This window comes from Buteo buteo, chromosome 9 (genome assembly GCF_964188355.1).
Source record: "Buteo buteo chromosome 9, bButBut1.hap1.1, whole genome shotgun sequence".
Lineage (NCBI taxonomy): Eukaryota > Metazoa > Chordata > Aves > Accipitriformes > Accipitridae > Buteo > Buteo buteo.
In genome coordinates this window covers 3,547,838-3,690,993 of record NC_134179.1, presented here as the reverse complement: position 1 = coordinate 3,690,993, position 143,156 = coordinate 3,547,838, and the positions used below count along the sequence as shown (strand labels likewise).

General features: G+C 49.7%; 1 protein-coding gene across 3 annotated transcripts; it reads right to left on the bottom strand.

The window, feature by feature from the left end:
- Nucleotides 1-31,720: 31,720 nt before the first annotated feature.
- Nucleotides 31,721-110,127, bottom strand: ETS1 (ETS proto-oncogene 1, transcription factor). 3 transcript variants are annotated; one of them, XM_075034911.1, is made up of 10 exons: nt 109,970-110,127; nt 103,092-103,174; nt 100,966-101,110; nt 56,540-56,659; nt 55,674-55,874; nt 52,180-52,254; nt 51,028-51,276; nt 47,303-47,563; nt 37,333-37,451; nt 31,721-36,757 (listed from the first exon to the last, which is right to left on the bottom strand). In XM_075034911.1, exons 2-10 carry the CDS (start codon nt 103,161-103,163, stop codon nt 36,542-36,544), a joined length of 1,458 nt encoding a protein of 485 aa, XP_074891012.1. In that variant the 5' UTR covers nt 103,164-103,174; nt 109,970-110,127; the 3' UTR covers nt 31,721-36,541. The 3 variants fall into 3 exon arrangements, with proteins under 3 accessions (XP_074891012.1, XP_074891011.1, XP_074891013.1); XM_075034910.1 differs by having other exon boundaries at nt 52,180-52,257; nt 109,970-110,123; XM_075034912.1 differs by lacking the exons at nt 100,966-101,110; nt 103,092-103,174; nt 109,970-110,127 and adding an exon at nt 80,410-80,996 and having other exon boundaries at nt 52,180-52,257.
- Between the last annotated feature and the right edge of the window lie 33,029 nt (nt 110,128-143,156).

The window sequence follows — 143,156 nt, the reverse complement described above, 5'->3', positions numbered from 1 at the left end:
AAAGAACATATATACGTGTCCTCAGCAAGTCCCTGTCTGTCCCTTGGCCAAATGGGGAGGTCTGCCCTGGAGCATCAGCAGCTTCAGATGAAAATAAACTCTTCCCTTCCTCTCCATTCATTTTTCCTCCCAGAACAGGCTTTTCTTCAGAAACCAGAAACCCCCAGGATCAGAAATATTCAAACTTTCCAGCTTTCTTTTTATGGGAAAGTTGGAAAGAAAGCATCCAACCCCAGTGACAATTTGCATTTAGTAAAATCCCGATTTTCCACGGATACATTAATTTTTTTTCGATCAGCCACGAGACCTTCCTCTCCATGAGAAAATATTTTAAAGGCCTCAGAAGAAAGGAGCAATTTGGGCTTGATTCAACCCAAATACCATTAAAAAAGCAAAGAGCTTCCACCTTTCTCAGCCTGTTTTGCCAAGCAGTAAGGGGCTGGAGCATCTTGGGGACCGAGGACTTCACGTTCGTGCCCTCTTTGCCCGTCTTTACGTTGAGAAGAGCTTTATTAATGAAGCCTGGTGTAATCATATCCCCTCCTTGTGCTACTGTAACCTTCACCAGTCCCTAAACGAATGGTGTTAGTGCGTTTGATCCCCATTTTCCCTCTGGCTCCATCCCTCCAGCCCCAAATTTCCTCTTCCCTGCCTCATAAAAGGATTTTTTTTCCCCAAGAAATGCAGTTACTATTTTACTGATGGGGTCAGGACCTTTCTTCTTTTTTTTTAATCCATTTTATTGCCCCCTGGGGAGTGAGGCTTTCCATCTGGGGAGACGTGTAATGCAATCCAAAAATAACAGTGTGGCCAGAGAGATGGAGAAATGGAGATCAATGGTAAAACCCTGCACCGAAACACCCATCCTGTGGTGCAGGACCTGCATTGCACACATCTGAGAGGAAGATTTTTATATATATATATTTGTATATTTATCCCAAAGGCACTGTTCCTGAGTGTTACATACTTAAAGAAACCCTTGGTTATTAAAAATGAAGCGAGTGAGGATGGAAGCATCTCAAACCAGCTTTGGCCCCATAGAGATCTTGGCAACATCTGGGTCTGGGCTTTTTTCCTCCCAAAAATATCTGTGCTTCAGGGCAGATGCTGGGCCAGATGCATACCCCCATGGATTCACCCTAGTGAAAGGGAACCGGAGCTGGGCAACATTTTCCTTGTAAAAAAAAGGGGGGAAAAGCAAATGCTTTTATTTGCTTTTATTTCACCCTGTGCCCAACACCACAGAGCCCCAGCTGCGTCCAGATTTGCGGGCAGATGCCGATAATTCACGTGATAATGATGAATCCAATGAAACGCTGCTATACCCCGGCACGAGGTGGATTATATGCACTTAAAATAGCATATTTCCTATTTTTATTTTTTTTAAGCTTTTATTAAACCTTCTGTGCTTCTCGCTGTGTCTCAGAGCCCAGCAGGTACCCCGGGCTCCCCCCAAACCCTGCCGTGGAGGAGCTGCAGGTTACCAGGTCCACCCGCACACTCATCTCGGGAGCACTGACTCAGCCTGCGCTGCCAGCCAGTAGCGAAGAAAAAACACTTTTCCTCCAAAAAAGAAGTGGGTGTGTTGGCAAATCCACCCTCCCCCTCTAGCTCATCCTTTTCGGCATCCAGTGTCCCTTATCTTCTCTTTCCATTTTGCTCATCTGTGGCGTGACACTGCCTCCCCCCCATCCCCACCCACCTGCCTTCTCCTCCAGAAAAGAGAAAAATCTATAAAAAGAAGATTCCTTCACCTCTTGCCACCTCTCCCTTACGCTGGCAACTGGGCATGATCACTGATCTGGTCTGCATGATGCTCAGCATAGTCCCCACTCGCCGCATTCATCCGTAGTAATCATTATTATTAGTGTTATTATCACCCGTAATGTAATTAAGGAGAGGAGGGCATCCCTCCATCCGCACACGTTCAGGCCTTGCTCTGTTATTTTCAGCGTGGGCTTCTCAAAGCGGCATCCAGCACCCAAACCTTGTGAACACCGTCAGGACGTGCCCACGAAGCCCGTGGGGGTTGTCAGAGCAGTTCTGTTGAACTGGTGTGCATTTGCAAACCAGTAAAAAGGACAGGCTGGGGCTTGGGGTGGGGAGCTGAAGGATGCTGGATATGGGGGCCCCTTATGCAGAGCGCTTCAGACCCCGGCACCGCTGTGCACGTGCTAAATTGCGTTGGGAAAAGACGTTTTGAACCCAAACCCACCCAAATCAGTCAACTCCGCAGCTTAGGTATCTCCCCAGAACAACCTTGACTTTGGAAAACTTGCCCAGCCTGGGGGTATCGCCCCATCCCAGTCCCCTGCACCTCTGCAACCCCTTTGCAATCTGTGCACGGGGGGAAAACGGTGGGGTTTGGCAGCAAGAAACCACGCACAGATGTTGCCTGGCTGCTGAGGACTGAGCCACCTCGTGCCATGCACCGCCCAGCCCCTTCATATCGGAGGGGATGGGAAAGGGTCAGTCTTTTTTAGGCTCCTAATTCAATATGGCATGGGAGATTTCTTTCGAACCTATCCTGAGATCAGGCTACGGGCCTCCATGGGAGTTATTCCCCCTGGATATCCATCAAAATGCCCCCTGCATCCTCTTTTTTTTACCTCCTGTCTGCCTGTGGAGATGCCAGAAGGGTGGACAGACATCTGGGTAGCAGACTGCAGAAATCCACCCCGAAACCTTTCACAGCCCACGCTAAAAACGCTGCCTCTGCCTACACTCGCTGCAACCCCTAGAAACCGCTATTTCTGTCAAAAAAAAAAAAAAAAATCACACCCCTGACCGACAAAGCTATAACAGCATAAATACTGATGGAGGGTACTTAATGTATAAGCAGAACATAAAGCTGCATGTTTCCTATGAAAAACTGGGATAGAATATGATGGACAGGGTGGCTGGGGGAGAGACATTCTTCTATTATCTATGGTTTATTTGATAAACAACCCCCAAATATACAAGGAGGATGCTTTTCAAGTCGCCTTTTCCCATTGTCCCCTTTGTTAAAATGGTTGCACCTTCCAGCCAGGAAATAAAATTCAAATATTTTTTCCCCTTGCAACCAAAATAAACATGTATTTATTTTAGAAACATGGCTTGGAAAGAAACACGTAAGCTTTTCATAAATCCACGATCCCTCAAAGCTCCCAAAGACCCCAGTAACATCATTTTCTTTTGAAATGGAAAGGGGGAAAAATAAAAGTTAGAAAAAGAGCCTGGTCCCCATGTAGCCCTGTTTGTCCTTCCGCTGCATCACTCCTCCTGTAGCTTTTCAAAAGGGTTTTTTCAGTTTTGAAATGACTGTTCGCTTGCTGTTCGTTGGTTCAAAAGGTGCAGAGAGAAAGGTCTCAACCGTTCGGATGCACGGCTCTTTCCATAGGTGTGCTTTAAGAAAAGAAGAAAAAACAAGGATTGGGGCTTTTTCTCCTCATTTAAGGAAAAATAATAAGCGAAATATTAAAATTGCTTTTTTCTGGGGGGTGGTTTTTTTGGAAGCAGAGCTGACCCTCAGCACAGCCAACACCACTAGATGGCCCAAAAAGTGTTTCAATTGATGCTGAGGCCTTCCTGTATGTGCTTTCTGCCTTAAAAGTGGCAGGGCTGCTTGTGCATCCCCCAACTCCTCCCCTAAAAAAAATTACAGTTTAATTAGAAAATTAGAAAGGTACCAGGGATTATTTGGAAGGATTTTGCTATAAAGACTCCTCCAAGTCTCCTGCAACAGCATATCTCACGCATTTTAGACCCCTTTTGCAATTGCCAGTACATTTATACATATTTATAATCTATATTTTGGGTGTATTTGTACTGGTATAAAGTTGTTCCATATCGATACAACTTGCATGGATGTAATTCCCCTTCTTGGGGGTGGAATTCAGCTCCTGGGCTGGAACAGCCCCACGTTGACCCTCCTGCCACAGCTAATGCCCGTGGGTTGCAGGACCCCACTGGCTCCGGACAGCTGCGGCTGAAAATTGATAATTATTTCTCCTGGGGTTTTTTAAACTGCTTTTCCACATTCCTCGATGAAGTGAAAAAGGGAACAGCTTTTCCTGGCATTCTTCCGTTGCAATGTTTGGGTTTCAACTTATAAAATATAGAGGTAAAGACCCCACAGGAGCGGACCTGGGGGTATTTCAGCTCCAGCCATATGGACCTGAAAGGATGCTTCGGAGGCAGGGATGTTGGGAGATGTTATCCCCAGCCATGGCCAAGCTGTCATCGCTAATTGATGCACCTCCAGCATCCTCTGCCCCCTCCCAAATTAACCCTGGCGTTTAGCTAATTCCCAGGGCGGGCAGAGGCATTAAGAGCAAGCGACGTCTCCTCGGGGACACCATTAAGGAGGAGAGATGGGAAATGCAAGCTTTAATAGACGCGGTGATGAGGGAAGAGCTGGCAGAGAGAGGGAGCCAAGAGGGATTTCTCTGTCTTGGAGAAGGGGATCTGGCCACGCTGCTCCGAGCTCAGCCCCGTGGAGATGCGTGGAATCATTTCTGGACCGTGGCAAAATGCGAGCGGGGAGGTGAAGCAGAGCCTCCAGTGAGGTGCTACCCTCACGGAGGAGGCCACTAGAAACGGGGATTTGGCTCACAGAAACCTGCCAGCTCTCAGCATGGGATGCTCTTTCGCAGGCAAGCTCAGAGCCGAGCAGCCAGGGTGCAAAGTCCAGAGACCGGAGCGATTGCGCCAGCACCAGTTTTTGACCTAAGTGAGGGGATTTCCAGGGCCAAATTCATCGAGCTCTCCGCGCTGCTAGCAGCGATGCTCAAACACTTTCACACACAGAGTTAAAAAGCCCTTTCAGGCAAGAGTACAATTCCCAGAGGAGGTTCTGATGCCCACCATGCCTCTCCGAAGGACCAGAATGGAAAAACACTGTATAGGAAAATATTTGAACCACGGGCTGCTGTTCCAGAGGCAGATCCCAGCGGAGAACCTCCCTGAGCATCCCTGTGCTGGGGGACCACGCCGCGTCTGGGGCGCAGGAAGGGACCGGGCTCCCCTCCAGCGCCGTCGCGATGCTCTCGCCGGCGGTCACGAGCGGCCAAGATGTTTCCTGCAATTCTTGCTGGCCCTGACCTGGCTTTCGTTATCGAGCAAGGTCCTGATGCTCGGCACCCACGGCAGCCGGCTATCGCTGACCTTCGCTGCTGAAGCCGAGCTGAGCTGCGGCATCCCCCTTTATCCGGGTTTATCTGTCCGTGGCTTTCGCTTCCTTTGACGTCTTTAGATTAGCTTGGAGCAGAGGTGGCTTCGCGGGGTGGATTATACAGCTGGGGAGCGTCGCAGCCTCCTGTGTCCTCGGGAATTGCGGCAACGTGCGCAGATAACCCCATGAGATGCTGGAGCAGGGTGGGAAAGCCTGCCTGCCTCCAGCCAGCTCTGGAAGAGCAACCTAAGATGCCCACGTCGTTCATGAGCAGCTCCCTCGCTACCAAACACCTCTATTTAAAATTGCTTTAGTGTAAGGTCCTGGCTAGATTTAGGGTGTCCTTGCAAAATCCTGCAAGCCTTGATGTGGAGCAGGAGGTGTGCCCCTTCCTCTCCAGGCTCTTGGGATGCTCAGGGTGAAACCATGGTGGTATCTTAAATCACTCCATCCAACATCAACCAGGCACTGTGTCCCCTGCCACCCCCACCACGGCATCCACGGAGGTACACGCACCCCTTTTGGGGGAGTGGAAACCCCAGAGCCGCCAACAGGAATCTCCAATTGCCAACCCAAAACCCCTGGAATCCAGCCCACACCAAACTACCCAACCTTGCAAAGAAACCAGCACAGCTCTGCTGACGGAGGGTCACCGTGAGGCTCGGGGAACACCCACCACCCCGCAACACCCACCGCCCCACTGAGGCCGATTGCACCCCCCCAAACCCTTGGGAGCCAAGCTGCATCGCTGCGTTACCGCCCAGCACGGCAGCCTTGGCCCTGCGGCTCGAGCGGCTCATCTTCGCCGGCCTTTTCCATCCTCCCGCTCCCTATTGTTCGCCGGAGCCTGGCCCTGACCCCGGGTATTTATAATCCCCCTTTCCGGAGCGGCATTGTGTGCCGGCAGCCCCGGCGCGCACCCTGCGTCCTGGATGAGCCGGGGCTCGACTCCTCGCTTCCTCGCTTTCCTGTTTACGGGGCTCGGGAGGAGCTGGTCCTGGTCACTCCTCAGAGACCTCCGTGAAATCCTATTTATCCTTCCAGTGAAGAGGGGGACGGTGGCTTGGGATGGGTCTGGCGAATCCATAAAGCCCCCAAAATTTAAGAAAAGATAGGTTGAGCCGGGATGCGCTGTAAGACATCCCATTGCTATTGCAAATGGGTCATGCACGCCACCAGCTTGCAAATCCTGATGGGTTTGTCCGGAGGCTGTTCACCCATCGCAGAGGAAAAATGGGTGCTGGCAGTGGGAGAGCAGTTCCCGCGTTGTTTGCCCGTCTGTCGGATCAAACCCTTTCTGTATTCATTGCTGTTACGCTTCCTCCAGGACAGGCGTGCTTTGTACTAAGCAGTAAGGTCTGGGCTATCTCAAGTCCTTTTACCTCCCTGAAATGCTGTGAAACCTCAAAACAATATCCAGGCTCAGAATTGGGCCCCAAATGGGCTTTTTCTTCTCTCCTAGAGCAGTTGTAGCCCAGTGGTCCATAGCCACGGCCATCTCTCGATGCAGGCACGTCTCATGCATGCTGTATTAGGAAAGGGGAAAAAAAAACCCTCTACGCTCTGTCTTGGTATCGTGTACGAAACAGTTTATTACAGCAAAAGAGACCTTTTGCCCGAATACCTTTTATTGTTTGGGGAGGTAAATTAACAACGCCGGCAAAGGACATTTGCTGGTACGCGGGTGTTGCCAAGAGCTCGCAGGCATTTCCCCCGCTGCCAGTGACCTCTGCGACAGAGCTGGGCCAAAACAGGATGGGGTTTGAGCTTCTCTCTGCTGAAGGGATTCATTTCAGGCTGAAAAAAAAAAAATAGCTCGATGTTTAATGAGAAAAGGTGTGTCAAGAAAACATGAACACCCGACCTCAATTTCAGTTCTTTTTGCTTGGGTGGTTGGATGAGTGCGAGGGTGCCCCGGCCATCATCATGATGCTGTCTTGGCAGAGGGAGAGCTGAGGCATAGGGAAAAGGCATTTTGCTCATGCCAGAAAGAGGGTAAAATTGCGAAAAGAAGGAAAACCAGCCCTTGGGTTTGCTCTGAATAAGTTGTCATCAACAAGGTGGGCAGAAGGGTGGTCCGTTCCCACTGTCATCCTCTCTGCACTGTGCAGGGGGGTGATTTATCCCCATTTTTTCCACTTTTTTCTCCCTAAATGGAGACATTGCTAGCCCCATAGTCTGCAAAGATTACCCACAGGGCCAAACTCCGTCCCCCATCCAACATCCTCGCTAACCCAGTTCCCTCCCGACGCCTGAAACCCCCCAGTGCCGTCCCAGCAGCGGGAATTAAACAAAGCCAAACAAGAACCCTCCCAGCATTAATCTAACCCTTGCAAAAGCTGGGTGGAGCGAGCGCTCCAGGAAACCCCCATTCAAAGCCATTCATTAGTCAAAACACTGTATAAATAATTATCTTTGCTGCCGGTTCGCCAGCCCTCAACCTCTGGGTCCAGGTGGGGACGTCAATCCCTGCATCTACTCATCGCTGGAGGAACACGAGTCATTTTTTCCCCCCTCCGACGTGCAAACAGCGACGTGCAAACAATAGCCTTGCGTCAGTCCCCGGTCCCATTGCCGTGGCTTATGAAGCTTCAATATTTGTGGGGTTTTTTTTCCCCAGTCCCGACCCACCGATGGAGAATTACCCCCCAAAATCCCACCTGGAGCCCCGGCTGGGCTGTCAGATGTGCGGAGCCCACGGCTGTCACTTAACGCTTAATCTTTATCTGGCTATGACAGGCGAGGCAAATATATTTCCAGATGTTTCCTACCCCGGAGCCCAGCCCAAGGTTTTTGGGTTTTTCAGCATTGGGCTGCCCGCTTGGCCAGGCTGGTGGTGAGCTCGTCTGCAAGAGGGAGCAGCTGCCTGCAAACATTGATTTTTTTCACGAAAAAAATATAAAAAAAGTCAAAACAAAAAATCCATAGAGCTCCTATTAATCATTATTTAGTACCAAAATAAAATCTCATGTGCTTTCTTGTTTATTAGGTCACTGATATCACTATTTGTGGGGTTTGGGGCAGGGGAAAGGGATGGATAATCCCCAGTAAGGGAGTCAGTAGAAATGTCACCACGTCACAACAGCGTTCATCAGAGCTGGCCTTTGCAATGAAACCAAATTCCCTTTGCCGAGGATGGTAACACAATGGAAACCCAGCTGAAGGCTTGCACGTGCACTCAATAGGTTCCACCGATCACTGGTAGGGAAGGGACTGAAGCAGCTCCCAGTACGATTTTGAATGTGTTGGTTTTGGCAAAACTAGATCTCATAAAAAAAAAAAATAGACTTTAGTTTTCGTTTTGAACTTTATTTTAATTCTAAAGCAAAACAGCGTATGCATTTTCCATGGAAAGCCCGTGTCTGGATGTCACTGTCTCCGAGGTGGAGCTGGCAAACCAGATCCAAAGCATCCCACCCACGTCCTGGCAGGAGGGAGGTCCTGCTGCCAGCGTAGGCTGAGGTTTCTCAGCGCTGTGACTATTTACTCATCTGCTAGACCTGCTTCAGTCAGTGCAAAAGGAGCTTTGCCTTAGCACCGTGCATCCGTTTGCCAGCATAAACGCCATCCTGCATCTCCTTCATCCCCCTGAAACTCCGCTCACAAACAGCAAGCTGGGGAAGGGAAGCGATTTCTTGCAAGCAGGGCGGCATTTTTTGGTGAAAGAAATTGTGCATCGGGAACATGGAGGTTGTGTGGTGTGGGAGTTTACAGCAGGCAGATACGTATTTTTTCAGGACAAAAAAAAAGGATGGTGGTGGTGACCCACCTCAAATGAGCAGGGAAATTACAGCTGATGGAGTTGAGGTTGGAGATCCACCTTCCTTCCAGATGGTAGCCAGGATGCTTCTGAAGGAGCTGTGAGACGCTGTCACTGGTTTACACCAAGTATTTTCTCCCTGCCTTAATTCTCCCTTTGGCTTTTCCTGGTTGAGTCCCTACACAAGTCCCCAGGGGCACCGATGCTCCTGGTGCTATCGATGAGGTCTCTGGAGATGCCCCCATCACTTTCTGCTCTTTCCCTCATCCGGAGGAAAAATATAGTTCCTACCTAGATCTGAAGCCTATGGTCAGGGGAGATAAACTCCATCTCTAATTAATAAGGACAAGCAGAGAGAGAGAACAGGGTCACACATTGATGGCGTAATGGAAAATACCTACCATTCCTCCATGTCTGGAGACTTCCCAAAGCCTTCGTGCACCATAGGACATCAAGCCCAGCTGGGCTCATACTGAACATCTAAAAAGACCTGAAATAATATGACTGAAGAGAAAAAACTCTTTTCTTTTACAGACTGGTTAGTGTTAGTTATGGGAAGTAGAATTTCCCTTTATTTATATTCAGGTCATTTGAAAGAAACACTCAGATTTGTGGGTTTCTTTATCTCCTGGTCATCTAGAGGAAAGGATGGACAACTGCTCGGTGAGGTGCGCACTCGTGCTTGTTTGCTAACGGTGGGATCCATCTTGCTTGGTGCATGTCACCTTGCGTTGAGACATCTCTGCGGGGATGATGCCCTGGATCCCATGGGCACACAGGTACACGGCTCCAAAACCTGTGCCCTGAAACTATCGGGGCAATTTCAAATTGCTTTGCAACCACCAAGGCTGTTGGGTAAAGGTGGTCTCACGTGCCACGTCCTCACCACGATGAGCCAGGTATGGGCTACCTGGGGAGAAAACTGCTGGGGCATGCAGGTTTCATTTTCTCCCAGCCTTTCCTGAGATGAAAAAGAAATAAATCTCAGCTCTATGGCCATAACACCCACGGGGTTCAATTCTTCTTGGATCACCCAAAGCCCCCGGAGCCGCCGCGTCTCCCGAGTCCGTCTCGCTGCACATCCCAAGCCAGCGTCTGCACAAAGCCACGTCGCAGCCTCCCACGCGCTCCCCTCGCCTTGCTGCTGTGACTCAGGAAACCAGAGCCTCCCTGTTTGTAAACTCAGCAGCTTTTATCAGAGCCCGGGCCCCAGTGCAGGGAGGGCAGGGGGAGGACACAGGCTGCTTTGTTGTGCAGGCAAGCTGGAAGAAAGGAAACGGCATGAGACCTAAAAAGTATCCCCAAGCCACAGCTGGATTCGTGGAGTCCACAAGATGCGACACTGCCCACGTAAACTCACCCATTTTACAGATGGGGAAACTGAGGCAAGGTGTTACAAGGGAAATAGTAAGACTCCATGGCCTGAAAATCCTGCCTAATCTTCCAAATTTATTTTAGAAAGCCACCTTAATGCTGTGTATCTGGTCCAGGCTGATGGCTCTCACCAGAGACAAGCTGGTTGGGTTTTCTTTTTTTTTTTTTTCCAAATATAGGTAGGCTTTCAAAGCAATTTGGCTCATGCCTAACCACACTGTGCTCTCATTCACACTGCTGAAAGGTTGTTGGCTCTGTGGTCTCCACCGCAGCGTAGCAGAGAGCAAAGGCTTTGCGAGGCATGTCTACCCGTCCCCATCCTCCCCCGGGCTTGGCCCTGCAATTTCTGCTGCATGAGGTCACCTATTTATATTTAATAGAACATTACAGATGCTTAGGATAGTGCTGCAGCACTCACTAAGGTGGCTTTTCTTCTCTGGGGAAGAGATGGTTTCAGGACGGGAATGGCAAGAAACATTGGAGGAAATCCCAGACCTGGAGAGCCCGTGGCAGATGCTTCGGGATGGCTCCGTGGAGCATTTCCAGGATCGGCTTCCCCAGGGCAATTCGAAGTTGTCTGGGGGGTGATTTATTTTACCCACGGTTGGGGAAGAAGTATGGTTTATAGGATGGCTTTTCCTTCCTATAAACAGAGCCTGAGCACGGCTCTGCTGCCCTTCAAGCCTGGGATGAAGCTCCAGGGTAAACACGAACGTTGCAGGAATTCAGTGGGAAAAGGGATTTAGAGGAGCCAGAGAGCTCTGGGCACACGGGGTGAGGACAAACAGGAGTTTTTAACAGCAAAGATGGGAAGAAACCAATGATGGGGATTTGTGGGAACATTTGTGGATGTTTAGAAGCTGGAAAATGGGGGGATACACCAAATCAAACACCCATCTTCTTTTTTTCCCCACTCCAAAGAAGAGGTGGCTGCAGCTCCCTCTGCCAACGATGGGGGAGGAAGAGCAAGGAGGGTCGGAGGGGGGAAAATGGCTGGCATGGGATGGGGAGGCTTTGCAGAGCTGTTCAGCCCTGCAAGGGGGGAATTTGGGGAAGAAATTCACATTTTTGGGCCAAAAAATTCTTTTTTTTTCTTCTTAATTAACCATTACTTGTGGTGGGGAAGGAAACAAGTCCCCTGGAAATTCATGAGATTTCAATGAAAACCAGATCCCTGCCCCTCCTCAGATTCACCAAACCCTCTTGCATCCATTTGCGTCGCAACATCCCTCTCCCTGCGCTAGGAAAATAAAAGTCACTTCCCCACCAGTCCTTCCAGAAACCTTCCTGAGCCCTGTTCCCTTCCCCCTTTATTTCCTCCGGGATCGTCCAGGCTATAAGGAACCGGGATAAACAGAAGACTGTTTGGACAGGAGGATAAACACCGCTGCGAGGAGGAGATGTGCGTGGTACAGTGAAATACGCTTTTTTAATGCCATTCTGGCATTTAACATCTTAATCTTCACAATGACTGAGCCAGCAGACGGGCACCTTTGCACCGGGAGCCAGTAGAAACCCATTGTGAAGGTCTTTGGGGGGGACAGGCATGGAAAGCAGGTCGTCTTGTTTTGTTTTCCAGTCTATTCTTTTGTTTTCCAGTGCACTTCAAAGCTTTGGTGAATATAAACAGGTCCCTAAGATTTTACCCTGGTCGTTTTATTCCTTTTCCATCCACATGCTGAGCAGCAAAGGGTGTAGAAGGTCCATGGATCTGCCAAGCCACATCTGCAGCTGGGAGATGTGACCTGGCAACATTGATACACCATTAAGAACAGCAAAAGGTGCTTTGGAAAAAAAGAAGAAATTCCAGAGAAATTAAGGAGTAAAGAGGATAATGCAATGCCCTGAATTGCCCCGCAGGTTGGAGAGAGCTGGGACAAAGCCTCGGTGGGTTCCCCATCCTCTGCAGCCCTTAGGGCAGGACCACGTGCCTCTCCAGGAGTTGTATATGCATAGCCCAGACATAAAGAATAGGTTAATTTGGGAACTACAGGGTAAATTTCCTACACAGGTCAGTTCAGATGGTCTCACCAGCACATTGTATCCTGTAAAGCTTATAAATCTATTAACTCAGGACTGCTAAGCTAATTATGGCTGGTTACACTTCCAGCTAATAAAATATTTGTCATTTTTAAAGCATGTGGGAGTTTTTCTTCAGCTTAACCAAATCACCCTGACAATCCCTTGAACTAAAGAGATTCCCAACAGCCTTTTTGCCAGAGGTAGGAAAAATGTGATTAGGCGAGATGATAAAAAGGTATATTCCTGACCATAACACGGTGGGTGGAAGCGATGCGTGGCTGCATCGTTCCAGCATCGCTCTCATCGATAACCCACTGGCGTGCAGCAGCAGGGATGGAGATGTGAGGAAATTCAGGGTTTCAGCATGCAGAGACCTGTTGGACACTTGGGTTTGAGGGGATTCAACATTTTGGCTTCATCCTTAAGCCAAGTCTTGCTGAGCCTGGGAGGATTCAAGTTCACCTGGCTGGTTTTTTGGTATTTGTTCACCTCCCAGTACACTTGAGATGTGTTTAATTCAGCAAAGGAAAAAGAAGCCTTTTGAACGAGTTTCTGCATCTAAAGAGGGTTTTTTTCCCCCCCCTTCTATCTTCCCTTATTTTTTAATGGACTTAATAAAAAAAGGAAATGTATTAGCCAAGTCCAGCCCATGTGTTTTTAATAACTCAATTTAATTAACATCTCCCAAACTGTCTTATTAAAACTAAATTAAATCCTTATTTGAGATGTTTAATAGATCACACAGACTTTGTGCAGAGACAACTGCAGCTGTGGGAGTGCCAGAAAAAGGAGCTGAGATTTTCCTTGTTCACCTTTGCAGGGGCCAGACCTCCTCCTTCCCCCATTCCCAGGCCACAATCCGGGTCTTCTGCTGGGATAAATCAGCTCTAATTCACTGGGGCTGGAAGGAGCCAGGGGGTAGAAATGGGTAGTAGCTCCCCAACTCCATAGTCTATTCTGGAAGGTGACAAAAACTGGCGACACAGCAGATTATGCAGAATATACAACCTTTTCCATGGTGTTTGCCATTTATCTAAACGATGGTTTTGTAAGATTACTTTTTGACTTAAAAAAACGAGGATGCTCAGGTTAAATAAGAATTATCACAAAAATTGCACTGTTTACGATACGCACTACGTGGGAAAAGAGTTTGGCTTTGGGTTTTGCTAGAAACGAGTGGGTTTCTTAAGAGAAACAGGGAAGAGCAAGAACACACCAATTTCTTTTGCAAATATTTGCTCTCAAGAAGAAGTCAGCAGGAAAGTGCCGGCTCCACCGCCCTCATCTTTTGTGGAGAAGCTGGTGCCTTCCCCCGGTGCCTCGTCCCCATCATCTCATCTTTCTGTGCCCTTTTCTCTTTACCTTCCTTTGCATCCTTTCCACTTTCTGTGGTTTTTCACCTTCCCCCCTCACCTCGCCCAGCTTTGGTGGATGCTTGCACACAACAAAACGGCCAGGCAAGTGCTTCTCATCATGTTTTTCCCACCAGGACCTCCGAAGCCAGAGAGCCAACAAAGAAGGCATCTGCTTTCCATCACACCAGCCAGGCACGGCTTAGATCTCCTTCAGTTTAAGACACGTTGGTGCATTAAATATATCCAACCAGATTCAAACCGTGTTCAAACAATGCTCGCTCGTGGCCGCTGTGGCCCAGTTCAAAGGAGCTTGTTGAGGGCGATGGCCTGAGATTGCGCAGCCCAAAGCTGTTGGCAAGGATGAGCTGGACCTCTTGGACAGATAGACAGGACTGAAACTGCTCTCTGGAGTTTTTATTTAGCATCTGCTGGCTCATGTCAGCCATCGAGGTGATGTCAAACACATGGCCGGTCTCTTCCCCTGTGCTCTGGATGGATGGGTTTGGTAGCAGGGTTCAGCTACCGCTTCCACCACAGGAACGCAGAGCTGCCCTGGCTGGACAAGGGCACCCGTAATGGTGGGAATAGTCAGCCCCAGGAGATAATGTTAGTCTGGAAAATGTCTAAACTAAATAGGGAAGACACTGTGCAAAACAGCAGATGCAAAGGCCATGGGACTTGGGGAGAGTCGTGCAAGTGGGCTCAAATCCCTTAAATCCAGTTGGCCAGAAGGTCACCTCTGAGAGAGGCTGGAAAGTCCCACTCCTCAGTGGGTATACGAAGCCTGTTTTCCCTGGGCACACAGCAGCAGTGGAAAGTCTGTGATTCATTTATTTGTGAGACCAAAAGATGCTCCATGCCCATCAAAATCAACACTATGTGTGAGCCAAGAGCATGGGGCACACAAGGGAGGGCTGCCGAGTTGGGTCAGACACAGGACTCCAGCACTTGGGCAAAAAAAGCATTTAAAAAACATATTTACAACACAGTAATCAGTTAAAAAGCCATTGTTTCATCATTTTGCTTTAAAAGAGCAACTTGAAACTGGCAGCTGGTTGTTTTGCAATTCTGTTGACAATGATTTTCCAACCTCGTGTCCATTCCTGCTGACGTTGGTGGAGTTATATCACCTGGAAATTTGCTCCAAATGTGTGTCGAGCAGCATTGTTTACTGAAGATTTTTAATCCTCCATTTACAGCTTTGCTGATGCAAAACTATGCTGAAATCAGTAAAGGCATCTGAAAAAAAGAAAAAACAACTAACCCTTTGTAAGTGGAAGGGGAAGGAGATGTGAATCATTGAGTGCTGGAAAACTTCTCTCATCTATTTGTTCCTGGGCCTGACATCTCCAAAAAAAAACCCCCAAAACCCAACAAAACCCCCCAAAACAATAACCAACCACTTTCCAAACTCAAAGAGGGGTCTGAAAAGCTTAATCCTGGCACAACTTTACCATCGGCCCTTCTGGAAGACACATCCCCATGGAAAACGTTATCTTTGGTTGGGTCCATTATCTTGGGTTGGGTTGGGGTGCCCCTGGGGTGCTCTGCTACAGGGAGGGAGGAGGATTAGCCCCTGTGCTGTGTTTGCACCTTAACTCCTTTTAATGGTGGAGGTAACGATCGTGTGATAATTGCCTCGGAGCAGGGAAAGATAAATGCTCATGGTTTCTGGGCCATCGCTTGTACAGCCCCAGCCTTGCACCCGACACCGCTTGGGGAAAAACTCCCTTTTCCCTAAAAAGCATTAAAAAGATTGATGGAAAACCATCGCTGGGTGTTTTTCTTGCATGACACCTTCCACGGGCAGCCTGTGACTTCTCCCGATGTGGATTTTTGGGGTCCTTTCTTCTCATCACGGGGTTGCAGTTTTAGGGAGGTGTGTTTATGTGGGGGGGGTTGGGGCTTTTTTCTGCCTTCCTTCACCTCAAAGACACTTTTGATGGTGTAAGCACCACGAAGAGCCTGTGGAAGTGGGGTCCCCTCGCGTGGACCCCTGGAACTTCTCCCTCTCCCCCGCAGCAGTGCGGTAACCTGAACTTCCCAGGGCAAACAACAGCAAACATCAAAGCCGTGGGGAATCAGGGCTGGTGCACAGAAGCTGGGGGCTGGTTTCCAGGGTTTCAGGCGCCAAAATCCGCCCAGCAAATCTCCAGTTTGAACCGGAGAGGTTAATGTGGCCATTTATAGATGGGAGCAGAGATTAGACATGTTGAAAGAGGAGAGGAGGAGGGACCCAACTTTGCTTTTGATCCCTCTCTGCTGTTCCCCCAAAAGCCACCATGTGCCCAGCACCTGATAAACACTATTTATAAACCTGGCGGAGGAGAAGGGAGGCCATAAATCTTTTTGCTTTCCTTTTCTCTATGGATCGAGAGGAAAATTAAAACCATGTGCTTGATTTCCCAGGGGTGCCCCATCCTCCTGCCCAAGCATGGAGGTGACCGTGGGGACCTGCCTGTCCCAACCTGGTGGTACCCCCATAAATCAGGAGGTGAAGTCCACACACCGGTGAGGGTGACGTTTCACCCAGGTGAGACACTGCCCTATAAAACTAGCGAGGAAGAAATTTTTACTGACATTTTGTTGAGGTTTTGTGTAAAAAAACAAGGCTCCGGGGCCATAAACTTTGTCGCTGAACCTTCATCTCGACGGCTCCTCTGAGGACCATATACCTTCGTGTCATTACCAAAGCCATTTTATTGGAAAGCAGAAAGCTGATCGGTTTTGGTAGGGAGCCAAACCCTTAATTTTACCAAGCAGGACCCACAGAGTTTCCAACAGGCTTATGGAAGCTGTAGTGGAGATTCTCTGATGTCTAATAAGGGGTTGAGCTTGTGCTATTACCCTGCACCTCTACGCTCATGATAAATTTGGTTGCTGGACCCAAAATTCTGGGTAGAAAGGTGGATGCCAAGCAGGCAGCATGCTCATACAACATCAGGCTCAGCGATGCACTGCACCGTGCTGGAGCGATGATGCCCCACTAAAGCAGAGTTATCCGATGGGGAAAGCTGCTTTCTTTGGGAGCAAGGGGTCAAAGGCCAGTGCCACCAAATGTGACCCGCACAGATGACCTCGCACGGGGGCAAGGAGCACGTCCAGACGCCAAAACTCATTGCGGGGGCGTTGGAGGCAGCAACAGGGAGAGATGGGGAGAGGGAACATCATTCCCTCTCCCCATCCCTGCCAAGCAAGCCAGGGTGAAAGGGGAGATGTGCTGGGCAGGGCCAGTGACCCAAAAGGCCACAGGAGAAGTAGGACCAGATGTTAAACAGAAGCTCACAGTGTTGCTGTGGCCAGCAGGAGCCTGCCCCGGAGGAAATGACCCCGCGTAAGATGCATTGTCACCGAAATTTCTTAACATGAGATGGCAGCTAACTGATTAGGACGAGCTGCCCAGGGGCAGCAGCTGCTAAAAATACTAGGAGGCAGAAAAACGGGCTCCTCCCATCCCTGCAAAAAACGGTGCCGTCGGTAATTTGCTGTGCTGTTTGCATGGCAATGGAAATAGGATTTTCCCCCAGTTTGGGGTTGGTTTTTTCCCATTCCTCCCTCCTTTCCACTGGTACTGTTCAGCTCTGTGCCCTGGACCTAAAATGCAGAGCTTGGGGATCCCTTCTGCCAAGAATACCACAGAGAAGTGCTTTTTGATCTCATTTTTAAGGTGGGGAAACTGAGGCACGGAGCAGGGATGGATATTGCCCTCCCCTTCACAACCTGGGGTTGAGACAGAGCATTTCGTGCAAGCTTCCATGCAATCCTGGCCAAAATAAAAGCCGTTGCCCGGCTTCCCGGGGACACGTGCGATGCCCTTCACCTGGAGCAATGCCACCCGCCGCTGTGCTGCCCAAATCGGTTTGCATCCCCTTTCTCTCTGCTGGAGGAAAAATAAATAAATCAAACAAACTGAGTCACCAAAATCTCTCCTAAAAGCCCATGTTCTCACGGCCAGCAGCGACCGGCCGGCAGCGAGGAGCCTCCCCGTGGTGCTTTCCTTGGAAAAACTCAGGCTGTTTTATCCGGGTAGGATAATCAGTGCAACAAAAAGGGCTTATTTCAAAGCCACAAGTGCCACAGTGAGAGAGAGGTGCCAGAGAAACGAATTCAGCGTGGCAAGAGGGAGGTGCCGATGCCTGGCTGTGCATCTGGGCATCAAGCCTGCGAGAACCGTGGGTTTGGGGATGTAGTTGGGCATAAGACTGGGAGAAGCAGCAAAAGAAAAAAAAGGAAAAAAGGTAAAGTATCCTCCAGCACCATCCAAGTGTTTCCTAAGCCTCCTGGACCAAGCTGCGCGCGCAGGAAAACAGCAATAATTCAGTAAATAGAAGTGGGATTTGAAGCATTGGGAAAAGCAGTGTCTGAAGTTTCCAGAAACGTCCCACAGCACCTGCGTAATATTTTTTCTTGCTGCCTTCCCCCTAATTGCATCCATCTGGGACGGAGTATCTCTTTCAACGCCGCAGCGCGTGGGCAGGAACCATTGGGTTTTGCCCCATTTTTTCTCACAGATCACAGATAAACATGACCTCTTCCCTCAGAGAGGCTCTTAAATGCTACGATAATGCAAATACACAGTATTATTCTTACGGTGCTTTCAATGGAGCCTTTAAGAAAGAAGTTTTTATAAAATAGCTAATTTTCATTCTCTTTTTGTCATATTTTTGGGAAAGGGGAGACGATGTTGAAGGTAAAAAGGAGGAGGCAAGCTCAGCTTTCCTTTTCCCCCAGGAGCATCGCTGGGAGATACAGGCACTCGCTGCCAACTCCTGTGCATGGCTGCGTGCCTCAGTTTCCCTGTTTATCTTAAGGAGATGCTAAAACTTCATGCTTAGGTAAGCTTTGCCAAAAACCCTGATGTTTAAAGCAACATTTCCACGTGCCGTCCCCAGGCGTGATGTTCCCTCCGTCGGACCAGCATCAAACCAGCAGGAATTTAAAGAGAAAGAGAAAACGCTCCCGCTATGCTAACCTCTGTTAGAGGGATAACTCTTACAAGGCGAGGGACCGGGGGGAGTTTCAAGATATTTGGAGTTCAGCATCCCCCCAGGGATCAGCATGAGGCTGCAGCAGGGGCTGGGATTGTCATCACATTTTTGAGCGTTTCTATAAAACATCCAAGTTTTCTTCTGGTGGGAAAAATCTGCAGCAAGGGAGGATGGTTGTTTAGGGGGTCTGGGGTGGGTTTTTCTCCTGATTACAATTTTCTTGGTATGGAGGTCAAGCCCTGATGATCCAAAGCACCCCAGTGACTCCAGACACCAACTTGAAAACAATCCTTTTGCTTTTTGATACCCTCCGATAAAGTTGTGGAGAGTTTTATCTCCCCATCAGGAGCCTCTGTCAATCGCTTCCTAAATATTAGGAAGAGGAGATCATTTAGCTGCCATTTCAGTGAAACCTCATTAAGCGTTTGGAGAGTCCATCTCTCCCAAGTGCTCCTACAGTCCCTGCGACTGCAATTAGTCTCGCAGCGATCTTTTGCTGAGCTCATCCCATATAATACAGCTGGAGAAGGGGGAAAGATCCAAACGTGAGATGCCCAGGGATGGAGAAGAGTCGGGAGCAAGGATTTAGACCCAATCCCCTGGGTAATATCTTTGCTTCTCATGGCAAAGATGAGATGCTTTAATGTCAAGCGGGGGTACCTGAAATCACACTGGGATTCACGGAGGTCTCGTAGGATGGTGCAGCTCCGATGCCACCTCAACACCCTCTGCTCCAGGGTGCCGTGAAGCCACTCGCCAACTGGATCATAGGAGGCTTTTCTCTGCCTCAGGGGGCTACCTGCTCCCCCCCGCAGCCCAGCCAAACCTTGTGTAGGGATTGGGATGGGACGGTCAGGGAGGTAGAGGAGGGAGGTAGAAGAGGGAGGAAGAGGAGGGCGGTTCAAGGCCAGCAGATTGCTGAGGTTTCTGCTGCTGTTGTTTCTATTTTTACTCCCTTTATGTTTTTCCAATTTTGAAATTCCACTTGGAAAAAAAAAAAAAAAAAAAGCCCTGCCTGGAATTTCTTTCATGCCCTGTTCTCAGCCTGCGTGCGTATTTCCCAACGCGTTGTCAAGGGTTGCATTGACTCAGCGGGGACAAGAGCCAGCTCTGGTTTCTATTACCAGTGATTAATGCCAGGGAACATGTTTAGACTCCCAGGGCTTACATGCTGCTCAGGGACTTGGGGAATTTTTGGTACCAGCTCTGGTAGAACCCTTCATTCCTACGGGGCAGCCGGGTTGACATTACTGGCCGGCATTTTGAAGTCGGCTCCCCGGGAGGGTGGGAGCAAGGCGGCAGGGCACCCCGAGCCCCGGCAGCTGTTGGGGTACCCCCCGCTTTCCCTGCTCTCTGCAGAGGATTTCTTCTTGCTCTGGTCCTGGTTTCTTCCCTGGGAAACCCAGTGGTGCAATACAGGGAGAAACGGGGCAGAGCGGCACTCAGAGATTTGCAATGGCAATCGCAAAACAAAGGAGATCAAAGCAGTATTCCTCCTTCCCTGCCCCACTGGCTGCCGATAAAGTCCTGGGGACATCCAGAAAGCCACCTCCAGGACCAGCATCTTCCTCACCCCCAGCAATTTTCAGCTAACTTCAATCCCTGCCCTATTGAAAGGATCACTAAATTCAATTTTACTTTATTCCTTATACTTCTATTTGCCTTACTTTGTTCAAATTGTAAAGACCAGAGCTGGCTACTCCAAAATCCTAGATGATGGGTTGATTTTAGAAGGAATCAGGAAAGCTGGGGAGATCTTCAGTGCCATGGGATGAAAGCAACCCCGTCCAGTCCATGCACACCAAGCTCGGGGTTAGGAGTGCCCATGCTCCTGCGGTTGGGCTTCAGAGGTGAAGCCACATCCCCCTGGGAGGGTTAAACCCCACATTCCTCTCGCCCAAAGGGACCATGGCAATCCCAGGCACACTAGTAAAGCTTTCCCTATGCTGGGTTAATTGGATTAGCCTCAGGAGGAAATGCCCAGGCTCCCCAAACTCCTTCTCCAACAGATGTTCATATAACGCTGCATTAAGAAATAAAGTTTCCTCTTCCAGGTAGCTTTAGCTGTCAGCGATGCAGAGGTGAAGTTTATCCTTTTGCTCTTGATGGTATAAATCCTTTCCTGGGCTTCAGGCCAAGGCAGCTGCTGTTGAGGGGCCGATAGATGCTCGGAGAGTTGATTCCTGCTACCCTCACACCAACCAGCCTGGACCTAGAGGAGGAAAACCCCCAAATGCCTTGGAACGCCATGGGGTTGCCCTGTTTCCAGCTCTTGGAAACAAGACTTCTCCCTGCCCAGAAAAACAAGGTGGCCTTGGAAGTGCATGAATTATTCGGAGTACATCGGTGGCGCTGCCATGCACCAGCAAGACCTCAGCAGGTTGGTTGGGTCAACTCTCTCCACTCAGGGAGATGGAGGTATCCATGCGTCTCGGTTGCCTCTAAAGCCTTGGACGGCCTCCAAAAACTCCAGCCGTCAGCGCTGACCTCCAACAGCCATTGCTCTGGATTGTAAACCCTTTAGAAATCCCATTGACTACGATTTTTTCTGAACATTTCCCATTTTCACCTCCATCCCTTGCTCCTTCCCAAAGAATCCTCAGGGCTGGGCTGTCTTTGGAGATAGAGATCTGTGCACCCAATATATCGGCACAGTGTTGCTTACAGACCTGGGGGAGATGCAAGCAACCAAATCATATCTGACTTACTTTCCCAGCCCACGTTTAACTGCTTTACCTGCTTACCTCTCTGCCTAGGGGAGATGGGTAACTTCTCTCTCACCTCAATCTTGCCAATGTTGCATTTTCACTTTCATCTCAGAAGATGCAGCTCTTTATACCTGCCCATGGTCAGCTATTTCTAAGCTTTTCAAGTCATCTTATTGGAGGGTTACAGTTCTCAAAGCAAGATCAGGGCTTGATTTTGCAGGCAGAAGGGGCTACAAGATGTGGAAAGGATGGAAAAGCCCCTGTGCCATGCCAGGAAAGCTGCCTGGGTCACAGACTCCAGTACCTGGGAGACTTTGGGAGAGGAAGATGCTGGGATTTTTTGGAGAGCTGGTCAAAACATGTTTTGATTTAATTTGGTTCCTCTCTACCCCCAGAAAATTGTTATTTTTCAGCGAAAAGTCAAACTCTGCTCAGTTTACTCCCACACAGTGAGTATTTTTGTGTAAGTCTGTCTTGATTCCTTCCCCTCTTTTGTAATGTCAATCCCAGAATTTCTATGGAAAGCAGACATTTTTTAAGAAAACCTACCAATTTATCAGAAATCCCATTCTTCACCTAGAAAATTGTCTTGCGGGATTATTGCCTTTTCCAGGAATGCAAATTATGCCCTTTTCAGTCTTTTCTTTCATTCAGCAATTCAAGCGACCACGAAGCTGGCAGAGCCATGGGGCTGCAGGGTAAACATGTCCTGCGCCTCCAAGCATCCAGCATGGAAGAGGAGAGCAAGCTGGGGTTGCGTTGGCCCATTCAACTCTGCTTGAGGTCATGGTCCCTTGTGTTCATCCTCCATTCCTGGAAAGCAGATGGATATTGTCTTCTCCATCCTGACTTTCAAGCCAGGCTTCTTGCTTCTCAGCCCGCCCCACGGTCTCCTGCGTGGAGCCTGAGTAACCAATTCAACTCCAGCTTTGCTCTGCTGGTGATGGGGATGAAGAGCCAACGTTGCCTCCTCCCAACCATGCTCCTAAATAATAACATACGGACACACAACCGCGTACTTCCTGCTGACTTCGGCGAGACCTCTTGTCTGCTTCCCCCCATGTCCTTCATGGAGAGAGAGAAAGTGGTGGGAAAGTTATTTCCCAGGGCACCCAGCCGGCTGTGGCAGCGTCTTCAGGCTTGGAACAATGCTTGGAAGGGAAGATGGGGAAAAAATAGACTGGGATGACGGTGTACGGACTTATCCAAGCAGCAGCAGTGCATAGTTTGTGGTGGAAATGTCCTAGAGTTATTTCATACAGAAATCTGGTTTAGGTTAGGCAGCCCCACTAGCAGGCTGGGATATTCACAGCTCCTAGTTCCTTTGCTGGACTTTCATTCATTTACCACCAGCTTTTCTGCTACAGGCTTTGCTTTTCCCAAAGAAGATCTATCAGCCTTCTCCCTGGCTGGTTTTTCAAGGGATCTTCCCAAAACCACATCTGCTGGTGGCTGGAATTTCATCCACAGGAGGACACCATGGGACTCCTCATCAGGACATGCAGGGCTGGAGTCCCCCGAGACTTTGCTCTTACCATCCATGACAACCCTGTGTTGGGGCTTCAAGAATGAGTGAGGGACCATGCCAGTGATTTTGGTGACTGCAGTTGGGGGAGATGAAGCTCATGGAGAGGGTTCGTCCAGCAGAAATGGGGATATGCATGGCTTGGACTGCTCCATGCCACCAGAGCATGGCAAGAAAAGCAAATGAGCAACAGAGTCTGGGTATTTCTCCAATGGCTTTCAGTGTTCTGGGGGGAAAACGGGGAAGGCAAGAACCGAGTTCCCATTTGTCAGCACGTCTAATATCTGCTAGGATGTGAACTATATCTACAAGGTGCTTTTTGAATAAAACAACCCTTGCAGTCCACCTTCATCATTCATACAAAGTGCACGTGGGAAGGCACCAGCATTTTTTCCCATTGAACCTTCATGCATGTTACTAAGCTTAGACACCCCCCCTCCCCGTAGCTCCATCAGCTCCTACTCATAACATCATGCCCTAAATTTTGGGACCCCACTTTGAATGGCTTTAAACAGCCCTGCTTTTCCCAGGCGACCTCATCAGTGCTCTCTGAAAAGCCGTCCTCTTCGAAGCATCTAGAAGCTGAATGCACAGAAGTTGGTCGGTCAAAAACCACAAGGCATTTTTATCCACCACCAGAAACTTCTGTGTTTATTTCTGTTGTTATGGCAACCCAAAACTGAGATCTCTACGGCTTAAAAAGAATGTCTGAGAAAATTGTCAGCAAGTCTGAAAGACCATCCAGGTACAGGAGGGGTGTGCTCAGCAAAGGGAAAAGGATGCAGGTCTTCATGCAACGCAGGGCTGGAGGACCATCACCTGCTCTGTGCTGGTGTTCCTCCTGTGCCACCTCATTTTGGTCATGGTCAAGGCAAGATTTGGGGCTAAATTCTTCAAATCCTTCTTCTACCCGCTTTCCCGAACTAATCCAGCCCTTATCTGCGATGGGTCATCTCCACGCACTCACGCAGGGAGTGAGGACAGGCTTGCAGATTCGTGCAAACCCAGCCGGCGAGCGCATACCAGCCTACGACTGATCTGTATCAGTTTTGCTTGTGTGGTTAAGCGAGTTTGAATCATAAACCAAATTGTTTATTAAAGTAATTTAGCTGAAATGTGCAACTTCTGGAAGCAGCCTGTGCTCTATTCTCACCCCCCCCCCAAAGCCTGATGCTCGTGGTGGGGGAATCGAACGCTCCAGCTGCCGAGATTTCTAAATCCACACATAAAACTTTATTTGTTCTGTTTCTGTTTATCATTTCCATAAGCCATCCCAGTAGGAATTGCACATTCCTCGTTGCTAATTTTAAGGGAGAAGGATTGCACAGATCCCCAGGCTGCCGTCAGGAATGCTCCTATGGAAATTGCATTGTGTTTTCCTGCCAGCATGTTGCATGTGCACCCGGTGGCTCTTCCTGAGAAGACTTGCACACGGCTTTTTGTTGAATTGTTGGGCTTGCCTTGGGGTTTTTTTCTCTTTGCTGGTGGGTGAGCAAGCAGTTGGCACAGCCTCGCCGGTCTTGAGTTGCCGATGATTCACTGTGACCAAGCAAAGGTGGCCACATCGCCCTGGCTTTTTCCCTGCGTGTCTGGTTGCAACCACCATTTTGAGTTTGGGTTGTGAGGTTTTGGGGACGGGCACCAGCTTTGCCCTGGGTTGGTGCAGTCCTACGTGGCTGGGAAGGAAAAGGTGCAAAATCCCATTTTGCTACTGTTATGACATTGCAACGTTGGGGTTAGTGAGGGATGGGCTTCTCATTGGCACCAAGGTATGTTTCCAGCTCAAAATAAGATTCGGTTGCAGAAACTCTCCCAAAACTTGTGTGAAAATCCCAGGCTTGTTGTCAGCACCTCTGCCTTGGCAGCCTCATAGGATCTCCACAAGGAGTTGCTGTGCCCTCTGCTACAAGGCATGAATGCATTTATTTGAGCTGGAGCAAATATTCGGGGGGGGGGGGGGGGGGGAGAGGGGAATAGCAAAACAAGAGCCCCCCAGGCTCCATTTAAGCCACAGCAGTTGCGAGCAAGCCCTTCCAGCGGTTAACGAACCTCGCCGCTAAATACGTCTTCCTCATTTCCACTTTCAATTTGTTCACTGCCTGGTTTTTGCCTCCGGATCCCTCAGCCCTCTGCTGCCAAATTTCTCTTCCCTGTGGAGGGAGGGAGCCTATGAGCCGGATAAGCCCTTTCCTACCCGTAGGGAGAGAAACGAAGCTCCCGGAGCCTCATTCCAATCATTTTCCTTGCTCTGCCCTGAACTGCGGCCAATTTTGCAGCTCCCCCACTCTGGCTGTAAATATTGGTGCTGCTGGAGCCCAAAAGCTGTCACAGCCCTGGGATGTTCCTTGCTGCTCCTAGTTCATATTCCCCTGCTTATTCACCCCCAAATCAGACTCATATATTGGCAGAGCCATGAGACCAGGCACTCTTTTTTGGTTGTTATTCTTATTTTTGGTTGTTATCCTATTTTTGTCCTTGGGGACAGGGGCACACAGACATTAAAATTAAGGACAGATCTTACCAAAACTTGGCAAACCCCATGGCGGCACCAAACAAAATCTCATACAGCGAACAAAATCTTGCAAAAAAATCATCATTTCTATAACATCTGAGACTATCAGCTGGATCTTGCTTCCTTAGATGCTGAAACCACTTTGAATTACCCAGCCAGCACAGAGCACCCATAGATGCCCTTTGCAAAGGCACCCATGGGTGCTGGGAGTCCCAGGGGGGCTCAGGCAGGTGCTGGGCGGCTGAAATCACCGCAGGAGCTGCTGGCATCCCAAAGAAACCAGACCAGGTTTGCCACCGTGGGATCTAGACCCCTTGGCACATCCCAGCCAAGAGCTTGGCATTGCCTCTAACTAGGTCAACAGTGACAGAGGTTTCCAAATTCAGCTGGGAAATGGGCTGTAGGATTTAGATTCACACTTAAGGACACCAGCAAAGGGGTTTTCCCCTGTGTCGCCCAAGGTCGGTGGCAAAATCACGCCGTTTGAGACTTTCCCCCATATTAATACCCACCGCAGCCAGCAACGCCTTGGATCCACAAGCCTTCCTGCAGCCCAGCGAGTGCCGCTCATTAGCCTTTCATTATTTATTTTGCATTTCATCCCCTCTTTCTCCTCTTTCCCTTGCTGGCATGAAGCCCTCGGCCTATTTTTATCAGCGGGGATTGGATCTGCCATGAAAGCCACCGCGTGAGACCTCACAGGAGAAACACCACAACCCCAAAAAGGGGAAAAGGAAAAATAAATATACACATCACCCTGTGCCAGCCAGCCAGGATGGTTGCTGGTTCTCATGGGGGAGGGAAAAGTCGAACCGGGGCTGTGCCAGTTCTGTGCCGAGAGTGATATTTCCCCAGCTTGCTATTTTTTTTTGGTGCCTTCGTGATGAAAAACGAGCCCCCAGCGATGCAGAGCCTGGTGATTTACGGGGAGCTCTGCTCCGACAAGGGTTTTCCGCTTGCCCAGACTGGGGGGCTGCGGAGGAGAAGGCGTTTTGGGAGGGTTTCTCTGGGGGGGGAGAGAAGCACAAGCTGGCAGGCGGATTAGAAACAGATGCTGATGGTGCTCACACCAAGGGCTGCAACAAGCCTCCAGCCTGGGCCAAAAACAGCTACTTTCAGCCAGGATTTGGGGCAGTGGCAGGGGGACACGGTGCCTCCATCTGCCTTTGCCCTCACCAAGGTGCAGCCACCGTCACTGACCCCATTTCCAGTGTCCCTCAGCCCGCCGGACCCTGAAATAGCAGGATGGGTCCAAGCTGGATGAAGCGATGCTCTGCAGAGCGGGGTTTGGCTTTTGCACGTCGTTAAGGTCCAAAATCACCCACGTTAATTTTTAATCCTCCGTGTTGATGCCTGCTCTCTCAGCTGTCCCCCGTCTTCCCAGAAAAGCATTTCGGGAACCCAGGTGGGTGTATTTGGAAAAACATAACCACTTGCAAAGGCTGTTCATAGGAAGCAAGCGCCCTGAGCTGCTCAGACAGCATCCCACCAACCTTCCCGCCGGACCCTGATCCCTGCAGCCCTGCGCGGAGGGTCCCAGCCCTCAGGTTTTGTGCACGGTGTCCCCAGGGAAACCCCATACGACATTCCCCAGTGACCCCCATCCCACCGTCCTGGGAGATATTTGGGGTAGAGCCAGGGAAAGGCTGCCAGAGATGCAGGCATGGGTTTATTCTGCAGCACCGGGTTTATTCTGGCCGGGTATACGGGTAATTGGAAAAAGGCTTCAATGAAACAACGTGGTGGTGGTGGGGCCGGCAGGAGCAGCCATCCCAACCCCCAGCATTCCTGTGGTCTTTTTAAACCAGGCAGGGAAGGCTGGGGAAACAGGTTTGTACTTGGGGAAACTGAGGCAGGGAGGGTGAAAGAGGCCAAACTTCCTAACAGCTCCGCAAGTCACAGCTTCTGTCTCCTAAACCTACACTGTGGGACACCTGCCCACCCCTCCTGCCCTTGCAGACTGGCAGCAACCCCTCTCCTGCTGCCAAAACCCCATGCCTGATTTCTTGAGCTCATTTAGCAAAGGGTTGGCCCTCCCTCGAGTGGAGCCCCCGGCACAGTGATGCCATCACCGGCGCAAAGCTGCGGCTGGGGTTTTTGCAGGAGCAACCGGGCTGAAGAAGGGAAGAAGCATAAAAACGCCAAAGAAAAAAAAAAACCCCAACGCGGGGATTTTTATTTTCAATTTTTCCTTGGAGCACCTCGTCCCTGAAAGGATGATTTCCCCCCTCTGAAAGAAACCCCTTTCTCTGCTGGGGTTTGAGCTCGGCAGCACTTTGCTCTCCCCTCCATCCCTCCCAGCCCACGCAGCCGCCCGCACCCAGCTCCCCGCGAGCCCCGGGGCTACTTGGGTTTGGGCTCGGGGCCCCGGGCTCGCCGGTGGTCTGCGGCGGGCACGCTGGTGGTCTGCACCGAGCCAACGGGTTATACGGCTCTGGCTTCGCCTCGTCCTTTCCAGCTGGTAAATGTCATTAATTGGAGCTGAAAATACATGGCAGGGTTCCTTGCGATGCCTTTGCCACGGTGCCAGAGGTGGAGATGGAAGAGATGGGAGGGAGGGGGCCAGGGATGACCCCGGGCAGGAGGGACGGTGGGAGATGGGGGGTGTGGGATGCCAGGAGGGATGAAGGAGAAGGGGATGGGAGGGAGCGGGGGGTGTAGGAAGGCAGTTCAGAAACAGCGCAGAGCTGGGCTGGGGCACAGAGGGGGACGCAAACGGGTCTCATCACGCTGGGGCCAACGGCAAGTCAAGCCGGGGGGGAGAGAAATTAGGACATCGCCATTTTCTCCCACGCAAAGACGGCGCTGTCTTAAGGAAGAAATAAGCTCAGGTCAGCACGGCCAGGGCTGCGAGTGTCCTGCCGCCACCCCAAACCCCCAAAGGATGCTGCGGGCAAGAGGGGGACGCAGCAATTCGGGGAGCATCCCCTACCCCAGGAATACAGTATTTTGGAGAGCATCCCTACCGCAGGGCCGCAGTGTTTTGGGGGGCATCCCTGGCCCTGGGCTCCCCACGAGGCAGCTGGGTGCTGGCAGGCACACGGGCCCCCCCCCGGCAGCCGGGTTTTGGCCCCGGTTGCCTCCTCTCCTCCGGAGCAGCCTGGCACAATAGCTCATTGTGGGGATGGCTTTCAAGCGAGGCCAGGGAACGGCAGCAGCGCTAGCCGGCGTGGGGGAAAAGCCTTTGGAGGAGCCGGAAAGTTGCTGTTGGATGGCGTTCAGAGGCCTCGGCGCAGCGGGAGGGAACCGGCCGCGGAAAGCAAACAGCATGCGGAGCAGAAAGTGCTGACTCCGAAAGGCAGCCCTGGCACCCCCGGCACCACCCCGGGCACAGCGAGCCCCAGGCGGGTAAATAGGGCCCGAGTGTCTAAATCCCTTCCAGCAGCCCTAAATCTCATTATTCTGGTGTAAGGCCACGACTAGCAAGCGTGCAAGGGTGCGCACGCGTGTGCAAGGGTGTGCACGCGTATTGCGCGCAGCGGCACGCCGGTGCGCGCCCCGCATCACCGAGGGAAGGAGCAAAGCTCACCGCCTCGCCGCTGCAGCACCCCATTCCACCTCCTCACACCTCTCCATCCTCCTGCTGCCTCCTCCTATGGTCACATTTCTCCTCTTTCACCGCCTCCTCCCACCTCTCTTGTTCTATCTCAGAGATTTCTAGAGAGCCCTTCCCTTAGTTTAGTCTTCAGTAATTTCGGTTCCTGTTTCAATCTCTCTTTTATTTCCCTCAAGCACCAGTTGAGATGTCTCATTTCAAGACACCAACCTGAAAAAGACCCGTTTGCTCTCCGGTCTCTATTTAGAGCAGCAGCTTTCGGCGTGTGCGGCTGCTTTCGAGCGTGCAAAACCCACGCCAGCCCCCGGCCCCAGGGATACGCTGCCTCCTGCTCCGCTGTGCTGCTGGATGCATACATCCCTGGCCACGTATATGCTAGAGTCTGGAAAAACCCTGCTTGCTGTTCTGGCTTTGTTTAAATCACGCGCCTGAGCAGCCACACAACAGCACCTGGGGCCAATAAGCCGTGCAAAATCCTCCTAAAGGTGCAATTCCCTGCGCAGGCAAGGTTTTCCTGCTGGGGAGCTCATCCCCCCCCCCCAGCAAACCCCTTCCTCTTAATCTACATTTCGATGCTCTTTTATTAACAGCTTGCTTGCAGGATGCACTGCTGCAACAGCCCGGGACTGCTTTTGGGGGTGCAGAGCTGCGGTGGCGATGCTTTTCCCACGGGAAGAGCTCCGGCTCCCTCCCCAAACTCCGCTTCCCCATCCCAAATCTCCTAAGCAGGTTATTGCACCCAGTGCCGGCACAGAGACCCTCGGCCTGGGAAAAGGAGATGGGGGGAACGGGGCAGGGGCATCAAGAGGGGAGCATTCGCTTCGTCTGCAGCCCCCGGTGCTTCCTTTGGGGGAGCGGGGAGGTGGGGTGCTCGACCGCGGGGGCCGTTAACTGCTGGCCATCATTTCCCCAGTGGGTACCCCAGGTGCACGGGGGCTTCCCCCGGTAGGCCACCGGCCGGTATTTTTAGCGCAAGCGTTAAAGCCATCGTCTGCAATTGCTGGGGTGGGGACAAGGTACGCTGGGTGCCTGTGGCTCAGCTTCCCCTTCAGTTTTTAATTCCTCTCCTTCCCTCTCGCTCGCAAGGACCAGCGGCATCCTCCGGTTTTGCGAAGGCTGGCAGAGCGCTGCGTGCTCCCCTGCACACACAGCCCTTCTGCAAGGGGGGGGGGGGGGGCAAAACCCCTTCGAAGAGCTGGGGCACGGTCACCCCTTTGCTTTTTAGCTGCTCCCCCCCCTCACCGAAAAGCCACCGACGTGGAGCGGCTGCACAGAGACTTGAAAGCGGCGGATGGGAAAGGAGCTGCGCTCACTGTTTATTTACCCAGGGCGGCCGGGCTCAGCCGAGCACGAGGCCAAGCCGCCTGGCCCGGCGGCTCCAGCTGCGATGAAAAGAGCTACGGCAAGATCAAGGTCCCGCAGCGGCTCAGCCGGCGGCAAAGGCGGGCTTGGGCTCTGCTCCTGCTTGGAGCTCTGTCTCTCCAAGCCAAGGATGGAGAGGGCTGGATGCTCACCTGGCTGGTGTCCCTAGGGTTGTCCTCGTTTTGCGGTCTCACCCAGCCTCTCTGCCAGACCTTGGTGTTATTGAGCTCGGGGGGGGGGGGGGGGGGGGGTTAGCTGAGCTTTCGAACACAGGGGTGTCCCACCGGCATCCCAGGACGGCGCTACGGCTGCAATGAGGACCATCGTGGTTCTCCAGCCCTTGGCCTTCAGTTCTTGCCTGGGACATCTTGCTTCCTGCCTGGCTGCAAGCTGAGTTACTATACATGGAGTTGTTATAAATATTCCTTATCCTGGATTCATCTGTTGCATCCTCTTTACTCCGATGACTTGTCCGCCCTTCTTGTTTTCGACAAATCTGAGCGGCGCGTTTCTGAACGCTTTGTCTAATCCACTTCATGCTGACTCAAGCAAACAAGCGTCAATGATACTGTCCTCTGGGAATTTACCATCACGCAAACTCACCAGCCCTATGAATAAGCGTCAGCTCCTGGACCGTGAACCTCTCTGAGATGTTGGCTACATTAATCAGCACCTACACGCTAACGGGCTCCAATCAAACCCTCGTCCAATTAGACACAACACAGATTTCCTCCTGGCTTGATGAGGACCAGGGGATACCCGAGCCAGCATAAAACTCACTGGGAAAAACATCTTGTATAAAAATACATGTATTTTTCAAAGATCTGAAGCACAACGGTCTGATTTGATCTATTAGGAGCCCAGAGGCAGCTTTCTCCTCTTGATGGAGCACGGCCCGAGGTCTCCAGCAGGAAAGTGGATGCCCCGCAGCGAGGGCGAGCTGGTGGCCACAGAGCTTTGCGAGTTGGCTACACCTATTTCACAAGAGCCTGCTGAAGAAAATACTACCATGGAAGGCATTTGGGGTGGTAAACCACAGATATCCCAAACTCCCAGTGATGATTCAGGATGAAAGATCATTTTGAAACACTGGAATTGCCCCTGGGACAGCAAGGCGGAGTGGTGATGGTTTCCGAGGAGCCAGAGAGGACAAGCCATGCTCCCAAAGCGAGAGGGAGCTGGCGGGATGCAGCATCTCCCTTCTCCGGCCCCCGAGACCAGAGGCTGCGATGCCAAACAGACCCTTATTTCCTAATTTCCTATAACCATGCAATTTTGTTTCGTAATGAAAAAAAAAAAACCATAGAAGTTGCTGGGATTTCTAAGTTTTTTGCATTGGTTTTCCGCTTTGCTCCCCGATTTTAGAGAGTAAAGGCAACGAATAAGCACACTGACACTGAGGGTTATGAATTATTCTTCTTTTAATTTCACATGGTTTAAAATACGATATGAAATAAGGCTACAGTATATAAAAAACTCTCCAGCAAAATGATGTGCCAGCATCAGCAATTAAAACAAAACCAATCCCCTCCTCCTTTAAGAATTCAATGTAGGAGGGACTTTTTTTTTGTATCCTTTAAAAACAAAACAAAACAAAACAAAACACAACACAACACACGGACACACACACATCGCTACATCTCTAAGCTACCTCAGCTCAGTTTTTTTAAAAAGCACCTGCTTTTTCCTTTTTTTTTTAATCTCGCTTTTAAAATTTTTTTCCACTTTTAAAAAATATAAATTATATGAAAATACAAGTTGGAAAATAGTCGAACAGCACAATATAACAATCTCTTTCTTTTTTTCTTCTTCTATGTTTATCAGCTTAAAAAAAAATCCCATGTGTAAAAACAAAACAACAAAACAAAGAACTTTTTTTTTTTTTAACTGAGGCAGTTAATTCCTGGAGATATTCCATTTTAACATATATGTATACATAGATTTATCATTTATTTAAACCTCTTTGGAATGTAGACAACAGCTCATGGATGTTATCTAGACCCTACCAGAGAGCAGAGCACGCCAAGGCATCCCAATTTTGCGACATTAACGAGGAACAAGCAACCAAGCCCTGAAGCCTCGCAGAAACCCCTCCAGAAGAGCAAGAGTCAGAAGATGGAGACATTTCCTGCAGCATCGGAATTTATCGGTGCCGTTTTTTGGAGGTGTTGGTTTGGAAAGATGTGAGAAGGTTAAATCTTACAATATCTTCTATTTCTTGCCCCGTTTGGCTATTTCTCCACCTCAACGACCATGTCTGGAGCGGGATGGTGGTAGTGTGGAAATAAAACGGATCTACACTTGCACACACGAGTGTCCACGGGTTATGGTCATCCTACACACAGAGATGGAGACAGAAAGGCAGCAGAAAAAGTGCTTCCATTTTTCATCAGGTTTTGGTTTTTTTTTTTTCTTTTACCGAGGTCCCAGATATCAACTGCCAAGGCCCTGGAAAGCTGTTTGATAGTGCTACGCTCCCAAGGTAGGGCTCAGGCTCTGCCGGGGGGGTCAAGGGGACATGCCCCCCGTACGAAGAACAGCAGATCATGAGCAGGACACAGAAAATATCCAAAAAAAAAAAATCACCAAAAGCACCTGAGACATTCCAAACAAGACAAAATTACCCCATTTACAAAAGCCACGTGTATCTGCCAAGGGTGAAGCTTGCCCCCACGCAGAGAAACCAGCACAGGAGCGAGTCCCATCCTCAGCAGATCTCCATCATCCCTCTCAAACCCATCTTTCTGGTTCAGCACGTGTGAGGTGGTTAACCAAATTTTCATGGCCTCGAAGAACAGGAGGTCAGAGGGTTTGGGTTCCAGCACATCCCTCGCCAAAAGTCAACATACAATTAAAAAGCAGAAAGAAAAAGAAAAAGAAAAAAAAGGAACAAAAACAAATCTGCAAATTTCCAGTGTATAAACAGCACACAGCCCTCTCCGGGATGGTCTCTAGATTGGGAATAAAAAATTAGAGGAAAATAGAAAATTATGAACCTGATGTCCCTAAGATTGTACTACCCTTTTACTGCTGCACTTGCACACAGGCTGCAAGCTGGGATGGCAAATGGCTGACAGAAACGACGGAGAAGCTCCAACCAGGAGCTACTTCCAAAAAACAGAGCTGCTTTCCACGACTCGCCCTTTCTAACCTTTAAACCGTCTTCCCAAAATCACTGGGCATGCACAGGTTTGGCTTGGAAACCCAGAAAAAATAAGCACGAAGGATAGGGTTGGTACCCGAACCTGCAGTTCCTTCCGTTGAGGGAAATTTTATCCCTGTTTTCTGCTTGAAAAAGGCACTTCAGCTGCAGTGGAGCATCCGAACACCGCAGGAGATGTCCTGGGACACAGCTTGCTGCCAAGGGCAGGAGACGGGGCGCCTGGCCTCCTGGCAGCACCCTTTCTAAGGGCATAAGGGGGATTTTTCAAAGCACTCCTAGAAGTGACCCGTGAAGGGTAAGCTAAGGGCACTTTGCAGCTGCATGCAAGACAGCAATCCTGAACACCAAAAAACCCCATCCAATTGCTGCAAATCCAACCCATACGGCCTGTCCTGTTGGGATGCTCTTTAACTACTCCTCCCCTGCACATTTCTGTGCCGTCACATCTTACTCAACTCCCTTTTCAGCCTGTTCAGCAGCTGCTGCGAGCCCTGCTTCTGCGGTAGAGCTCTGCCCCACTGCCTCGCCGGCGGAGGGGCCTCATCCACGATACCCATGTTTTCCTTTCCTCTCTCCAGCTTGGCCAAGCTGCTTTCTCCCATACTCGCTGTCTACCTCAGGAGATGAGCTGAAGTTTAACTTCCCAGTGGGCAGTGTCCCTTTCCTCCTTTGGTGCATGCTCCTTTCACCTTCCTTTCATCCCCTTTTCCTTCCTTCCTGTCCATCCCACCCTTTTCTTTCCATATGCTCAGTGGGATGATGCGCAGCCCCAGCCCCCTGAGCTAACAGCATAACTAATAACCTCCTATACCTACACCACCATCTGCTTCCATCCCCCTTGGCTGGAGCTCTCTCTTGGCCCACTCATTTCTCCTCCACCAGCACCTTTTTTTAAGCACGCAGCAGTTTGGGGGCTGATTTGCCCCAAAATGACCCACTGGGGATACAGCGGTGCTGGGTACCCCCAGCTTCGGAGGAAGCCGAGGAGAGCCCAGCACCTTTGAGCATCACCTTGCCCCGGGGTTGAGCTCGCCATCCGACACTGCCTCTGTGCAGGGGGGCTACATGCCCAAATATTTTGGCTCTTTGCACACAGAGTCCTGTCGTGCCGACCCGATATACCAGCCTGTATCAGGCAGGCACACCCAGCGAGCATCTCTGGAAAGCCTCTCCCAACCTCGCCCCTCACTACTGTCTCACAGTGCCTCTGTAATGAACGCAACTACCTAAAACACACAGACGGACAGACAAACAACACAAAAAGAAGGTACTTTTGGTTCAAACGCATAATACTGTCTTTAAAAAGAAAACGCTCAGTGGCTCTCAGGGGCGAAAGATGCTATTCAGCAGTCGGACCTGCACGGATCCGGTTTCAGGGTCTTATCTGGATATGGAAACGCTCACTGCCCGATCCTCTAACTCACACTGAGCCCATGCCGAAGGCAGTCGTCAGCCTCAGCCTGCTCAGAGCATCCCAGGAAGTGCTCGGTGCAGCAGGATTTACCCCTCTGAACACAAACTAGTTGCAAAAGGTTTGGAGGACAGACGGAGCAGCTCGCCATGGGACTGATCCTGCAACCGTCTCGGGCAAGCACATGAGACCTCTCATTTACCCCGGTGACACCAGTCATATGCTTCATGTTAATCACACCCTGACAGGGTTTGCAGGATCAGGCTTACAAAGAGCAGTAAAGAACCCATTTGCAAGGACAATTTCCTTTCTGCGTGTGCCCAGGCTGGTTAAGACATAGAGCAATAAAGATAGAGCTGGTCAAAACAGGAAGGAAAAAACATTTCCCTTTGGTTTTTCAACTTTTTCCTCATTTTCCCCCCCCCCATCAACTTACATCTTTTCCATTTACGACATTCAAAACACGGGAATTTCTCCCCTTTCCCCTTCAAAAAAAAAAAACCCACCAAATTTTCTCAAAGCACCAAAGTGTTCCTTGAGCAAAAAAGTGATTTGGAAAACGCAGAAAGACATTCTCCCCGCAAAGCTTGACAGGTTTCGTGCACAAAACGCAGCTGTACAAAAAGGCCCCTTTTTTAACAACAACAAAAAAAGCAGAAATTTCAACCAGCTTTATCAGCAAATGGTGGAGCAAAGCATGTGGGACTGGAAGCAAGAGTGGCACACCCAGCCAGCATCACTAGGAGCTAGTTTGGAGTTAATTTTCCTTCACATACGATTCGGAGATGCCGAGTCGTAGCATTACACTTCTCCAGTGGGGTCTACATAAACTAATTAGTTTTTTTTTTTCTTTTTCCTCACTGTGATAAAACTCTCTGCTGGCATAACAGAAACAAACACACACAATATTGCAATACTGAGACCACCTTAGAGCTTAAGACTATTTAAAAAAAAAAAATACTGGCACAAAATTTAATAAAATAAAACTTTAACAAATTTAAAAAACCAAAAAGTCTTGATCCCTCCTAGCAAAAATTCTGTCTTTTGTAGAAAAGACGACAACCGACAGAAAGGCAATGTAACAAGAACGACAAACAGTTCTTGGTTTTTTCCTGTATTGCCCCTCCCCGAAGCAGGAATATTCACCTGCTTTGGTTTTCCTGCCCCATTCCCCCCCCCCCCCCCCCCCAAAGTTTAAAATCCTCAAATCTTCGGGAACACTGTCATTTCCTGAACTGTCAGTTTGTGTGCGAATAACACAAAAACCGAAGGGATCCATTCAATAATATTTTTTCTAAATAGCAAGGGATGGGGAAGGAGTTGGGGTTTTTTTAAGTGAGCTACATTTTTCTGGCTTTCTTAAAACTCAGAATTTCACCCAAAAAAAGCCTGTCTTGGAGCTTTCAGGAAAAAAAAAGCCCATCCTTCTCTGAACCAAACTTTTTCGGTTTCAGCCAAAAGTTTGCTTCTTCCACCACCCTCTCTCCCAACATCCTCAAAGCATCAAATAGGAGTTGCTCTTTAAAAAAAAAAACAAAAAAACCAACGAACAACAGAAATAACAGCAAAAATAAAAAAGAACCAACAGAAAAAGTCCCATCAACTCTCCAAGATGACACGGGGTGACCCTCCGCCCCAGCAGGCCACCCTTCACTCATCAGCATCTGGCTTGACGTCCAGCATAGCATGAAGCTCCTCAGGCGTATAGCCCAGCAGGCTCTGCAGGTCGCAGACAAAACGGTAGACGTAGCGTTTCCCGGCCGTCTTGTGGATGATGTTCTTGTCGTAGTAGTAGCGCAAGCCACGGCTCAGCTTCTCGTAGTTCATCTTGGGTTTGTTTTTCCTCTTGCCCCATCGCCTCGCCACCTGGGAGAGGGGTGAGGAGAGTCAAGGGGGGGTGCACATCACAGGGAAGGGAAGGAATAATCAATCTGGCGGGGTCGGGCAGCCATCGGCAAGCAGCAGTGCCGGACAGGAGGGCAGGGAGAGGACTTTCCTCATCTTTAAGATGGACACAGATGGGTCACAAGCGTTAAAGTTTGGGAAAAGCAACCTCCATGCAATGGCAGAATGTTGCAGAGGACTCGGATATATAAGTCAGGGAAGGGAACGAATGTCCCATCTGTTCCCCAAAATCAGTGGGAAGCCCCCCTCTCACCTGAACACATCCTATTTGAAGAGCTTTGGCAATATGCCTCTCTCTATGGTGTTTCAGCTACTTCACACCAACTCTGGGCACAAATTACAGCTTCCTAGGTATTACTGCAGCCCAATTTTTAACAAGTTTTCAGCTGGGCTCTAATTCATTGTTTTCCCACACACACCCAAGACCAGAACAACGTGACTGCCCAAATCTCAGCACTGAAGGGAGGAGGGGAGGGTTATCCACACCAATATTCCAGAGGAATTTGGGCTGTACACTTAATTCCAGGTCACTCTACCTCATCTGGGTCAGAAAGTTTGAATTCCCAGCCATCGCCCGTCCAGCTGATGAAGGACTGACAGGACTTGTCAGTGAGCAGTTCCAGCAGGAATTGCCACAGTTGGATGGGTCCACTGCCTAGAAGGACAAAGGAGACATGATACATTAATACCAGGAAAAGCACAGCCCTTTCCATCCCAGAGGGGGAAAAAAAAAAATCGCATGCAAACGGTGCTCACTGAAAAAAATAAAACCTTCTACTACCAAAAAAAACCATCAGTGGCCACAGGGCAAGATCTGGGCTGAGATGACAGCTTAAGAGTTAAATCCTGCAGGTAAAAGAGCTTCCTATTTGCAGCAAAAGCTGAATATTCATGCACTGGAATGTTTCACTTTGAGTTACATAAATAGGATTATTTTTCTGGCATCCAAACAGCACGGAGTCATTGTCTTGGCACAAGAGCACCACCATTTCCTCCGTGCCAAAAAGCTGCTGGCCATCGCATGAACTCCATCAGACTCCCGCTTCCCAACCTTGACTCTTTGCTCCATCGCTGTTTACCGAGATAAGGGGGGACCCAGGTATGAAAATTATTTGGCCTCTTTCCAGGGCATGTTGCTGCAGGAATGGGCTACGCCGGCTTGCAGAGCTCAGTGCAGGGAAGGAAGGGGCTGGCTGGCTTGGCAGACAGATTTCACCAGCTCAGGACCGGTGGATCTCCCCATCACAGTCTTGTCACGGTCTTAGCCAAGCCCTAAGCAAACCTCCCTGCAGCTGCCGATTCCCCTAATCCAGCCGCAGAGGCATGAGGCAGCACGCAGCATCCCATGCCACGAACTTTCAGCCTCTCCTTACAACGCCGTGGTCTCCGTCTTTCCCCTGGGTGCTAATTTTGGCCAACAGCAATTTGGCACGGGGTCCTGAGCCCAACACATCTAGCCTGCAGTACCCGGTGCACCCCACTGAGAGCCTGCGGCTTTGCAGCCTGGTTTTGGCTGGATTAATGGTGTACGTGGAGCGATTTCGAAATACTTATCTCTTCTTTGCGCTTGTGTCCCAATCAAAGGTAGAGGAGAAGCCCTCGAGCCAAAACCTCTTTGATGAGCAACTTCCAGATGCAGCCGCACCCAAAATATAGCACTTAGCTCTGGGCAACATGTTTTGGGAGAGATTTTGCCATGTTTTAAACACAGCTTAGAATATATCACTAATAATAAGAATGACAATAATAATAATAATAAACAAAGCCAGAGGTTAGAGGAAATGATTTATCACAAAAAGAATTGCACAGGCTGGATTAGGACGGCAGGCTGGGGTAAACCCGCCTGCTGACAGCAATGAGCAGAATCTTCAAGCAGGGAAAAAAAGAGTTACGTACTCAGAAAAAGGGATGGAGAACAGCCTATTTCCAAGAATGACAATGAAGGCTGTCAGACCTGTGGCTGCAGGATAACCCGCAGAGGGAAGAGAGAGCTGCTCCCCCTTTTCCACAAGGTTTAAAATGACTCAAAAGCAGACAAGCTGCTGGGGAGGAGGAAATGAGAGAGCTGGCTCCAGGACAGGGGAATCGCTGTGCCCTGTCCAGCCCTCCCCAAATTGTTTCCCTCCTGTTATCCCCAAGCAACTGCTCTAGGGTTTTGCAGGCACCGGCTCCTCCGCCAAGCCCTGGGGGTTATCGCACAGCCATGGGCAGGACAGAGCAGGGAACTCTGAGCATCTCTCTGCTTGTAAATGGGAAGACGCCACTCAGCGGGGAAAGGCTCCAGCCCGTCGTTCTCAGCAGGAGCTTGCCAAGACGTTGGCTCTGCGACCGCACTCTCCAGTAGGGATGGAGTTGGATTATCTGCGCCAAAACGAGGGAGGAAATTCAGATGACGCCTTCGCCTCTCATCCGAAAGGGAAGAGCCAAAACCCTGGCCTGAAATGCCACCGCATCTCAAAGTTTAGACCTATTTATAGCAGCGAGCTTTAAATACAGAGAAAACATTGGGCAAAAAGGTTATTTCAGCCACCTGAGGTCCTCCACTGGGAACTGCAGGTGAATTCACATGGGGCTGGTTTCTCTTGGCCCATCTGACTTTACATCAATTCCCTTCACGCATACAGAGAGCACCCAGCACCCAAGACAGGCTAACAGAGAAACAGTGCTAGGAGACAAGACTGAAGCAAGACCAGGTTCATCACCTCGCATTGATTTCTCTCCTGCCCTACCAAAGAACAAGGATTTTTTTTTTTATTCCTTCCCCAGAATAAGATGGATGGAAACCCATCACCTAGGCGCCAGGTTCTTGAGTAAGCAACTGCCCTCAAAATACCCCTGAGCCACCCTGGCTCTGCAGGAGGCTTTTAAGGTTCAAATGTCATTAACCCTGAGCCAAGCGGCCAGTGCAGTTCATGCTTGGTGCTCACGGCTCGTCTGCCAGCTGGCATGGAGAGGTGTCGGGAAACCCAGCAATTTCTCGCCTTCTCTCCAGCAAGCCAGGTAGGGCTCCTGCTTCTGTGCCAGGTGCCGCTCTGCTGGGTATTTTGGGATTTTGAAGGAAGCAGTGTCATCCTTGGAACAGGGATTCCCAAAGTCTAGTCCGAGCTGCCTGCGGAACACGTGTAAAACCCCAAATTCCTCTGTGTTGGACAAGCAATTATGTCAAGAATGTGTTTACTGCAGGGCTTGCAGGCATGTCTCAGCTCCTATAAACACACACCCTGCCAGAGGGGAAGGCAGCGGAGGCCCTGCAGATGTGCCACTGCCGCTGGGGCAGGACTCCGAAATGTCAGCGAGGCAGGCAATGCACGAGGTGGCAGGAACCAAACCCCAGCACATGCCTGAGCCTGCATGCACAAAAACAGCTCTGGAGAGGTGGCAGGGTAGGAAGGCGAAATGATTAGGGAAGGGGTGCTGGAGGTCCATGCATCATCTGGTAGGCTAGAACAGCGGTAATTAGTGCTGGCAGGGCCGTCTTCAGAAATGAGCTTCTTTTGCCTGCTCTGCAGACCAGCAAGGAGCACGGAGTTATTTTTCCCCAATGCCTAAAAGGATTTCAAAGTGACCCTTGGCTCACGCAGAGATGCCACCTCCCCGACGTCGTGTCCCCAAAGCTACCAGGGCAAGCATGAAGCTGCCGGGCTTGTCTCCGCACCCCAAACCTCCGCCCCCGCAGGAACTGGGAGCAGCGCCCATTTTCCATCCCTTCTGCTTCAACCCTTCCACTCATCCCCAGCTGTGGCTGGAAATCCCCACCGCAACGCCCAGTCCAGAATCACTTCATGGTACAAGCACGCACAGCCGCACCGACCGTCCCAAGGCCAGTGTAGCTTGGCGAGTGTATCCCACCACACAACCTGTTGCCTTGATTATCTCCAAAAACAACCACCAGTGAGCGTTCCTGCAGCCTTTTTTTTGGATGCAGCCCCAAGTGTGGGGTGGAGGGACACGCGTCACCTTTTATGGCGCAGGTCCTGCTGCGCACACCCAGGATCTTCCCAGAGCAAGCCCAGCCCTGGCTGGGCAATAGGGACAGCCTCTGTTCCACAAAAGACAAGGCGAGGACTCAGAGGGTGGTGGGATGTCCCCCCACCCCGCCACGACCTCCGGCACCCGTGAAGGCTGCTAAGAATAGTGCCTGCCGGAGGGGCTCGCCTGCCTGCCCGCCGGTGCCACAATGGGGGCCCTGTCTGGCCTCGGTGGCACTGAACAGGGTCCTTCAGCGGGGAGTGTCACACTGCAGGAATTCTCCCACGTCAGGGGGAAAATATGCCTCTTAAGCCGGATGACAAATGGCTGCTACAGTGGGAACCGCTGGCTGAGCGGTGCCTCCTCAGCACCGGTCCTCCGATGGCACCCGTGGCTGTCCTCAGAGCAAAGGGTTTGGTGCCACTCCATCCCTGTGCCATCCTCCCTTGGTCAGGACTGGAGGTCCCCTACCACCTTCCTACCCAGTGGCTCTGAAGCAGTTTGAAACCAAAATACGCACGACAGCCACTTTCACTGTCGCAGTGATGGTGGTACCACCTGGCTGGGGCAGACGGGCATCCACACCATGCCCAGGAAGGCACGGCCTGAAACACGTCATCCCCACTCTCTCTCAAGACAGTTTCACACCCCCACCCCTCTCAACGGCCTCTGTTTTGTTTTCCTTCTTTCAAACAAGAAGAAGAAAAAAAAAACCCTACTGAAAAAAAAACCCGGCGCACCTATGCTTTTCACCCTGTGGTTTGCGGTTCCAACCCAACAGAACAATTGGGCATAGCAACATCTCCAAAACAGCCTTTGCCCCACTCATGTGCCCACCCTGCCCGAGCCCCCTTCGATGGTACTGCAGCACTGAAGGTTGGGGAAAGGCAAAGCTTGTCCCCGTCGCTCCCTTGTTAGACCAAGCCCAACCGCCTCCTCCCCAGCTCTTGCCCAGACTGGTGCAGGCAGTCACACCACCGCAAAGTGCCAGCTTTGCATGGGTGGGAGGGCAGCGGTGGACCTCGTATGGAAGCATCTCCAAAGAGCAGGCGTGAACAAAGCAGGGAAGGACCCAGAAAGCATCTTCCTTAGGGAGCCACATGATTTTGGCCATGCTTATAGACAGGAGAGCAGACAGGCAGGCCACTCTGGGCCAGTTCTGCTTTCCCAATGCATCTCCTCTATTTCAGGGAAGGACATGCTGGGAGGACTGGTCTCACTCCAGAGGCACCTGGCAAAGCACAAGTGGTTTCGTGAGCTTCACCTCTCCCCCTGAAGGTGGTCCTGCAGGCCAGGAGCTGCCGTGCAACGCTCCAGCTCGTTGCTCGAAGGAGAGACGAAGCCACAGTTGCTGCTTTGCCATCACCTCCGGGCTGCTGAGAAGCCGCTGCCAGCGGCTGCAGCAACTCTGGTGAGAGCTGAGCTGCCGTCACAGTTGGGCAGCGTTGCGTGGGGCTGATTTCACTGTCATTTGCACATGTCTGGCAGGTGGAGCAGGAGCCACTGAACCAGCCCTGAGCCCCACCCTTGAGCTGCCCACCTTGCGGAGGTGAAAAGGGCTGCTGAGCCCATGCAGGCTCTGCACTGGAAGCGGAAAACGGGCAGGAGCTGCTGGCTGGTCACACTTGAAGTCACCCTGTAAGAGCAGGCAAAGAGTATGACCCAGAACGAGCAAGCTATCAACATCCCCTGCATTGCACAGGGGACAGAGGTGCTGTTCTGCTGCTTCTGATCACTGGGGCAGCTGACTTCATCTCCAAATTCCCCTAAACCAAGATGCAAGTGGATACGGATGCCCATACAGGCACACTTCTCCAGAAGTGCAGGCAAGCAGGCAGGAAGGATGCTGATGTTTCTAGGAAAACTAGTGCACAGACTCTGCATGGCAAGGACAGCCGGATCACTGGACCATGGTGGGAGAGGGGCAGGGAAGGCAGCTGCTGGGTGGATTTTTGGATGCCGATGCCCACAACACATCCAGGGAGCTCGCTGGTGGAAGCTTCAGGCCAGCAGCATAAGCAACAAGAGGAGGAGAAGAGGAGGAAAAGCAGTACACAAGCTCTCTTGAAAGAGACCCACTTTCTTTGGCACCGACTTGACTTTCTTGCAAAACAGCACCTGCATGCTTTCACTTCTGTGTCACAGATAAGCATCGCTCAGAAACAGAGGCTCGTCAAAGGCTTCAGGCTCTGCACCGCAGACAATTTGGACAGGGTACATGAGTTTAGCAGGCAAATTTGGGCCTTATCGGCATGGTACTGCGAATACTGATAGCAAGGATCAGGGTTGGATCTGGCCTGGGCAAAACCGTTTAGTAGACAGAAGCAGTCCTGGGTGCTCAGGCAAGATAGCATCTGTGAGAGATGGCTATTCCCTGCACTACTTTCTATCTTCTTTAAGGGCAGCATGATAATGAAGATAGCATCAATCTGTCGCTAAGAGAGACACTCGGGTCACATTGTGATATTAGCTGGATTGTCTGTAAAGGCATCAGCAACTTCCTAACTAGGTCCACAAGAAAGGACAGCATCGCAAATGCAAAACCAGCCTTGCAGATGAGGGTTCAAGGTTTGGTGTGCACTTACTTCAGCTTTCTCATCCCTCTTTCCTCCCTTCTCCTCTCAAACACGAGGGGAGTCGCTCTGCTCTGTCTGTTCAGCTACGTGGAGCAGCAGCTCAGCACATCGCAGCTCTGGTGTTGTGGCAATGCAGACAACACCGCGAGATGGAAAGCCCCGGCCTGCACAGACAATGCTGAGGTCCTATGTGCCACAAAGCAAACAAACAGCACTTCTTGGCTATAAACCCACGCAGGTGCTTTGGGGCGCTCAAGAAAAGCCGAAAACAATTCAGCCCCGAGTGGGTATCGCCAACCACAGGGGCAGAGAGAGGGTCTGAACGTCCACTGGACCTGCATCACCAGGAGGGCAGCAGCACAAGTAGGTCAGCGAAGTGGAAAAATGAATATAGGGCAGAAAGGCCAAAGACCAGCGCGGTCAGACCCACACCACCTGCCCTCTGTATGGGCTGCACACTTCTCTGCTACAGACTTTCTGCATTTATTCACATGGCATCAGGTCTCATGAAGGATGCGGGTGGCCACGGTACCCGTCGGAGGCAGCAGCCTGCAGGATCCAGCTATGGCAAAGCCACAGGTACGGCTGCAGGTGGCACGGAGGCAAAGCTGAGCTCAATTTAGCCCAGCTGGGCTCAGGTACAGAGGGATCTATACCCATGTGCCAGCACACACCTAGCACAAGCCGCCCGCCCACACCAAACACTGCACTGCTGCGTGAACGAGGGAGCTTAAACTGAGCTCAGCTAAGCCAACGTGAGCTTTAGCCCATCTGCCTGCAGAGAAGACACATCCTGACACACCGCTTGCCTAAATTTAATAGATGCACTCTGTCTCCATTTCCTAGGTCATGGCAAAAAAAATAAAACCTGGCTTAATGTAACACTCACGCTGGCCAAGTTCTGAGAGAGCTGGCCCCAAAACCAGAGGTGTCCAGAGCTGGCCCTCCCTGCAGCTATGGAAAGTGAAGTTCACCAACTCCTGAGCAATTACATTTCTCCTTCAAAAAAGATAAGAAAATTGCATCAACCTCTATCTGAGCAACCATGGCAACTTGTTAAATTAGGTCAAGATGTGGGGGCAGATAACGCAGCTTTGAAAAGCTGCTTGCGAGCTGGGTGAAGAACACATCAAACGCAAATGGAGCTTCCGCCAAAATGCACCTTCTCACCAAAGCATGCGCCTCCTAGGGCAGATACCATCAGAGATCTGCCGTGGCTGCGATAAAGCACTGTGCCACCTCCCTGGGCCACCAGCAAAACAGGCCCTTGGTAACAAAACCTGAACAATATTGTCAAGTTCTTAAAGTCAACCCAGAGAGCCCTGGAGATGAAGGACACGATCTCCCAGGCTTTACCCTTCCAGTCCTAAAACGTACACACCATGGCATGTCTGTTGGGTGCTCTGCTGGCTGGGGACTGGTGTTGGACATGTGCTCGAGGCATCGTCTCAGCAAGAAAAGGAAAGCAGGGGTCCTGGCTGCTTTGGGACCTTGGGCTGGTAATCCCCCGGTCTGCTCGTTTGGAGGCTCCACCTCCTCACCAGAGCTGCAGAAGGAGCCCAAACTTTAAGTTCCTCTGCTCTAGCTTGTAGACAGCACTTCCTCCCCTGAGTAAAATAATTGTAATGTAAAGCAAAGCAAAAAAAGAAGGACCTAGGAGTTCTGCCTGAGAGTCCCCAAACTCCTTGCTCAGCTGGCACAAGAAAGAGGTCCAGCACTTCTCAGTGGCCATCCTAGACTTCTTTTTTTTTTTTTTTTTTGCAGAAATACACTAGTACAAAACAGTTTTGAGAGTGCCCAGTTGTCCTAGTTTGTAATGCAACATGTTCTCACATGCTCTCGCTGTGACCTGCTTTCACAGCAACCTGGCTTGGCTTTGCACCCATGCTAGGCTCCTTTTGCACAGAAAATGTAAGGTGCTGACAGATCAGTAGCCTTTAAAAAGGGACAGAGGACATCTCTGGAGTCACATGCCTGCAAAGGTCATCTGTCCAAAGATCGTTCCCAACGGTAAATGCAGACTTTGGGGGTTTGAGGACTGAATTACTGCTTAGCAGCCTTCGGAGCAAGCAAGCAGTGCTCCAGCCCAAGGATTTCCAAGTGACTGCTGATTCTGGAAACCTCTGATTTTCCTCTCCTCATTTAAAGTTTCTCAAGCGAAGCAATGCAAAAAAAAAAATAAAAAAATCAGACGCTCCCACTTATTGATCACACCAAAATGCCTGGGCCAAGGGATTATCTTCCCAGCTCAAAATGGGGTTTAAAATGAGGCAAAGGAAAATGTTATGCAGCGCAAAGCGTTTGGAAATGTGCTCTGGCATTGCATTAACCGAAGTCTCCCCTTCCTGGCGGCATGAGTCCAAGGACACTCTTAGGGGTGCTAATACTCCTTGGCAAAACACAGGGTCCAGCCGTCAACTGTGTCTCCTTGCTTGCAGAGGGAGCTGGGAACACCACCTCTCTACGGGGACAGCTCTTTTCCATAATCTACAGCAAATGTGGAGGGAAACATCCAGCTTGGAAAATAAAGCTCCTAGTTTTGCCAGTGCCTCCGTGCCTCAGTTTCCCAGCTGTTAAAAGGCAACCAACGCTCCTGCCCAGGCACTGGGTACCCAAAACACTTCCACAGGCCATAGTGAAAGGCGTTATCAGGAGAAAATAGGAATAAAAACTGCAAGTTGTGCTCACTGGTCTCTTTTAGGAACATCAACTTCCGTGGCACGGTGGAGGACAATGGCATGGCCCCTCCTACCACTCATGCTTCTCCCCACCACATCCCCCAGCCAAAAACCATTCAGGAATAGCAGAGCACACTTTTATTTTGCATTGACTTGATCGAAACAGGCTCATTCAGCAGGCAGGGCTGAGCTTTCTTTCTAACTAAAGCTATAGCAACAAACCACTTCCTTTTTTACACATAGCTCCTAAAATTATCTCTCCACCTCTTCTCCCCTCTGCATCTCTCCCCCCTTATAAAAAACTAGATATCAGCCCTAAGATGAACTGTGCGTGGGAGGAGATTTCAGGGACAGTCGCACCTCAGGATCTGCTCTGAATCTTTTGGTGATCTTTATCTGCACAAACTATTTCCACTGCTTGGCTCCTCCGGGCCACAGCTGCTACCAGCTGGGGCAGGAGAGATCAGTATGTACAAGGGAAAGGGGAACTGGCAGGAGGCTGCCTTGCGAATTTTACTTATAGTACAGGCAAACGACATGGCACAGAAGGACTGGAAAGGATTATCTCAATTTTAGCTGGAAGCCCCATCCCACCAGGTTTCTCTAAGATGCCAGATTGCTGGAGGGCTGACATATAAAAAGCCAGAGGTTCCGTGGCCTATCACCTTCTCATCTCTCCCACTGCAGGGAACGGAAAACATTTGGGTCTGCTTTGGCACCATCCCATCCCTGCCTCGCACCAAGGTAAAGAGCAAACCCAAGTGCTTCTTCCATGCCAAAAGGGGAGAAGATCATTTCACATCACACACAGCAATGCCAGAAATGCAGCTGCTCCTACCCAAGGTGGGAAACCACAAGTAAGTGGCCAGCATGTTGCATAAAAGTGTCACGGGGGGAAACAGGCACGCTCTACTACCTTGTGTTCTCAGCAATATAAACCAGACACCAGTCCCTACCAGACGCAACCAAGAGGCATCCAGGCGTAAATGAAAACACAAGGTATCAAATGCCCTGCACTCAGCCAGGTCCTGCATCCTCCATGAGGTCTGGAATGCCCACGCTTGAAGGACATGCAGCCTTGGGGGGCTGCATGCTCTCAGGTGTCCCCGCATGCACGTGGTTGACCCCAAAACCACCCCAAAACCCCTCACTCACAGACCGCTAAACCAGCAGCACAGACGTGGCATGACCCAGAGACCCTGGAGGCTCTGCCTTCCACCGATGGAGAGGCTCTACCCAAGACACTCAGCAGAGAGGCGGTTTCCTGAGGAGCGTGACCCTACCTGTGTAGCCAGCGAGGGCAGCAGCAGGAATGACAGGCTTGTCCTTGTTCATATCGGCCCGATCTCGAACATAGTCCTTGAAGGTGCCCTTGGGCTTGTGGTTGGGCAGGGCGGCGGGGTAGTCCTCCGAGTCAAAGCTGTCGTAGGAGGGGACACGCTGCAGGCTCTGGAAGGAGGACTGGCTGCTCCAGGACTGCGTCAGGCGGTCGCAGCTATCGTAGCTCTCTATGCTCTCGAAGGAGTCCTGGCCTCCAAGTTTACCTGGCGAGAAGGAAGGGCATGTGAGATGTGCCTGGCCAGCACAGGGATGCTTTTAGCTTGCCACGGCCAGGAGAAGGATGTTTCACCTCCTCACTACACAGGGAGAAGGCAACCAGGCAAATGTTGCTGTCCCACCATGCCTCATCTCCAAACAAAGTACAGCCTGAAACTGGGATACTTGTACTATCTTTGTAATTCAGAGCAGAGCTATTTGAGCCCCGGAGAAGTTCGGGCAGCAAAGCAAGGCAGAGTCAGGGGAAAAACCCAGAGTCTTGACTCTCAACCAAAGACTGATGCCTGGGGCGAACTGGAAATTGTCCTCTGTTTCAAAAAGGCAACAACACAGAAATAATCCACTTTAGACAGATATTCAAGGCTCAGTTCAGGTGCCAGGACCTCTTGCTCTTGCTGCTGAAAGATATGGGTCTCCAATAAGTCCCATATTATATCTGCCAGCCCTATATAAATGCTGCTCAGGCATATTCAAGGGCACTGGACACCCAGGTTCTTTTGATGTTTCCTGCAAAACTATACAGCAGCCTTTTATTGCCATATGTTACAACTAGCTTCCACCCCCAAATCCCCAAACAGCAGCAGATTTGATGGAGGAGGAGAGCAAAAGGCTGAGAGCTCAAACAGCTATTTTTCCAGTTCTGGTAAGGTGAGCACAGCTGGGTTGTATCAAGGCTACTCTCTGGGGTATTTTTAGTAAAGACCAGAACACGAGAGGCCAGATCCTCAGCAGTGCTATGCTGATTTACACCCACTAGAGACAGCATAAGTATACCCTCTGTACTTAAAACAGAGAGCTAAAAAAGGATCCAAAGAACAAACTGAAATTGCTCTCTGATCTCCCATACGCTACCGATTGCTCAACATCTTTACTGACAAACTAAGAGCGTAACAGGATCATTCAAGTTCACTAATTTCCCAAACTGGGCTAAAAACAGCTGCTGGGATTGTGCAAGAACTCCTGGAGAAATTTCCACTGGCAGAGCTACCCGCAGCTTGGGCCCAGATAGTAAATCACAGGGGAACAGGAACGTGGAAGGACGCTGGCACACTCCCCCAGATATTTGTTGTGGTGTAGTTTGAAGAGCGCTTGCTGTGAAAAGACTCAACTACCATGGGCTCTGCCCTGATTGCTGGCCCAGAATCATTTGAAGTTTGGATCCATTGGCTTGATTCTGCTGGTAATATCCATGCTTCAAACTAATTTTATTTTTTTCTTTTAGTTTTTTTGAGAGTTTCACAGAATACACTTCAATCACCTCCTGAACCCTGCAAGGGGAAAATTAACACCATTTTATGCATGTTCATTAATTGGCATAACCACTTCCCTGAGAAGTCCTGCAGCACAAGCTCATTTAGAAAAGGAATTCAAAATCTGACAGATGAACAGCCGCGGTGTCGGAGACATGACTTGGGTCATTTCATTCAAAAGTCACCTAAATTTGACCTAAACATGAGCCTTTAGAAAAATCATGCCTTGCACCTACTCAGGAGAAACTTGTTAAGGGTTTGGCAGCTACACTTTCCAACTAGATGCCCTCACTGATAAGGCAAAGTGAAACAACTCCCATGGGACCACAAAATTAACTCCTAAAGCCCACACAAATAAAGGCAAAAGGCAACTGTCTGGAAAACCTTCATCCTGAATTTCCCACTGATGAAGCGCTTGACTTCACGACAGACTAACCTTTTAATACAGTGGAAGGTAAAGACATACGTGAATATAAATAAACTGGCCTCTGCTTTATATTAAGGCTTCTTTATACCACTCTGGGAGGATTAATGACACGCAAAGGCCCTTCTACATGGCTGAAATGTAGCGTTAGTGTAAGCACAGCCATAGCCTGTTGCATTTCTTCAATTGCAATCAGTATTTTAAAGTGTTTGCTAACACCAGGGGCCCTTGGTCCCAAATGCTGAGTTAAGGACTCTTTCTTCCCTCCCCTAGTGCCTTTTTAGGCTTGCCAGTGAGAACAGGCTCAAGGTACAATTGCAAAGGCATGCCTGAGTCATTGCATTTCAATGAGAATTATTATGAAATCACCTATGTTAAAGAAAAGGTCAAGAAAAGGGAAAGACGCTAATGAGAGAGAGCCAGAAAAACAACCCCAGAAAGAGGAGCTTACCTAAAATTGTAACACCACTGCCCTTTTGGCTCACCATATTGTCCAAGCCACCTCTCTCATACTAACGCTCAGCCAGCAGCAGAAGCAGAGGTAATAATACAAATAATAACTTTCCTGTCATTAGCTCTCCAAGCTTGGAAAAAGAATGAGGAACTTAAAATAAGCTCCCCTCAGCAATGCGTATGTGATGCTCCAGCTTTCATGGTGAAAGGGGCTCCAGCTTTCATGGTGAACCAGCACATCTTCAATTCTCGTTGCTGGATGAATGGGTTTAAATGTTCAACATCAAACCTGGCTCACAGCAACACGTTACTATAATGAATTTTAGGCATGGGGACACCTGGATTCTATTCAGGGCGCAATTGCAGGCAGGTCAGATCTCTTTCCCGTGCCTCAGGTTCCCTACCTGGAATCAGGAGATAATGATACCCCTTTGTCAGTTACTTTCAGCTCTATGGATTAAACTTTTGCTTTGAATATATATACTGTGAGCCAGATCCTCAGCCTTGCATTAAGCGATGTAATTACAAAGTAGTTGGGCATCTGGGCCCCATGTGTTCAGAATTTAATAATATTAATTGAAAAGGTATTTGGGCTCAGATCCTCAAAAGTGTTTAGGTATTAAAATCTCATCATCTCAAACCGGAATCATGTAGCTATAACTCTTTGGAGATGTAGGGTTGTAGCACAAGGATTCAGGGGGTCCTTCAGCTCTGTCGCTGACTCAGCCCATGACATCTGCATCTCCTAACAAAGCACAGGGCTTGGGTTCATCAGAACAGACTCTCAGTTCAAGCAAGCAGCCATCAAAATCAATGGAAATAATGGATAAAAACTTTGGATCATCAAGTGTAAAACCCTTCAGAGCCTTGGACAGTAACTCCTGATGAAAACTTGTGAAGAATTTGTGGGGTTTTGCCTGGTGTCCTAGGAAAATGAGATTTATACAACCACACAGCAGCTTTCCTCCCTAACAACCTTAAAGCCTATTTCAACTTTGCTCAAGTTTGACATGAAAGTCCAGAGCCAGAAATGCTACATTTTTGCAGATGATGTAAAAACAGGCAGCAGAGTAGAATATAAAGACCTTCCTGTTTTCCCTGGAGAGAAAGGCAGGGAGGGCTCAAAGCCATCAGGGAATCCATCTGGGAGTTCAACCCCATAAGATATATGTTGGGAAATGGCTTTGTTACTGGCATTGCACAGCTCCCTGCTGGCCTTGGTGCCTCCAAAGCACTATCTCCTACAGAACCAAAGGCAGCACTTAAGTTGATGTAGGTAGAATAGCAAGAACCCAAGCAAACCCTGGGAGATACCCAACTTTACCTCGACTGGCACGTCCCATGCACATGTTGTCTGGCGTTACCACTTCTTGCTTGATCGTGAAGTAGTCTGTCTGCAGGGAGTCCGTCTGCACTGGGTCACGCAGGATGACCGAGGGATAGTCGTTCTCGTACTTGAGGGACAGGAGCTCTTCCGAGCTGATGGGATGGAGGGTCTGGTAGGACTCTGTGATGAAGCTGGGCTCGGAGAACTCGGAGGGAGGCACGCACTGTGCGTGCTCAATGCCGTAACCTGTTGGCAGAACGGGAGCATCAGAAAGCAACCCAAACACAAACAGCTCAAAGAAACCAGAGCATTGCTCACTCCCTCTCCAGTCTCCCACAGCACAGAGAGATGTGAGGTCTGCAGTGCAAGAGGAGACTGCCTTTGGATATAAAATACTTGGCACAATTGGGCACTAATTTTGAGTAAGGTTTCTAAAAGCTGCAGAGAGATGGTGTCTTATAATTGCACCAATTTACAAAAATAAGACATCCTCAACCGTCATCAATGTGCATTACGCCAAACTCCTCTCAAGCAAGCTGCTAGTGGGAAAAAGCTGGAAAATCATGAAGAGCATAGTCTCAGCAAAGGAGATATAGGGCAAAGAAGTTCAATTGATGACTGTAATAGATGACTCACTTCCACAGTCACCTCTCCTCACTGGCCAGAGCCTGGAATTCCAGTTCATTAAATATATCACAGATTTCAAATGCCCTTAAAGAATATCTCCAAACCAATGGCAATGGGAAGCACAGGACTCCAGATTGATGACTTATCCCTTTCCTTGCTAGGCTCCTACCTAGCAATCCAGAATTAAGCATCCTTCCCCCATTCCCTCCCTTTTTTAATATGTTTTTTAAAATTCCCAGTGTTCTGGAGCGTTGAGGTCACTTTTCAGGTCTGCTGAGCTACAGCTCCAAACAAATAGTGCTTATAAAGTCAGATTATAGCATCTCAAGGCAGTCACCAAAAAATACAGATGGCTTCTAAATAAACCCAAAACACTACAAAAGACAAAATTACACACTTTGCATGCTCTGCCACGACAGAGCAACAACTGCATGGTGCAGTCCTTGTGATGCAGACAAATCTCTAATAGGTGGCTCTTTCATGCCTGGAAGCACCAGAATGATACTGATAATTGAGACTTACTAATGAAGTAGTCTGAAGTATAGCGGGATTCTGGATATGTTGTGTTCACTCCATTTGCTGGGTACGGTTTTACCTCTTCTGCAAAGAGGAAAGGAAGGAAATGTCACATGTCCATAGACATATTGTGCTTCGCAAGACTTGCTGTAATACAGAGAGGTCTGAACTTCCTAAAATGCTCCTCTCTGGGTTAAACTGGGCCGTTCAAAGGAACAGAAATGAGTTAGGAGCTGAAATCCCACTGAAACAAGCGCTTGATGCACTTGGGTTCCTTTGGGAATTCTTGCTGCAGGCATGCCCAAATTTAAACAAAACAAAACCAAACAAAACAGCAACAACTTTCTCAATCAGAGGCTCCAGGTGGTTCTGAAATACTAGTTGCATAATTTCCTTGCTTGCCTTAATTTTTGTCATCTTTCATTCTCTTGAGGATTGCTTATCACACTTACATGTGTGAGCTCGTGAAAAAACTCCACCACACAAGGACAGTTGTTTTCCTGAAGAAGCCCCTATTTTTAGACCAGCAGTAGGTGTGTGCAAGTGAGTGGGTACTGCATACCAAAACCAGCTCTTACAACCCCAAATTAATGCTAATTCCCAGCCTACACAGCACCTTTTACCTTGCACCTGATGCAGGCAGAAGATTCCATGCTCCAAAAAGCTTTGTCACACTGTCCATCACCCAACTCCTGATAGAGACTCCACCGTGTATATACAGGTAGCACACAAAATGTTAGCCTTTCTATAGGCATAATTCACTGAGAAAGAGCACGTATCACACCAGAGCATGGATTCTCTGCTTTCCATTGCTTTTTCCAAGCACTCTGGTACTCCTAGGCTTGGCGCTGAGTTTGCTTTCCCATGTAAAAGCCACATTGCTCCTACCCTGACCAGTTTTTCCATTAACACCTTACTCATTCCAGCATGGCATGTGGGCAGAGATACCGGCATGGGAGATTTTATTTTCTTTGCAGAGGGTAACCAAAATAAAAAACACACAGACAACTCCGGGTTATGTTTATTTCTGCTAAGGCTAAAGAGAAGCGAACCGAAGATAACGCATGTTCGCTTGCGAGGAGCCTAATTTTGGCCCTCTCTCCTGGGGATTGCAGGGTGGAAAATATTCTCTAACAAAAGGAGGTTTTGTGCAAACAGAGAGACCTAATGAGAAATGCTCTTTTCCTCTCCCCACGGTGTCTGCCAAGGGGCAGGGTGGGTGACCACAGAGAAAGAGAGAGACCTTCAGCTATGCTTACAGTCAAGTGGAGGGCACTGCTGACTGCTGGTAACTGAAGAGGTTATTTTAGGAAGAAATTTGGAAAAATATGCCTGAAAATACCCAAATCCATGCAGGGAAAATTCACCCATCTGCTGCCATTTTTAAACCCTGAGCAGCCTGTGGTACATGAGTCACTCTCAGAAAGCGCTCACAAGGGAGGCATGTTAGCCGAAGGGACAGCAAGGTCACAGCCTGTCCCAGCATGACCTGATGCTGGTGGTCACACCACTATAGGTAAAGCCAAACATCTGGGGCTTCACCACCACTCCCAGCACCAACACCCCCAAGCGATGATGGTGGGTGGCTGCCCAGGAAGACGGAAGAGATGGGGACTGGCAAGCTGGACCCTGCCTCCATGGTTGAGCCTGGGGAAATCTTGATCTCTTCACGCTTCACATCCCCAGCTGCCAAGTGGAGACAACCATCTTCTCTTGTGTGGAGAGAGATGTGGCAGGGGCAATTTTGCACGTTATGTTTGTACAGCACGAGCACAACAGAACCCAGACTTTGTCAGGGGTTTGGAGATGTACTACCAGTAAAATGAATCCCATGACTTATAGAGAACAGAAATTAGTCCTTGGGGTGAGGCTGGTAATTTCTTGAAGCTCTTCTTAGTTACTCTCCAAATACTTCACAGATATTGCCCTTCTGGGAAATGTGTTGAGAACCCACCATAGAAGCTAAGGCTCAGATAGCTTATGCAAGAAGTGACAAAGTCACCAGTAAAACTGAACATAGAATGGAGATTTCTTGGTTCCCAGGGCTATGCCGACAGTGTTGAGACAAAGAAATTCAGCTTTATTCTTTTTCATCCTTTTGGAAGAAAAGCTGCAACAAGATTTTCAGCTTATTTGTAAAAGTTCCTCTCTGTCTCAGGCCTTTTGCACCCTCGTGACTGCTGCATCCTAACACCCGCATGTGTCAATGCTATAAGGAAACAAGATCCCTACTTTACTGTGAAACTACAGCACCAAGTTCATCTCCATGCCTTGGGGAATCTGCAGGAAGAAGCAAACCCAGCTCTGATGCCTCAGTCAATATCCGCGGTACATCACACCCCCCTCCAGCAGGTTACAGCCCAAACAAATGAAGAAGGGTTGTGGGAAGGCATAGCTACCTTGCAAGCAATGGCTTATAGCAAAGAGAAATTGGACTGACCACAATGTTTTGCTTTGTTTGGTTAAGTTGCTTGCTGTTGATATAAGCACTCAATAAAAATTATGCAAAACAAGAAGCACAGAACAGACATAAAGAGCAGAAAAACAGCCTGTCATACACAGACCCTGGGAAGAGCCCTGTTTACCTTTTGCAAACCACAGGTAGCAGTAAAATTAGTAATCGGCAATTAACATCCATTTGTCAATGGTTTCCTGGAAGGCATAACTTTGCTCCCCCTCCCCTTCCTGCCACCAGTACAGGCCTGCTGACAAGCACGCAGGGTCAGTATGACAGCACAAGGGATATTCCAGGAAAGCAAATAACTCTGCACAAAAAGGAGATAGAGAAAGAACCCAGATTTGCTGCTGCTCCTGCTCGTGGCTCAGTTAAAGGTGTTAAGCTCTTCATCTGCTCTTTCGAAACTATCCCAGGTTAAGTGTTGCTTGGGCATCCAGACACTATGAAGATGGACACCCAAAATCAATGTGTATGTCCCCAGTCAATGAAAATTAATGCCTATGAATGCTGTCATGCAGGAACTGGCAGAGATGGCTTCTCCTGTGGGCAACACAGCCACTCTTAACAGAATGCCATTACACCTTTTGGGACACAAAACAAAGAAAAGCAGCCTCCAATCACAACTGGGAAATTAGGGTGGGATTTTGGTGGTATTGTTGTACCCAGTTCTACCAGAGGAAGTAGTAAAATTCACAACGGGAGCTGAACGAGCTGAGGAAGAATGCTTTGGAAAATCCCGCCATCGTTTCCAGGCAGGCAAAGCGTCCCTGCCCACTGTGCATTCCTGCCAAGCAGCCAGTGCAAACACCCTTCCTCTTTCCAGCAGTGCCAGGATTTGCATTGCCCACTACTGGTTGGGATGCCCATTTGAAATCCCAATGGAAAGCTGGGCTTTGACAGCTCCTTTTATTGGGATTAAAGCCAGAGGTGAACACCTCATTGCCGAGCCAGACTGCGAGCCAAGGTCTTTGGAAAGGCCCAAAACCAGGCTAGGTTAGCCAGGATGGCATCAGCCAGTCACCCTGGAGCCTCCAGGACTCACCTTTCTGCAAGATCTCCAGATGTTCCCAAAGGATATCTCCCACAAAGTCAGGCGCTAGCTCCAGGAAGCACTCCTTGCCCAGGGCACAGAGGGCAGCTCCGTTCATGCAAAACTTCTGGAAATCCACTCCCTTCAGGCTAAATTCATTCACCGCCCACATCACCCAGTCCCGCACGTGTGTCTCCGTCCACTGCTGGGGATCTGCAACAAGGGGTTGTAGAAGAGATCCATTAATGAGCAACTACAAGCCATTTCCCCAGGAAAACAAGACAGAAACAGTGCTACAGCTGCACTGCACTTGCACAGCCTCATCCCATAGAGCTTGGCAGTCCACTGGCATAAAGGTAAAACATGGTGGAGGAACACCATACCTACAGTTTGGATCAGCCCTACTGCAGACATATTTCATGCAAGGAATAAGCTTTGGATTTGTTTGGGACTTTTAAAAATTCCACCAGTTCTCTGACCCCTTCTACCACCCATTTCTCCATTTTGCTTGGTTTCTCCCTGTCACCAGCCTCTGGTAAAGGGTTCCTGCTGTTTCTCCATATAGCAGAGATGACTAGCAAACAGAAGTCCTGGAGCTGCCTCCAAAGGAGCAGGTCACCAAAGTTGCAAGAGCAGTCATCCAGCAGAAGTTAGCAGGACAGAGAGGCACAATCTGTCAGACAGGTGTAGTCTGCAAGTGGTACTGAAAGGTTTTGCCTATATGTCCAGATTTTTTCCAGCTGAAGCTGCCAAGAAACAAGGCAATACCACATGAAGAGAATCAACAAAAGAGATGGCAGATGTGGAGAAGGGCAGCCTGGCAGGAGGACACAATCTCTGTGGCTACCACGATTGCTCACTGGGAAACCATGTCTTACCTTTGGGGATTCCCAGCCGCTGTTGCTCTTTTGCGAAGCCACTGAAGGTGGCTTTCAATGCCTGAGACATCATTTCTTTGCTGCTGGGAGTTAATAAAGGCACATCCGCACATTCCATATCTGAAAGAAGCAGGAGAGAAAAATGGCCATAAGGACAGGGAACTGGGAAAGACGACAGGAGTCGTGTTGGCTGTTGAATTGTTCGAGAAACAGAGAAATCTTTTTTTCTCCTGAAATTTTCCCACCCAGACCCTCTAGCCCTACACCTAAACCCTGCAAGTCCATGCGCAGGCTTCTGAAATACAAGAAGAATAATCTTGTACTTCTAACAAGCCTCTACTTAAAGGGTATAAACAAGCCATGTCTGGTAAGCTAGGTTACATGGTGCACATGGTCTCCCTACAAGCCAACCATGAATGTGCTACTGGAAATTCAACGGTGATATCAAAGACCTTTCCAGACTTCTAGCCTGCTGGGCTTCATCACCCCAGTTGGTGTCTGGAGCCTGGGAAATAGCTGAGCAGCTCCAGACACCAATGAAAGTAGAGAGTCCCACACCAGGGTGAGCAATAAAGCAGGGAGAAAAGCATCTCTGAATTACCGCTCCACCTCTGGGCATCCTGGTCCAACGAAAAGCAAAAGGAAAAAATTAATTTTCAAGAATCACGGGCAATCCTGGAAAAAGTAAGCTGACAGCAGGCTGAGGCAGGATGAAGAACCAGCAGAAAACCCATTTGAGGAGGAAGGGAAAACAAAGAGCTGGAAAATCCCACATTAGCACGGAGTTACATCATGCGCAGCCAGTCCGTAGCACGGAGCGACGCGATTCGGGGTGAGTCACTGAACAATGCTCAGCCGCCCCCATGGGAGAGCGTGGGGCCAAGCCAAGAGCCGGGCCTTGCAGTAAGTCCTGATGAGAAGCAAAGCTCTTCCTGTCTTTCTTTTTTTTTCTTCGTCTTCTAATTTATTTGGAAGCAGGCGGATATTTGTAGCCAAAGTTTCATAAACAAAAGCAACCATTTAAAAAAAACCCTCCTTGATCTGAATAAAGGTTTGGCTCTTTTTCATATATTTTAAGCATTCCTGAAAAACAGCTTTCATGGAGAAGGAAAGCCTCATCCAACCACCATCTCAAACAACTGAACTTTATCGGTCTCATATGTAAATCTTCCACCTGAGGCTGGTTGAGCACTGTAGCCTATTGGAAATTTTTCAATGAAAACTGTTCTCAGAGCAAAAATGACAACACGCGCAAGCTCTTTTGGTGTTTTCATGAATGTCTGGATGTAGACATCAAAAATCAAAGAATTCTCTGTTTTGTGGAAACCTCAGCCACCTTGGCTTACCATCGCTCTAAGTTAATTTAAGCTCTGATTTAATAAGCCATTATACCTGCAAAAGACTGGCAAGTGCTTGTTTCAAGCAGCATTGAGCGCATCCCTAACGCAACGGTGAGTCAGGGTGGGAGACAGCACTGCAGCCGCCGAGCACGGGCAGCCCAGTGCAACAAAGCTGCTTTCCAGTCTGACCCAGTCTGGGCTTCCTGCTCCACTCAGGTACCTCCACAGCCAAACTCACAGACACCATTTAAAGTCCAAACAACACAATGTTGGGGTTTTTTTCCAAGTGGGAATCCGGGGATTGGGTCAATAAGCATCCACGTGCAGCTCTGTAGCACAGGGAGAGGGTGAGCATGCTGCAAAGCATCCCTAAATCATCAGCTGGATGCACCAAATGCAATTCCACCGCCAAGCCAAACAGAGCAACTTTTCTGTCTCCATCTTTGCACATTCCACCTACCGTTCCCAACTAAAAGACATGCAAAATGTCAGCCCCTCTATTTGCAGCTCCCTCTAACGTTAGTCACCAAGGCACTCCAGTAATGATTTGCTCAGGTAGGACTAGCAAAATTCCTGAAACTGAGCCTCTCGGGATGCAATTCCTCCCCCTAACCCCACCACATAAATCAAATCACTGTGTGCCTGCCACAGTGGAAGTATCAGGACCTTCAAAAGCAAATAATACATTCAAAGGCTATTTGGCAAATTACACTTCATTATTTACTGGATTTGGCTGGAGAGGGCACGGAAAAATGAGCAGCCACCCTCACTATCTCTGTTCTCCATCTGCTGCGTTGAGATAACACTGGGAGAAAGTGGTTCAGTGCCCCTTTCCCTTCATCCTCATGTTACATTTTAATGCTTTGCTTTCTGTGCTCTGTGGTTACAGGGACCACCCAGGAATCCGCTCCCCTCCGCCGGCTAGTTAAACGGCAGTTCACTGCTCCCGGGTGCTATGGGAAGATGAGTCAGAGTTAGGCTAAGAAAACATTTCTAACCCCAATTTTTACACTGAATCACTCGTGAAAACCTGTGCGGAGATGACTTCCTTAGGCAAGCCACGAAGAGCAACAGGGCAAGGTGAGGTGTGTGCAAAATTGTATTTTTATCTCTGCAATACAAGCGAGTACCTATCACTGTTCGCCCATTTTCTCCTGCAGGATTCATGGGGTTGGGTTTGCACATACCCAGAGAATCAATTTTTCAGTAGCAGAGGATAAGGTTTCGGTTTAGTAAGGTGAACACTGAGCTCTGCACAAACAACATGTCAAAACAGGGAAGACTTAAAAGTGATTCCCAGGGAGAGGTCATCAGAGAAGCAAACAGCCTATTTTCAAATTTTAAAAAAAAAAATTAAAAAGCAAAGTGTCAGAGGAGGGTTTCTATTTAAACACCAAAATAAAGCAAAAAGTGCATTTCAAGGCTTCTCCTTCAAAATACCTTGTACTGGGCAGATTTAGGATTGAAATATCATGTACTTTTTTCCTGTTAGATTGTAGCTACTAGTGAAAAGTTCTTCAGAAGACAAAACAGCCAAAAAGTCCCAAGCCTGCAAACGCTTGCAGAAGCCTTATTTTAGTCAGCAGTGTCCCACATCTATACAAAAGCTCACACGTGTAAAACTAAATGAGCTTGTAAAGCTCTGCATACCTGTTTGTGGACAAGTCTTAGCCGTGTGATCTGAAAGACACAGGGGGGACAGACAGTTTTTAATCAAAATTCTGCCTCTGCGGGTTCTGAGATACTGAATTTACTTAAGTATCATTTTCTTTGTTAATCCCTGCATGTCCAGTGAGCACGATGGGCTTTACCTGGCTCTGCCCGATGCAACTTTGCTGGGTGCAGGGGAGTTACTTCCCAGGGAGGAGAACCAAGCCCTGGTGATGCCCTCCAGCACCCGCAGACAAGTCCTTCGCCTTTAGTTTGGGATGCCTAAAGGTCAGAGCCAAGTAGAATTTCAGTAACAAAAGCAACCCGGGCTTAGCTCCCCCGGTTTCGGCTTTCACTGCCATCTGAAACCTGTTTCCAAGATTTTAATCAAATCTTGCACAAATAAAATGTCTCCTTTTGTGTACCTCCTGCTGTCCACAAAGTACACACACGCATGCATGCATGCACACACACGGGCTCTGAAGAAATGTATGGGAAGGAGCATTAGCCAGCACCAAACCAGCTGTTACACCTAAGCTCAGTTTAGAAATTTCGGGGTTTTAATCTGAAAAGCAAGCAGAGCAGCGGGGGCCAGGCGACCACGGCGTTGCATCCCAGACTCGGTTTGCTGTATCATTTTTATGACGCCCATTAAAGCCTCATCGACACGGCTGCCACGTGCAGTTTGCTGCCTAGATGCCATGTCCTCCACTTGCTGCCACTGCACTGACAGGGAACTGCATTTGATTTTCCTCCTGGGAGACCAGGCAGGGTGTGTTATGGTTTGATTTTTAAACACTAACAGGAGTTGCAGTCACTCTGGAAAATTATGTCACCAGCATCTCCAGCATCTGTAGAGCAGAGATAAGTAATTTGCCTTGCGCGGTGGGAAGGCAGAGAGGGACATCTATTCATCTGGCTGCAGCTTTCCAAAGCAAGGAGGGATCTGGGGGCCCGGTTTGAGACCCCGGAGGCTTCTCAAAACCAGACCTCTATTTTTCCTCCAGCCCCCTGACATCCCTGGGGACAGGACTTAAGAAAGACAAGAGCATGATAACAACCCCGATATTGCCAAGAGCCAGTGTTGCATCCCTATATGGGTTTCATGCTAAGGGGGATCTGCCCAAAACCCACACCCCACTTTTGCTAGGTGTTGCAACAACAGACGTGGAGTCTGAGAGAAAACCAGCCAGCAAATGGACAAAGAGGCCAAGATCACCGAGTTCATCTCCCAGCCAAATTCCCACTCTGCTCTCACCAGGCTCCGCATGTATAAACTATTTCTATGTATCTGATCTTTTTAAAGGACTACGATTTACAAACTTTAGGGATTTTGACCTTAAAACGCAAGCAACTCTGCTGTACGCCAAAGCATTAGCATCTGATTGCATAAGCAAAATAAATGGCAGTAAAGGAAAAAAAGATGCTCTTAGCAGGAGGATGGGAGCAAAGTCATTTTTCACCCGAGTTTCCACTCAGGGTCAAAGCCTCTTTAAAGCTCCCCTCGGCCACTCACTTTTTTTCCCATCAAAAGCTCCAGTGTGTCCTTGTCTGGTCCCTGCTATTTTACCCAGTAGCCTGCGTGTAAATGGATGTACGGCAGGTCAGAGTGGAGCCAGCTGACCCAGCGGCCTCCTCCTGCCCTTGCTCTGATGGATGGACACAAAGGTCAGGAACCCAAAGCGCTGTTGTCTCAGGTAAAAGCCCGCTCCCTGCCCAGCCTCCTTGTCCTCCCCTTCCCAGGCCTGAGACTAACCCCGCAGTTTGCTGATACCGTGAGGATTTCGGGCCCCTTGGTGGCTTGAAAGAGGCACGGGGACAAGTTTAGAAGAAGTGTGTTGGTTTCAAACCAGACCATTTGCAGAGAGTCCAGAAAAACAACTCTCGAAGACTGTGCATCCAAGGGTTGCAAGAATTTGTGCCTGTCTCCCTCAAAAGACCTCAGTCCTTGAGACCTGAGCTAGCTGAGATCCTCCTCTGAGCCCCCACGCATGACACCCCACCTCGAGGTGTCCACGGTGCAGGCCATCCCCCCACCCTGCATGTCTGTGATGGAGCAGGAGTTTCTCAGAGGCAACATGGGTTTGCTCTCCTACTTTCTTCCCACATGCCCACGGTGAGCCCATGACCACCAAGCCCCAAGACTCCCCATCTCCAGCCCACACCAAGCCCAGTGCTACCCCAGCTCATCCCCCCCTGCCGCGCCGAGCCCCCTCCACCCTAGCCTTCACCAGGACCAAAACTAGGGCAGACTTAGTGATGGGGGAGCTGAAACACAGAAGATTTCCCAACGTCCCCCAGCTGGCAGGGTTCAGCAGCCGAGAAACCTTTCTCAGCATAAGAGGAGGCTGGGGAGAGGGGGGCCAGGAGCCGAGACCCTTCCCACGCTCCCCGACAAAGCAGCCCGGGCACCATGGAGGCACCATCTCCCCATCTCAGGTTTCCACCACCACCACCAGCCACCTCCACTCCCCCCGGGGCAGCTTTGCCTTTCCCAGGTGCCCCCAGCTCTGGAGCGGGGACGCCCAGGCTAATAACCCCAGCTGAGCCCCCTGTTATTTAGGCAGGATTAGGCAAAAATTTGTTTGCACTTTTGAACTGTTTTCACAAGCGTTGCCTCTCACTCCCACGCAGGAAGCAGGAGAGGAGCCGGCCTGTTCCAATTAGGGCTCCTTGGACCGAAAGGGCAGCGAAATTCAGGAGGGGGAAAGGGAGAGTGGGACAGAAAGCCAGAAAAAAGGAAACAGAGGGAAATCTGGGAAGCAAGGATGGATGGGGAGAAGGGGTGAGCACAGGGAGAGGCCTTTGCTGGGGATGCGGGGATGGGATGGGAGGAGAGAGGCAGAGGACCAGGCAGTACAGAGGGGAGATTTGGTTCTCGCCAGAGACCAGCCCTGCTTCCTTCTGCAAGGAATGGCACAAAAGGCACAGACATTTGCTATTTTAATTTAAAATAAATATATTACTTAAAAAAAAAAAAAAGAAAAAGAAAAATAAGTCTTTTTTTTTTCTCCTTCAAGCAGTGAAAAATAAATACTCTAAGATGAAAGCTGGGCTTCAAGAGAAAAACAAGAGAGGAAACCGAAAGCCCACACTGCTTAGCGCTGCAGAAAGCACAACAAAGCCCGCTTTCTTCCGGCATTCAGCAGCTTTCTTATGGAGATGTGGTGTGTCATGGGGGCGAGCTCTTCCCCTAAATAAAGGGCCTGAAAACTGTCTTCCCTAAATGCAGATAAAAGCATTTCTTCCAAGTTTGCACTCCCAGCACTTAGAGCATCACAGGGAGCGAGGAAGGGGAAAGGTTAAGACAAGGGTGAGATGCCAGGATGCTCTGCTAGGCCTCAGGTGTTGGGGTAAATTGCTTCACCTCTCTGTAAAATGGAGACACCCTCGCTTGGGTGCAAGCTCGCTAGAAGAGGGTGCTCGGGGGAGATGTGCCCATGAGGAAAACTGGACACAGAGCAACCAAAAGGTGAGGGAGGGTTTGTTTTGGTCCTGGGTATCTTGCAGCTGGTGAGGAACCAGGCAGCAGCACCGGCAGGTGAAAGGATGCTTCACCCACTATCCCAGTGCTATCAAAGTCACAGGCTTCGCCTTCCAAGCCTGCCTGCTGCCCTTGTTCAGGCTCCTTTCCACTCCCCCTCTCTCTCTCTCCCCGACAGCTTTATAACGTGGGTGTTGGATGGAGATCCTGGGAAAGCGGCATCCCCTGCAGTCCCAGGAGCTCGCAGGGGAACAGCAGCCTGGTGGTCAGCTCACTCGGTCCTCCCTGGCTTTTGTGGGGGAGAGGAAGGAAAGACGTGCTAGAGAAACCCCTGGACTGAAGCTAAGCAAAACCACAGGGCTTCAGTCAATGCTCAATTGCAATGCTGCAATTACGGGAAAGTTTCCCCAGCCTCAGCAGGCAGGGCCAGAACCTACGGTTCAGCTTCCTGCAGCAATGTGAAGCGGGGCTTCCCTCAGTCAAGGGCTTCACTCCGTCCTCCCCATTTCAGCTGCTAGAAGGAGCACAGATGGATAAAAGCAAGCACCGGAGAGATGTGGCCACCTCTGAGGATGGGGAACGTGGCCACAGTTTAACAATGCTTGTCAAAACTGTGCAAAGCAGTCAGCAAAAAAGATTTTTCCGTCAAGACGAAGCAACAGCAGAGGTTAGGCTGTGCTACGAGGCCAGCATGGTTTAGCTCCAGCACCGCCATTAACGGAACACAAGCACCCCCCACAACGGCAAACACTCGTGAATCTCGTGAATCTGCTTTGAAATGGCTTCTGTCGCTTTAAATTTAACAGCGTCGCAACTAAAAACTTGTGCAAACCTCTTCCGAACCCGCCGGCCTGACGGCAGAGTCCGGGGTTAATTAAACCCGTGCAAAACCCGAGCGGAGGCTGAGCTCACAGGTCACTGCTCTGGAGATAACCAGACAAGGAGGTTGCAGCCAACGCAGAGGCAGCGAGCAACAACCTCCACGTGCCCAAACCGCTCCTGCTCGGGACTCGAAGCCTCTTCCTGCAGCGGTCAGGCCCTTATTGCCCTTCACCCTCCCGCTTCCCAATCGAACATCACATGAGCTGGGGCGTCCCCTCTGAAGATTGGATTAGCATCTCACTTTCAGGCTTGTTTGCCTCCGATCCTTCCTAGCAGGGCTGGGAGGACACTCCCTGCCTCATGCAAACCTGAGACACGCTTCCCCTGTGATAATTCGCTCTAATCCCCGCTAACCGCACTGCTAAAGAGCTCTAATCCCCATGCACAGGCACACACGCACTAATGGGAGCGCGGGGTGGGCTCAGCAAAGCCTGTAATGGACACCCAGTCCCTACTGAAAGGAGGTCAAGTGTAAATAGCAAGCCCAGGTCATGCCCGTGTCAGCTGCCCCGCATCAGTGCTCCAGCTCCGGGAGATGCTCCTCTGCAAACAAGCAGCTAAAACCTGGCTCTTCACACCCCGAGTCCCAGCAGTGAAGCTCAAATTGCTCAACAGCAATGAGAAAAAAAGGGAAAACCTCCAAAACCCCAGCGATCCCCACCGAACAAACAACTAGATATTCATTTGCTTCTTGGAAGGGTGCCCGAGGTATTCAAATGGCTCACGCCTGGGACCAGAAGCCTCTTGAAATTCCTCGCTCTCTTCGGGCTGGGCTAAGAGCCCTGCAAGGCCAGCCATGCTGGCTTCACCGCCCTGGAGGTTTCTACAGCCACAAGAGCACGGCCTGAGCCCTCCCAAAGCAAACCCACGGCCGGGCTCTGGCAGTCCATGGAGGCGACAGTGGTCCAGGTCATCCACACCCAGCGCTTCCCACCATCCGCGAGAACATACATTTCTTTCCAGCCAGGTTAAAACCAGGACTTCTGCTGTTCTCACCTCAAATCTCTGGCTGAGGATTCCATTTCTGGCATCTTCAATGAAGAAGTGATGCGACTGGAAGATTTGTCTGAAGAGAAGGATGCATCCAAGTACCCTGACATAGATTTACCCTGGGGTGCAAAAGCACACACGGGATGCTACCAAGGTACTACTGTAATCACACCCAAGCAGTTCAGATTGAGCATTTCTCTATGCAGACAAGCCCCCACTCTCTCCTCCAGACATTAATCTCCCTCTCCTTCATCATCCAGGGATAGGGACAAACACGCAATAGGGATTCAGCTCCAATGCCTCCAGCTGCTTGCTCCAGGGAACGATGGGGCTGCCAAACCACACGTGATAATCTCCCAGAAAAGGGAGAGCAGAGATTTTGCAAGGCCGGGTTGAGGTTAATGGGCAGTGCATTGTGCGAGGAAGATGCTGTCAGGATCGGAAGTGTGAAAAGAGAAGGCTGAGATCTCTTGGCAGGGCTGTCCCCTTGCAGCAGGGCTAAGGGCCAAGGAAACTTCCCTCATGTTGAGCTCTTTCATCACCCCACAAAGAGATCCCAACCCCTCTAACTCAGGTCAAACACACCTCAATGCCAACACATTTTGTAAGCAGCTACACGTGACCTCACAGTTCGGGGTGGTTTCATTGCATACCCACGGCCACGTGAAATGACTCCATGCCCAGAATGAAAAACCAATTGTTTGTGCTGCCCATCACCACGATATGACACACTTCTGATGTAGATGGACTCCACAGATGTCCCTGCTGCTGGAAGCCCACTGGTCCTAAAAAGGAGCCTCAATTATCCTTGCCTCAGGAAGGGATTAGACATGCAGATGCTCAGTCAAACGCCTCCAATTTGTCTGTCCCAAGGAATTCCTCAACCTTCACTTGATATTCAGCCCAAGTCCTGCATAACTGATCTCTCTGTGTCCTGGCCTTAACCCTTGCCCCCAGGCTGAGTCAATGCCACGTCATGCCAGACACGAGGGTACCACATGGCAGGACACAGCCTGAAGTGCCCTCAAGCTAGGATGATGTTCAACCCCCAAAATACCTCCTTCCACATCAAAGTCGCTCTCCTCCACTCACCAGCTCTCTCATTCATAAACCAAGAATGTTTGTTAAAGCTGGAAGGGCTGGACCTGCTGTGGAGACACATTGGTGCTGTCCATACAATAAAAGTGCCTACTGGTCACGAGTGGAAGGTGCCTACAGATATTCCTACAGCATTCCTCAAGCCCAAGACATCTCCACATGATGCAGAGAGCACGAAGCCAGTGATGCAGAAGGGATCAAGCTGATGACGAGGAAGGGAGGCTCGGCAGCTCCGGGTCACCTCCCGAGCACGCAAGCTGCCCCAGGGCAGCAGGGTACGGGGGCGCAGCTTGCCACATTGCTCTGCAGCTGCAGATTCCTGCCGCCCATCCCACCCCCACCTCCGCAGCCTTCCTGGCCAACCCTTCCCTTCAGGGCAACGCCAGCCAGACGTACAGCCAAGCAGGCAAAAAAATGCGGCCGATTGCTCAATGGGAGGGTGCAAGTTGCAGCGTATCACATCCCCCATGGATTGCAGAGGGATTGCTGCCGCTGCCTTACCCAGAGAAAGCCCTTCTTCTAATATTAGGCTTTTGATAGCATCTTTTTTTTTTTTTTCCATACAGCAGGGAGTGTTTCAGCTCTGCCCAGGAAGCACAAGCAGTGCTCGATGAAAAAGGCGAATGTGTGCAGAGGAGGAGAAGCAGCCCAGGAGCTTTACTCTGTCCTCACCTGGTGACCATCAGGTCCCCATCTCACCACCTCGTCCCTTTCTGCCCAGGGACCTGCCACCACACACAAGGACTCCAGGTCTGTCCTCCCTTATCAGGCCGAGCTGTCCAGTTGTCTTTGCAGTTACCAAAGGAGAAGAGGAGAGATTAGGGTATTTAGCTTTGAAATCAAACAAATAATTGCACAGGCTTTTTGCAAACAGATCAGGGTTGGGAGGTCAGAGTGCAGCTGGCAAATCTCAGCACTGTTTGCTCTGACTAAGTAATATTAGATCAAGGATAATCAATCATTTTAATCAACAAAATTATTTATAACTCTTTAGAGCAAATAGTCAACTCTGCAAGCAGGTGCCAAGAGATGGCAGGTAGCATAACGATACACATACCTCTAATTCCCCTGTGGTAGATAGGGATTTACTTCCTTGCATCACTGGATTTACTGCCACTGAAGACTTGCACTCGCAAGTACCTTGACCCCTCCTCTCCGAAGTATCCTTCTTCCCTCTCTGTGGCTCACAAATACACACAACAGGCCCCTGCAGCTGAAATCAAAACCAAAGTAGCTCGCAATATTCACTGCACACTCCAAGCATCTTCCCTATGCTAGCTGCATCTCTCAGCGCAGCATCATTTAACAGGAGGGGAGAAAGAACCAACTAAACAGAAGAGGCAAAAGATGCTCAAAGCAAAGGTCCTGCTCTCTTTGCTTTGCTGCCTGAGCCAGCCCCATCTCCTCCGTTCTCCAGGCAGCCCTCAGGGTTGTGACTCCACTAATGCCACCAAATGACACCTCCACGAGCACCATCCACATCCCAGCCCACGAACAAGAGCCACACACGCTCTACAGCCATTGCACATTGAACGTTTCCACCCACCAGCCCTGGGACGGGCGCGCTTTACACAGCAGCGGATGACCCCAGCAGCCACAAACGGGGGAGGATTTTGCCGGCTGGACTGAAAGCCGTGCAAGCAAACGTATCGCTGGGCCAAGGCAAATGAGGGTCAGCTTCACATCGGCCTTGGGGCCAGGAGGGGACAAGGGACAAGGCCATCCCTCGATGCCGCCTGCCAGCCCAACATTGTTTCACCCCCCTGTCCCCAGAGAATAAACCAAGGTGTTCAGCTCCTCCAGTGATGAAGGCCAGAAAGGGCCCTGGGAGAAACCTGGGAAGGGAAACTCTCCAGCCCACGCCAGAGAGAGTGCCTTAGAAACACCGATGCCAAACCAATTTCATTTCACAACATCCCAGGAACAATTCTCCCGGTACTATTCATTTTTAAGCAGACAAGGAAACGAAGGCAAAGAACAAGGGGATTTTCCCAAGCACACCAGGCAGCTGAAGAGCCCCGAGATTAAGCCTCTTCCATCCCAGGGCAAGCACAGAGCTCCTGGGCTTTGCCCCTTCTGGACTATACCATGCAGCCTCCAGGTTATCAAGCATCCCCATGCATGAGAGCAAGGGTTTTCCCAATCAACCCTGGGAAGGTCTTCATTTCCAGCTCCTACTTCGAGGAAACTTCTCGCCAGGGAAGGGACCAGCGCAGAGACCGGGCCAGACAAAGGCCTGGGAAGATGAAAAAGGTGGGAGTGAGCTGGAGTAAGCGGCCAAAAATGAACTGGGCTGCCCCATCAGCTTCAGTCATCCCAATCCCAGAGCCAAGGCTTGTCCAGGATGGAGATTATGTCACCTATTGGGCTCAGCCTGGAGAGACGGGAGAGCGGGCAGGGATAAATCAGAGCAGCTGGAGGTGCTCAGATTTGCCCAGAGGAAGCCTGAGCTTGGAAACCTCAGTGAAGACTGGGGGGAGAGAGGCTGAGACACTCGCGGCCCTCGCATCCACCCCGCGCGCAGCATCCGGAAGCTATTAAGGAATTACTGCCTCTCTGGCCCCGAGCCTTCCCCGGCAGAAGTGCCTGGGAGCAGATGGTGAAAGGGCTGATTGAATTCGGCTGCTCAGGCCAAGAGGCTATTAGGAGGAGACGTAAATGGAGGAGGGGGTGGAGGGGGTGTCATTTGGCAACTCAGGAGCCGGGAGCCCTTGCCAGGAACTCTGGGAATCCTCCACCGACCGTAACAAGCTTGGAGGAGCTTCGGCAGGGCTCTGGATGGGCGGCTCAGGGGTGTGAGCCTTCCTGCTGCCCTTGGTGGCTCGGCCCCAAGCTCCTGCTGCTTAGGGGCTGGAGAGAAACCGTAAATATACAGGGAGCAGGAGCCACAGGCTGGTTCCTCTCCCCAGACATCTTCATCTCAAAAGGCAGCATGGCCACCACGGTGGACGGGCACCCTTCCAAGGAGGCAGGACGCCTGCAGAGACCTGTGTCCCTGCAGTCACAGCCCCAGGAGCTGTGTGCTCCAGAGCCTTGATCCCGGTTGTACAAAGGAGGTATGAGAGCTGTCAGGTCAGCAGCCCTGCTCGCCTACGGGGCCAGCCTTCCTCCCAGAAAAATGCAGGTTTGCAAAGATCCTTGATTCGCAACCTGGTCTAATCCCACCCCATCCCCAGCGCCTGTGGGAAGGCACTGGGCATGGGACCAGACCTCCCAAAGTGCCTTCAAAAGGCAACAGGACTCAAGTGACTCCGGATGGTGAGGAGGTAAGAAAAAAAGGCCAGGGCAAGAGACACATATAGGATGAAGAAAAGCCAACAGGCAAAAAAAGCGTAAATACCACTCACGAGTCATCCACGGTGCCAGCCCTGCTGAAGGTAATGCCAGCGTCCGAGCAAAAACACTAATGAATAACCGAAATTGCCTGGGGATGAAGGAAGGATTTAAATCCCTCCCTGGGAAGTGGGGGAAGAAAAAGGAGGAATGACCCAAAAATCAACACAACCCCAAGCTCTGGGCTCCCCGCCCTGGCAAGACAGCTCCAGCTCCCCACAGCCCTGTGCCTCCAGGGGGACACGCACCGGTGCCAGGGCCCTCACGCCGCCCTGTCTCCAAATTCATCCCTCTTTTTCCAGCGGAGAAAGGTCCGATGAGTCCCCCTGGGCTGCCTTGGCTGACTGCCCCGGCTCCCCGAGGTTGGGAAATCAAGGAGCCTCGTCAGGGCTCTGCCGGAGGGGCCGGCACGGAGCGCTCCATGACCGTAAGGGGATCTTTTCGGAGCAATCTTTTCCGAGACAAGTCATGAGATTATTTCTTGCCTGGAATTTGCTCCCGCGGCTCCCATCAGCCCCGGACTGCTGAGTCAAGAGACCGCCGGGGCTGTGCCCTCCAGATGAGTAAATAAATTGCCATGGGGAGTGGTGGGGCAGCTGGGGGGGGGACGGCGCCCCGGCTCGGCACCGGATGGAAGGAGGGAGGGGACCCGATGACTCCTCGAGCCTTCGGCCGGGGACGCAGCCCGGCTTGGCAGCCGGCTTTGCTGCTGCTTTGCAACGCACCGAATTAGTCACCAGATTAGCGAGCGCAGTTACACACGCTGGCGCAGAGCTGTTTAAAGGCACACTATCCCTCCCCTTTGCTTTTCTTCTTTTTCTCTGGGGTTTTTTTCCCCCCCTTCTTCCTTTTTGTTTTTTTTTTTTTATTTGAAATTTTTTTTAGGCCTAACTCCAGCTTTCAGTGAGTGCTTAGGACCAGCAGCCAGCAAACTCCTGGGGAAGCCGAGGAAGAGGCAGTCCTCAGTCATAGCCTGAAGATGCCAAACGGCTTGGGCTACCAGCAAGGGGGCTGGTCCAGCCCCGGACCAGCTCAGAGCAGGGGCAGCCCCCTGCTCCCTGCCAAGCCCCCTTCCCTCCTCACCCTGTTGACATTACACTAGTCCAGCGGGCAGCCAGGTCACTCTATAGGATCCATATGGCCCCGGCTGCTCGGGGCTCGGCTGTTTGAAAGCAGGAACGTGCGAGAGTCATCCAGCTCGAAGGCAAAACAGGCGCACGGCCGGGGCCTTTCAAGTTGCAAGCTTTAGAGCCAGCTTCAAATCTGGAGCCGCTTAAAGGGATGGAAACCAGCCCCAGTGACTAACCACCCTGCCGGGTCACGGCTACTGTGACAGCTCTGAAACCCCACTGCTGACGCTGGAAAGCGAAACTTTCCCAGCGCTGCAGAGGCACCGGGCTTCCCAGAACCAGGGACAGCCCTCTGACATCAAGCCCAAATTTCTTCGTATCCCTTCGAAAGGACGGGTCCGGGAAGCGCCATGGGGTTGGGGCATGGGATGGGGAGCCACGATGCTGCTACCAGCCTGCCGGACTCATCTGCTGCCTGTGGCTGATGCTGGGGATTGAGTAAATGAGTTTTTCCCCACTTCTGGCTGCAAACGAGGAGGAATTGCATTTACTGACCTCACGAAGCGGTCTGGAGAGACGGAGCGGTTGGGTAACATGCCTTGAGCATTTTAAAAGAGAAAGCACTTGGCACTGCATTTTAAAACCGCTTCTAACAATAATGTGTAAAAAAAGAAGAAGAAAAAAAAAAAAAAGACCCAAATTTCACGTGTTCCACTACATCTTTTTTTAATTTTCCAGTGGAAAAAGCCAGGAGTACTCAGCTTTTGCAAGTTGTTTCTTCTGATGGTTCAGGTTTCGGTAAACAATTTCTCAAAACTAAAAGGTAAAAAAAAAAAACAAAACCAAACCTTGCTGCTTCCAGAACACTGACCAAAATTAAGTGGTTTTGCACAAACACATGCAGACACCTACGAAAAAAAAACTTTCATGTGGGTCAAAAAGCCACATTTTGATTATTGTGATAGATGGTGCTGACGGGGAGGGGGGAAAGCAACAGAAAACAAACCCCAAAGCACTTCCCAGTGTCTGGCTCCAGTTTCTGGGGTCTACTGGCTGCAACGTCAGCAGCAGCTTTCCCTTAGTCAGCAGTTTTATCCAGGGACCTCCAAGGACATCCCAGGAGAGGCAGCATCCCAGTGGAAATCCCAGCCCAGGACTCCAGCCACCATGAGGACATGCAACCCTCATCCTACTGTGCAAGACATTTGGTTCCTGGAGGGACGCGGGGCTGCGCCATTTGCCTCCCCCACAGCCTAGCTCCCAGCCCAAATCAGTCAACCAGTACACCCAAACTGGAAAACCCAAGAGGCAGATGGGTCCTGGCCTGCCTGGTGCTGTGGAGGAGCCAGAGACGTGCAGTATGGCTTAACACAGACCGTAAGGAAACCTAAATACTGCAGGTAAAGGGAGACCTGGAGCACACGGCTCAGGATGCTCCCATGTCCCTGCTGCAGCGTAATGGGGGCACTGTGCCTCAGTTTCCCCTAGAACCAAGTCTCATCAAGCCTTTCTTCAACATCTTTCGGGGTCAGAGGCCCCAAAAGCATGCTGCATTTAAAAAAAGGCAAAGTCCCACTGGCTGCCTTCTCCTGCGCTCCCCACCAGCCATCTGAAGAATGCCTTGGAATCACGTCAAATATTTGAAATGAGATGGGGGGGCGAGGGGGCACGGGAAGGGGAGAGCTGGGGGAGCCGCTCCACTTTTGACTCAGTGTCTGGCTTCTTTCATCAAACCCACATTCCTACTCATGCCATCACCCTCCGGGAAAGTGCGACAACGTACATAATCCATGTGGAGCCAATTTAAAATCCCCTCCGTGTAAGAAAATGCATTTTGTTCATTAACAAGCTCTGAACGCTTAGCTGGGGTTATGAGCCAGCCTGCAGCTCCACAGCCACCCCAGCAACACGGTCTTCAGCGGGGAAGGTTTCCAATGCACAGCCGTGTCCTAGAGGAGAGCAATCCTCCCTGCAAACCCACCCAGGGTGCTGGGGGATGCTGAGCCAGTGCGGCTGAGCCCACCACACACTTGTTGCAGTCTCAGTAACGCTGGATTTTCTGCACCAGCCACCTGAGAGGCAGGTCTCTGCCTCTTCTGGCTTCAGAGGAAAGGTTTAACTGGAGCAAAAAAAGCTGGAAAGCAGGGGATTGCTGGAGCAGGGGATTGCTGCTGTGTCCAACACCAGCCACAAGATGATGGGGACGGGAATTCCAGCCCCAGAACCCGACCAGCTCAGACGCAGACAGAGCCCTACGACTTTGCACATCCCAATCCACAACGGGGGCTGCCGCCAGCACACAGCAAATAGCTGAGGGCTCACGGTGACCTCTGATCTTCAACTCTCATTCCCAAACCAAAGGGAGCCACAAAAACAAGGGGATTTTCCTCTCTGGGAAAGAAAGCTGCTATTTCTTCCTCACATTTGTAATATTTTTCTGGCAGGTTATATTTATCCATGGGCTGTGTGGCTACAGGAACCAGATACAGGACTGAATGGCTGCGCTGCATCAGCACAGCATCCTGGCTTCTTGCAAACAACAGGTCCACCTGCACGGTGCACAGAGCAGGTCGCTGGATGGAGGGAGCCCAGGCATCGACAGCAATTTGAGGCACACCAAAAAACTGCATGGTCAGCAAGACCAGGGGAGGCGATTGGGAAAAATATATCGCCTGCCCGGTCCTGCACGTACAGATATTGCCCAATGACTTGATGCTGTTCACAGGACAGAAGAGCAAACCAGTTCTCAGATTCTTGCCAGTTGAGTGGAAAAAAAAACCCGAAAAACCTCAACACAAAAATGTGCAGTTTCATGTCACAGTTCAGAAAGAGGCAAGCAACGGTGGAGAGCTCTGGGTTTGCCCCCCATCTGGGCCTAAATAATCCAAAAGTCACTCTGAGCCACCCACCACATTCAACAAGGGAAGAGAACAAGTTAGAGCACTTTTGAATGCAAGCGCCAAGAGCTTTGCCTTCATCTAAACACACGCAGCCTTGCAGAAGCTCAGGCTTTGCATGCAAACATTTGCAGCCTGTTAATGTTACAGGCTTTCAGATCCGGCTGGTGTCTACAATCTAGATATGAAGGCTGAGCCTTTTAACCAAATTACAAACTGAAACCACCCTGATTTATTTTTTTTGCCACCTCTCTGGACCTGACATCAAACTATGTATCCCCTCCGGATGCGGATGCGAGTCCCTCCCTTGCTCAAGGAGATACTCGGGCAGGTAAAGCGACTTGCAGATTTGCACATTTTCACATAATTACCACCAAAGCCTGCAGCAGTCACAGGCACAAATCCTCAAACCTGGGGAAGCTGGGACAGACAGAAGAGAGTTGATCCATAGGCTGGACGTGCAGGGCTATACAGCAGGACTGAAGCCAGCTTTGCAAGGGTCGCCTTCGCATCTGAGACCACCAGAGAGCTGTTATCTCTGGAGCCATCTCACAATTTTGCGATCGGCAGGACTCAAGCGCCCCCCCCCCTCAAATTCCACTGCACCTGGGAAAAATGTAGGAGCTTGTGGGAGAATCAATAAATATTTATTGTTTAACCAGCAGTATTTTGACTGGAGATGTAAGCATGGCCCGATGCCAGCAAAACCAGAGCCTTCTTGGCCAGTGCTGCAAATTTTTTTCTGTATCTAGTTGGAAGATTATAAACTACACAATGAAGAAAAAAAAAAAAAAGAAACATAGGCAGCGAGCAGCTTAGTCACGGAAGAGGAACAAAAGAGCTGAGATGTATAACTATGTTGTGGGTTAAAAAAAAAAGGGGGATGCAGGCTCAATTTTTGGCTGCGAGACAGCTGTACAGTTTGTATCAGATTTGTCCCACTGGCTTCTGCAGTGATGAGGCTTTATGCTGGATCAGAGCATATATCCCTGGCTTCAGTGGAGCTGCACTGATTTGGACAAGCTGCAAACCGGCCCGTAACTCACAGCCGAAAAGCAAACCTGGGGCATTAGGTCTTGACCTGCGGAGGCACAATCTTGCACCCATAAGGGAGACCCCACTGTCCATGGGGGTCACCCAACCTCACAGTGCAATGAAGTCAGTCCCTGGCTCCAAGGCCATTTTAATGCTCAAGTAAGGCAGACCATCCCTTCCTTCTTCACTTCAATTAGTCCCCTGGCACCATCCTACCAAGCACAGGTCTTCCCCTGAGCAAAATTTGTCAGCCTGGAAGATGCCAGCAGCTCCATCCTTTGGATACATTCCAGGGACAGCAATGACACTTGCTCTCCTAAGTCATGTAATTTGCTCGCCTTGTGCCCATGCAAGGACCAGCTGACAGTGCAAAAAGGAAAAGAGCTTCTTTCTTTGTCTGGGACAAATCCACCTGAATTTGTTCCTTTCTTCCCCAAAATCCCAACTGATACTGGTACCGGTACTGAGAACAGCCATTTGGGATGACAGATCTGCAAGTTTACACTGCTAAACTGTGTTCAGACAAAAGTCTGGTCTTGCTCACACCCACCTCTTCCCTGAGTGCCTGAGACATATCTGCTCTCACCGAAACAGCAACTTGTGAAGAACACCAAGACACCTTCCATTTTACCTCCGGCATCAAACTGTCATCCCAAGGTCTAACCACAGGACAACTTTTGCACCCTAAACCCTGTCCCTGCTGCCCCCCCAACTCAGCCACACAGCAGGGATCCATCCAGGAGGATGCAGTAACTGCTTTTTCACAGCAGCATACTCAAAAGCTGGCTCCCCTGGTAAAACTCAGCGTGCCACAGACCCGTCGGAGAGCGTGCACACTCCCAGCTATTTGCTGCCTGCCTGCCAGCAATCTGCTATGGATTTGGGAGAGTGGGATGGCATAGGACGTGCTCGTCAGCTCGCTTTGGACAGCTCGAGCACGGCATTCCAGCATAAGACCATGTTATCCCTTCATTTTATAAGGCCTATCAAAGCATGGCACGCTGTAATTACATGGCAAATTAGCAGCCACTTCATGTAACAACACTGTAATTACACAGTTGTTACGTGCTTTCGGGAGTTCATGATGAAAAAGTGAAAGGAATGGGGCTTTGCTCCTTTTTCCTGGAAATCTCACTCCCTGTACCCAGGTTAAAAATGCTGTAGTCAGGGATGTGCTTTAGTGGGTGTATCCCTGAAGGAAAGGTCTATGGAGTTGCCCTCTTTCCACCTCTTTTCACAGCTTTGTCCCTTAAGTAGACAGAAGTTAACACTAAAAAAGCTGGAGCTGGTGGCAGCCAGGTCCAGACAGTCCCCTCCCTTCTGGGAAACTCTCCTTCCCCCCATCCTAGCTGGATACCACAGTAATGGGCATTTTGTAAGTGCATAGAAAGATAATTGCTCTTTTTCAGTTCAAATTCTCACCTCCTCCACAGGCAATCAGCATCGAAAATGCCAGAGGAGCCCAAAGCCCTCAATTTATTAGATTCTCACCCTTGTTGGTTGATGATTCATGCCCACACAGAGCAATCCACAGCCAAAGCCGAGCTCTCACCTTTGCTGCTAATGCAAAAGTAAAAGCATTCAGAAAAGATGCCAGATGCAATTCTTTGCATCCCTGAAATCACTTCACCTTTCAGTGCTTGTTTCCTTTCCCCAGGCTTTGCTGGGCTTCCAGGCAAACACGCTGGCATTTTGTGTGCGAGGACAGGTAAATGCTGTGCCAGTACAACTGATACAGAGGAAGGGACAGAGGACATCTGGAAGCAGAGAGGGAAATGCTGGTGTTCTGCTGCTGAGTTTCATCCCACATGTGAAAACATGACCATGCAAGCCACCAACACCACCAATCTCTTAACAGCAGCAGGGAAACTGAGTCACCCAGCGGCTGACACAGCTGTAGGGACCAACCTGGAGTCTGAGTGCTGTGCAAGGATAACACAGGATCAAGCCTTCCTTTTTGGAAGAGAAGATGTTCCAAGTCCCTCTGCACTACTCTTATCCCCAACCAGCTCAGCAAACTGACACCCCTTGAACGGGCTGATCCAGCTGTGACCCTATTCTGTGCGCATATATAAAGACCTGGGAGCAAAGGTATGGCTGGAAACTTGCCCTCCCTAGACAAGACAGAGGGAAGGATGAAGGATCCCATCCTAAGACCATAATGAAGACGCATTCAGACTCGTAGAGCATTTTGCCATTTCCCTGCAGCAAGGCACTGCAGAAGAGGGTATGCATTTGCCAAAAGACTCGCTTCAAATGCGAACTCTGTTATTTACCTGCATTGAAAGTGAAAGCCCAGGACAAAAAGACAAGATTGACCTGGCTACGGGAAGGGGAAGGACCGTGATGCAGGCAGGTCCTACATCTGAATATACACTGTGTAGAAGCTGTCCGCTTCCCTGTACCCTGCTGAAACCACAGCACGAGAAATCTTGCTTCAGGTCTGACCCGACGTTGTCCCAAACCTTAAACAGAGGGAAAAGTTCTTGCGGATAAAAATACACCCCTGGGATGCCACCCACGCACAGGCCAATGGAAACAACGCATCTGCCTCCCAGCTGTCCTTAGGGTACGCATGGGAAGCACTGAAACATGCAGGGTCCTTCCGTCTCCCAGCACTCCGGATTTCTACGTTGCATATGCACAGACCAATTCCTCTTTTCATGCCAGGCAGGATCAACTCCACCACCACACCTGTAACACACATCCAGAGAAAGGAAGCAAGAGGGGGAGTGGATGCAGGAGGATGGGGAGCCCAGCATCTCTGCCTCATCTGTGATGCCCAGCTTCACCACCTGCCATTATAGTCCTTCCAGGGTACCTTGTGGGACCCCTCAGGGCCAGCAAGTCAGCAGCTTCATTAGCAAGAAATGTCGTTATCTCTCAGTACTTGGGAGTCCCAATTACTGCCAGCTTCCAGCAAGGGTTGCTGAGCTGCTTTTAACTCTGACCACAGAGAGCAAACACAGCTTTGCAGAACTGGAGGAAACAAATTGATTTGTGGAGGGCAGTGTTTACCAGTCGCAAGGTTAAGTTCCCGTTAGGGCTGATTTTTGCATGGTTTGGGTTTTTACTGTCTGACAAAAAGCCAGTAAACTAAGTCCCACCAACCCATTGGTGGATCAGTCACATATCTGCAATCAAAAGTCATGTTACCATCTACTCTTATCAGATCCTTATAATGAAAACCCACGCACATACAACTTGTATATTAAAGAAGAAGGCCACCATGGTGGTTTTTTGGCTCCTGACCTACTCATCTCACTCACACATTCTTGCTGGCAACAGCGGGGGGGAATTTGGCTTTGGAAGCTTTGTACAACTTCACATCCCTTTCAGGTTATTTTTAAACCCTTTGGACACACTACAAATCCCATCTAACTTTTACACGCAGAGGCTGCCTGCACGTGTGGGTTGGAGCAGGGTTTTATTTCAGGGGAGTGAGAGGGGGACCGTACTGTGCGGCCAATGCATCTCTGCAGTTTTACAGGGCATCAAGCACCTGGCACATTAAACATCTTGCACAATTGAAAACCTATGCCTGTAACGACTCTCCCTGCATAAGGTTAACCCTATGGATACCGTGAAGCAAATCTGCTTTGCTGCTTGCTGGCATGTAAACGAACAAGGGGCTCGACTCCTTCTCAGCCAGGCCAATGCCCATTTGGAAAAGAAGGACAATGGGCAGATTTGGTGGCAGATTCAGCAACCAAAACCAAGGGCTGAAGGAGCCATCAGGGAGCAGTTAAGTCCTCAGATGCAGCCCAAACCAGCGAGGAGTAGAGAAAAGTTACGTATGTCCCCTACACATGGTATTGCTGGATCCCAGAAACATAAGCTAGCAGCATCCATACTCCTTCTCTCAACATCAACCCGACCAAGCAAGAAAGCTTCAGCATTCTCTAAAAAGTTAGAGGGGAAATGAGGTTAAGCCAGCTAATTGACAACATTGACCTTTTTGGCTCACAGTGCTAGTGCAGCCACCAAAACAGAAGCGACTGCAGCTGAAGTCGATAGGGAGTCAGCTCTTTTTTACCTTTTTGGTTTTTGTTTTTCAGCGCTCTTCCTGCCAAAGTTTAAACTTTGGGTCAACTCTAAAAATTGCTTGCTGACATAAGCTGCAGAAGAGCTTTCACAGAGAAAAGAAAATGAACTTAAGGCAGCGTGAAACACCAAGTCCTTTCTTTAGGCACAAAGCAATTACATTGATCCAATGCTCAAACACCTAAACAACACAGACGCCTTTGTAACATGCTCTCACCCATGCCAGGAGACATGTAAATTTAAACAGATACTTTGGTCTGAACTGAAAAACAAACCCCACATCCCCCCAGCCCTGCCTCAATGGACCAGGTGTTTTGTCCCATCCCATTTTCTTCCCCTGCAAGCAGACTGCCATCACGACCTGAAGCGCAGCAATGAGTGTCCAGTAAATGTTCTTTTAACCAAAGCTTTAGGAAATAGGCACGAACAGGTCCTCAACTCCACCAAAGCCTCTCATTTAACCTGCGTAGGTGCTTTGGAAAATCATTCTTAGAGTCCTCATTGCATTTTGAAGCCTGGCCCTTCAGAGGCCACACCTGAAAGCCAGGCTCAGCCTTGCTGTCAGAGGCACAGAGCACCACAATAGCTATAACCGGCGACCGGGTCCTCTCTATGTGCAGGTAGCGTGGGAAGATGGATCACACGAAAGACGCTCTGTCCACATCAGACACCGTGTAGCGCACCGGTGGCAGACGCCCCAGGCGTGTGCTGACTTACTGGAGCTCTCTGCAGACAAGCTGATCCTACACAAGCATTTATTTTAAGTCTAAGCGCCAACCCCTGCACCGCTCTGGCCCCCCTTGCACTCCAGCAGTCAGCTGTCATTTTATTTCCCACATGCAGCCTGAAATCATATTGCCTGGCAGGAGCTGAGCCCCCTTTCTGGGTTTCCTAGAAACTTGCTAACTGGCAAAGAAAACGCACAACTCTAATTTGATTTTCTTTGCTGCACAGGCGCTACACAAAATCCAGCAAACCTCCACTTCAGTGCAGTGGGAGTTACAGCAGGGAGGGATGAAGCAACAGGATTCATTTCGCCCTCCCTTGTACCCACAAAGAGAACTTTTTTCCCTGCAGGCCCTCGAAGCCCCATCCTCTACCTCGACTGAGCAAGGCAGAAATCAGTTGAGCGTCTGGGGTCAGCAGGCAGTCAGACGACATCAGTATGCGAACAACAGCCCTTATTATGGTAAAGGCTCAACTATTAGCGTTAACCACAGCCAGCACCAGCTAAACTTATCACTACAACAAAAAAACCCACACGCCTCGTTTCAGTAACGTGTTGCTATCTCCCTGATAGCTCCTGCACCCTTCCTCCACCCATTTCTCCAGCTCCGGGGGGAGAGGGAATCAAAGCAGCGGGCTTTCCTGGTTTAAACGTGGTAAATCTAGAGGAGGTAGCGCTAGAGTTTTGTTTCCCTAATACCAGGAGTGCTTGGACCACACAAGACATTTCCAGCAAAGGATGGGGGGAACGTACATCCCAGATAAGGAGCTTGTGCAGGGCTGCCAGCCCCGGCGTGGCTCCCCCACTCGGGAAAAGGTGGGGGTATCCCGGGGAGCTCTTAAAAATTTAATAAATAAATAAAAACCCAAACCAAAACCATCCGAGTGCATGTCTCCTGCCTCCCAGCCGGAGGTGCTTGTCTACATCCCCGCAAGGATGCCAGAAGCATGAGAAAAGAAGGCTGGAGGGGCGGCGGGTTGTTTTTTAAGAGAAGGGGGGGGGGGGTGAAAAGTCTTAAAACTGCTCGGAAAGCAAGTTCGCCTTCCCCCAGTGGTGCTGCGGAGCAGAGCCGGGGGAGCGCAGGGCCGGGCGGCGCCGCTCCGCTCCAACTTGGGGGGGTGCCTTTCGTTTTCCCTTCCAAAAGACAGCCCCCCCTCCCCCCAAAAAAACCACCACCCAACCCTCACCGGGCAGATATTTCCCCACCACGGCCCTCGCTGCGAAAAAAAGGGGAGAAGGGATCCACAGGGCTCCCCGACGAGGGCGGGGGGTAGGGGGGGGGGATACGGGGGGACACGGAGGGGAGGGCAGGGCGCTCACCGGGGGACGGGAAGAGCTCGATGTCCACCTTCTCCGTCTTGATGATGGTCAGGTCCACCGCCGCCTTCATGGCTGGGGCAGCGCCGCGGGGGCGTCGCGCCGGGACCGGGGGGCGACGGCGGCGGCGGCGGCGGCTGCTGCTGCTGAGCCCCGCCGTGCGCGGAGCGGGGCGGCCGGGGCAGCGGCGGCCGGGCGCCTGCCTGCCTGCCTCCCTCCTCCTCCTTCTCCTCCTCCTCTTTCCTTCCTTCCTTCCTTCCTTCCTTCCGCGCTCCCTCGCTCCTCTCTGCTGCTCCCCTCCGCTCCTCCGCCGCCCCTTCCGCGCTCCCTCGCTGCCGCTCCGCCTCGCCCGTCCCCCGCCGCCGCAGCCGCCGCCGCCGCCCCGGCCCGGGCTGAGCCGCCGAGGGGAGGAGGGCGTTTGGGCCGGCCCCGAGCGGTGACAGCGGCGGGGAGGGACCCGCCTGCCCCCGCCCCGGAGGCGGCCCCCGGCACCCGGCGCCGCGGGGAGCGGAGCCGGCCGCTGCCCCGGGGTCCGGCGGAACGGCGCGGCCCGGGGAGGCCGGGGGGATGGAGAGGGGATGGAGGGGGGATGTCAGCGCAACCCGCGCAAAGCTGGGTGCTGCTGCGCCTCGGCCGCAACCTCTGCTTGCATCCCAGCCCCAAAAGGCGAAGGGAAGAGCGAGTTGCGGGTTGAGCACGGGAAAATGCCGCCGGCTGCACGCAGCCCTGAGCTGGAGCCACGACGGCCTGCCGAAAGCCGGTGTTTCTTGAAACCAGGCCAGTTGCTTTCGCCCTGCCTGTCTCGGCACCAACCGCCGCCTTTCACGCCGGCATCACCCCTTCCCGCCGGCATCACCCCTTCCCACCGGCTTCACCCCTTCCCGCCGGCATCACCCCTTCCCGCTGGCATCACCCCGTCACACCCGCATCACCCCCTCATGCTTTCATCACCCCTTCACGCTCCCATCAAGCGGATCCAAATGTGCGGGCACGGTCAGGGCAGAGCGTGCGTGCACAAGCACGCTCAGGTGCGTGGCGATGGGTGACGGGCAGGGGTGGTTGTTCACCCGTGTGCTTTGTACAGGTGGGAGGCCAAAAAGGTGTGGGAACTGACTGGATAAAAAGCATCTTAAAGATGCAAGATGAGTATCGTGCCAGCATGGCATGAAGTTAACAGAAGAATATCGGTTTTCACATGAATTATGTTTTATTATATTTAGGTAGCACAAACTTCAGACCACAAACGGCAGAGCGGGAGGGAGATTATGACTCACAGATGTCAATTTACCGGTACAAGTGTTAAAAAAAAAAAAAAATAAAGTCATGAGCAACCAGCTCTTGTGGTTCTCTCACCGTGAAAGTCTTAACAGTCTCCAACACACTGGCAGAGACCAGGCTGCTCTGATCAAAGATGGGCTCAAATGAACATCCCAGCTGTAACGGTGGGGAGAGAGCAGCCAAGTGAGTGAGCTGCCGGGGTTCAGGACTACCTGCTAACCCATAGGATGAACCAGGGTCCTGCTTGCAAACACCACTGAAACCTTCAAACGCACTGAAAGATGAGCTGCAGATGCAAACGTTACAGCTCAGGATTATTTCTAGTTTCTTCAGCAGTGCCCTTCTCAGTCACCTAAGGTGTATTTATAGAAGGAAAGTTTGTGTAACTAAAAGAAGCTGCACAGTGCCGGGGCCAGAAATCGAGAGCCTGATTCTGGCTCGCACGAGCAGCCGGTTTTACCCAGGTGGATAGCTCAAGACACAGCCAGCAGGAAGTCTGAGAGCTAGCAAAGCCAGGCAGGCAGTTAGCTCCAGCCAAAAGTTCATCTTTCAGGTGCTTCACCCAGTGACAAGCACTCACATTTCCAATTTTACAGGCAATCGTGCTTCTAATTTACTTGCAAGCTCAGTTATAGGCAACCTATTGCTGCGGCAGCGAAGTAGAACCAGCGATTCGCTGTGTGACCAATATATAACCTCTCTCCCCTGATTCGCATGTGCTTTGGAGAACCTGAGCTGTGCTCAGGCAAGGCACAAGATTTGAAACCTCCAGCGGTGGGTCCTTGGTTTGAAACCTACCACAGGAATGAACCTGGAAATCCGAAAGTGCAAGGAAGATGGCTGTAAGGATAAAACTTAGTCCCCATTGCCTCTCCCCATACAGGGTAATGTGCTTGCACCTGCCCTTCGTTTTGGGTTTCTTTCCCCTCTTTCCCATACAGGGTGGACAGCAATGATTGAAGGAAGAAACTATAGAGGGGTGATTTAGCAGAACGTTTCCAGTTGAAAATCAAAAGGGGATTCAGGAGAAACAGCTGCCTTTATGATCCCTTCCAGAGCAGGCTTGGGAAGAGAAACCCGATGCAGGTATCGCAGCCTGACAATTTTTCCCGTCCTACACTTCGCTCAGCACGCTGCAAACTCCCGGGCGAGCGTGCGCATAGGCAAGCTGCGATCCTGCAGCGGGGCGAGTGTGGGAGAGTGCGTGCATGTGTGTGCGCTGGCGCAGGGGGAACTGGTTTACGCAGCTGGCTGCGGGTTCTCGGCCGCGGCGATGAAGCCATCAGAAAGCACCTGTGGTCCCAACCGTATTGAAATGACCCAAGCGTTCCCCCCTCCCCAATTCAGCAGTGCTCGATAATCCACCCTGCTCAGAGCGAGCGCAGCCTCCTGCAGCAAACCACAATCCCCAGACTGAAACAGAAGAGGAGGCATGCGGTGAGGTCGCTGGGGCTCGCCCGAGCGGGCGCTGATGGTGATGGGCTGTCGACGCCAAGTAGGAGAAGGCTCTCATGAGCAGAGATGGTCCCAGACAAAGCTGCCGGTGGGATTCAAAAGCGGCACCAGAGGAGGCAGCGGCTGCCCCTGCGGTGTCTGTGCTTTAGCCTTGCTCCGGCGGGCCGATGCATTTGGCTTGGCCTCTCCTGCAAGTGTTATGGTCTTAAGCACTGGCTGAAGTCCAGTGCACCTGTAATGGGGCTCCTTCTCTTCTGGACCAGTACAAAGGCTTTAATAAAGATCTTTCTCACAGCTAGTGTGCTTTTTATTAGGAAAGATACACGTGCTCTTGGCATCCCAGCTCAGCCCTGATGCCGCAAAGCTGATGACACTAAGCCACAGCTTGGTGCAGCATGGCTGCGGGGAAGCTTTGAGCTTCTCCACTCCCCTGCCTTACCCCCCCTCCACGCTCCCCCAAACTTCTGTTTCATTTTGCTTGTGCAATGTATGGCAGCCTCTACGTGCGGGGAAACTAGAAATGCTTCCAAAAGTAGCACCAGGGCAAAAAAACCCAAAGTGGAGGAAAAGAATGGAGAGGCTGCGGACAGAGATTTCCTCCCAGGGCAGCTGAATCTCTCCTTCAAACTCAACTCCGTCCTAGCAGCCGCCTTAATTTGTGTTCACTTCAGAGCCTGCAACATGAAAGCCCTGGCTCTGAACTCCAGCTGAGCCGCTCAATGGCTCAGTGTTCGCAGAAGGCATGGAAGGAATCCATTGATTAGTTTCTTCAGCTGGGATGTGACCATTTGGAGTCCAAGACCTGCCAAACATGACTTCGCCTCAGCAACTGGTTCCTATTTGCTGCTTACAGGCTTTAGAAAAATCTTTCCTCTTCCACATCCAAGTCTCACCCTCCTTTTCCATCCTGTCGTTATTCAACATTAATATCTATTCAGGCTCTCTCCTGTCGAGGGAGGATGCCGAGTTGTGGAGAACAGCCCTTCTGCCATTAATATAGCCAAAAGATTTTGCTGTTGACTGGAGATAACCATCTGCCCTCCCTCCACAATGCAGCCTGACTGTTTTTCAACAGTTTGGAACAAAGAAAGGATGGGCAGTAATGCCACATTGTTCCTAGGGACGCTGACTAACCTTGGTTTAAAAGCATAATAATAATTATTCATTTAGCGTTGAGGAAAGGTATTACGAGGCCGGAGTCTTTGCCGTGATTTCTGCACATGCAGTGCTGGCAGGACTGCTCTTCCACAACCTCTCTCCTAGCTGGGACCAGCTCTTTCCCTTCGGCAGGGCCAAATTCACTCCTGTCATGGCCCTTTTGCAAACAGGCAGCTACTGGCTATCCTCCAGATGTTATGGAGCTGGGACAGCTTCTCCTCTCCCTCGGATTTACCCATTCTCATTACAGCAGGCTCAGGATTAGGTGTTACCGGTAGTCTGGAGAAGGAGCTTTTCCTAGCACTGCTGCTACCAAAACGTGGCCACCTCTGGGGTGAAATACAACGGCTACGTAATAACGCAGAGCAACACCACCCAGCTGTTATGGACAGGAAATGAAGAACACCATATCCAATTAAAACTGCAGGGGGATATTTATGGCAGAACGTAATTAGCCAAATTGGAGCCTTCCCCAAAACTGCCATGGGATTTTTAATGACCGCAAGCGGTCAGGGCTTCAGTTTGATGTTTTGTCAAGTAAACAATATCCAGAGGGCACGAGACAAAAATCAGAGGCAAAGGGGAAGGGGAAAAAAAAAAACAAACGTGTCATGCAGTTCCAGAGAGAAACAGAGACATGAAAGGATTTATCGTAAGGGGGACATTGTTGGAAAGAGCAGCAGCCACCACTCCAAGAAAGGAAAGAGCAGGGAGGTGGCTCTGGGTGTGGAGGTGGCCCTCTGCAATGAGAGGAAAGAGCAAGCAGCTGCCATGACCATTCCCCAGGGAGATACCTTTCCTGGAATTTAAAATGATATGAGAAATTCTTTCAAGCGCCGTAATAGCTGGGAAGTATTTGAGTAAGTTGTTTTACGCTGGTAAAAGGACGCTGGATTAGTAGTCCTGGTGACTACAGCCTCCTCTTTTTGGCTAAGCAACAGGCATAGAAATAGAGCTCGTTAGTCAGCACGTACTGCGTGTCCCCCCGGGCTGCCTGTAGGGAAGACAGGCTGCTCTCAGATCTAGCATTTGTGGCCAGGAGGTGATGACCATCACAAAAGCATTGGCTCCTCTGTGACCCAGATGGCTGTGGCCTCTGGGGTCCCCTCGCTGCTCCACGTTATAGGGCTGGAGTCACGGAAAGTCCCCATTCTCCGCGCTGTCTGTATTAAAAGCAAGTTTCTGTTCACGCTGCGGAGATCCAGACTTCAGGCCCTGTCTCAGCCCCGAGACACTGCTGCCACAATACCGTCCTCTGATTGCCCTCCAGGCGTGAGCAGAGGAAGCCGCCTCCGAGCCTCCCCAACTCCTGCTCTCATTAACTTCCCAGAGGAGATGGCTCACAAAAGCATCTTTGTGGCCAGCAAGGAGTCAGGACTCCAGCACACACACATCCCCACGTGGCTGTGAGGGAGCGACAGCTCGGGTCGACACGCCGTAGGTGCCTCAATCAACAGTCTCGTAAGCTGCTTGAGCATCTTCAAGTGCCTCCAGCTATTGGTTTCCCAGAGGTCCCATGCTGATTCATAACCTGATTAGCTAATCTGGGCTCGAGCAATGTAATTCTGCCTTGAATTTCGTTGGCGGGGGGTGCTGTCAGTCACTTGTTACCCTGCTGGAAGAACTGGCTAGATGGAAAATCCTCGTAAGCTGTTCTGCAGCGCTGTTTGCTCTCGGTACATTTTCCCTCTCCTCCTCAAGTAACAGCACTGAGTTCTTGGTAAACATAACCTGAGGATTTTTGCTGTTTAACTCTTGATACTCGCCATTACTCTGAGCACACACAGACAATACACATCAAACGTCACCTGTAGGACCTCTCATCTTTGGTCAGATCTCTGGGGCAGCCTCCTTCATAGCAGAAACAAATGCAGCCAGCTCAGACTTAAGCAACACACCTCTGCTTGTGACTTCACCCTTGGCATTCACCAATTTCTGGTGACAGAGTTTACTGAACCGATTTGTGATGGTCCTTGAGATCCCCTTCCCTGGGACACAGGTGAGGGATTACAAAGGAGAGGCAACGGGGTCATTGCTAATAAGGCAGGTCTCCTGGACAGCTAGAGTCTATTCACTAGCACTTATCTGCTCTTTTAATCTTTAAAAAAAACCACCACCATCAAAAAAAGACCCACTGCTTCAAGACATGCCAAGTAACAGCCACATTTCACTTTCATGAATGTGCAAGGAGTCACACAAGCACCTCCCAAGGAAGGTCAGTCCAGCACCAACCTCTAGTATACAAATTCACAGCCTAAGAAATGGCAGCCACCAGAAAAACACGCTTGCACATAGCCGGTTGGAAGTGGTCAGCACAGGGAAATAAAACACTCGACTGCAATGACCCCCAGGTTAACGTTGTGGCCGGGACAGAGGGGTTCAAGAGATGGAAGTTTAATTCCTGGTCAATATTTCCACATGACCTCTTACAAACCTTTGTGCCTCCATCCCCCTTTTTTAACGAAATGACATTTTCTCGCTTCACAAGGGGCTAGGAGCATCAGAGAACTGGGATTCCCATTCCTTGTTGCGCAGGGCCCTGGGTGGCACAGACACTGATCCAACAGCCAAGGTCCCTCTAGCCCAAACCAGTGTCCCACCATGACCATGAGATGACAGGTGCATACAGCCAGTCTGCAGAGATAATTCGTCGGTGGGCACGACTACCTCACATACACCATGCCCACAGCAAGGGAATTACGGGGGTGAGACCCACATTAGCAATTAAAGCCCTAAAACTGCCCTCCTAAGACAGGCTCTGCTGGCAGAGACATCCCCTTCAGCACGCCGCATCGCTCCTGGGATGAAGGATTCGCCTGCGTATGTGTTTCAAAGAGGAAAAACCCTCGCCCGGCACTGGAAACCTCCTCGCTTGCAATTGTCTCCGCTTGGCAACCCGGCCCGATAGTGAATAAACGACAGCGAAATATTCCTCTCTACACGTGTTTGGGTTTTTCGGGGTGGTTTTCTTGGACGGCGATCCTGGCTCTGCAACAATACCCGTCTTGTTCGGCCCCAAGCTACAGAGCAGGCTTGAATAGATCTGTCTAAAATTATAAGCGGGCAGCCCCTGGGCTCTGAGAGATCACAGGCCACATGCTGGGGCTGAACAAAGACTCTGCTATTTCCTAACAATTAGCCTAGCTAAAAGGACATCTATCTCCTTCCATTAGAGCCACCACGTGCCTCCCAGTCAGTCCATTGTAAAGCTAATTAAATAACACGCCTCTCTCCCCATGAGGGTCTCCTGATTAGTTCGCCCAGCTCCTAAATCCTTGCTGGTGTAAATGGGGAAGAGACAGCTGGTCGGCAGGGGCCTGCGACTCCAGTGGAAGTATGGTCACCCATCTACAGCTATCATCATCATCACCAGTTATTTCAGGTTTTTTAAGTAGCTTCAGAAAGCTGTTGAACGGAGATCGCGAGATACAAGGGGGTTCAGCACACAAACAGGTTTGCTTCCCTATCCGCTTCCCCACTGCCTGCAGCAAAAGCTGTGAAAACAGCTGATTTTTTTTTTTTTTTTTTTTTTTTGTGCTTTGCTGGTAGTTGGAGGGAAAAAAAGCAGACGTAAATATTTTTTCTAAATATGTTCCGGGTTGATGCAAACCAGTTTGGGTTTTTTTCACACACTTCCCATTGGGCTAAAACAGCAAAAAGAAAATAAACAAGGAAAATGGTGTTGTCATTCAACCTGAGCTAAAACTTTCTATTTTTGCACTTTTAAAATGGAAAAAAAAAGTCAGTGAAAAGTAATCTGTTAACAAACCCTCTTTTTGCCCAGTTAGTTCACCTCTTTGAGGAGGTTTCCGCAGGACGGGTAGGTCTCGGGTGCGGATGAGCTAAATGAACCTGCTTTTTTAGCTGGGAGGCCCAATTCGCATTTCAGCATCACGAGTGAGATGAGACAAAATATATCTCTGACGCTTGGAGTTCCCTTCCAATCTGAAAATTAGTTCTGGCAAGTCAAGAAAATTCATTCAGATGACACACCAAACATCACAAGGGCCATCTGCAATGTCCTGAGCAACACTTCAGGGGGGCCAGGGGACACCACAACCCATCATCTGTCCCTGGAAGAGGTTGACATGGCTCTTCTGCAACACCCAACCTGCACCTACTAAAGCCAAACGCCGCGAGCGGCTTTTGTCTCCGTCAACCCATCCCAGTTCTTCAGGCCGAGCTATGTTTGCACCACCACGAGTGTGCAGCCTCGCACAACAGCACGAAACTGCTAAATCACTCCAGATGTTCAACACCTTTTCTCACACGCTTCCAGGACCCGGAAGAAATACAGTTTCCTTCTGCCAAGTCTACAGTCAGCGATAGTTGCAAATATCCCCTTTACCCCCTTTAAATCACTATTTTCCACCCTTGGCTATTTAAATCATTATTTTCACACTGAGAGAGCATGGCTGGAAAACTGGGAAGGTGGGTCAACAGACTAATGAGCTGATTTCCTGTGGACCTTTGGCTCCAGGCTTGAAACAGCTGGACCTGTCGCTACAGATGGAGCTCCATCCACCCAAGGAAAACAGAAAGACCCCATTCCTCAGCTCTCATGGCGGGGAGACAGCAGGAGGAAGGATGCGAAGGAGGAGGCAGAGCTTGGTTTCATTCTAATGGGAATGAAAGCTTGCTCCTGTTTTCCAAACCCATGAGCCACCTGTGCTGCTCACAGCTATCCTGGGTAGCAGCCACTGTTGGAGCCTGGGTGGGAAAATGCTGAGAAGCTTTAGAAATGCATTGGGGCTTGCCCAGAAATACATTAATTAGTGTGTGTGTATGCATGTCCATAGGGTTTTATTGTACAAGCGCAAGGATCAACTCATTGCCCATTGCTATTGAAGTCATATTTACCCTATGCTCAGGAAATGCAGACGTTTTACATCAAATAATTAAATTTTACAGGGACACATCAACAGGACCAGGTAAATCATCATTAAAAGATGCTACATGACTCACTTGAAGGCCTAGAAGGGGCTAATACAAGAGTCAAGCCCAAAACACAGTTTGAATGTAACCCAGGAGGATGGTACTCAGTCCTCCAGCTGCTTTCAAAACCCAACAGCCAGGTCTGACTGCTTCATTCATTGCGAACCTACCAAAAAAAGGGTAAGAGCCAAGAAAAAGATGTCTTGTATTAACTGCCTGCCTTCCCTCACCCAGCTAGTGCTCTTGATCCCAAAGCTATGGGAATGGCTCCACAAGCCACTTGATTAATAAGAGCCCGGGGGGGAAAAATCGTTTATATAACCTCGTCTTCTCTAAACTTCCTAAGTGCTTTAGAAAGTGGCTGCCCTGGAAACCCAAACTGGAAACGAAAAATATTATCTCTTCCATTTATAAACATCTCCAGCACTAATGAAGTGAGGAGCGGCAGCAATGGGGAGGGGAGCATTGAGATGCACTTGGCAGGCGTGGGAGAGCCCCGATAAAACCATTTCTTTTCAGGTGGGTGTGGAGCGGAAAGTCCTCCCACTGCAGTCCAGTGCCACTGTAGGCTGCAGAGTACAGCACTGCAAGGCCTCCGGGGAGGGATTTCAGAAGATGGATGTTTATGGAAGTATCTGCTACACTAAACACAGAGACAGACCGACAGCCTTACTAGGTGCAAATGTAGGGGGAAGGAAGACAGGATGACATGAATGAGGCAAGAGCAGATGGATGAAACCTTAAAAATCAGTTCCCTTAACTTGAAGCTGTAGCTTGTAGATGAAGCATCATGTCCTGGTATTGGAAAGCACTGAGCGAGAATCGGTACTTACTGTGCACACCTACTTTGTGGCACAAACTGCACAGACCGGGCTCCTTGTGCATGTCAACAGACCACGTCTGTTTACATCAATCTGATCTAAATAAACATATGAGTGGTCCAGATTAAGCTCTTGGGTTCAACCACCCTCTGCCGTGCAGCCCCTCAGACACACTTCTGAATCAGAGAGCCAGGAGAATATTCTGCAGAATAGCCCAACCTATTTCTCTGTTTTCTTTCCATGTTGGCATTTCCCACAGAGATTTGTTTTTGCATCAACACAGCCAACACCAGAAAATGCTGAGTTTTGGCTGGAAATGTTTGGATTTCATTTTGACAAAATATTGATGATTTCCGCAGAACAATCTGTCACTTTTGGCAGCAACAAGAAGAAAAGTAAAAAAAGACGTATTTCATCTAGATAGGGGACTGAGCTGACACCCAGCCTGGAACTCAGCACAAGTGGAAGGCAAAGCAGGCTACTGGGCTGCCTCGTTATCCTGTCATTTTGATTACTGTAAAGCAAGGGAAACTGTTAGTGCTTTCATGTAGTAGCTGTTTGCCTGGATAGAAACACAACCAAAGCTGCCAGACAAAGGAAGCTCTCCTGGGGATAGGCAGTAACTAGATGCAAAGCAGGGGAAGAGAAGGTCTGGTCATCTCTGGAGACATTTCACAGATGTAGATACCCAAAGGCTGCAGCATGGCAAAGACCTGGTCCAGGGCAAGACTAAGATGCCAGCTTTATTTCCATCACTACCTTCCATAATTAGTCATGCTTCTTGAGCCTGCAAAACTGGGTTGAAATCTCCCAAGTGCAGGCTCTTTTGTGAGATGCCTGGAACTGACCGAATTAGAAATTTTCCATGAACAGTCTCCCTTGGGGCATCTCCTCCTTTTTCTCTACTCTACCTCAATGCTGACATCAGTCTGGCCAAAATGAGTGCCCTCTGCCCCCCCTTGAACTTAGGAAGTGGAGAGTGAATCACACAAACCAGGGGAGAAAGGCATTTCTGACTCCTGAAAAACAGTTGCTGATGAGTTAGGGAGAAGTAGTTTGGACCAGCTCTTAGAAATCAAATCTCCGCTTTGGTGAAGCAGGTTTTTTTGCTTCATCCTATTTGTGCTACGGGAAGCATGAATATCTACAAGTGTTTTTGCCACTCCATGCGCCCCTGCTCATGCAGTGTATGCCGTGTCAGCGGCCTTGTTTGCCTTTCCAGGAAGGGAAGTCCTGTCATGAGCTTTATTATACTGCTTTTTGGTGTCTGTGCCCATCCACACCCCCTTGCCGAAATCAATGGCAGTGTTCCTACTGAGTGGGTTGAAGCCATCCCTGTTTTCCTACCGGCTCACTGCAGGCTTCAGGGGTTTAAAGGCTAGATTCTGGCCTTGAATCCTAACCTGCCCTTGCAGCTTCACAGGGGAAGAAAAAGCACCAAAAGAGGAGCCCTGCCTCTAAGCAGGGATCAGAGGTCTCCAAAGGCAGCTCCCAAAGGATGGACCTGCACTGCTCACGCTGGCTGAGAATCTCCTTTCATAAGCCTAATGCCGAAAATAAGCCCGCATGAAAATTCCACCCTCCATCTCAAGCTTTTTCCCACACCTCACTTGAGCCATTTGGAGGCCGGCAAGCCGCCTGCTGCAAGTCTCCCATGGCTTTTCTGCAGAGAAACCATCCTCTTGATGTACACACACTACCTCATTAGCCCTGCCTGCTGCCAGAGAGACAGCCTCCCTTCCCAGGAACCAGCTGCAGACAGAGAAACTGTATTTCATCTATTGTGAAACAGCCAACAATTGACCCGCTGCAACTTTTTCAAAGCCTATTGATACAAAACCCCACAGGGGAAGGTCCATCCGGTGGGCTGTGTAAACTTCAGCACGTGTTCAGCAGCTTCAAGGGCTCAGCCATGCTAGCAGCTCGGTGTCGCTTAAGACATCTTTTTTTTTTTTTACAGTATCAAGCACTTGTACAACACCGTTCTCCAGGGACTTCCAGCCACTCGCCTGACCTCAGTGAATTAAGCATCACAATAAAATGTGCAATGAATTAATCATCTGCATCTCCAATGTGAGAAACTGCTACGCAGTGGCTCACAGGCAGCCTTTTGAATGACTTAGGCATCTCACTCCAATGGAAGTCAGTGGGGTTTAGATGCCTAAAGACTTTCTGGTAAATGATATAGCCAAGGTCTTCCAAATTCCAGCTGTAAAACCACGTAATCTCAGCCAGATCTCCTAAATCTGCTGTTCTTATCCCTGAGAACCTTTCCTCCATAAAAAGACCACAGATGCTGGGGAAGAGCCACCAGGATCTAGAGCTCAGATGAAAGAAACCACCCCACAGTCTGAGAAGAGGATGTTGCATTATACCAACCAAGCACTGCGGGATCCTTGCAGTCAAACAGCTGATTACTGCAAAGCAGGAATGAAGAGGAGAGATGCTCCGAGAACAGCAAGAGAGCATGGACCCTGTACGTCCCCCCAGGCACTCCAGACAAGGTGAGAAGCTTCACATGCACAAAACAGCATCTGGTAAACAACGTGCAGAAAGCACACTACATTTGAGAAAGCTCAGACCTGGGTCTGCTCTGAAAAGGAGGAATCATTTCCATCCACAATTGACAGCAGGGGCAGCTCAAGCTTATTTCTATTCAATTTTAGAAAGAGAGCAGAGAGATGCAATCCCTTACAGGGCTTTCAAGTAATATTCATCCTACTCCTGTCCTTACCCTTGTGTGGCTCTAAGCATGGTATTTCTCCTTCCTGCTCTTCATCTATCCAGCCTGCATATAAGCTCCTTGAGCTGCGTGGGGCACAGGACAGTCCAATCCTCCTGGAGGTGTCTGTGTATTAGAAATAACAATAATAAAAAAAAAAAAGACAGACCATCCTCATACAGTTTGCCCCCCTCCCCAAATGTCTGACAGCCTGGTTTCTCAGACTGAAGTGATGCAAATAGCTCAGATAAGGTTCAGATAAAGTATCTGAGCTCTCAAGGGCTTATCTGAACTGAACACCAACTCCAAAAATTCTGAAATTTGCCCTGTGGGACTATCTCCATGGAGCTTGATTTCCATCTGAAGCCTCGACCTCCAGAGGCTGCAGAAACAGCTACTGTTCAAATGCATTCTTGAGATAGCAGGGTGGGACATGGCAGGTCTGCAGCTCCCCTGTTGTGCGCTATCTGGGGATTTGCCTTCTGGTGGGAATGTTGCAAGAGCTGGGCTGATGGCTCAAGGAACCGGTGACGGCACCTTTCACCGCCAGCACTTACACTGTAACAGATGAGGTAAAAACTTCTTCGGTGGTGTCAATGGAAAGATCACTTTCCCTTGGCTACAAAGTGCTCCATGCTGGCTTTTGCTTTCAGCCCTGCTCCCTCTCAGTAATTGCTAGCAGAGGGAAGGCTTGTGGGAGAGCACCAGCTTAGGGTGCCGTGCCATGAGCTCCATCACAGACCGTGTCAGCATGGACATCCAGCTAAGATTTGGGGTTTCCAAAGCAGCCTGGATGCAACAAGGAGCTGGGTGCAAAACCCATCCCGGCTTCTCTGAAAATCTCAGCCTGGCAGGATGTAAAGGGAGTCAGCAATCACGGTGAGGAGCTCTTATCAAACAGACCCAGGCTCACAGTAACAGACAATCTCTAATATTCATTCATGCTTAGAGATCCAGCCTTTCTGAAACACAGATAGCTGCAGCGGTCTCAAAATGTGTGAGACCTGGTAGCGAGCACCCATTTATAGTATGCAACTCAGATTGTGAAAGGAGCCAGGGGAAGTCCAAGGCCAGGCTTAGAGAGGGTAAATTGAGATCTCTTTGTAAAGTTGATACAAAGGGCCCATTAACTCACTTACACCTGGACTAGAGTTATTCTTTGTCATCTTGCAAGAGCATCAAGGGTCTCCCATCTTACTGCCAGATCCCATATGCTGGGTGCTCTACAAACACAGGACTAAAAGACAGCAGGAGGGATTCATCCCCGAAGGGTTTGCAACCAAATAATCAGTGATCTAATAATTTATACACCTAATGCAAATCTAGCAAGGATGAAAAAAAGAGCTTTCTGAAAACCGTTTCAAGCTCCACAGAAATTACCCCCAAATCTCGCTGATTCAAGCAGAGAAAGATTTCCTCTCTGTAGAGGTTTGCAACCGTCAGGCAGAGTTCTCAGGCAAGAATAAGTATGAAATTCTATAGGATGGCTCATAAACCATAGAAAAAAAGGTTTCATTTCCTACTAAAAAATTCCCAACGGCTCGTTCCCAAAGGGCCAGCATGCCAAAGGGTTGTTGCAGAGCGCTGGCTCCCCTTCCGCATCGGCGCTTCGCCCTGGCTAAAAACCAGGGATTGGGGGAAAATGCGTGGGCAGGCTACGGGCTCTCCGCAGCTCCCCAGCACTCAGCTGTGTTGGCAGCACCAGGGTTAACCGCGGCGGCGCCCTGTAATGCAATGATTTCTGGTTTATTTCAGCAGGGGAAGTGTGTCCCGGCCTGATTAGCCCAATGGTTTCCTCTTTTCCCATAACCTCCAGACCCCCATGGCCTAAGTGTTTACTTTCTGAAATAAAAAATCTGCTAGTGTTTTTCTTTTTTCGGGGCATGTGTATTTTGGGAGGATTCGGGGGGAGGAAAGTGGAGAGGGGGAGTTGAATGGGATGGGAGGCTTGCATACACCTCCCTTCTCTCTCCCACCCCTCACCCCCAGCTCCTTTCCAGCTGCAACCTCTGAGCTGAGACTTCTGGCTTCAATGTGAGAGAGAGAGAGAAAGGGAGAGAGAAACATATTAATGAGAGAGTTCAGTCTCTTGCTTCAGCAGCTATAAACACAGCGAACATCTGGAGGGAGAGAGAGGTGCTTCACGCTGCCAGGAGCTGAAACAAACAGGCAGTTTTCAGGGTCCCAGCCCACCACGCTCCCCATGTCCTCCTCTGCCTGCCCTGCACATAGCTCTCCTGGCATTACCCAGCTAGCCCTGTCCATCCGGAGAGAAAATAGTGGCTGGCCTGACTTACACTGCCCTCCCTGCTCCATGCCAGCACAGCAAAGCCCACCTAGGTGCTGCTACAAGAAGGGCTGGCCATGTGCGATCCAAACCCTCTAGAGAGAGAGCTCTGCTGCCCACTCTCCCCAGAGGCATGTGCTCCTGGGTCTGTAGGCAAAGGAGTTTGGGAAAGCTCAAAAAAAGAGCAGCTGTGCTTTGCGTGGCCAGTGTGAAGCAAGTGTTGGATGGTGCGGGATAGCCTTCTCCTCCAGAAAAAGAAAACAGGTACATCCACCTCACTCCATCCCTACAGAGGGATCAATCCTACTCCAAGACCAACCCAAAGCAAGACATCTTCTGCAGTCATCTTCAAGGCACCACAGAAGCCCTGAATAGCCTGTTGCTTAGCCCCTTTCTTCCTTGACTCTACACCAAATTATTCCTTCCCCATGGCATAGCGAAGCTGCCAGTGCTGCTGCTCATTTTTGTGACAATCCTGGTGCAGCATGCTAACCTGCGTTTTCCCTCTTGCTGAGCTCTCATCCCCCTGTTATACTAAAGGCCCTCAGCAAGTCTGCAGGCATCACTCAGAAACAAGCAACAACCTTCCAGCTTTCACCCAGCCTCATCCAGGGGACCAACGCCCTGTTCAGACCACGATTCCTCCTTGCACGGCAGCTGATCCCCAGCTGACACCAGTCTGCAGCTCAAGTGGGAAAAGAGCTCAGCGCTCGTTCTCTGGTGATGACCCAACGTGCAGGGAGCTCCCTTGGGTTTTGACTTTGAGAGGCGAGACAGGGATTTTTCCAGAGTCAAGCAGGAAACAAATGGAAAAGCGAAAGCCTGGATTTTTGTCATTCTATTGCTTCAGTGCAGATAAACCTCTCCAAGTGCTGACTTGCAGCAGGTTGCAGTGAGGGATGCAGAGGGAGCGTCAGTAGGTATCATAGGGTCATGTTTTTCTCACCTGCGAAACAACTAGGATCCACACAAATTAGACACTGAGTCCAGGTCCCAGTGACCTGAAGGGCAAACCAGTAACTGCTCAGCATCCTTCACAGGGCCCTCGCAAAAGGGCCAGGAGAGTCTAAGACACCACAGGCAGCCCACAGCTCTGAAATCCATTCACAAGGCATAGAGGGATCTTTTCTCTCCACTGACAGATTGGAGTAAGTGCTCGTAATGGAGAAAATTATGCGCGTCCTTCAACAAACCCAGAGGGCCCAAGTATAGTAGGTGTGACATGCCTTTAACTGGAGCCAATGAAACACCCAAAGACTGCCATGAAGAAAAAAGGTCAAAGAAAAACCCATTCCAACCAAGCTATAAACAGCACCAGACCCCAAGAGACTGCACCACCTCACCGGCCAGAGGATGACAACAGAGCCCAGCAGAAAGGGCTCATTCATCCCCTGGGCCAGAGCAAATGGCCAGGGAAAGCTGCAGATCTGGGAGAACGACTAGCAGCAGGTTGGGCAGAGGCAGGATTTCGTGCACGGCTTTTGTTGAGCCTTGAAATAAATTAGCATCCATTGCCTCAGCTCTTGCTCTTCCCTCCCTGTGGTGGCTCACCCCCTTTTGGTTTTTTTCCTGTTCTATTTCTCTTCACCTTCCTCCACGTCCTCCCTTGCCCGCTCCTCGTTTGTTAAGGAGGGAGAGGACAGACTGGACGGTCTCCTCCAGGAGACCTGCCTGAGAAGTCCTGCTAGGTCTCGAGCCACAAGCAGATGTGCGTGCCCTGTGAAAAGACGCCCATTCATCTCTGCGGAGAGCGTGCGGGGGAGGCAGCAGCAGCACAGGGGAGGGGGGAAGTGTTGGAGGAGGCTGAGAAAAGGAAGGAGGCCACAGTTAAAAATAGGATAAAAGGACATGAAAAAAAATGCAGATTTTTTTTTTTTTCTTTTTTTGAAAAAAAGCTTCGCTCGGAAAATGTGCTGCAGCTGGAGAAGCCATCGGGCTGAGCCTGGTCAGCTTTCACCTTCCCCCCCTCTCTCCTCCTCCCCAAGCCCCCTTCCTCCGAGCGTGGGCCTGGAAGCCGGCCCAGAAACCGCTCACAGAAAGAGCTTTCCTCCGGGGATCTCCACCAGGGAAAGAGTAGGTCTCGCGGCAAAGGAGGGGGCAACGTGGGGAAAAGCAGGGAGAGTTTGCCACGGATGCAGGCGGTCCCGGTGGGATTCCTGCCTGCAGTCCAGGCTGAGCTGAGAGCTGGGCTTGAAGGAAGATCACAGCCAGAGTCAGCAGGGTGGGGGCAAAGGGAGGGCATCCCTATTTTGCCTGCATGGGCGTGGGGCAATGCGGCATGCTGCAATGCGTGGCTCCAGCTACAAGGGCTTTGTTTTCCTGCCAAATCCAGCACACCACCACTATGGCCCAGGCTGCAGGGACGCAATGTCCGTGAAGCACCAGGGGGTCAGATGCAGGTTTGCTGCATTAGGGACATGCCACCCGCAAAGCTAATAAACCCAAAATATTCTGGGCTGAGAGGTGGCACCAAGCTAATGTGGCCAGACAGCATCAGCCACAAACTGGCCAAGGCTGGTCTCTGCACTATGCCCTCCCACAGCACCGGCCTGAATCACACTGGCTGTTAGGGATGAGCCTAAGGTGATGCCTTTTATTTGTGACAGTGTCTCAGTGCAAGAAGCCTGACCGAAATCAGCAGGACTGCTTTCATTAGCGTGGGAAGCAGAGTCAGAGATGCAGCTCTAATTTCTCCTCTAGAAAAGGCTTTCATTTCATTTCTTGCCTTGTAAAATCCCAAAGCCAATCCCATTTGTCTCAGTGAAAGCAGGATCGCTCCCCAAAATGCTCCTGTACTGTCCAAAAGGCTGGTAGCACCTTCAGTCCAAGAGTGCTAATTCAGCACGACAACAGCCGTAGAAACATCTTCAGCCAGAGTCATTTCATCCCTTGCTTGCCATTAACAACAGTTTTATCTCCCCTATCAGTAAGGAAAACAAACCCGTTCAGAGTGGAAGGGGTTGTCAAAGTGGCCTTGGCTCAAAAAGGCAGCACAGCCAGGACTATGTCCGTGCTGAAATTATAATACCGCTATCAAATATTTTCTTCCACTCCAGTTTTATGCCTAACCTTGTATAAGCCAAAAAATATTACCAGAGGCTAATATTAGGATACTATTACTCTATGAATTAAACATACGGCACTAAGTGTGGCTTTCAGCATCCTTTCAGCAACGCTGCTGCTTCGGGCAGACACATGGCACCCTTAATTTTGGCCTGCCAGATGGTTCAGCTAAGGTGCAATGGCCTTTACACTCATATTCCCACTTGTCCAAGGAGCAGAGCTACTTTTCATAAACAGGCAGCAGCTCCCTTCTTGCTAGTTTTATTCTACCACCTCTGGGATGTGCCCTTTGCTTGCTGAGAACCCAGTTTAGGTTGATTCTCTGGGCAGTAATAGGCCCAACATATGCACCACAGAGTGTGGTAGTAAGCTAACAAATAAAACTGACTCTATACCATTTCCAAATTTTTGCTTTTTAAACAAAAAAACCCAAAAATATCACCACCGCTTCTTGTCTTTATCAACAAGCTAAATCCCCATATCACGGAATAATCTTATCGGACTTCAAGCACAATGTAAATAAACTCACCCAAGCTTCAAAGGCAAAATATCTTCTCTAAACGCAAGCAGCTCTAAAACTTTTAGAAATGTTGTGGGTTTCTATTGCGAGAGGATATATTCACACTTGCATTTTCCTTGTTGACTTGTTTCTTTCACCAACATCAAGAGCATGAAAACCAAAATAGCCTCTAGTACACCAGAAGAATAGATGACAAATGGTTCTAATGTGCACCCGAAACACAAAGGAGAAATGAAAGACCGTTCTTAGCAGTATATACAAATGAGAGTTTCCTCTCATTTAAAATTAGAGACTGCTCTAGACGGAAGAAACAGCAGTATTTTTTTTAAAAAAAAAAAAATCAGAGAAAGAGTACCTTGCATTGCAACAGGAAGAACTGAAAAGTAGTTCTTAGGTACTGCAAGAGAAGTAAAGACCTGTCCTACCCATCCCAATATACTGAAAGTTTGATTGAAACCTGTTGAAGACAATGACAGCTTTTTTTTTTTCCACTGGCTTCACTGAGGTTTGAATCAGGCTCCAGTCTCTGCAACAAGAAATTTCACAGACCCAGCATGGAGCAATGAAGATCTGCGTTGCAGATATGTTGGTCCCTGGAGAGAGCACTTTCACAGAAAAGGGGAGAGGGTAGGGAAAAAAACACAAAGAAAACTTTCCAGGCACAGATTTGCAAAATGTTTGAGTAAATCCAAATGCTGCAAGGGCAGATTTCATCAGAGCAGAGTTGACATCATGCTGAGAGAGGTCACCCACAGGAGTTGAGCAAATAGCTGAAATAAGAACGGCTGGGAATAGGCAGTAGAGTTTTGCTCCAGCCACAGGCGCAGTGCTCTGCGTCCGTCTCCTACTCACACACAAGTGCTCACCAAAGGAGAAAAAAAAATCGAAATGCCTGAATATTTGCCAAGGAGAGATTTCAAACTGTACATTTGACCGCAACAGTCACTGGTTCTGCTGAACTCTTTAGCTGCAGAAAGTCTCTAAACATCAGGGCTTTTCCCCTCCCAAGGGGCCAATGTGCATAACTAACGAGCCGGGAACAAGTCACAGAAGACCAGCACATGCCATGCAAAAGCTTACATGGGATTTAAGTGCTTCATGATAGGCTTATGTGGGACTTAAGTGAAACATAAACTTCATATTGGCCCTTCACAAAGGTCACATTCGTGCAACTTGAGCTTTTTCACTTAGTTCCTGCAGTTGGCCCGTGCCACGGCGTACCTAAGCCCTCTCCCCTGCCACAGCACAACGGGGCTCTTTGCTGATACCTCACGGCCCGTCCCGCAGGCAGGAGGACCAACTGCCCGCCCAACATCTGCACTGCCAGCTGGTTATACAAGAAGCAGCCCCAAACTGCAAGCTCAGCTTGAAGATTCACGGGTTGAACAACGTGCGGGGCAAGAATTAGTCACCAGCGATTTTGTAACGACTTTCAAATTATGAATGTGTTAGAGAAGATGATCATCTAGTCCAAGTCAGTGAATTGTTTTAGCTGTGCAGCACATTGCAACCACACAGCCCTGACAGCACAGCGTGACCACACATCTCCAGTTGTGGTTACCTGAAGACCATGCCACTACCCTCCCAAGGAGCAAGGCAATGAGCTACAAAAGCAAGAGACCCAAAATCACTACCACAGTGGAATTAAACCTTGGGAGTCTCTGGCTCCTTGCAACCCCCCATGAAGGCCATTTTCCAAAGCCACTGGCAAGGACATCAGTCATGCAAATGCCATGGGAAACGCTGAAGATGCAACCAGCAGGTTGGCAGGTCCACCTTGCCTACAGTGTCTTCCCGGAGACCCCCCATGTCTGTCAAGACCTCAGGGAGCAGCAATCAGGGCCGCAGTCCCTAAATCCAAGGGAGGTGCACACAGGACGTCAAAATCACCGCCCGAAAGAGGAGAGGGGTTCTCCCAGGTGGGGACCCACAGCATGGCAGGGAGGAAGGAAGCTCCCATCCTTCAGCATCACTCTGGCAGGAGGAGAATAGTTAAACAAAGCAGCTTTAAGGTTTTTATCTGCTTTCTGGCCCCATCTCCACTGAAGGAGACCCTTGACAGCCAGCAAGGCAGGTACCAACCTGGTGATGGTGTGGTAGGTGCCCTGTGGCTGCATTAAGGGCAAAACACCCCAATAAATTGTCAGGAAGAAAGCAAATATAGGAGGAAGGAGACAAGCAGGACACGCTGGACAACAGACGAGAGCGTGGCGGGCCTTTAAGGCCTGTCTTTTCACCTGACCGTGCCAACAAGCCCCAAGGCACTGGGGGGAAAGGCGCCATCCCAGTTCCCAAACCCACCCCCAAAATGGTGTCCTACCCGTGCTGTAGTGCTCCAGGCCGGTGGGCACTTCTTGCGTGGCAGGCTCATCCCAGAGCGGGCAGCACATCCTCGGCTGGCAGCAGGCGGACTGAAAGCCGCAGGTCACCCAGGGATCCTCACAGGGGCTGGCGGCACCTTGCTTCTGGGAGCAGGAGAGGGAGAAGCGTCAGGGGAGCGAGACCCCGAAATGGCTGCCCCATTCAAGGTGGCAGCGTGCCTTTCTCCCCCCTCAAATCAGGCACGAAGCCCTGGGCCGTCAGGGTTTGCTCCGAAGAAACAGCGTTATCCAAACTCACCTGGCTGAGGGGTGTGACGATGAGGCTGAAAAGGCATTTTTTTAAAGAAACGTGAGGGAAAAAAAATGAAGGCCCGCCATGAGGCAGTGCTCAGCAAGATGGTGGCGAGGAGGGGCATCTCCTCAGGGCCAGCCGTGGGGAGGACACCCTCCTTGAGAGCGGGCTCGTTTCAGCCCTGCCAGCTGGAAACATTATTTTTTGACAGCGGGAGGCCCCACAGCCCCCCCAAAAACGTGGGCAGGTCATGGCCCTGCCCCGGGTCACAGCCCTGGCACTATGGGGGAGCCCGGTCCCACGCTGGTGGGAGCTGGGGCAAGCCATCAGATTTATGTTCATATGCCTCTTTATATTGACATTATTTGTGACTATTATGTTTATATTTGCATTATTTGTATTTATATTAGTTATAGTTATGTGTCCGTGGACATCTATATGTGTGTATACATACATCTGTGTGTGTGTGTGTATATATAATGTGGTATGCACACATGAAGTGTATACACAGATGTGTACTTATATAAACTTACGTTTTGTTACACATATATTACATAATATACTGTATTTTACGCTTACACATAATACATTATATATGTATATACATGTATTGATTATACATGTGATATAGGCATGTATATACCCACACATATGTAATCTTGGTTATAACTGTCATTATATATTACACATGTTTGGTTTTATTGTATATAAAGTGATATTTATACTTCATAAAGAAAATATATGTATTATATACACAAGCATATATAGATATATGGAAATAATCCCAGGATATAATTTTAATTTTATTTTATACATACCTATTTTATACATACGTGTATATATAGTATGTATATACCTTATATAGATATTTGCCATATATACATGTGTGTAGAGACATATATACCATATAATATATATGTATGGCTCATATATGTGTATATCTCTATATAAGAGGATAGCAACATATATATAAATAAATTCAGGATGCTTTCTTTTTTTTTTAGTTTTTATTATTTCCCGCAGGGAAATAGTTTTGCTTCGTTTCCAATCAATATTTAAAAGCCAAATGCTTGCTTGGAACCATTTAAAGGAAAAATAGTGAGCTGTGTTAGAAATATTTCATGTGTCAGAGTGGTCTTTTCTTCCTAATTTGGTGAAAATTTTGCTTTCTAGCAAGTCGTCTGTGCAGCCTGGTGTCTCAGCTCAGAGTTATAGCTTTCATCTGACCTTGTCTAGGATCTTTAACACTGGCCAGAATTTCTTTGGGCATATGTCTATTAAAGTGATTTCTCTGAATAAGGGTAGAAGCATGGTCAAACCTGTCCCATAGCTGCTGGCAGCCAGCATGGGCACGCCCAGGATCACACTCTAACATATATTATACATGACCACCCATCAGTTGCACAGACGGAAAGGTGCTGGCTTAGGAGAGGGAGCACCAAAGTTGTCCAAAAACTCCAGAAAACCAACCAAACATTTTCCAAAGCCTCATCTGCTTTGTGCTGATCCCACTACATTCATCCACGGCAGGTGAAGGTCAGCACGGGGAGCGGAGGCACAGGGACAATGGTTACCCTAACAATCCTCCTCCAAACACAAGTGCAGGAAATCCGATGCAGCGATCCTATTTCCAGTTGAAGTTTGCAAGCTCGAGAGGTTCAGATAAGCTCTGGGTAAACAGCACTTGGACGCTGCTCTGAAAACTGTGTGAAACCTTGGAACAATTTAGTGGTCAACACCAAGCCATGTCAGTGAATAGGCCAGCAAAGTTGCAGCAACCAAAGAGAAAACCCACTTCTAGGGACAGAAAACCAACCCAAACTCCTTTCTTACCATCACTCCAGGGCGAGCCAAAGGATAAGGGGCTGTGTTGCCGATGGTTGTGTCCATATAGTAACTCATCATCTCAGAGGTGCCTGCGGAAATGGAGATGGACATTAGATGCCCTGCTGCAAAAGGCATAAAAACTGATAGTATCTGCTAAACCTGTGCTTTCTCACAGCCATATAAAGCTAGGACCAGACTAGCATCTTAATGAGTTTAAGCTGGAAAAGTTAAGAGGAAAAATATCTGTATTAATAGCAGATATTGTGATTAGATGTGTTGTATCAACAATGCAAACACACAGATCCATTAGTGTAAACTGATGAGAGCCTGACAATGGTGAATGAATTATCACCTGGAAGCTGATGGAGCTACTCTGAGGGAAGATGAGATCATATTTCCTTTGCTGTAGAATCAGTGGGAAGTCTTTGCCATTTTTTTTTTCTTTTGAGAGAAAAAAAAAAAAAAGGCCAGTTTGTTGAGATCAACACCTTTCCTGTAAAAGTTTTGTCAAAAACAATCTCTTTCACAAAGAACTTTGCTGTTTTCAAGAGACATTCTTCTGTTTTCCCGCATTAGCTTACGTTTCCGTTGCTAAAGCTCTCCCTTGCGTTGCTGAGACTTATATTCCTGGGTAATTTGCAGTGCACTAAATAACGATCTCAGCCCGCAGGAGCACATCGCAGTTTCACATGTCATTCCTAGCATGGGATGTACTCCTCTGAGCAAGTCCTTCTACCAGTGCTGTTCATTAGATGTGATTTTTAATTATCGATTAGCCCATTTGTGTAGCTGAGGTGAAGGAGCTGCAATCTGGCTCTGTTTTCAAGTAAGTCGATGTTCCTCCCTCTCTCCCTTAAATGCACAGCAGAAAATGCAGGGCCAATGCACTTTCTGTGTTTTGGGGAACATGACTTAAAGGTGCTGGGAGGAAAGAGTAAAGGGGGAGTAGCCTGGGCTCAGAACGGCTCACTCAGGCAGGATATGACTTGGAGCCGAGGGGAATGGCTATTTTCATCATGCCAATACACAGCATAGCCTGCGAGACGGAAGAGCTGCCACTGCTTTAACCTCTCTGAGGACACAGAAGCTCCGGCTCCTCCGAAATGCCTCCCTTCTGATTTCTGCAGACCTCCTGCGCTACCGACTGTAAACCGCTGCAGATGCAAACGCTTGTCCGAGTCATCTTCTAGACAGAGCCAGCGCAACCTCCTTACCTTCAGCCTCCACTTCGGCACTGCATCCACGAATAACTCCCAAAGGCACTGGGACCTGCTCCCAGCCTTCCCCTCCACACCTTCCCCGCTCACAGGGCCGGGGGGGGGCTTTGCTGTTGCTGGGGGCCAGCCAGCGGTTAGCAAACATCCAGGCAAAGGGCAGAGCCTGCTTCAGCTGTGCCTCACTCACCACTTTAGCAAACAGGGACTCCAGATAGCGTCTCCCACTGCGCTCTGTGACTAATGGCCAAATGTGAAACACCTGCATGTGTATGTGTATTAAATTATTATCATCATTTCCTGCTTGTTATTACTAACTTTTGCTCTAACACCAGTTTGTTTTTTTTTTAAACTTCTCTTTTTAATTCACCTACGTGGTAAAAGAACAACGAGCCTATTTCTCTTTGCGCTTAGAGCAACACAAAAACACGCATATTGCAAGTTACTGTGGCTGAGAAGCCTTAACTAATCTCAGCATCTGTGCACACCCTACCAGCCTGCTCTAACGAGGCGTTAAAACACGTTCGCTTAAATCTCGTTGCAGCTGGGTCAGTCTGCAGCTGGGTAAAACAAAGAAGGTGCATGGAGCCCATTTCTGCAACTCGGCTAATGAAGGGCAAGGTGCTCAGTCCTAGGTCGGTCACACAGCCATCCCCTGATCCTAACCTTAAACAAGTGTAAACCATCTCACCTAGACATGAGCTGATCTCCCTCTTGCTCTAAAGATTAATGCTGCCAAATGCTACCAGAGCAAGACAGACTCTGCAAAATGGAGACAGAGAAATCTCCAGGCTGATCCACCTATTTCAATGGCACACACGTGTCCGAGAGTACTCAGTTACACCGTTAAAATAGCAGTTAAAACAGCAGTCCCCATGAGCAGCTCTTTTTCCTGCTTTGCAGCTTGTGCAATAGGCAGTTGGGGTTGGGGTTTTTTTTTCCTTTGATCAAGACACCTAAGTCACACCAGTTCTCGAGAACTGCTTTCATGCCTCTCTGAATGTCGTTTGCATCTTTCTCAGGATGCCGTTGCCAGCTGAACCTTCCAGCAAAGTGCCACACGTTGATGCTCGAAGCAGCATGTGCTTTGGTCACAGGAGAAGCACTAAACCCATCCTGACACCCAAGACAAGGCTTCATGCAATAAAGAATATCAATAAGATTGCCAGAGCTGTAAAGCAGCACCAGCAGCCCCCTCCCGAGCCCTGGACTGGAAAAGGGGAATTATCATCTCTAGACAGCAGCTGAAATAGATTTATAACAAGCACAGTTTGCTTTTCAGTTTCTCTTCCCCTGCAAGGTGTACTGTTAAAAAGCACGAGTCAGGGTGAGAAATACTGTGCAAACTCAGCAACCACCTGCACCCCCATCCCTGGCTGTTCAAGGCAAGTCCAGCTAAAATGCAAGTTAAATTCTGTCCCCCAACCTGATGCAGTTTTGGGGGGGTTTAAATGACAGAGACACGCAGGCTTGAGGCTGTGAAAGGGACCTGGAAGACAAGCCCTGCTCGAAAAAGGGCAGGTGAGCAGATTCTGTGCACAAAAGAATTGTGCTCTGGAAAAACAGGTATGCAAGGCCAGCAACGGGAGGCAAGATGACAGCAGAAAGGGAGCTCTGGTGTGCTTTGTCCAGGCTAATTTTAACAGAACTTCCACCACTTCCCATAGGAAACTACTTCACAGCCCAATACATCTCTCACTGTCAGCAAGTTTCCCTGATGTTTGAGCGATATTTTTCTTCTCTTTAGCTTCCTCTAATAAGAGCCTAAATAGTTCCTCTCCTCCCCTTGGATGCCATTAGATAGTTTTAATGACCGCTCAGGAGCTTGCAGCTGAGCTAAATTCAATGATAGTGCTCTTCGTGGCAGGTAACTTGGCCGATATTAAGGAAATCACTGCAGATTTACACCAAGATAATCAAGATCCACAGCTTGCTGAGAGCTGTTAATAAATAGAGGGGAATCAGAGCCATTTGGTAAAATCCTTAATGACTTAACAGCTTGACTTCAGTCTTATTGTTTGCTCTTATTATTCCTGTCTTATTGTGAAAACATGTGTGGGAGAAACAGCATTTATTTTGGGACTTGATCAAGTACCAGCCAAAGCTATTAGACTCTTGGGTCATTTCTAAAGTAAATTAGAATTTTAATTTCATTTCAACATCCATCCCTCCTCTTTTACAAGAGGTTTTTTTAAAAACAAATTACAAGCTTAGTTTAAAAAGGGAAAAGCTGATTGTCCTCATGATTAACACACGCACCCATGCAGAAGTGAGGAAGGAGTTAAAAATGTATATTAAAACAAAGCAAACTTTGTCTATTGGATACATGAAGACCCTTTATAATAGTCTCATATAGTGTTTTAGTATTATATTGTTTTAAGGATGGGGAAAGAGAAGCAGAGTGAGACCACAGTGACTTTCCCGTGGCACAGTCGAGACCAGCAGCTCCCACCTCTGTCTCCCAGTTTAGTCCTCTGTGCATAGGTCTCCCCTGTGTCTTGCAAAATCCTGGGGCTCAGATTGCTCCCCAGTTTCTGAGTTGTAGGACCACGCTCAGCTTCTGCCCATCCCATATCCCTCAACCCCAGGCTGGCAACCCAGTAAAGGTGTCGCTGAAGGGTGGCACAACTGGGACAGCTGCAAAACAGTACTCGGGCGCTTTTCTCCATCCCAATAAACCAACAAAATTCCCTCTCCATGGGGATAGATGAGGAGCCAGGAGGACAGGGCAGCATCAGCAACCCCATCAAAATATTTCTGACTTCAAGAACTTGAATGAAGACTTTAAAAATGAGAAGCAGCATCTTCAAGATGACCATCCTCCATGGGCTGCTGCGCTGGCAGCTCACTGACCCAAAGCTGCTTAGTGATAGCCATTTTATTTTTGCACCAAGTAATAATTTATCATCTTTGAGGGGGTGGGGAAAATAGCTCGTGGAAATGACATTCTTCCGCAAGGCTTTAACCCTTGAAATCCTGGCATTTTCCAGGCCGCCTGCCAATTCAGTTCTCAGGGGAAAGAGTGTTTGTTGATCTGTTGGCATGTTAAAACCTCATTCAATTCATCAAACCCTGGCACCAGCTTAAAATAAAAGAAGCGTCCTTAATGCAGGGATATGAGCAATAGAAATGAGCATGCTTCTTCTGCTGCCTATTTACAAACCACGCTTTTTAACAGATCGGCCACCTCCTGTCTCCATTGCATACCAGGGATCCCACATTTGTTATGATTTTAAAACTCCGTAGCGTTCTCAAAGATAATACCTGATTTACTGAAGGGAAACCGGGCTGGGCAGTAAATAATGATGCTATGGTAAATAGAGCAATATAGCAATTGCCCTTCTGCACCCTCCGTAAATACTCCAAGAGATTAAATGACTTGGCTAAGGTCATATGGAGAAAGTGAGCATGAGAGGCCGAGTATCTGAGCCCCTGAGTCACTATCTTAACTACACAGCGGTGATTGCAGTCGGATTAGCGTTGCCATAAGAAGGTTGTCCGCGCTGTTTCTGGGAATGATGCGGCTAGCAGGGGCAGGGGGGGCTGCCTGTCAGCACATCACTTTCTGCTTTAACGCTGTGCTCTTCTTTTCTCAGTAGCTGTCAGATCTGAAGGAGATACGATGGTATCTTAAGAGCCTTCCCATTTGGCTGGACAAGCTCTAGCTGGGATGGATGACAGCAGTTGTGAGATAGTGCTGGGACAGTTAAAGTTTGGACCAGTCTCATATACACACGTGCCCACGAGCCCTTGTTTTTTGTGCTTGGTAGTAAACTGCTTTCTGCTTTAGTCTTCTCCTTTACCCTGCTCATTCATCTATTACTCAGCTGCTATTTTATAATGAAGCTAAAATAATGCCACCGTCAACAGCACCACCAAATCTATAGCGAGCTGACAGCGCAGGTCATGGCAAGGAGAGGGGTTTAGGTGGGATACTAAACCAGGGAGGCTGTTGCCATTAAATCACGCTGCTCTCTCTTGGATCATAGCAGCGACTTGCAATTGCAGGAAGATGTGAATGGGTGGTGGTGGGGTAATTAGGTCATCTGTTATTTCACTCACAAATTTCCCTCCGTGAAATAATAGACTTACAGCACAACATCAGGGGCCAGATCGTCAGTTGGGGCAAAGCAAAAGAGGAAAGAACCGGATGAGTTTCCCACAGCTCAGCAAGGGATCCCCTGCACCAGGGAAGGATCTGGCCCTGCGAGGAGCACATGGTCGCCATCTCAGAGAGCCCAGTCTGCCCCGTGGTAAAGGGGTCTTGGTCAGGGATTGACAGCCCAGCTGTAAGGCTGCGTTTTGCTCTAGACTCCCGCAGCAGGACGCTTGAGACCAGCCTGCCCAGGTCCGACAGTGCTTTGAAAATCCCACGAAGCACCTCTTTTCATTAGGTATCCAAATCGCTTTAGAAAATTAGGTTACCTTTCGTTCCTCTGTGCCTCAACTTGCCAGATGTATAACGAGGAAAATAGCACTGGGGTGTTTTCTAGTTTGGAGGGGCACAAGGTACCCCGAAGCTCAGCGGTGAAGCTGAGGACAGGGGACGCACACACACACACATCCCGGTGCTGGGTGCACAAAATCCACGGTGTTCTTCTGCACAAACCCCAGCCCCCGGGTGAGTGGTGCCATTCCCTGCTGCCCAAGGCGAAAATGCCTGGGCAGCCCCAAAAATCTGGCTTGCCAGAAAATTGTTTACACAACAGGCAAGGGAAAGCTTAAAAAACCAGCCAAATTAGAGGCAGCATGAATAGCCTGTAAGCAGGAAACCGCTCTGGACCCAGCCCACAGCCCCCAAAGGTGTCAGTTGACAGCACAGGATGGGAAGTTGATGGTAACTGTAATACCAAAGGAGTGGCCACATGCAAAGCAATGATTTAGAGACTAATGGGAAGGGGGAAGGCCTTGCCTGTGTTCCTCAGGGACTCACAATTCCCACTGGCTCTTTTCGGCTGGGTGAGGGGTGCAGGATTGCGCCTTTCCCAAGGAACGGCAGCGGCGCGGCAGCACATCCCTGCGGTTGTCACACTCAGGGCTCCAATTCCTCCCAAAAGCAAATGCTGGCACCTGTGGCACTTTCCGCCCTTTGGGGGATGGCATTGCTATTGAAAACAAGGGGAGGTGCGGCAGCAAACCCCTTACCCGCATCCCTCCAAAGATGGGAATCAGCCCCGTTGTGAAGGGGTCCGCTCCTTGTCTGTCTGTCTGTGCTCAGGGCTGGAGGGAGCTGAGTGAGCATCCGACCCCAGGCACTTTGCTTCTCCCCCTGCCTTACAACAAAAAAAACCCAAACCTCCATCCAGACCAAAATGCAACTCAAAATAGAAAAAGAACTGCAAATTTAATCCACTGTAATAATGCCAAGGTGCAGCCTTCTGCCTAGAAGAGGAAAATAATAATGTTCTCCTAAACATACATATAAAATTTATATACTCTATATAAAAAATAAAGGGGGGGGGGGTTTAAAGGGAAGCATCAGCTCAGACATTTATATAAGATTCTGCAGTACTGTTAGCAAACACATGAATCAGTTACTGGGTGAAACTGGAAATGGAGAGAGTAAAAGTAAATCACTGGCAAAACAAATCTTAGATGTCCTGAAAATGAACACAGGTACCTACAACCCACAAAAGAGTTTAAACAGACTCTCTCCCCACCGCCACTTACTACTTAGCTGAAAGACCAGGGGAAAAGCTTATGTCTTCCACGGCTTCCCACACTTGTCTCCGATCTCTTTCCAACTACCTGGTGCTATCCTCTGCGCTGGAGCTGGAGAGGATGGAAATATAGTGTTTGCAGCAGGGCCGCCTATTCAAAGGGAGGGGGAGTGGTCAGTCCTGCATCCAGGGCGGTGGGAAAGGAGAGCTCCACGCCGCTCATGCTCCGGCGGCCACCGCTAGCCAGGAAAAAGCCACCTCTGGCAGATGTCACGCCGTTGAGGAAAAAAAAAAAAAAAAAGTGATGTTGGTTGAGGTGGTCATGGGGGGCAGCCTCCTGCTAGCCCCCCTCCACCCCCAGTGCGGGGTACTGGGCTGTGGTGGTGGTGGCCTTTGTGTCCACGCTGCTCCTGCGTCCTGTAAAGCGAGCCGAGGGCTTCAGCGGGTTTTGCAAGTGCTACTCCGGCCCCCCAAAGTCCCTGTGAAGTGGAGCTTATACTTGCACGGCGACTAAAAAAAAAACCAGGCACGCAGAGCACGACCAGGGTGAGGTTTATCCAGCCCTGATCCCCGAACCTCGGCTCAGCTCCTGCCTCTGCCTGAAGGTGCCTAATGGCAGAAACTGCTGTTTCCTCCTAAAAGGTCCCCTGGGCACTTCTGCCTTTCCTGCTCCCGTGCATATCCCAGGGCACCGCCGGCTTTCTGGTGCCTGCCTTACCCCCAAGGCTGGGCAGGATCCAGCCATCAGGCTGCTGTGGACACAGCCTGGTAGCCTGCCCCAAAACCCCTTATCACACGCCTCTGGTACCAGGCGTGCCAAAAAAAAAAAAAAAAGCCATGGTATCTGCTGCTTGCTTTTAAAAGCATAAAGGCTGAAGCAATCTCCCCTTATATAAGGCACCAGAGAAGGGAGATGCTGGGGCAGCACTGGGAGCCACTGGTTCAGCTCCCTCCTCTGACAGAGGTGCCTGGTCCCAACCTGCATCACCCCACAGACTGTTTTTAATGCAGATGCTAAAGGAGGCCAGGGGCTTTCTGGAGAGAAGGCTGCTGGGACCTGAAGGGCAGGCGAGCGCTTTCCCGGCTGGGCAGGAAAAGGCAGAGGGACAGAAACACAGGTTGCAGCGGGCTCACTTCAAAAAAAACCCAGTGTAAATTACCTGCTTCGCTCTGGGAGTGCAGGACCTGGGGCTGCCCTCTCCTAACGCCTCTGCATCCCCCTGCCCAGCCTGCCCAAACCCTCGCAGCCTGGCCAGGGACTTCTGAAGCCCCAGCTCTACCCCCAGATCCTGGATGCAAGAAGACGAGCCCATCCTGCTTCTCCTGCTCTTGCTTTCCAGGCAGCAAAGCTGCTTTTTCCTCCAGGAGAGGGCTCCAGGCTGATAATCCTCTCCAGCTACAGCACAGATCCCCGTCATACCGTCTTTGTGAGCAACCACTCCATCTGAGCCCCTACCAGCAGCCTCAGGAGCGGGGCAAAGCCCAAACACCAAGGGTTACATATGTGCTGATCTGGGACATTTTGTTTATGGGCGAAATGGGAGGCTGGGAACAGCTGCTGTGATTTTCCCTAGAAATCCTAAAAGCAAACTGTAATATAACAGCAAAAAAGAGGACACAGCCATGGGACTTGGCCCTTATTGCCTCAATGCACGGACACTGTAATATTCTGCTTGCCAGAATGTTTGCAGAAGTGGCTGGTTTTCAGGGAAGTTTGCAGCGTCTTCACAATAAAAAAAAATGCAACATGCACATCTAAGTACTGTCACTGGAAATCCAGGCTGAAGTATTGATCAGTCTGAGGAGAGAAATAACTCCCGAGGACAGCCCTTCCCAGTCCAAAAATGGGTATTTTGGATACTCCCAGCTAAGTGGACATTTGCAAAGTGCAGACCAAAACTGCATTTGCTGTGACATGGATAATTTCTGCCTGCACAGGGCTTCTGTGGCATCTACTGCTGCCAGATGCTATCCAGAGGAATCAAATGTGCAAAACTAGTGTTCACAGGCATAAAGGTCTCTCCTGTTCTTCACCCACCAGTCCAGGAGATTGCTCAAATGCACATAGTGACAAATAAAAAGAAAACCCCAATATTTATGCACATAAAACTATTAACAGGTCCTTCAAGGATTTTCTCCAGCTCCTAAATGAAGAATGTATCTCTCCTTTAGCCCTTGCTTTAACTTAGAAACACACGGCTACAGGTGGCCCGAATATACGTTACCTGTTGAACTTGCAGCCGTAAGGCACGGATCGCTCTTGTAGCTATTTTAACGCAGGAAATTATTTACAGGGTTCCCATCTTCTCAGGAAGGTTTCCAGCCTCCTGGGCTTTGGTACAAAGCCTCAGTCACGTCTGAGCGCCAAAGGAGTGGAATGCATCCAGCAATCAATTTTTATCTGGGCAACTCTTCCCAAGGCTGCAGGATAACCCCGCTGGCAGCTGCAAACAAGATGTCTTTCCCTGGGCTGGATGCTTTGCTCTGCAGCAGACGGTTCTTCCGATACAGTAATCTATATATTAATAGCCTCTGTATTATGGCTGTCCAATCAACTGTGTGTCTGCAAAATGGAGACGCTTCTGGTTTCAGCTGTTTCTTACAAGGCAGCACGATGTCTGCTGCGTGCAGATCACCTCGCTCGGCTTGCACGTGGTGGCCTGATTTTGGGCACATCAGTCACCTAAGTCTGTTGCTTCAGCTCGCAACAAAAAGTTGGGTTAAATTTCGGGTAGCTCATGGAATTTATCATACAGCCATTGTGCATCGAGAAGTACTTTCCATTCCAGATGGTTTGGATTTTCTTTGTACTCGTAAAAAAATAAAATGATTCCTTAATGTTTAACTTAAGTAGTTATTAATGTTTTTACCGAGTCTGAGATGTCTCGTGGATGTTTCACAGGTTGTGCACTAGTAGGCTGCTTCAATTTAGGGGCACACGGGCACACGGGCTCCTTCTGGAAGGTGCTGGATATAGGTGTCAGCAGAAACAGCCCCTTTCCCAATAACCTAAGAAATCCTTATCACTGTTTTGCAGCTAGAGGAATGGATGGAAAACGAAAGCAGCATCATACTGAAGGTGGCTATGACTGGAGAGGGTCACAGTTTGCATCCTGGAGCTGGGCAGTGAGCAGGGATCACCTGGGCAAAATTCATCACGGCCAAGTGCTCTGAGTTTCACTGTCACCTACCACAATTGACTCTCTTGCAGCCGCCCAGATTACTTTCCAGGGAGACATCCTGCAGACTTGTGGTCCTGCTTGAGGATCATAAGCCACTAAGGGTGAGAAGTTGCATGTAATAAGCTTCCACATCCCTTTATGGATCTATAAGTATCATCATTTCCATACTACACTGGAAAAACAGAGCAGGAACTGATAAAATGACCCTGAGCGCCTGAATCTGTCTGCTTTTAGTTGGCATTACACGCTGACTCCGGTACAAGGGAGCAAAAAAAGAGGGTCTTGATTTGGAGGGTTACCTTCCCAGCCTCTGTTTGCCCTGGGAGAAGGTGACACAGCCAGATCAAGGAGCTGCCTGTGCTTGTAAATACTGTGGCAGGTTTGCCCAGGCTGCAGCAGCATTCCCTCCTGCCCCTCCTCAAAATCAAGGCAATGACACGCAGCCTGTGCCCCAGATGCTTCAGCAGTGGTCCCCCAAGAGCTGTGCACATCTGGTGGCCAGGTGCTGAGGCTTTCCGTCGCTGGCTGGCCTCGAAAGCAAACTGGAGGCACCATCAGAGCTCAAGCCTTCTGGCCAGCGGGCCAGGGACGAACACCCGATTAATTGCCTCCTCGTATGGAGCCCAAGGGTGCTGCATGCCCTGTCCAAGTTGAGGGGAAATATCTGTCTTCAAAAGCGGGAGAATAGGGATTTTCCACCTTTGGGTCAGGCAGGAGCTCAGATCCATCATCTTGGGTATGATGTGATGGATACAGAATATACGCTAAAAGAGAAGCAGTTCAGGGTGTATGGGAGCATCCTGAATGCTTAAAGGGGGTCCACAAATGACTTTTGTGAGGCTAGATTAGGTTGGAAGCTGCTACAGTTAAATCTCCTTTATACGGATTGAGTTAATTGCTATAAACTTGCTCATACATGGTTCATCTCACTTCTAGAAGGGGTACAAGAACCATGCAGAAACAGACTTTAAATAACTGTGCCTGAAGATGTTAGACTGGCTTGGATGTGATACAACGTGCAGAAAAATCCCTTCCTTCAGCTTTGAGTTTTCATTTTTAGTCTATACACATCACTATAAATACATATATGTGTATATATATGATAAAACCCAGAATAACACCAAGTCCCATCCATATTTTCATTCTGGAAGAGGAAGTGAGAAATTTCCACTCAGCTCTAACTCTAATGTTAAGCAACATCTCTAGGGAAGTTCTAGCCATAACATCACCAGTCTGAGCACTTAAGATGCAAATTTGTGAGTTTTGCCTTGTAAGCACAAAAAACAATCACTTTTCTAAAAGCCAACATAAATATTATCATTGCAAACTCCTTTGTGCAGGTGCCTACCTCGCTCACACCATTAACAACATAGGGGAAGGATGCACAGGAACTCCTGAAAGCTGTAAGAAAAAGGTGATTTAGTTCTCATTTATGAAAATGTTAACTGGAAAATCAGTCATCATTTACCAGTTCTGTCATCTTAAGAAAAATTAGGCCTGTTGGTTGGGAGGGGGATCTTTTATTAGACTATCTGATAGACTCAGAAAAAAAACAGATAAGATTTCATCACATATACCCTCTTCAAATCTGTAAATTAAAATCCTCATCCAAAATCATTTAATCTAAGACTATAAAGCCAGATTTCAGAAGTGCTCTTTTCCCAGGCAAGCATATAAATAAAGATCAGATTTACAAAAATGCTATCAACTAACAATTCCTGCTCAAACACATCTGGCCAGATTTCAAAATGAATTCAGCAGCCAGTTAATCACTTGCTCTTTATTACTTAACTTACTATTAGCATGGGGGTAAAAAAAGAGAGATATTTTTATTTTCTTTTATCTGTTAAAATATTCCCTGCATCTTGCTGTAGTGAAATTCAAAACGTTGATAAAAATCTTGACATTTTAAAAAAGTCAACTGCTTCCCAAGCCAGTATAAAAATAAAGAAAATGAATTGAGGCCACTTAACTGCTTCCCTTTGCATCCTCTTTTAAAAAAATAAGATTAGCACCACGGTGAAAATGTCATATAAAACCCATTCTGAAAATAATAAGCAGCTTATTATGGTTAAACTATGAGGATAATGAATGGGAAACTGTAATTATCATTACTGCTGTTGCTGTTGTCTGAGGACACCAGCCGAAATCCGAAAGCTGGGTCCCCTTGTGCCGCCCGCTCTCTTTACATACTGGTTTCTGTAGTGTAGGTGGCCTTGCCTGGAGAGCAGGGTGCGGTGGCTTTGGTGTCCTGGGCTTGGAAGACCTCCCTCCCGGCAAGCGGTGCCTCCAAAAATGTTGGGGAAGGGTTGAGCGGTGAAAAAGCTCCTGCTCTGCCGCTAAGGACTGTCAGCGAGGCTGAAGCAGCATCTGGAGAACAGGGAGAGCCCAAGTTTTCCATTTGGCTCCACTCAAGGTGGTCCTGCAGACCTCCGGAGGTCTGTTTTCCCCCCGCGAGAGAGGGACACCTCGGCAGCAGCGCCGAGCACAGCGTCTCAACTGCACCCATAAATCAGCTCGTGGTCCCCATGCGTGATCCCGGGCCTGGAGAAAGGAGCCGTTGGCTTTCCATCACCATCGTTTCGTGACTCACCACTTGACTCAGACCCAACACAGCACATCCTTTGAAGTCGCTGGGCTTCTCCTTTCATGGCTCACATCTTTTCAGCGTCAGAAATGCCACTGTGCTGGGGGTGAGGGGGAGAAAGAACTCGAAGGACGTAAGAATTAAGCGATTTCATTGTATTTGGGTTATACGGCTAGCTGATAAACCTGGGAAACTCTCTTTTTCTTGAGGCCTTTTTTCCAATATCAAACGGACCTTTTTGTTCTCCCTCAGCTGACAGACACACAACAGAGGACAACAGGATTTGGTGGTTTTTACAATAATCTCAGGAGGCCCGAGCTGAAATCTGCGCCCTCCTGGGTACCACCATCCAGACAGAAACCTGAGTTACATGCTCAGCAAAGAAAATATTATTATCCCGCGTTTCTGTATGAGGAACCGTAGGGCAGGGAAGTTGCCGGTGATTGGAGATATTTCAGCACAGTGCTCTAATTGCACGTCTAAACCAATGCAAAAATGTATGTATCTTACAAAATACTTTATGCTATGAGAGCGAGCAGGAGGGGAAAAAAAATACAGTAGCAGAAATGCGAGGCTTGGGTTTGTGGAAATGAGTTATTAACATGTCCTTTACCTCTCTGTTTATTTTCCACATGGTTCCAGGTCAAGGAAAGTTTGTCTGTGACAAAGATTAGGCTTTTGGAACAGCTGTGTCTTTTCATATTTAATTCCTGAGCTCCACCAAGCACGTTTGGACAGACTGTCTTTTGTATCCTCCGCCGATTATCGGGGGAGCTCAGGCGGGATAACAGGACACAGGTGACATCCCCTGAGAGGTGTGATGTTCCCCTCCGTGAAGGACACCAAGGGCTCCAGGAGGAAAAAAGAGGAAAAATAACACTTGTACTGGCAGCCTTAATACACGCTGTCACCATGCCTGCCTGGTGATGGAGGGGTTATTTATGGCCAGGCTGAGGATCGCAGTGCTGGGTCCCACATGTGAAGTGAAAGTGGAAGTATGTGGGTGGGAGGGGAAGCAGCAGCTCCGTCTCATTTATCAGCGCTCCCGGGGCCGAGCAGGTTTCCACCCGGATCCAGGCTGCGTTAAGGAGCTCTTCGCGTCTCCCAAGGCGTTTCCTCAGCACATGCGGCACTACCTGACCCCGAGAGCATGACCGCGTCCCGCCATCCATCCTCCAAGAATGGCTGAGGCAGATACACCTACCCGGGAGAAGGGGGACCCTCACCCTTGTCCTACGACCTGCTTTAGGTGCTTCGTTAACCTGTCCGTCCTCATTGCAGCTCCACAGCTCTCCAAAAAAGCCACCCCGGGCAGCTCGGGATGTGCCAGCTCGCCTTCCCCCTTCCCAGCACTCACAGAAGTCTGCGGGAGCCAGCGTGGGCCCACGGGTTTTAAGCAAAGCCGAGGGGGGGTGGAGGGGAGGGGAGGTCATGGCGGGGTTAGCTGGTGAACAGCAAACAATCTTAATTTATGCAAAAAGCAGTCTGGAAAAAATGACATTCCTGGTTGTCTGCATATATAATATACAGAAATCCTAAATAAAGGAGCCAAAGATGTTTCTATGAATTAGACCTTTATCCTTCCAGCATCCCAGAGCTCAGCCCATGAATTTGGGTGAGTTTGCCTTTTTAATTGCTCTGTCTTTCTAATGCAGGCTATTTAGAAGCTGCACGAACAATGCCCTATAGGAAATCAAACAGGTCATTTGGGCTACAGCTTTTATCTGGTTTTCCACCATCTTAGACAACAAACACGCCATTAATGTCTGGAAACACAGCTTTGATTTCAACTTCAAAACCACAGCCCAGATCACTGCCAGTGATGCCCAGTGACATGTTTAAGGCCAGCCCATGTCCCAGCACTGATTAATTCCTCCCTGCCCTTATACCTGGGTGCCCACGTGCACCTCCCACCTCAGTGGAGTTGCTCTGGATTTTATTCTGGAAAAAAGACCACAGCGTGGCTCTTTCTGATTGAAAACTTCCCATAGTAAGCAAGTACAGGCTTTACTCTTGGTCCTAGATTTGGCCCTCCATTAGGATAAGGAGGTTTGCAAAGGATCTCTGGGCTAGTTGCTGGACCAGGTGTAGCAAACAAGCTGTATCTTCATTAACACACATCTTCTGTGCACTTGAATAACACCTGGTTTCTTCTGCTGCTGATTCTCCATCTTTGACTATCTACAGAGTCTCAGCACAGTCTTGTCCCACTGCAGATGCTCCTCAGGAGGCCCAGCATGAAGTCCTGGTATCCTCACCCTTCATAACCTGCAAATGTATGTGTTTTTAACACAAAGTCCAGAAGAAACTGCATCCCAAAGGTATGTCTGAGCCTCTTACTCCTGCTCCCATCGCTGGGGACCCAAATGCGGCCGCCTGCTCACATATCCAGAGTGCCAGCCTGTGGGAACCTGCATCCCAGCAGGTTTTCCCTAAGGTTTTTCCTTGATGTCTCCGGGGCACAGCTGGCAGCTCCAGCCAGATGCCCTGCAGCAGGGTACGGAAATTTTGGCTCAGGCTGAGAGCGCGTGAGAAGGGGAGCAAGGCTCGCAGGAAGGGCTGATGCAGAGTGCCGTGGTAGAGTGTCACCGGGCTGTCGCTCCCACTCCAGACGCTTTTCCTAGATGGGGAATGCCTCAAGCTTCACCAGGCAGTGATAACGTGGCATTGGCTTCCTCTCAGTCTCTTGGGCAAGCTCCAAGCCTCGATTTTCCGCTGGCAAACCTCTCCTCGGTCTGCCTTTTCGAGTGGCACTGCAAGCATTTGGGACCAGGGTACACATGGCAACAGGGGATGGATTTCACAGAGGGTGAGATGCCATCGTTGCCCAGCCTTTCCCAGACCTGCAGGTAGCAGATGGCTTTTTTATTTCCCACCTGCGGTATAATCTCACAGTGCAAAGATGCGGTTTCTCCTGTTGCTTCTGGTTGAGGGAAGAACACACACGGCTGGTGATGTTAACCCTCGTCCTTATCTGGAAGGTCTCACTCAGCTGGTACTGAGTCCTTGGGTTTTTGAAGTCAGCAGGAGTCTGGCCTGGGGAAAGTTTACGGGATGAGTTTTGGCTGTCCCGATGGAAACTGTTTCCAAAAATCAGCGAATGCCATTTTCAGTGCATCGCAAGGAACTGAGGCTCACAGCGCCAGTTCATTCAGTGCCTATAAATCTCCCTCTGAGACTTTATAAATCTCAGCTGGGAGTTTCATTTTATTTTGGCCACCCTGGGCACAAGCACCGGGCAGTGCCGTGAGCACGGATGCAGCCTTGCTTACCCCAATGCAAATAGGATGAGAAATTATTTTTTTCAATCCCACCCTGAGCATCTGTGGGCTGAAAGGGACCTTGCTGAAACACAGAGCAAGCTGAATTTACCTCCTCCCTGAATGAGCTTCATTAGCTCGTGCAGTCAGCTCCAGATTTTAATGGATGCAGCAAATGGGAGAAATAAAATAAATGCTACAATCAAAGTGCTTAAACCTACGCCTCGTCTATGCCAACACAAACCCTGAATCGGAGGAAGCATTAGGCTAAATATAGATCCTCAAGCAAAATCGGAGAGCTTTTATTTTTTTTTTTTTCCCCTAGGTTCATACTGTAAAACATCTGCTGAACAGTTTCCTATAACTGTTTTTGGCTTTTAAATCAAAGAAAGAAGAAACAATGTCCCATTTTTGTAGAGAGAAAAGGAGGGGGGAATAATAGACCTTCCTCTCAAAGCAGGATGACAATAAGGATAGAAATAGAAAGGGGAGAGCTTTGAAACATCTTGAGTCCAGACAAGAAGGGGATGGATGGCAGGTTCAGGTATCTCGGCTTGCTTTGGCTGCTTCCCATTTCAAGAAAGAGCTGGCAAAACTGCTGACAGCCGAAAGGGAAAACCCACGGGCAGAGCTGGATCCTGCCCTGCAGCTGATGGGCTGCGGGTCAAGAGGGACCTGGAAAGGGGGTGCAACAGTGCTGGGGGAGCACAGGAAGGCGAGTGGTGCTAGTAGTTTGCTTGGAGGGAAAAATACATTATTTAGCAGGAGAAAGAAGGGGAGGAGCTCTGATGCAGTTTTAATGGCTTTTTCCCCAACCCGGGAGAAAATCCTCTGCTCCTTTCAGCATCTCATGGCCCCATCTGAGCTCCTCGGGGTGCCCCGCAGCTGCAGCCGCCTCCACCCACCTGCAGCAGCCGGAGGGGTCCCCTACACCCAGGGTGGGTGGCCCTGAGCTGCCACATCTGTGTCTGCTCCCCTTGGCACCGCCATCACATCGCAGGCAATCCACTGCCCGGAGCCACCCGTTTTTCCCCGCCACCTTCACCGAGGCCACCGAGCCCCTTCCCCGACACCCAGGGAGGGGACACGGCTGGGGGGACGTGCAGCCCACGCTGTCACACCTCTTGGGCTTCTTGGCAGCAGTGCCTGCGCAAAAGCCTTTCCTGCCAAGTCACAGGATGCGATGACGGTGCGGCTGGGAAAAACTTCAAAACAGCCCAAACAATCGGAGATTGTCTGCAGAGAGCGGGCTCTAAAATTGGCTCCTTGGATTAGCAGCAGGCTCACCCCTGGGGCCTTTGTCAGGAGAACTGGGCTCAGCAGTGATGACGGAGAAGGACCTAATCTCGCTTCCTATCTGTGATATGGGTCAAATTTAGCCCGGCTTTGCCGGCTGTTCTCGTCCCTCCGTGACCCGCTGGCATCCAGGCACCCAGACAGCAGCTGGCCACAGCAGCAGGGCCAGGAGTGACTTCCCGCTCTCAGAAACCCTGCAGCGCCTGTACGACTTATATGACTCAGGACTCGGCAATCCTTTTTTATTTATTTCCCCAAAAACGTTGCTTAGGAACCAGCTTCCCCTCCGTAGCCCAATTCCCCTGCAGATCTGGAGGGTGGTGGACAAGGATTGCACTTTTTTACCGCTTTAGCACATGTTGGGCTGGATTTGCTCTTTTTAGGTAAATCCCAGTTAGGCAGTGGTAAAGACCCTCCGGTTCATAGGGGTTTTTTAGCACCTTTGGTCCTTGGCATGAGGGTCTCCTGCCACAAAGCCCCTGCCATCAGCACCGGGGACCGGGGCTAGGATGGTAACATGTCCCCATCCAGCCGTGAAGCTCTTTCCCCATCTCTTGTCCCATGGCTTGGCCCCGGCATCCTCCTGATCCCAGCACCCTTGCAATACTTGCGTGCTCCAGAGCTGCTCTCAAGGATGTATTAAACATGGTCGGCCCACGTCTAATGGCTCTTACAGACCCATGGGCTCCCCCCCGGGCTGTGCAGACTCACTTCTCCCTGCCGCATACAGCAGCATCCCTCCAGCATCCCTCTCCCAGCCCAACACCTTGGAGGAAACCACGGACAAAAGAAACTCGGAACAAAATCCAGGAGCTGGGAAGTGGCAGGCGAGGGCCTGTGTCAGATCGGCCGGATTGCCCAGGAGGAAATAATTGAAACAAGGCTCCGGCATGTGCTGGGAGATGGGATGTGTCGGGGAGATTGCTCCCTGCCAGCCCTCTCTGGGCGCTGCGGGCAGGGACCAGCCGCTCGCCTGCCTCAGCCCACGTGTTCGGCGCTGCCGGCCGAGATGGCGAGGGAAAGGAGACATCAGAATAAGGCATTTTGGTAAAAAACCTCTCTGTAATTGAACTCCTGCAGTCTGCACGAAAGGGGCTTTGCTTTCCGCAGGAGGTTCCCCTCAATCCTGCCAAAGCCAGAGAGAAAACGATGTCACAGGTGCTTCCCAAGAACCCAGAGCCACTTCTTAGAATCCTGCTCTGGAATATAGCTTCTACGCAGGGCAAAGAAGGTCTCCTAACCTTAAAGACCTGCTCTAAGGCCCATTTATCCACCCTGGCTTTGCAGGAGGGGAGCTGTAGAGGATGGGGGACGGGGAGCATCCTTTCCTCTGTGTTGGTACAGTGCCCAGTGCCAAGGGGGCTGCGGGTGAAACCTCAGCGCTGCGATAAACGTGTAAAACATATTTCAGCTCCAAGGGGCTATTTGTGATGCAAGGGGGCTACGGCAGAGGGCAAAACCATTTACCCTTCCAGGAGAATGAGCTCTTGTATGTGTGCAGGTGCCTGGGGCTCAGAGAGGGGGAAGGCAGTAACTCACAGCAACAGGCTCATTAAAAAAAACAAACAACAAAACACTAGGAAAGGCTGGAGAAACAGGGTCTGGGGGAACAGTGGGGCTCCCCAAGCCCACCCCACCCTGGTGAGGACCCACGCCGAGGGCAGAGGCACATCCATCCTTCTAGGAGAGACCACCTACAACATGTGCATCCATGGGAAAACTTGCTTGTGCGTTTGGGTCCACGCATGGGCAGGAATAAGCGTGTCTTCCTTTCTTCAGGTACGCCCAAGTAGGCAGGACACCCTCCTTTGAGGACAATGCTGAGGCACGGGTGGCATGGGGGAAGCCCCCAAAGTGTCCCCGGGAGATGCAGCCCCCCCGGAGCAGGGTGTCCTGCCCTCCTGCTCTCGGTGGGTGATGCCAGAAGGGTTGCTTGCGAAGACAAATTCATGGGACAAGTTTATATTCTCGCAGGCATGCCTTTGCCAGAGTGTTGATTGCAAGCAAAGGTTTGCAGCTTGGAAACTTGGAAGGGTCCAGCTATTTTCACTCTCTCTCTCCCAGGCTCTTTCATTCATGCTTCCTCTCTCTTTTCCCCAGTGCATTTCTCACTCACGCTCTCATTCATGCTCGCTCGCTCATTCTCATTTTCCTGGCTGTATTTTTAGCTCCCTCGCCATTCGGAGGATGTGAACATTATCCCTGAGTCATGACTTTGTGAGGAAACAGGCAGCCAGGGCTCCCATTACAACCCGTGAGGGCTCTTATCAGCTGCAGCACAGGCTTGTTGGGGAGGGGGCTTTATCTCCGCGGTCCTCTCCTCTTCCTTTTTCTGCAGCTGCTGCAGCCCCAGCTCCTCCACCGAGGCCACGAGGCTCATCCCCTTGGCTGTGTCGTGATGCAGAGCTCAATGAGTTAAATGAAGATTGGCAGTCAGGAAATGGGAGTAAACCGTAAGGGCCAAAGAGCATCCTCGGTGCTGGGGTGGCTGCCGCAAGAATTACATCAAGCGAAAAGGTGTCTGGCAGGGCTTTGACACCAAATGCTGCTGGTGTTATTCCCAGCCCGTGCAAACAAACATGAGGTAATGGCACCTGGGGGCTTAGTCGTAAGCTTGTTCTGCATTTGGAAAACACAAAGCCCCTGAGTATTTCAGTCTGGCTCACGATAAGGTTGAAGCAGCAGCAAAGTGTTACATGGGCTCTGTTCCCACACGTGGATGAGCCATTGAAATAAAAACCATCCCACGTTAGAAATGATCGGAGCCAATCATTGATTTGGGCTTTGTTCCCAAATGCCAATGACATATTGCATGCTACAAGACGGTGGACTGTCTTCTGGAGAGAATAAAAAAATAATCCCACACGGGAGGAGCCAGCCTGGCCAGGATGCTGCCGGCACAGGCAGTGCCGCTGCCTGCTTGGGAGCTGCCCTCGGAGGCCCACGTGTGACATTAGGGATGATTTCCAAGTGACCCCTGGGTGGATGCCGGAGGGAGGAGGATGCCGGGGGGGGGGCAGCTTGCGGTGTATCTCGACACAGCCTTGTGCATCACGACACGGCTTTGCTAATCTCAGCGCTCTGTGCTGGTCGTGAGGCTCAGCTTCACCTTTTCATGACATTCAGGCTGGTTTTGGCTCACTTCCTCTGACTTTCCCCTCTAACCTTTATGTTATCTCCTTAATACTCTCTCCTCCCTTTTCCACCCATCTGCTTATTTTAGCTGCTTCTTCCTGCCTGCACGTGTGGCTGCTGCCCTGCCTTGCGATGATCTCCTCCCATGCCCCCTCCGTGGCAGAAAAGGGGTCATTCCCCTGCCCTCAACTCACGGAGAGAATTTTGCCCCATTTTCATGCTTTCGGAACCATCGAGGTAAATCCCCATCCCGCCACCCTGCTGCACGCCCATCCTCCCCAAACGTGGCTTCACCTCCCCATCCCCGCTCAGGAGTGGGACCTCCTGCCCCCTTTCCACGCACGCTGCAGAGCACGGGGCATCCCTGCAGCCTTTTACTCCGGCAGAGTCCGGCTTGTGGTTATCCCCCACCATTTCCCCAAAACCCCCTGTCTGCAATGAGCTGCTTCTGCATCCCAGACACCTATGGCTGGTTGTGCCAGCTATGCTGGCACTCAGCATCAGGGTGCTCTTTCCAAGCAGTTAAAATAGATCCTTGAGGTCTTCTGTCCTCGCAAGTCCTCCCACGGAGATGGTCCCACTCCTTCATCTCCTGCCTCTGCCGTGCCAGGAGCCAGGAGACGAATCCTGCGGCATCCCACCTTCAAGACCATTTGCTGCAGAGGGACAACGAAACGGATGCTGTCAGAAACTGCCAGAGGAGATGAAAGGCTGACACAGGGTCAAGAACCAGCTCAAGAAATTCAAGGAAGAAAAATCCACTGAGGGCTATTAAAGAAACCATTTTGGGGTCAGGAAATCCCAGAGCTGTGGCTATCAGCACTCAGAGAGGATACCAGGGAAGGATCAGGCCCTTTTCTTCTACTTCCCCCTCTGACTCCCAGTATAAGCTGAGAGTGGGGCCACTGGTTTGGTTTAATGCAACCATTTCATCACACACCTCTGAGCTGGTGGCTTTCTTCCCTGGGACAGACACAGCCCCCAAGGGGACACTGGGGAAAAAGGGACCTGGGGAAGGAAGCAGGGAAATTTTTCCACCGTGGACCATGCTGAGACACAATGTGGCGGAGGGGATCCTGATGGTGCAGGGTATCTCCCCATGACACCTGGTGCCTTTGGACTTATGTGGTGGGCAGGAGAGGACCAGCAGGAGCTTGGGAACGTTCGTGGTCATGTTTGTCCAAGAAACGAGGCCATTTGTAGTCCCAGAGTCAAAACACTCCAACAGTGGAAGCCAGGACTTCCTGGGCTGAGCCTCGTTGCTAAATAAAAGACAAAAGAAAGAGTAATTAGATGCCATTAATCGTTGTTAGGAGGATTTTTGCTGGCGGTCAACTCTCCTCTTGGGAGGACACAGCCCTAGCCTTACCCAGCACGACTGCAATAACACTCATGTGCGCATTGGGTTTATTTTAAGCACCCCCGCTCCCCGTTTTTCTCCCAGTCCCAGCAACTGCCAACCCTCCCATCCTCTCCTTCTTCCCCAGCCGTGCTCGCACACAGGTCAGATGTGCTCAGGGATGGGGCTGGCAGGAAAGGAGAAGACAACCAGGGACCACAGCGGGACCTAGACCACTCCAAGCTAACCGGGGACAGCAAACCCACGGGTGCTCCAAGCATCACAGCCCTGGAAATCTCAGCTACCATGTTTGCGAAGGGATACGACGCAAGTTATAAGCCAAGAATGTGTAAATGATTGGAAAATACTTGAAGTGCATTCAGCTTTGAGGGATGCGTGAAGGGTTAGTCCTGTAGACGTTAAAAGGATCCTCTGTCCCTGTCATTTACCTGCGCTCTGCCTTCTGTGTTTTCCCATTAGAGTTTATTAATTGTGATGGCTATTATTTTGTTGTATGATGAACACAGCCCTTTTGGCAGGCCTTGGGACATTGCCTAGAATTACAAGCAATTTAATAACAAGGAGCTGAATGCTAAGGCCCTGCTTTCACTCCTGCCTTATTGGTGAAAAACCCCACTGGCTTTCATCAAGAGGAGAGTCTCAAGAGAGCAGCCATGTCCCCCCCCCCCGGCTTCACCTGGGTGCTTTTACAGTGATCCTGCTCAGAAACATCGCAGATTTGCAAGGCTCAAGCAGAAAGCAAGTGCTGCCGGACCCATTTCCCCAAACTGGAGAAGGGAATGCAAAGAAGGGATGCAGCCCCAGAGGAAAAAATAAGGGGATTTGGGGCTGAGGCTTTATTTTTCTCCAAATTATTTTTATTTTTCCTCCAGTCCTACTCAGGAACTCCTGATTCCCCTTCCCACCGCTCAGACCACCGTATTTCTTCCCCTCCGGAGTTCACAGTGCAGGTTAGGAGAGGGCAGTCACTTCTGGGGCACACACAGCGTGACTAAGGGCTTTGGAAAAACCACCCCGCATGGGAAGTGGAGCTGACCACAGCCTGCACCTGGATGAGAAAGGAGCACCCATTTAGGGACACCTTCCCACGTAAGATCCGCATTGGGCTTTGGAGTATCTCCACATCTTACAGGCAACAAGGTCTTTTCTTCCTCGATGCAATTATTTGTAACGCTGAAGCCCATAGTTTGCTCCCACCCCAACATCCTAGAAGTTGTTTTTGCTTCTTCAAAACCCCAAACCTTTGTAGTTCACCATTAAAAGCATTTTTTTTCTTTTTTTCTTTTTTTTTTTTAATTCACAGAGGTGGTGGGCAGCACCTTCCCAGAAAGCCGCACCTCCTGCAGTGAAGGCACTTAGTTTTCGAGAGACGGTTTGCTATAAACAGGAGGGATTACATACATCTCTGCTTCATCTCTCCCTTCTAGGGTGGCTAAGAAAGCACAAGCACGCCTCCTGAAGGCAATTCTCACTCGGGGTCCCCCCCCGGAGCCCACAAACTCCCCGGGGGGGCAAAGCAAAGGGATCCACGGTCCTCTGATAAAAGAGGGTTATTGTGCACAAGCAAATCCTTGCTTTGGCAAAAATCGTTTTGCTGTCGTAAGGTTTGTGCTCGTGGAGATCCGGTCCGGAGCACCCAGATGGGGTGTTATCCTGCTTTTCTGGGTTATTTCTGCCTTCCGTTGCCCCCATCACAGCATCTGGAGAAGCTCACAGACTTCAGGCTGTTTATCTTTGCTGTACATCTGTACATCGCCCCCACCGTAGGAAAGGAGTGTATTTACTTTCAAAGCTGTCGGGAGCTGAGCTATAGCGAGAGGTCAAGTGACTTGGCTCCTAAAACAGCGATGCCAGTGCAGGCACCCCTATGGAGCAATGTCGGAGCATTGCGGTGCATCAAGGGATCCTACCCTGCAGCAGGATTAACTAACGTGGTAATGTCCACACAGGGCATCCAGAGAGAGCAGAACATACGTCCATGGGGGCAACATGGTACCTGCAGGACAAAGCCCCATTTCTGTTGCGGCGCTCGTCCTCAGCACATTTCAGTGCTCCTTACAGAGGAGGAAGATTTTGTTATCTTCATTATACAGCTGGAAACCGAAGCATGAGGAAAGGGAGGATTTGCCCACCATCACTGAGCAGAAACCCACTCCTTGGCACGGCTGCTGCTGAGTTCCCCGGGCTCAACAAACCTACGAGGGCTCAGTGCAATAAGCTTCTAGTGCTCCCACTTCAGCAAGCACACACACATTTCTGATATTTATTTGAGTTGCATTAAAAGCACGTTTTCCAACCTAAAGCAAGAACAAATAAAATCCTCACTGGTGTTACAGTGAAGGCCTTCCATTCCTGCAACTAAAAAATCATAATGCATTAGTCTTCTTGCTTGCTTGCTTTCTGCTTTCTGCTTGGGTAATGAAAGAAAACATTTTAACCAGTTTCACTTCCTTTTACTATCAGCAGCAAGTCAATGCCACTTATAAATTGTCGTCTATTAGCACAAGTGTTTGGGCTGCAACATTACAATATTTTCATTTAAATTAAGAAGAGGGGGACATGCAGAGGCATTTCTCCAGTAATGAAGAAGCTTGTTTTGAAGGTTAAGGTGAATCTGAACTCTGTAAGACAGTTTCTAAACTGTCAACTTCACTTAAAAGAGTTAAGGCTACATGAAAAAGCATCTGAGCCGCAGCAAAAGCTGGGTGCGCTGTGCATGCATGTCACCACCGAAGACTTGCACACATTTCCTGGTACTTCTCATTATTTTTGGCTTGGGTTGTTTGGTTTGTTTTTGGGGGCTTTTTTCTGTTGGTTTTTTTTTTTCTGCAGGACTAAACATATGCATATACTTTACATTTTGCTTTTCTCTGAAGTGACACACTCAGCATCCCTGTATTTCTGGAATTGTTTTAACCCTGCAGCAAGCTGTGGCCTGAAAAGCATCACTGGGAGCCGCCTGGCGCCGTCCGTCCGGCACTGCAAGCCCTGGGCTGGAGCCAGCAAACACCGAGAAGGGTTAGAGATGAGTGAGCCCCAGCGAAGTGTAGCACAAACCCGCCTTCCTCTAGACCGAGGTCACAAGATCTGGCAGGTGCAGACAGGCTCGTAGCCGAAGAAAGACTCCTTTTCTGTCCCCTTTTCTCCTGCAGGGAGGCAAAAGTCGTAGGCGACACGCTCTTTTCTTATTAGATCAGCTGGAAAATGTGCACAAGGGTTATAAACTCATAAACTCGTCTTTGGTCTCCGTTCTTTTCGGTTCACCTTTGTAAGATCTGGAGCACAACATCGCTGTTAACAGATCTGGATCGTGCTTTTCATCTTAATTTTGCACCCAGTGGATTCATTCACTACTGGCTTTTCTGGCTTGCTTTTCACATTCATCTCCCGAGTGCTGAAAAGAGGAGATGGAGCCAAAAATATATTCTCCGAGCTCCACTTGTTCTGGCCGCTCTGCTTGCAGGGCCAGGGAGTTTGCACCAGCTTTCCCTGCTGCTGTACTTACTGTGAGATGAGTTTACCTGGAGTGAGAGGCTGAAACGCTGAAGAACTGGGAAGGGGATGGATGGATGGTGGAGAAGGTGCATTTACAATCATGGCTTGAGTGCCCAACCATCCCTGGGAGCCAAAAGCCGCGATCGTTTGGGGGGTTTTTTTGGTGGGTAGCATGAAACGAGCTTGGCAGAGGCTCAGTCTGCTTCCAGCTCAAACCACCACAACCACCACCTGGGCTAAAGAGGCAGGTGTGGGGCAACGAAAGCTGCAGGGAGGGGGGGTCTCAGCTGGTGAGATGAAGCCTCCCTGCGCGGTGACATACCCGACTGCACGCCGTAGGCGCCGGCCAGCACGCACAGGGAAACTTGGCTCACACTGACTCATTCCTGAACTCCAAACCTGCCTGTCTCCTTTCCTTTTTCTGATCGATGAAACCTTGGTTTACTTATTATTTTAGTGCATCAGACTGAGCGGCCGTGTCTCTCATTTTCCTCCTGGGGAAGAGGTCCCCTCGAGGTGGGGGTTGCTTCATGGCAAGCCCGTAAGTGCAAAGGACCCGAGCCCGACATAAGTCGACACTTGGGGCGATGCCCCAAATCTTCCCCAGCCCATCTTTCACTCTCCATGGGATTATGCCACAGCAGCAGAGCTGGATAGCCAAACTCAGCAGCCTGGACCAGCTATGCCAGAGCATTTCTTCATGATGGCATCTCCGCCATGGTCCCTCCAGCACCAGTTATGTCCCCAAGTAGGGGTGCAACCCAAAATCCTACAGTGTCCTGCCTGCCTCCCAGGTCCCCATCTGGGCCTCTGAGCTCTTCTCCCCATCTACAGTCTAGAGAAGGGATAATTTACTGGGAAATGTCATTGCTTCAGGTACCAGTGAAAATAAATCTGTAGGTACTGGTAGCTTTCCAAGCAGTTCAGAGGCTTTCCCATACCCCGGGGCGCTTTTGTTTTAAAGACACGTGAAGAGTCCCATACTTTGGCTGCAGATCTGAACTTTCATAGATCTTAAAGCCAGAAAGGACCATAGATTATCCAGGCTGACTTCCTGTCTAACGCAGGCCATATGAGTCCATCCCCTTATTCTTACAGTGAGCCCAATAATTTCTGTTTGGCTATACATCTCTTCCAAAAAGGCATCCGGTCTTGATTTAAAGACTTCAAGAGATGGAGAATCCATCACTTCCCGTGGCAGCTTGTGCCAATGGTTATTTCTAATAAAGGAGGAAGCTATTTAGAGCTGGGCTTACATGTCAGAAGCCTTCCCCGGTAAAGAAATGCTCACAGGCTGTCTCACCAGTAAAATAAAAGCACAAAGCAGTCACTGAAGAAGGACCTTGCCCCCCAAAGTGGGTCTGTTCTTTCCCACTGTTGCAGTTGATCTATCTTAAGTCAGTCTTCTCTCTACAAGCATCATCTTCCGTAGTCCATCATGGCTGTAAAAACATTGCTTCAGCAAGTCTGCACATTCGTCGTAAGTTGGTTATCTTTCTCAGAAGCAACCCAGCACATTTTGCAAATGCACACATTTCACAAGAAGTCCTCCCTCGGAGCGTGTAGCCACTCTGGTCCTCCCAGCCTCCACAGGCTGTGAGACAAGCAGATGCTCTGCAGAAAACACCTCCATGGCTCCCTCAATCTCCATGTCACCTTCCCATCCTCCCACCTGTAAGCTAAGGCATGAAGCCACGGGGAGCAGGGAAGAGACCGCTGCTCGCAGCACCGCCAGGTTATCAGGACAGTTATATGGACACCTGGGTCTACGTCATCTTTTTCTGGGTTTTTTGAGTTCACGTCTCCCAGCGCCTGAGCGAGAAGGCCCTTGGCCACAGGCCAGCTGGCTGAGCCTTAACCCGGACAGGACAGTCAACACGGGTAAGCAGGAGGAAGTATTTGGGAGGGCTGATGACAAGTAGGACTGTGCCTTGGAGGTAGGACATATGTCCACTCACTACGCTACTGACTCGGACTCTATCCTTAATCCTGGATTCCCATCACAGCTGACAGGGGACTTGTTCTTGGGCAGATTCGGGTGACCAAGGCACGGCCCTGCTGACACCCAAAAGTGTCTTGCTATGGACAAAATTGTGAGTTATCTCTCTGTTTCTCTCCCAGTGCCATCAGACTGTATGGGAGTGTGCAAAACCAGATGTTCTTGTAACCCGCTTTTACTGAGTTATTTATATCCATGTAATATTTGACGTTTCCTGTTCTGTTAAAGGGCTCCAGGTCCCCAAAACATTTTCAAAGCAGTAAAGCAGAGATGGTCATAGGAGCTCCTGGAGCATCTTAGACAGTGTCTCCAGGCCAGGAGCAGCATGTGCAGAAAAGCAGCGCTGGGAGAACAGTGCAGGAGCGGGAGGGAGTGATGGGAGTTGCTCTGTAGTATCTTGACAATTTAATGCACTGAGATAAAAATTTGTGCTTCTATAGGACGGCTGTCCAGACTCTTAGTGAAGAGATTTGGCACCCGCTGAGCACCTGTATGAATCAACCTCAAACTGCATCTGTGGGAACTCACTTGTTCATGTGGTTTAAATAACCCTTCCTTTGCCGGACCGGGATCCCCAGCATTGCAGCTGAGCTCAGCCGATAGTCCATCTGGCAAAAAGAGTTGGACAAGATCTGAGCCAAACCCACAGATATTTTTCACCCCTACAATATATCTAGCACTGCTGGCCAGTGGGGACAGAGCTGCCATCAAATCTCAGGTCTCTTAGATCTTCCAAAATCAGATGAGAGAGATCTCCAGGATGAGGGAAAATGTCTCATGTGGTCTCAGTTCCTCAGCTGATTGACATAGACTCCCAGCCCAGATACCACAGGGAGGGCAAAATATGGCACGGAGGAAGAATCAAGATCAAAATCCATCTGGGGAGTTTGTTGTTTGAAAGACCACATCCTATGAAAGGCTCGCGCAGCCGGGACAGGGCTGCTGCAGAAATAGCACGGTGGGAGGAGCAGGACTCCCACATCCCTTCTTGGCAGCCTCGTACCTTCTCCCCAAATAAATGTGCCCAATTTCTCTCTCTGCTTAACAGAATCTCCTCCCCATCCAACCGGATCTGAAATAGCGAGGGATCTCAAAAAGCAGGTTTGACGTCGCTGTAAATGCTATTTTTCCAAGCTGCCACAAGGTGCCAGCATTTCAGAGAGTTACCGTGCTGGGAGCCAGGCGGTGGGGGAGCTGGGCTGGGGGAGGACCTGCAGCACTGGTTGAAGCCCACTCTGCTCCACCAGCTCCCCTCCAGCCCTGCCCAGGCTGCCATGGAGCCCTTCTATCTCCCCATGGGTTATGTCTCTTAGAGGGCAAAGTTGGGGAAGGTGGAAGAAAGCATCTTCACGGGGAGGTGGAAATCGTAGCTGTCTAGGCTGCGGACAACACTTGGTTCACCGGATTCGGGGCTGCATCGTGGTGATCGACCTGTCGCTACCCTGTTATGAGGCACATTCTGGTGTTTGCTGATGCAAGAAAGGGCACCCTGTGCCCATGAGGACCACGGCTTCTCCAGCTGGGCTGAGGGTTGCCTCTTTCCACACTCGAAGGAAACATCATCCTTCTCCAGGACTGTGCAAACACTGCTGCTGGACCCCTTCATCAGCATCTGCAAGCACTTTGCAGTAGGAGATTTCCCTCTCACTTCCCCAAACCGAGAGAGAGGAAGATGAGGCAGTTCTCCATTTTCTTATATCAGTTATCGCTGCTGCCGGCAGACGTTCCCCAGGCCAGCCCTGGGGAGCTCGCAGCTCTCTTTCAGTTCTGTTCGTGCCCCATCTGACCGACCGCCCTCCACCCTGTGCCCTCTATCAGGTCCCAGCAGGAGAAAAATGACTTTGTGGACCCAGTCCTCCTTCGGGAGTCGCTGCCCTGGGAGACACAGAGCCTCTTTGATGTCCCGTAAACCTTAGATTATATTGCCACCGACAAGGAGCAGTTGATGGGGCTTTTCTGACTCAGTTGAAGTTTCTTCCTCTCATGGAAAGACATACAAGAAATATAGCTTCTCCATCATGCTGATAACCTTCTGACCCTCCGCTAGGTTGCTGGCAGTCCCCTGCAAGCCTTTGGTAATTCCTCTAATCCTCGATACATCCCGATCCCCAGATAGGCACTAACATAGTCCATCCCTTCTGCACGGAGCTGAGACACCTGGGAGCTGGGACGCAGCAACCTGCCACAGCAGCTGAAACCCTCGGTGGCTCCATGTTTCTTCTGTAACTCCTTAAAAGCACCATCCACAGTGGCCAATGAGCCACAAGGCATCCCCTCGGCATCGCTCAAAAGCTCTCTCTAAAATAAGATTCAGCAGTCCTGATTCACTGCCCTTCCTTCTCTAACCATTCCCCTGGAGATGGGGAGATGGGAGAATTAACACCTTTGTTTCCATAAAAAAGTATTTCTTTCCCTTCTGGCTCATTTCATGGATCTTCTTTCCCACACAGAGGGAAAAAGAAGATAATTGAAGTTGATGGGTAATATGGTAAAAACACAAATCCCCTTTTGGTTTGAGGTAAGACAGAGCAGCCAGCTGGTTTGGAGCTTTATTATTAAGACCACAACACGGGAGGACAATTTTGCTTGGGAATACGCCTTTGCAGTCATGAAATTCCTCACCTCGCTGCAGCAAATCTGTATTGATGTCAGCAGAGCAACCTCAATTTTCACAGCCCAAAGCCCAGGCCAAGGACTTCTGTACCTTGAAATAATTTTTACGCTCTCCAGTCTTCCAGCATTCTGCTTTCTGTGGCTCCGCAGAGGTGTTGGATAAATTTCCTGTTTCACTTCTGGAGCAGCGAGCCACAGCTTTATCAGTGAATATTTAGCGAGACAGACCCTGCTTCCAGACAATACCGTCTCCATAAAAGAGAGCTGTGAAAACGGCGCTATAGAGTAATTACTTTCCTGCTCACCGCAGGCCGGCAGTTCAAAACCACAGCTGGAGAGCTGACAGTGTGTGCTCTCTTGCGACAGACGGGAGATGCTCATAAATGGAGCTTGTCCAGAACGCGTGCACGGCTTTTTTCCCCACACACATATAAAATGGACTTCTCAGCTCAAAAGTGGAAAAACAAATGTTTTACCTTGTGCCCCCAATTTATTTTTGTTAAAGAACAGATTATCTCTTTTCTTTAAATAACTAAAAAATAGTAATTTGTAGTTTCCTAATAATATTTCCATTCTACAGTTGAGGCAAGTCTGTGAAACCTTTTCACTTAGAAAATATAACAGTATTTTATCATTACCTTTCTTCAAGGAAAACTTCCAGCCAGAATTTTATATGTGACTTATTACGTGGCACTTAAAGCACATTAGAGAGGCACTTCCCCTAGTTCGTGAAGCAGAGCCCTACCAAAGCCAAACCTCAGACCTAGCCCTGTTGATTATTCATCTCCTTCTGTACCACACCTCAAAACTAGGCTTCCCAGCACTGGGAAATACTGGAGGTCGCCCAGTTTAACTGGAGCCACAGCAGGAGGGCCAGGAGATGACATGCTGCCAGCCACCCTCCAGCCACAGGGTGCCACTGGGCACCAGCGGACCAGCAGCAAAGATGCCGAAACGTCTGGGTCGGGCGGCAAAAGGTGTGACAGAGACATTCCTGCTCCTTTCTCTGCTGCTATGTCACTAACAAAGCGCAGAAGAGCCTAAAAAATAAACATGCTGTCGCCAGATGTTTAGAACATCTGGTCAGACCAATAAAGCAAAAACAACAACAAAAAATAACTGTGAAAAAAAAAAAAGGAAAGAAGGCATATTCATGAAGCCTGCAGGTTGCAGCTTTCTTTTTGACATGACATGATGGGATTTTCCACAAAAGCCTCACGGCACTTTGACAACACAGGTATGAGCAACATCCTTGCTCCCGGGGAAAAGCACTTGCATCCCCAGTCACCAAGCAATAAAAGCCGGGGGGATTTGGACATCTGCCTCCCAAGGGTAACCCCATGAAGGTCTAGGCGTCTTGCTGTATGGGTGTCTCTGATGGACATTTATGGCCTGTTTCATCTGCACATGACATAATCTTTACTGTATTTATAGCATCCCTGGGTGGTAAGGAAGTGTTCTCATTCCCCTGCTGCAAACTCATCCCAAAGTGCAAACAGGCACTGCGACGGGCTGCGGTCAGGACTCCGCAGCTCCTCGGAGATGAAATTTGGGAAGTCAACAGGAGCAAAGCACCGCACGGCCTTCATGGCTCCCGGTGCAGCACCTTGCCCAAGATCACCCACGAAGAGCACGTGGGAACGGAATCCCAAGTCTCTCAAGCCAAGACCCGAGTCCTCGCTCGGATGATCTTCGCTTGGTAGTCTGAGCAGAAGCCAATGTCATGGGGTGTCCTTGCACCTGCAGACAGCCCGGCCCAGAAGTGCTGCTGCGTTAGCATACCTAAAAAAGACAAATGCCCATTTCAGAGGGCAGGAGGACACGTCCCTGCAGAAAGGGAAGCTCACTGGGTTACACCAGTGCCCCTGCGCTGGTGCAATCCTGCGTGGGGACATCCTGATCTGGTTTTCTGCTCCAGTTAACCTCAGCTGTACCGAAGTGGGGCCAGTTCTCAGCTTACACCTGGTGCCCCAGCCCACCTTCTGCATTGCCTTATTGTCACTGATTTAAGGTCAGACACTGAGCCCTCCAGGTGTAAAACCAGGCAAAACCACCCATCTTTTCCCTAGCCTGACTTTGCAAATCAATGACACGTCCAAGGACATTAGACCCTGACCTGGCCCGTGTCTCCAAGCGCTCACAGCAGCCCTGGCCACCCGATGGGCCTGATTCTGCTTACAGTTTTCATGTCAGAGGATGCGGTTGCTCAAAGAAAGCCCAGTAATCACAGCTGAAAGGTTGTGACTGAGTCTGGATCATCTTGCGTGACATTCATACCTTGGATGAGCTTTCAGATCTGCTCCTCTGTGCACCGTGCCGCAATGCTGGAGGCAGACAGCAGGATATTTTGTCTTGCTTGGTCTGAGCCTTGCTGCAGCTGGGAGTTGAACCCAATCCTGCAACCCTGCTCAAAGCAGCTGTCTCACCAAGAGTGTGACCCCCATCCCATTCCTCCTGGCTGGGGACAGGGATCCCTGGGAGCAAAGCCAGGGGACAGCATGCCACAAGAGGGCACTTTCACCTCCCAGACACCGCTGCGGTAGGTTTTACATATGTAAATATATACGTATATATATATATAAAGTCTGAAGTCAGGAGAAATGAATCATTTGGCAGAGGTGGAGCTCTGGTTTGGTGACAGGCGCTGGCTTGCAAGCAGGTCTCCTGGCGAGACCGGGAACCGGTGGTGCAAAGAAAAACACTTTTGACGGTGGCCCGCTGTTGGATAGAGAAGCCGGCGGGTTTTGGGCGGCGCGTCCCAGCAGCCAGGAGCCAGCAAGCACGACGGGCTGCAGCGGTGACCTCAGTAGGCAATAGAAAGGCAATAGCAGTGTTGCTTCCAAGTTAAATAAAGACAGATACTCCACTCAGTGCCTTTCAACCACCCTTTCTGGAGCTTGCCTATGTTCATTCCTCTGCAGTCATTTAAAAAAGGCCCAGGCAGACATGCAGAGAGATTTCTCTACATCAGCAAACCTGATTTACTTGCCACTCTGCCCAGGTTTGAGCTCTACACTCTGCATCATTTAATTCCCCTGGAGCAAGGGTGTAAGTAAAATAAATAAGGAAAATGAGAGCTCTAAAGCTCAGGGAGCAGAAACTGGCTTCTTTGCACAAATAACATTTCTTTCTCTGGGTGGTGCTGTCCCGTCTCTGGCCAGCATGGGAAGCTTCAGCATCCTTCTCCTTGTCTGCCAAGGTTGCTTGCCTCCAAGCAGGTCCATCTCATGTTGCCCAGCCAAGTGGAAAATACCATGATGTATATCTTTCCTTGGCAATTTTGAGATGCATCAGGGCGCTGAATAATCTCAAGATTTGAAAACTGGAAATCTTTCTGTGCCTTGTGAAACTACTGTGAGTGAAAGAAGGAGCCTGACTAAAGCAGAGAACAGTGAGGTCCTGGCCTCGGTGAAAATATTTGCCAGTATTTCCACATGCCACCAAGTGCAGCAGCTTTCTCTGGGTGACATTTGATTTTCTTCAATATGAAGAAAAATCTCACTAATTATAGAGGAACTAGCTGTGCCCCTGTGCAGGGCCAGGACTGTCTCTGGAGCCGGGATGATCATTGTGACCTTGGCAGGCGATCTGAAGTTAGCAGATAAAAAGTGAGTACATGGGGCGGGAAAACAAAAGAGCCGTGATTTACACTTGTACACTGGGAAATCTGGGATTTTGAAATATTTCAGGTACCTCCAGATTTGGGGGGGGGGGGGGGGGGGGGGCAGATACTTTTTTTCCTAAGTGTTGCTGTTTCAACTGTTACAATCATTTGAGCCAGCTCAGCTGGAAACTATGGCCATTTTTCTGATGCAGACAGGGAATGAGGACATCCAGGCTCCACAAGTTTGTGGGGTAGCTGAAATTATCACTTTCCAAATCGGCCGGCAATCACAACACCCAGCACAAGGGACTTTTTAGTGTCAGGAGCCACTTCACGGGGACACATACCACTCATGGTATGCAAGTCACTTCACAGTGGTCTACCCATGGTGGGTGGTAGCACCCGCTCCTGACTCAACTTGTGCCCAGACTCCCACGGGAGCTCTGGAGTAAGTGGTCTGGCTGTTACTTTCGTAGTATATTAAGTAATAGGAATAATTCACCCTCCCCCAGCTACTTAGCTCGTGACGTGGCCATCTGCCCAGAGACAACGTTTCTGCTGGGTGAGGAGATGTTTTGTATGGCGAGCTTTCTAGGGGAAGGCTCGTCTTTCTCAGGTGTTTAGGAGACACACAGAGCATGCTGGAAACTTTAATAAGCACCACAGTAAATCCTCAGAGGATCTGATTTTATTCCAGGACAAAATCTGGGGCACGGCTCTGGAGAGGAATGGAAAGAATTCCCCCCTTGGAGGCAAAGCTGCGGCGTTTTGCGGTGTCACCCTCTCCTGAGGCAAAAAAGCAGCTTTCCACTTGCCAGAGAGGTGTGGGGCAGAAGGCAGGAGGGTGATGGTTTCCTTCGCTGACCCATTAATCTGCATGTGTGCTGGAGAGAGACAATCGCCGCGTTGCTTTACAGGGTGCTCATGTGAAATTTCATGCTGGTGAATGTAAATCTCCACCCTGGGTGGCATCACGGCCGTCTCTATAATTACCAGGCAGGTATAGCCTGGGCAGGAAGCCTATACACTCCGCTCTGCCCTGCCTGCAGCTCAGCCTTGGGGTTGCAGTGTTCTTCATCCTTCATCCCAACACTTGCCAAGTGCGCTGATGCTAAAGATGCATTAGGAACAAGCCTATGTTTGGCAAATCACTTTATTTATGGGAGCAGTTTAAGCACCTTTTAGCTTTCAGACATAAAACCAGACTAAGTTTCCCATTGCCTGACAGCTGATTATGTCTTGGTCCCGTTGAAGTCAACAGCAACATCACAGCGAGAGCAGGACGAGGAACAGCCAGCGATGAGCCAGATCCCCCAGGACAGGCAACTCCAAGCAAGTGCAAAAAATGCACTTTCTGATTAATCAGTGATTTTGAAGCTTTGACTATTCCAGCTAAAATATGTTAAAAAAAATGAAAGGGGGGAAGGAATCATGAAAATAGGAATATTTATTTTTTAAAGAATCAAAACACCTAAATATTGAGCTTTTGTGCTGTTTGAAATAGAATCAAAGGGCTCTTTCTAACCAAATGTTTCTCAGCATGGAAAAAAAATACAAGCTTTTGACAACTACCAAAACAGGACACTTCAAACTTGAAAACACTCAAGAGAAAGTCTCAATTCAAGAGACAGTTGTGAAGCATCTCAGCGCTGCTGAACCCACACAGCAGGGAGGGTTAGCCGGGCTCCTAACAAAAGGAAGCTTGAGCAATCTCCCCACTCACCCATCTGCTCTAACTCCCCTCTCATCTCTACGTCCTTGACCAACTCCAACCAAACAGCCTCTAAAAGGCTAGATGTCCCAAGCCTAATTAAATTTCTACAGATTTTGCAAACATCAGCAGCTGGGTGGAGGAGAGAGACCCAGATTAGTCCCCCACCAAGGAATAGGCAGGCAGGGCTCTGATGTTACGCCTTCTGCTCGGTGGCCAGCGCTAATCAGCACCAGCCCAGCCCTGGCCTAATCTTCGTCTGTCGGAGAGGACACGGTGGGAAGAATGTGATGACTTAGGGGACAAGGAACATGAGCTCACAGGAAACCAGGCTTTATTAATTTTGCTGTCCACAGAACATCTTGTAATGGAGAAAGAAAAAAAAAATTTAAAAAAATAGCAATTGCCATGCAATGCTGTTGCATCCTTCTCTGGGACACTCCTTGCACCTTCTGCTGAAGAATTTGCTGCTGGGTGCCAGGGCAGATGAGGACCAGGGCAAGGCTGCAGCCACAAGCCAGACTGTCCCACTGGGGTGGGTGCCTCTTTGATCCTTTCTCCAAGGCTGGCCCCCTCCTGCTCTCACGTCCTGGTGCTCGGCGCTCGCTTACGTTCTGCTCTTCTGTTTCTGTTTATTTGTCCTCAATTGTGTCATTGTCTTAACCAGAAACTTGGAAAGCTTGCTGGCTTGTGTTGCCTTGCCATCTGGCGGCTAGCTAATGATTACAGTAGCAAACAAAACCCAAACATTTTAAAATAGGCCTGATGAAAGTTCATTTTTATGAAGAGGATAATGGAATGGGAAATGGGAGAGAGCCTGTCTCCTCCCAAGCTGATGAGGAACTGTCACCAGGGCTCTTCAGACAGGGAGCTGTCACCAGGGCTCTTCAGACAAGTGGAAATGCCCAACAGTTTTGTATCTCAAAAGTCCTGATGAACAGGGATGGGGAAACTGAGGCATGGAGTCATTTGGGGTATCTGTGGCAGAGCTAAATGTCCTGATTCCCAGGAAATGTCTGCATTGTGTAGAGGGGGAACCAGCCAAGGAAAGGTGGCTTTGAGGACAAAGAATCTTCTTCCAGATAGTTTAGGTCTTGACTCTACTGAAGACAGTGGCAGCCATGCTGTTCCTCTTGGAGGGATCACACTTGCAAGAACTGGCCAGTGAAAAATGGATTCTGGCTTAAATGAAGCGATCTTATCTTTGGCCTCTTTTCCTCCCCCTGAGGGGAAAATGAATGACCATAGCTGCCTGGCTCAGCTTCTATTTCCCTGGGTGGTCACGGGTGGTTGGGCCCTATGAATCAAAGTGTCGCAGCAGGAGCCAGGAAATGGGCAAGGATGGAGAACAGGAGCTGAAACCACTCTACCACGAAGGGTCCAGGCGAGGGAAAGCCCAAAAAGACCTTGCCTGACTTCAGCCAGGGACCCGGGGGTAGTATTTTAGCAGCTCCCCAGGCCCTCAGATTTCCACCCCATAATTTTTGAGGCCTTTTTTTGATGGTTTGGCCATAAAAGATGGGGGGTTGCAGCTGCTATCTGCTTTCATTGCCCTTCTACTTCAGTGGCAATGCGTAAACACAAACAAGATTAAGGACTTTGCTGAGGGAGGTCAGAGACAGTGGTGTGAGGCGGTGAGATGTGATGGAGTAGAGAATCCACATGGATTGAGACTGCTTTTCCTTCCTAAAATAAACTCATACTTCAGCCACTCCCTGCATGTGAGACCTGCACACAGTTTCTCTGGGAAAGGACTGGTGAAGGGAGGCTCTGCTGGTTTGCTCCATCCTTTCCCAGCAAAATCCTTTCCCTCCCTGCCCTTAGCATCCCTTGCTATCTTCAGTATTACACAGCCCTTGTTGCCAGAGCATCTGAGCATAGTTATCTCTGCAACAACTTTGTGTAATGGAGCCATGCTATTATCTCTATTTTGCAGATGGGGAACCAAAACATGGAAAAAATGAAGGACAGGTCTGCAAAGTAGACTCTTAAAACTGCATCTGACAAAGCACATTAGTACTTAGTTCCCACTGCCATTTCCTGGGGCCAGAGAGTTTTGTTAGTCCCACTAGGACCCACTTACATCTATAAGTACAGACAATTTTTTGCAGTTGACTTGCTGCAAGTCAAGGAGTTGCCTCCATGGAGCACTTAGTCACCAGCTGAATCAGGGGCTCATATTCCTCTTTCAGCTCCTGGAGCTTCATCAGAGCCTCTCTGATCCCAGGAAATGAGTTGAGTTTTCCAAATGAGGTATGCCTGGTCCATTAATAAAGAAGGCACCAATGGCCTCGTCTTTGCCAAGAAATGTCAATTTCTTATGCCTCATAATTCCTCCCTGTTTCTGGTTGTTTCCAATACATTTGTTCCCAAAGACAATTCTTGAGAGGTAGCTGGTCTGAAAGCTGTTGTAAGAACGTGGGTGCTTCCTGCACATGCACCTTAAAGCTGCCTGGATCTTAAGTGTGCACAGAGAGGAGGATTAGCCCCTCAAATTTCCCTATGTTGGTTGTATGCCTGCTGTCTCCCAGTTTCTCAAGGAACACATACTAAGGACTCCAAATTTATCACAAAAGAAGGTCTGAATCTTGCACCCAGTGGAGTCACAGCAGGTTTTATTGACTTCAGCACCATCAGATCAATTCCTAAATTTACATAGCACTTTCCATGCAGGGATCACAAACTCTCTTTATCATTCCCTTCAGACCTGGGCTGCCTCGGGCCCTGAGTCATTATCTGATCCATGGAAGCTGGGATATCTTGGTACCTCAAAGATCAAAAGGAAATTTTCCACGGTTCAGAGAGAAGCGTTCTGGGGCTGCTGGATGTGCTTACTTTGAGCAGATTTCTTTCCCTGTAGGAGTCAGTGGGAGCTTTGTCACTGTGATCAAAATCTGTGCTGGAAAGCTTTGCTGCGTTAACTGTAGTGACACAGCTAAAGGGACTATCCCTGCCTTGTACAGAAACAGTTGTATAAAAGTGTTTATAGCCATGTAGCTCCAGAGTTTTCCTTCACCCTGAGCCTTTTACCAGCACAGGAGAGTATTCACGTACCCCACAACACCCCTAGCACAGACGGAGCTGCTCCAGCTATGCATTGTAGCTGTGCAATAAAACCACCTCATAAGCAAAGTCAGCTGCACCTGTAAAAGTACATTTTTTGTCACTATAACCACCCCAGCACCATAACACTGCCAGCAGAGCGCTGTCAAGCAGGAATCACGCTGCTTCACAGGCATCAACAGAGCTGTGCTTACCAAAGCCTGCAGTTAGACCTGACCTCCTCTTGATCTGGGAAGTGAAATAAGTTAGTTCTGCTGATGTGAGCAGTAGCTGATATGGACAAGTGACAATATGTCATCTGGCGCTGCTGGGACTTGAAACATATAGCACACTTCATGCATGCAGGAGAGGGGAGCTAGAGATTTCCTACCGTTCTGCTGTTCCAGTTTGAGCACTGCGTATAAGCGTGTTTGCACTGGGTATAAGCGTGTTTACACTGGGATTTTTTATCAGTTTAGCGATTAAGTCACACCATTAGCACCGTAGCTCGGCAGAACTTCTCTCATGTGCACACAGCCTGGAGCCCTTCCCCAAGGCTTGAGCAACTTCCCACTGGGTGTCACTCCAGCAAAACTTGGCCTTGGAGTGCCTGGAGGGAGATGGTCATCCAAGGGCTCCGCTGCGGAAACGCCACCTCCCCTTTGGGAATGGTCTGATGTTTAGGAACAGGGCAGGATAACAGGAGCACAGGGTTTACAAGTGCCTGTTGCACCGGGACCTTCACTGAACTTCCTTCATCAATCTCCATCAATCCTCCCTTTCGTATGCCCCAATTTGGTCTCTAAAACAGCTCCCTTCCTCTTTTTCCTCCCCTCTCTCGCTGCCCCCCAATGCACACATGCACATTTCCTTTTCCTTAAGCAAACAATTTTCAGATTTAAAAGTGAATTCTCAGTGCAGGTTGGAAAAAGACAATGTGGCCTCGCTCCTTATCTCCTGCTATCTGCGCTGCTTGTATTCACAACAAGCTGTGAGCCTAGATTGGGTTTACAGTAGATTTCAAGTGTTTATGAGCCACAGGAGGGAGAGAGAGGAGGGGAAATCTGGTCTGTGAGATAAGTCCAGGAAATAGGGCTAGTGACTGGAGCAGAGTCAACAAGTTGAGCGAGCAACCGGACACCTCTAAAGACCCAAGGATGTGTGACTCAGTGTCACGACTTCAGTTCCCGCAGCAAACAGGAGTGCTTAGAGGGGATTCGCTTGTAATTGTTGGGGGGGGGGGGGTGGTGGTGCCTGGGATGGAAAAGGGAAACATCTTGATCTCTTTATAGGCTTGGAATATTTTCCAATTAGGAGCCCAAATTTAAGCTCTTCAATCCATAGGCAGGCTCCTTAAAATAAACTGCTTGATTTTCAAGGATTGCAGAGCACATGCTGGCTTCAGCAGCAGCTCACAGGTCAGTCTATCACGCTACAGGGTTTTATAATGTGCTGTGTAAATCTAGAAGCTCTCTGGGGCCCAGAGCATCATCTGGTCTTTGTTCATATGCCACCTAGAGCAATGTGGCTTAGTACCAACAGGACAAGGTAGTAGCTGTTCACATAGTCACTAGGATATTTTTATAATCACCTTTTATCCCCATGTGGACAAGGTTTTTGATAGTAACTGGAAAAGTGTGTAGGCTTCATCTGCAACGTATTTCAAAGACAAAAATATCTGGGCTAGTTATATCAGAGAACAGTAATTCACATTGTTCTAGACAGCTCAAAAAACTGTCTCTAAGCATGCCTGTGGAATGAAAAAGTGAGGTTGCATACTCTTCCTCTGAAAGTCCAACTGGATGAAGTCTTCATGCTCTAAGGGTTGTTTCTAAACAAGAAAAATTTAGCAATACACCTCCTTCAGGAGACATAGTCTGGTTTTACCTTAAAATCTGTAACTTATTACATAC

Excerpts from the sequence above, each read along its gene's own strand:
- ETS1 (XM_075034910.1), bottom strand. The coding sequence starts at position 103,163 with ATGATGAGTTACTATATGGACACAACCATCGGCAACACAGCCCCTTAT. Across the intron at positions 52,258-55,673 it reads TCTGGAGATCTTGCAGAAAG|AAGAGGTAAAACCGTACCCA; the intron begins GTGAGTCCTGGA and ends TCCTCTTTGCAG. Across the intron at positions 47,564-51,027 it reads CATGGGACGTGCCAGTCGAG|GTAAACTTGGAGGCCAGGAC; the intron begins GTAAAGTTGGGT and ends CCTTCTCGCCAG.